This window comes from Neolamprologus brichardi, chromosome 23, assembly GCF_056152115.1.
Source record: "Neolamprologus brichardi isolate AB-2024 chromosome 23, ASM5615211v1, whole genome shotgun sequence".
In the NCBI taxonomy this organism is placed as follows: domain Eukaryota; kingdom Metazoa; phylum Chordata; class Actinopteri; order Cichliformes; family Cichlidae; genus Neolamprologus; species Neolamprologus brichardi.
In genome coordinates, this window is record NC_142125.1 from 7,651,608 (window position 1) to 7,783,588 (window position 131,981).

The 131,981-nt window shown below is 40.6% G+C and overlaps 3 protein-coding genes across 7 annotated transcripts; 2 read left to right on the forward strand and 1 right to left on the reverse strand.

The window, feature by feature from the left end:
* The first annotated feature begins 1,602 nt into the window (after positions 1-1,602).
* On the forward strand, positions 1,603-12,762 carry LOC118454118 (uncharacterized). 3 transcript variants are annotated; one of them, XM_035907459.2, is made up of 21 exons: positions 1,603-1,656; positions 1,759-1,845; positions 2,206-3,344; positions 3,457-3,626; positions 4,481-4,675; positions 4,773-5,061; positions 5,166-5,284; positions 5,411-5,439; positions 5,555-5,589; positions 5,752-5,920; positions 8,735-8,894; positions 9,009-9,132; positions 9,235-9,269; positions 9,358-9,433; positions 9,554-9,588; positions 10,380-10,449; positions 10,531-10,590; positions 10,684-10,703; positions 10,906-10,951; positions 11,506-11,622; positions 11,704-12,762. In XM_035907459.2, exons 2-20 carry the CDS (start codon positions 1,837-1,839, stop codon positions 11,594-11,596), a joined length of 2,871 nt encoding a protein of 956 aa, XP_035763352.2. In that variant the 5' UTR covers positions 1,603-1,656; positions 1,759-1,836; the 3' UTR covers positions 11,597-11,622; positions 11,704-12,762. The 3 variants fall into 3 exon arrangements, with proteins under 3 accessions (XP_035763352.2, XP_035763350.2, XP_035763351.2); XM_035907457.2 differs by lacking the exon at positions 1,603-1,656 and having other exon boundaries at positions 1,679-1,845; XM_035907458.2 differs by lacking the exon at positions 1,603-1,656 and having other exon boundaries at positions 1,679-1,845; positions 11,506-11,598.
* On the reverse strand, positions 12,682-25,609 carry prkaa2 (protein kinase, AMP-activated, alpha 2 catalytic subunit). 2 transcript variants are annotated; one of them, XM_087836893.1, is made up of 10 exons: positions 25,445-25,609; positions 24,111-24,252; positions 22,463-22,556; positions 20,601-20,745; positions 18,981-19,029; positions 18,508-18,693; positions 17,960-18,122; positions 17,451-17,789; positions 17,185-17,311; positions 12,682-16,167 (listed from the first exon to the last, which is right to left on the reverse strand). In XM_087836893.1, exons 1-10 carry the CDS (start codon positions 25,542-25,544, stop codon positions 15,917-15,919), a joined length of 1,596 nt encoding a protein of 531 aa, XP_087693019.1. In that variant the 5' UTR covers positions 25,545-25,609; the 3' UTR covers positions 12,682-15,916. The 2 variants fall into 2 exon arrangements, with proteins under 2 accessions (XP_087693019.1, XP_006790212.1); XM_006790149.3 differs by having other exon boundaries at positions 18,508-18,732; positions 18,942-19,029.
* A 1,122-nt stretch (positions 25,610-26,731) lies between these two features.
* plpp3 (phospholipid phosphatase 3) lies at positions 26,732-55,159 on the forward strand. 2 transcript variants are annotated; one of them, XM_087836709.1, is made up of 7 exons: positions 26,732-27,290; positions 39,321-39,475; positions 42,925-43,017; positions 43,637-43,824; positions 43,923-43,980; positions 47,461-47,637; positions 53,054-55,159. In XM_087836709.1, exons 1-7 carry the CDS (start codon positions 27,152-27,154, stop codon positions 53,180-53,182), a joined length of 939 nt encoding a protein of 312 aa, XP_087692835.1. In that variant the 5' UTR covers positions 26,732-27,151; the 3' UTR covers positions 53,183-55,159. The 2 variants fall into 2 exon arrangements, with proteins under 2 accessions (XP_087692835.1, XP_087692834.1); XM_087836708.1 differs by lacking the exon at positions 39,321-39,475 and adding an exon at positions 39,857-40,014 and having other exon boundaries at positions 26,738-27,290.
* Positions 55,160-131,981: the final 76,822 nt, after the last annotated feature.

A 131,981-nucleotide genomic window follows, 5' to 3' on the forward strand; every position in this document is an offset into this window, starting at 1 on the left:
ATCAGGGACATTGTGTAAGCTGAGTCCTTTTAGACACGTAGACATGATCAAGATGACCTGAAGTTCAAAAAAAGCATCTGAAAGGAAGAAAGATGATATAAGTGAACGTGGCAAACTGCTGATCTACAGGGATTTTACCCCCCACAACAATCTCTTGGGTTTACAGAGCAATGGCCCAAAAAGGAGAAAATATCCAGTAAGTGAAATGCCTTGTTGATCAGAGGAGAATGGCCAGACTGCTTTGAGCTAAAAGGAAAAGAACATAACTCCCTTTACAACCAGGGTATGCAGAGGAGCATATCTGAACACAGTGCACCTTGAAACACTACAGCAGTAGTGGCACCACGTGCAGGAAATTTAGGCTACATCACCAAAGTTGGACAATGGATGATTGAAAAAACATTCCCTGGACTGATGAGTCTGGATTTCTGCAACAACAAACAGCATCAAAAATAGATTTCTCCTGCCTTGCAACAATATTGGTGTTGGTATAATGGTGTGTGGGATATCTCAAAAACTTTGGGTTCTTTAGTACAAACTCAGCATTGTTTAAAAACTACAGTACAATCTGAGTACTGTTGTTGTCCAACCCTTTATGACCACAGTGTGCCCACCTTCTGATGGCTGCTCCCATTAGGAATGCACCATGTCACGAACCTCAAATCATCTCAAAGTGGTTTCTTAAATAGAATCAGAATCACAAAGGGTTTTATTGCCAAATGTTGAGCAGGTTTACAACATTAGGAAATTGCTGCAGTGCTTAGTGCAAACATACTGTCATATAACACTTAAATAGACATGAAAATAAAAATAAGAATAAGAATTAAAAGTGCTAAGTAGATAGATATATACATGAGTGCAGGTGGTGATCAGTGCCAAACATGGAATGATGCAGTGAACACAGTAGGGTCATGTTAGCCTCCAAATAGCCTCTAAAGTCACCACATCTCAGTCCAATAGAGCAACTGTGTGATGCGGTCATGCTGGTAAGGACCAAAATCTCTGATGAAAGTTTCCCGCACTTTTGTTGAATCTGTGAGAATTAAGGCCGATCTGAAGACAAAAAGAGATCCTCCTTAGTACGAGTAAAGTGTACCTAATGAAGTGACCGGTGAGTGTACACAACTTGGTAGAGAGTAAAGCGTATGAGAGACTATAGTCTGCTGCCAAATAAAGACAACGCTTACGGAATGTATTTATGTCACATTATAAATGCGTAATTTAATACTTCTGTACGCTCTGTAACGAACCTAGAATGATGACACATTTCTTCGGTCATTTCATTTGAATGATTCGTTTAGGCGACAGTTAATAAATCAAAGATTAAACTTTTATACCACATCCTCTCATAACAGCAAAATACACTGTTCTTATAAGAGAGATTAGCATTCTTAAAAAAAAAATGAGTCACTTTGAAAATAAACACAAAAAAATCTCCATCAGCTTGGTTTCATGAGAGTGACTCACGTCGTGCCAGCCGGGCGACATTCCTGAAGAAGAGGGAGAAAAATCCAAGAGCTGTTGACAGTCATCGTACTGTGGCGTAAAATGCTCAGCAGGACTAGTTTGACGAGCCCGACTGTTTTTTACTCAATCGCACTCCTCCTCTGAAACCATCTCGGGTGCGCATGGGACGCAGATTTGTCTCGATCAGAGGTGAAGCACGCAGGAACCTGGAACAGCTAATACACTATTTAAAGTTTATTTCTTCCTTTTTTATTTTAAATTAATTTCTTTGTTTTTTTCCAACGGACACAGGATGAGAAGCTGAATAAGAGAACGATCTCTATTCATAAAGGAGCTTTTTTGTCGTTTCTGTGGATATTAAAACGCGCAATGGAACAGGTATGTCCCATGACGCTCGTAACATTATGATGATTGGATAATATTAAGCTATTGATATATTTAAAGTTGTGTTAGCAGACATAAATCCTGGTAATACTGTAAACTGACATTTGGGGAAAAATGATCAAAGCTTACAACAACATTAAGTAAAGTGAGACAGAGTTTTAGCTCTGTACGCTGTAACGTTGTTACTGCTATGATGACGTCATTTATCTTACCGGATTAAGACCAGAACTAAACTCCTCTTAATAATAAGTGATTTGGAATTTTGTTCTTACTCCAAATATGTTAGGGAATTTTTTTTTTTACCTTATTTAGATCCTGTATTGAGACTATTGTACTGTGTGATACTTTCATCAGGAGGAACAGATTGACTTTCAGGCCATAAGGGCCAAGTTTCAACAAGAAGAATTCACACTGAAGAAACCCAAGATAAAACCTGTTCTCCCGGAGAAGCCAAAGGTGGTCTCTCCTCCCCAGAGCCCCAGTCATTACCTCCCTTCAGGTGCACGCCCCTCCCTGCTGACCTCCATTAATGAAAACTTGGAAAGAAACACACTATTTGCCCCAAGAGTGGTCTTCAAAGATGATCCGAAAGAGAGCAAAAAACCTCTCATCGACAATAAAGACAAAAGTGAAGGGAAACTGAAAGGTGGTAAGCACAAAGCAGTCAAAGGGAGCAGGGAGAATCTTATTAAAGATTCCGTGGATCAAAAGAAAGTTAATAAGAAAGACAAGACAACTCAGATAGAGAGTACTGCAGAGCTGGTGCCAGCCGCACCTCCACCTAAAGTCACAACAGAGAAAAAGAAGCCTTTCAGTCTTTTCAAAAAGCCAAAACGAGATTCAGTGTTGATCTCAGCTGATCCAATTCTGGACACCCCAAGCTCAGATATTGCTGGACTAGCTCCACTCATCCCAGTGCCTTCTGAATCTGGTGGGGAAACAATACCTAATTCAACATCAGAGCCCTATCTACCAGACAGCCCCACCTTACCAGATCACAGTGCTGATGTAGAAATGACCCCAACCACTACTACTCTTGAATCTCTTGCCTTCAACCTACCTCCTCCTCTCATACCTGAGAGCCCACCACCTGAAATCCCAATCTTGACCAGTGAAATCCCACCTGAAATAGAAAATCCCACTTTGCCTGTTTCTAGCCAAGATGAAGCTATTACCAGTCCACCCAGTGTCTCTCCACCTCTTCCACCCAGCTGTGTCATCTCTGGTTCTCCTTCCCTGGTTTCTTCTCCATCTCCATCACCCCCCGAGCCTGAGATTACATCTGAGATTGGGAAAGATGTGCCTCCTGTGGAGAAACCTCCTTCTCCAACCACGAACCCTCCATCTGTTCCACCATCTCCCAAACCAGAGCGTCCAGTCTCAGCACTCTCTGCCCTGGAGAGGGCAGAGGATATGAGTCCTGGAAAAAAAACACCACCAGGTGACCAGAGGATTTTCAATGCTCTACAGAATGCACGCAAGAAGACCAACAGGTAAAGAACATAAACAGCAGGAACACACACAGTTTCATTCCAGCAGTTACAAAGAAACATCTCTGTTTACTGCTCAGTCACTAACAAGATGTAATTTCTTACCTGCTCCTAGCCCCTTGATATGTGACATGCCCTCCTATTCTGTTACCCCTCCACCTGAGGAATCCTCCCAGTGTCAGAGCCCCACTGAAAGTCTCCCAGAACTCCCACCCATTGATTATGAAGCTCGAACAGGCAATGCCGTCCCATCGAAACCAGCACAAGTTAATGGCATTGACCACCGTAAGTCCAATTAACATAACCACTGTAGAGCTCCCCTCCCCTCCCCTCTCTTCCCCACCTCTTACTTTCCCGTGGATTTATTTCACCTCAAAATAAGTTGAGAAGAATTTATCTCATCATCATCAGGTATGTGCTGTAGGCCTGCAAAACATAATTTAATAGCTTAGCTGCAGAAAATACCTGGCCACAGGGTCGCCTCAGGTGGTGACATTCTTCTTTTGTGCCAGAAACAACTTAGCAGAAGGCAGGGCAGAGCTGCAGAGGTATGTTTGCTATGTCAGAGGTGCAGTGACAAACAGTTTAATGTCTGTTAAGCACAGTGCAGGAAGAGCAGGAAGTCTCTGTTTAATTTGCATTGCATTTTTTGAAATTGTGCATACAGGTATTTATGTCAAGCTCATTTAATATGATGAAGTCTACTGCTACAAATTACAGATGAGTACCTTTGTCATGGTTTCTAATCTTTTATTCTGCAACAGCAAACAGTTTTGTGCAGCTTCAAAAGGCAGCTAGCGGGCAAGTTTCTAAAGATGTGTTTTGTATTGTAATTAAAGTAGCAAAATTGAATTATACTGCACATTTCTTATAAATGCATTAGCTCTGCTCTACAGAGTTATACAAGAACAACTTCCACAGTGGGTTTGACTGGTTTTATTTCCTTACATATGCAATTCTTATTCTTTTCTTGCCCTATCTCTATTTCTGTGTTGGAAAATTCACTTTCAGATGGAGTTTTGATGTTGAATGGTTCTTTTTGACTTAAATGAGATTAAAGTTCAAAATCTTTTAGCAATCATATCTAGTCATAACCTTCTAAAGTGTTATATGTTCATATGTAATGTCATTCCTTCCAGGACAGCCCTCTCCATTGTTGCAAGAAATCACTGAGGGACCTGACCCTGTCCCAAAGCTGCTGGCGATTCCCCCGCCTCCACCCGAGATGACTATTTCAGATAATGGGCCTCTGAATTCTTCTGTAGAGGAACCTGCCATACTTAACTCTGCCAACTTGAGTGAATTCATTCCTCCACCTGTCATGGAAGTTAATGGTGTGGTCACCAGTGCTAGACTCACAATTTAGAGAAAAGCTAAACTTCAGTGGCCTGTTCTTGTAATGCGTCATAATCCTTCATGCCTCTTCTGCAGATATCCCTGCTCCACTTGAGTTTTCAGAGACCTACACCCCTGATGTCCCAGAGGTTGACAATGTGGCTTCAGGCGTTCCTATTCCCGAGCTGCAGGGATCAGAGTTGGAGTATGAGATGTACCCAGCTGCAGATGTTCCAGACGGTTATGACCCGCCAAAGGTTCACAGTAATGGGATAACTGTTCCGCAAACCGAGATCCACACAGAGACACCCAGAGACATATCCCAAAATAATCCACCACCAGAATCATCTCATGCTCTCGGTCAGGACTTACAACAGGCGTCAGAGTAAGACATGCAAATTTAATCTATTTTATTTCTCATTAAAATGGCTCTTAATCCCTGACAAGTTGGTATTCGTTAGTGTTTGTTCAACTTTTTGTCCCACGCAGGCCCCGACCAGAAGACGATGTTTATCAGAACACAGAAAATGCGTACGAGTATATCGCCACACCTGATGGTGACAAGAAAAAAGTCAAGACTAAAGTCAAGAAACGCAAAGAGCCAAAGAGTAAGAAACTATTTATACTAGAAAAATAGGAATTGTGCTAAAATTAATACAGTAATATTAGAAACTGCCTGGAACGGTTGCATCTTTGGTATTGTACATAACTGTGTCCTTCTTTTTAAACCACAGATCCATATGTTGAGTCAATGCCAGTAACGGTAAGCTGCGGTGTAAAATCAAGACTTTATTTTTCTTCATTTAAAAAGATAAGCTTTCTTTATGCAATTTTTAATTCAAAGTTAATTAATCCACATTCTTTATTCTTACTTATAGGTTCAAGAGAAAACCAAGACGTTGAGGTTTGGCAAGTAAGGCCTAATTTATTTTATTCAGAGATTTTTTAATTTCCCTTATCCCCGGGGAATTAGTGATGAGAGTTTAATTTGCTCTTGTTTAGCTTATATTCTCCTCTGCTATTAACCAGTAGTTTTTTTCTAACTGGATGATCCTCTTCATTCTGCCTTCCTCAGGAGTGAAAAGAAAGCAGCTGCAGAGGGGCCTGATGAGAAGGAGCTGAAAAAGAAAGAAAAGCAGCGGCTAGAAAAGGAGAAGAAGGAGCTAAAGGAGAAACAAGAACGGGAAAAGAAAGAACAGAAAGAGAGGGAAAAGAGGGAGAACGAGATGAGGAAGAAATTCAAGGTAAGCCAACACGGAAGGTTAAGAAACATCGGGGGAGGGTGGGGTATATGTTCGGGCACACAAACCTGTCTGGATTCATTCCTGGCAGTGGAAGAGTTGAAGTGAGCAACATGTGCAAGCACAAACAGAATACGAGCAAACATTTGTTTTGTCTGTGATATTTCTGACAGAACACCTATGGGCCATTCTTTATTTCTGCATATTCTTCTACAATATTATTGTTCTGAACATGTTCTGATTAATGTTTGTGTTGTAGCAGAAACTGTGTTGTAGTAATTAACATAGGGATGAACCCAAAAAAGATGCAAAAACTCTAAAAATGCGGTTTTGTGTCTACTTTAGCTCTCTGTTTTCTTTCTTTTTTTAACACAACAGGCAGCTGGCTTTACCAGAAACACAAAAAATGGAGTAAATGCTAGCAGCCCAGTTAATATCATTAAGTGTAAAACCCCAGGATTACAAGATTAATGTCATATTTGTCACACGCTGTAAGTACTGTACATGTAAGAAGCACGTCAACATTTATTATGTCATCATGTGCTGCTTCTTTGCTCTATTCCTCTATTGATAAAACACAGACAGTTTTAATAATCATATCAATTCAAAGCCTGGTGCCTCTCCTGCTGATGCTTTGACAGTCTTACAGCTCAGCTGTGGTAAATATCATACATCTGGCAACTAAATGGTTTGATATGTCAAACCTTTTTTTGTGATTAGTGCGAAATGGTTACCTTGCTGAGATTGTGTTCCTATGTAATTCTCAGTGGAACTACTTTGATTTTAAATCTTACCCATGTCCCCCCTGGACTTATGTCCCTTTTGAAACAGTGCTTTTTCCTAATATAGACAGTATTGTTGTGCAGTATAAAATCTTTTAATCTACTGGGACAAAGTAATTGACAGAATTCATTCTTCAGCCTCATGTGCAAGACTCTCCCTTATTCAGTTTAAGACGGTATACAGGTTACACTTCTCAAGATCTAGACTATTTAAAATATACCCCAGCATACCTGACCTGTGCAACAGATGGAACACCTCCCCCTGTGATTTAACTCATATGTTTTTTGCCTGCCCGTCACTTCAATTATACTGGACTTTTTACTCTGAAGTGCTCTCTCATGTTTTGAGCGTTACTCTTAAACCATGTCCACTAGTTGCCATTTTTGGTGTTTCTGAGGACGCCACCCTGAACCTTAGTTGTAAGCAACTGGATATTATCGCTTTCACTTCACTGCTGGCACGGCGTCGAATTTTGCTGTCTTGGAAAGCTCCTCACCCTCCAGCCCGATCATGTTGGCTGGAAGATGTTATGTTCTTTTTAAAAATGGAGAAAATAAAATTTAGACTCAGAGGAAATGTTAATAAGTTCTCACAGATGTGGCAGCCTTTTATCATTTACTTTAGCTCATTGAAAACACTTACAACAGACTAAACTTTTGTACCACAGGGTTCCCTTTTGTTATGGTTTTGGGAGGGAGTTGATTTTTTTAATTTGTTTTTTTTGTTTGTTTGTTTTTTGTTGTTGTTTTCTGTGCGTGGGTTGTTGTTTTTTTGTTTTTCTTTCTTTTTTCTGTTTTATTGTTATCATCCGAATTTTAATGGCCTAATTTGTTTTGATATATGTCTTTATATCGGTTGGTACTTGCTGTATTGGGCCTGATATGTCAAATTACATGTGCAAAACTTTATAAATAAAGAGGTAAAAAAAATAAAATAAAAAAAAATCTTTTAATCTGCCTTTTGCAAATAGTTCCAGGTCCTATCTGCAAAAGGCAGTCTACCTCTAATTGTACTTGTATCATCAGTAATATGCCGCTCATTGACAATCATGAAATCATCATCCTCATTCCTCATCCTTTCATAACTAGACTGTGCATTGTGGAGAAATTTAGATAGGGTTGTTGCCTTTGCAGAAGACATGAAAATATTCTCCGATCAATGAGGGAGAAAGAGAAAGAGAGGAGTTAGATAAAAACAACAACAACAACAACCCCGAAATCAGATGATGGAATTCAAGTAAACCATCACCTGTGTCAGTAAAACAGCAGTTATACTTGCTATGGGGAGCTTCTGTGTAACTGACAGTGAGATCTGTGTAAAATCTCGCTCAGCAGACTTTTTGACAAACAAACAAAACCACATCTTGTACCGATGTGGTTTGAAAACTGCGAGCATACAAGACGTTGCTCTACAGATCTGTATTTTGTGTGTGTGTATGTGTTCCTTTTGCAAAAATGTGATCACAGGAGTGAGACAGAGAAGGTTGTTTCTAGCTTTCTCCAAAAATCCTTGATCAAATTATATTGGGCCTCCACAGGGCAGTTAGATGGCAGTCTTGTCACTCAAATACCTTCAGATCAGCAAATGCAAGCCTTTTGGCTTTGAGAAAGATGCCTTTGTAAAAAAAACAACACATTTCTTACTTATCAGGAACAAAATCACATCTCGAGAGTAAGAACTGTGATCTTAACAGCAGGTTAAAGATAAACTGCTCCTCCCACTCTGACACTTAATAAGTCTACTATAGGTCTGTAAATTCTGACTGTTAAAATGAAGAGTAACAGCATGCATCAGGCAAATGGGAGTCATCTCAGTGTTTCTTCACAACAGCAAACTATTTGTCAGGAGACTGCTCTTTAATAGCATAAATTACACGATCAGCCCACCATCCAGCTAGTGAACACATGTATTTGTTTGTGGTATAAAGCCTCTTGTGGTGTTGTTTTCAAAAGTGCTACATGAATATTGTTTATTGAGGTTATTTGTGTGCAAGTGGAGGAATATTCAGTGTTAACATGTAACTGTGTTTGTTAGATCACAGGACAGGAGGATGCCCTTTACCAGGCAAGAGTAGTTGTAACTGCAAAGGGACGAAAGACTGATCTCCCTGTCAAAGCAGGAGACACAATCAGCATTATTCGAACAGCAAACTGCCCCAAAGGAAAGTGGCTGGCCAGAGACAGCAGCAACAGCTGTGAGTTAAAAAAAATAAACAATCAAGATTAAAACCTGTTTTTGAAACATAAGTGCTATAATCTGAAATGACATCTGAAATGAATGAATAACGACCATGTGAATGTGTTTTTAGATGGGTATGTCGCAGTTGATCACGTGGAGCTGGACATCAAGGAGATGTTAGAGCTGGGAAGGAAAACTGTTCCCAGGTCAAACAATAACTTTATCGAACCAGACGGTACCCGCATGATTTCACAGTAAGAGCTTCATACAATAACAAGCTATCATGTGTAACCTTCTACTACTGTTATTACCTTTGAGTTAAAAAGTTATTTACAGATGATTTTTATTTCCCCCAGTGACTCAAACCATTATCAATTACCGGGAGAAAGCTGTAAGTGTTTCCCGTTTTCACCCAAGATAACAAAATACAGTGAAATTATTTAACAGCAGTTTAATATTTTTGATGTTGACATGCTCAGTCACAGACGACAGTGAGGAGTGGAGCGGTGATGATGATGAACCTCCCTCTGGTTCTCCAAGTACACAGGCTGTACTGTGAGTAAATGCTCAATTATGCTCTATTTTTGGTGTTTACTGCTTGTTTCTATTGAGGACAAGAGTTAAGGTGATCAATCTGCTATTAACAGTTTTTTTGGCGTTTTTTTTCCCCTGCAGAGGTCATACCCGGACATTCTCCATGCCAGATGTGGGTAAGACATCCCAACTTAGGCAGCACCATTCCCAACTCTGTTCTTCCCCAGTCAGCTCTTGTGAAAAAACAAGTTGGGAAGATCTTTAATTGTTTACTGGAAACATACATTAAACAAAGCATAATGAATCACTTAGTGAATGACTCACTTAAAAGTCACCTTTCAGTACACAACAAAAATAAATGGGACACTTGTGTTTGTCATGCTGATTTCCTCAATTTGTTATCTTGATGTGGGTTAACAGATACAGTAAACAAAGATACTACAGATATTTTGCAGCAGCTGTTTCAGAGAAACACAGAAAGGCTTATGTGAGGTTGCAACACAACTGCGAGTGTGTGAGCGCCCTCAGTATAAAAAACGCCAATCTGGCAAAAAACACTCAATCTGAGTCCATAAACAAGTCCTTGAGGTCCATCTTTTTTTCATCTTCTCTTCAACAGTGAATGGGGATGTCAGAACTTCTGCACTGGACTAAATTTACTGATGTTCTGGATGTTGTATCAAGTTTCTATCCAATTATAATTTCTTCACAACTACCGAAATCACAAAACTGCACCCTTCTAAACTTCTTTAATGAACAATGGACTTTTCATTACGGCATTCTTTAAACGTTAATTCCCTGCAATGTGACTCATTAGACAAGCAGGTGCTTAAACAGGAAGCTGCTAGTAAAATATGTAATGGCTAATCTTAGGTCTGGTAACTTGGGAATTGTTTCCTTGGTGTAACTGTTGTATGTTCACTTGTATACAGTTATTTATCCGTCGCTTGTGTGATTTCGTCTTTAGGAAACAAAGACCTTAGCGTGAACCACCAGCACAGTCACAGCGACATGGGTCATGATAGCTCCCACAACCAGTGAGTTCACCCGTTTCACTCTTACAGAAACACATACAGACACGCGCAGACTCGTATAATTCTTTTTATTTCTCCTTATAGAGCACTTCAGAGGTTGTCGACATTTTTCCATTCACAAAAAAATGTAGAGCCAGCTGCAAGGTAGGCATGGTGGAGAAAAACGTAACAATGTTGTCCATCCATGAGCGTGCATGTACACACACATCAATTTTTGTTTTTTCTTCTTTTTAACAGCACCGATGAACCAGTAATGAGTGAGTAATGCCCTAAAAATCACATTTAAAAAGTCACTAATGTACTAATGTACTACTTTTTCAAACCTAATGCTGATGCACTTTCAGGCAATACACTTATGCTGGAAGAAGCACCTCATGTGTGATTAAAAAAACAAAACAAAGTATTATCATAAAGTCTTTATAAACTGATTTTTAAATTGCAATATCAATACATCTTCAGGTTACACTGCAGGTTCTGTGAATGCGGCACAAGAAGCAAATCACACGTAAGTACAGAAAGAATAACGCACACGCGGAAAAATGTCAAACATGCTGTCCGACCTGTAGACGGACAGGGTTCCTTCCTTTTTGCCTGGAACAGCTTGATAAGCATGAAAAGAGTAAATGTCTTCTTTTTTTTTTAACCTCTGAGAGAAAGAAAGTTTTTAACTCCACCTTAACGCCACCAGGAAGTTAAGCCAGGTTGACTCCTGACAGAACAATGAGTTGTTAATTCTCAAGTAGGCCCCTCCTCTGTGCTTAGTGCAACAGACAGCATTTACATAACAAGAGCACTTAAAGAGAAGAGCACAGAAGAGTATGTTGCATATACTCAATATACCCAATATTTCTTATTTTAAAATATAAAGCTTTTACTGCTTTTTACATTTGGTGTGACCTTGACCTTGACCAGAATTTCACCAAAATAAAATAATCTCGAGCTGATTGAAATAGAACCGATTACATACTCCCTCCCTTCGAGGGGAGAATGAGTTACTGGGTTAAGAATATAAGGTGATAGATGAAAGACTGAGTTGTTTTCATGTTTTTTTTTCTACAGGCCTGAGGCTGTGTCAGCAGAAGATACAGATTTTGTTCCTGATACACTCATTTTACCTCCTCCTGTCATGTATGCCGATGGAGTGGAGTGAAGGTAAAGTGGCCTTCATACAACAAGGCAAGGATGAATCACCCGGACTCTTCACTGTCCATCACTGTGCACATGCCATGATGACATGATGTTTTTCTGTCTTAACAGCTGAACAGAAACTCCCCCAGGTGGAACTGCATTTGTCTGCAGCATTACCTGCTGGACTATGATCTTATTTCTCCAATGACTGCATTCGTGAAGTAGAATTACATTTAACAACAATGAGAATTATATCATCTGGGCAAACGGAAATCTTTCTTCTGTTCTTTCAAATGCTGCAATGTGGAACCAGCATGGGACAGTTGATCTGCTTGCTTTTAAGTGATCACGGTGAACTGCGTTGCACAGACACACACAGTATTTGTGGACAATGTGATCCTGGAAACTCTCGTAGGAACAATGAACTGCTTTCTGTGCAAAAACCAGAATGGAAAATATATTTAAAGTGGAGGAAATGAGGGAAAGAACAACGGAATGGAAACAGCAGTTTTTCTTATCAGATGAAAGTGTGTGTAGCTAAGAAATACTGGAAAAAGCTTAATTTGTTTTAAGATGCATCCATTAAAAACAATTAACCAGCTGTAAGCAGCAAGTAATGTGAGCTAATACCAGTAACATTCCTGGTTTATGTTTATCTACAGTACTCCAGCCATTTAAAAACATTGTTTGTATTTTTTGCACATAAGCTTTTGCTAATTTGTCATTTGTACACTCATTATTTTTTTTCAGTGTCAACTGTGGTATGTGGAAGGGACTATGTAACTACTCATGCTACAATACATGTGACCTTTGAGTTTGACTTCTTTTTCACTGGACCCAAATAACCAGCATGCTGTGTAATATAATAGGTATAAATTATAGTATTTGCTCTGTATTGATCATAGCTGCAACTTCTAGAGGGATATCCATCAACTGAATTTTCTTTACTTTTTATAGAGCTTTTACCTGCTTCTGACACTAACAGTTCCCTATAAACAGATGAATAAGTATTATAGATAAACAACATGATGTGATGATTACTTGAGGTCATTTGCAACCGGCATTTGTAGTGGGTGTGAGCTTGTGTGACTCTATGAAATGTCTAAACTGACGAAGCACGTTAAGACGGAATTTTTTTTGTATGTTTATTTTTTTTCCAATAAATATTCATTAAAGTGCAAATCAATACAGCAATATCATGCAATGCATAACATGAGAAATCCAAACCCCAATCAGACAGAAAGACATATAGAGACAGTATCAACACGCACGCGTACAGGCAATCACAACAACCAGTGTGCACCCACATACCTAACAAACACACACACGCACACACACACGGTGGTATTTAGGGTTACACTGATCATAAGAACCCCACTACAGAAAATACTCACTTTGGTACAACATGTGAAATTTGTATTTAATTAGGCCCTTTAGCGTTTCTTCTGGCACTAAACACAAATGAGCTTACATGACTATCATGCCACTGGTATTTGCATACAGTTGTGATGGTAGACTACACCTGACAGTAAACACTGGTTATGTCAGAGGAGTTTTTAAATCTCACCCATGACTTCGGCTGGATAGTGCACTTCAATCATACATATTTTTGCAAGTGTTTTTTTAGGAGCATCAGTACCCGGAATTAAAGCATAAAGGCCCATATATTATATTGATGTGACTGAAGATGCTCACAATAGAGAAGTAATTTAAGACACAGCAATAGTGTAAAATAGATGGCTGACAAAGGCTGTGGACTAATGTTTACAAAGGTGTATATGCAGCAGCATATTGGAGCAGGGAACACAATTTCTCCCTGACAAAGAACAATGAGCAGTGTATGAGCTTACAGACAGAACAAATACACAGAACATGTAAATAAAGGGTTTCAGGGTAGCAGAAAGTGGCTTTCACTGGTTCAACCAGACCTCGGTCGACTACCGAGTAGAACCAGGTGAGAAAAGCGACCCGACACTGAGATATTGATCTGGGAAAACGTGGTATTTGAATCCAATGTGAAACGAAAAGGCAGCACTTTTTAGGACATAGAAAAAACGTGCATTTGTCTGTGCTCATCTCACAGAGTTGACGTGCTGGAGAAGAAGTTCCATCACTTTATTTGGAAAGATTTCTGCAGATTTAATATTTTTCCCAGTGGCACCTTTATTCATCTTCAGTCGTTTCAGTTATTTCGTTTTTTTACTGCACATATTCATATCAGTGTATATTTCTAAGTGCCGTATTTACACTTTTGTAAATCTCTGTGACGCCACTCTGCAGAACAGTAACTGCCTCAGTGCCACTGACATCTACGTCTTACTGCAAACAGTAGAAAGGCAACAGTCTAGTATCCCCCCTTCAAAACAGCAGGTTTAAAACCAGAAGAACATAGTGAGAGAAAGAGAGAAAAGGATTTATATCAGCAGCACCAGCATTCAATTTACATTCAGTAATAAATGATTTTGATATAATGTTATGCCTGACTATAGCAATACACAACATCACTATGGAAATTTGACAGGACGTTACAGAACGGTGGCGTGCATCAATAGCAACCAGCAACAACAGTTACGGTAAAGTTTGCAGTGCAGTAAACGGTAAGTGTGCAAACTGTCGGCCACAGCAAATGAGTTTTACGGTGCAGACTGAACAGACAGCAATGACTAATTGAAACAGATAACAGCTCAGACAGCTGCACCACGCCGAACCGTCATGGTTTGTCTCTCGCCACTCACTTTTCTGATTCTGTCAACTCTCTGACATCCCAAACATCACAATTATACTGAAGAGCTTTTCAACACACCAGTGTTAAGTCAGCGAAAATACACAACAAGTACCATACTTATGTGAGCTCACAAACACACACTTGTATGGAAAACTTCCACAACACACTCCATACCAATTAATGCGTTGCATTGTTTAAGGCAACTGTAGAAAAGTTCATGTGGCTTATACACTTGTGCAACAGATACACACCGTCTCACATCTATTTTTTGCCCTCCTCAGTGTCATTCTGTTTTGAAATTCAATGGCTTACTTAAGTATTTTAACAAGTTAGGAAAAAAAAAACTGGCCACATCAGCCAATAAAAATAGTTTTAAGATCTCACATTAAGCATCTGTCTCAATTTCTAAGGGGTATCTGCCTAATTTAAAAGCTTAACAATATAATAATAAAACAAAATGTTAGTTTTTACCTAAAATAGCTATAATGCCTGTCTTTATTCAGCTTACTACATATGTGACTGAACTGAACACCCCTATGATAACTAAGTGTCGACGTGTCTTCATTAGGGACTTGCATATAAAGGGATCTGTTGGGTGTGTTGCATATAAAACACTGCTTTAAATAGCAGGGTGATTGAATGCTTTGAAATATATCTGGATATCCCCCCGAAAAAACCCCCAAACTCTTGTAAGATGGTCTGCATCTGACTTCAACACCATGCAGCACATACTCTGCGTCGTGCAGAGCATCATTCTACTATCCCGCTGTCTCAAAGAGCTTTGCTACTCATCTACAATCAATTCAAAATCAAGTAAAACTATGTTGAAGTAGTAATTAAATTAAAAAACTATAATGCCTAAAAAAACCTCTTAAAAATAAATATGGGTCTGACCGCTAAAATATAAATCTTAAAGATGTATAAAGTAATTTATTTGGTATTTCTCTGTCAAACTTTTCAGCTACATAATGATTGTAATATAAATATAATACAAGGATAACAAAATCTTCCTCATAAACAATATAAATAAAAAAAATAGAATTTTACATTTTGCGATCCTCTCTCTGACACGATTTAATGTGTCAGAGATGAGTTAAACGAGTTAAACGATGAGTTTAACAACTTTGCCTCAGTGAAGATTTAAGACCAGATGCAAAACTGACCTTTGATCGGTGGTACAGTGGGTGAAGGAAATTCAGCAGCTGATAATCAGCTGAAGATGTTTGTGGGAGAAGTGACAGTGAGCTTGAGCTTTGCTGAACTCTGACCACTCGCTTCTCACTTTACGGGCCTCCACTAGTTTATAGATTCCCCTCAGCTGCAGCCTGATGTGTAAGACATCAAGACTTTGACCCAATGACTGTCAAAACAAGAAATAATAACCCCCACTATTTCACCCCCTCATTCTCTCTCTCTTCACCCGAGGCGAATGCCACACCTGCCTTGCCATTTACATTTCCAATCGCTTCCCCCAATCCAGTAAAACAGAACAGTTGGAGAAGAGACAGAAAGAAGAAGTCACTCCAAACATCTACACTCCCTACATCCTCGATCTGTGATTAGCTTAAAAACCCCACTGACATCCAGGTTACAGAGCCGTAAGCAAGTCAGCAGGGCTCAGCGTGCTAGTGTAGTGATCAGACTGGCACACATTTCAAAGAAGTCCATGGTGTGTGATCCCTGACGTGGGGTGAGCAGATGGGAGCTACCAGACAGGGATCCCGGGAGAGAGGAGCTGAGCTGGGGCAGATCAATCGCTGGGGTTGCCGAGTCAATGCTCAGTCTGGGCCTGTGGAGACCGGCTGTGGAACCTGACCTCTGAGGAGTGGATGAGCCCGATTTAAAGCCCACTGCCTCGATGATGTCATCTAGAAGCACAGCAACAGCAAATGTTAGTAGTCATTCATAAAGTGACTACTACGTTAACTTTTGTTTTATTAAACTTTGTGAGAAATATCTGTGAGACAGTATACAAATCAGTCCAGCTATTTCAAACCTGTGCTAAATGCTAAAAGAGGATATTTAAAACAAAAGACACAAAGCTAATGGTACATGGTGCTGTCTTAAAAACGATGTCAATGCATTTTTTAAAGTAGTGGTCCTCTCTTCCTGAAGTGCAATTCTGTGCTAAAGCAAGTACAAGATGACTCATTCACCTGATTTGCATAACCATAAAAATATATATCTGTCATCTAAATAATAAAGTCATCTATCGGATGTATGAAGTTTCTTATACCCTTTTAAAATATTTTATTATATTATATTTTTTAAAATATTAAAATGACATGATATTAAATCTGTTAAAGAATTTTAAATATAGTTACGTATCCTCAGAAGAAGATTTAATCTCATTATTGACAAAAAGTTAATATTATATGCACAATCCAAGACCAGAAATCTCTGCAGTGGATGATTTAAATGGTCTAAATGTAAATAATAGATCACAGACACCCATCTACTGAGCATCAAAGGCACCGGTGAGGTGAGGTGTCTACGCAGAAAGGATACTAAAAGACATCTTGCAAGTAATACATTAGTACCAACACACTTCAAAACTGGTTCTTTCCTCAGGCTGTAGGATTGCTGAACCCACTCACAACACTTTAACATGAAAAAATGAGCTTTTTCATAAAACAACTTTTTTCTTTTTTTTATGTTTTGTGACTACAGCTGCAATTTTCTTAGACAACCTTGTGAAGTGCAGTTCACGCCTTTATTCATTTCAGCTCAACTTTAGAATGACAAAATTAAGGACAAACATCAGCAGCTTTACACAAAGGCCACGCATGTTTTATGATTTGGAAAATGTTTATTTTCTTTTGGTTTTAAATTAGTTATGTATTGATTGTGACTAGATTGTGAAACCGGTTTAATGTGTTACTAACCATCAATGCTCTTGAAGTCAAGGAGGTAGGATCTGTTGTCCACTTGATAGAGCTGCAGGCTCATTTTCACCAAGTTGCCTGTCACTGGATTCTTCCTTCGAACTCGCAAATGGTATGGGTTCACCACCTGACACACACACACACACACGCAAAAAAGTAAGTCAATAAATATATAAATAAATATTTTAAAAAACAGCCAAAACAGAGACTCTCGTTTGTGTGGGGTTCTTTGCAGTGATGTGCTTTATAAGGGTATGTATAAGCACCTTCCAGTCAAAGTTTAGCTGCTTCATAGCTCTGTACACCTCAGCCATGATATCATAGGGTCTGCTCTGACTCCTGATACCCAGGTGCCACTTAGCCTTCTTCACTGCCAGCGGTTTAGGCCGAGTGGTGTTGAGAGCATCCAGAGGACAACGCGACTTTGGGCTGTCAGCCAAGAGCGGAGGCATCCTCTCTGGGTGAGGTTTAACTCCAGGGGGCAACGGCATTCCCTCCTCTATAAAGGAGCCCTGTGGAGGACTGGACGCCAAATAGAATTCACTAGCCTGGGTCATGATGCGCCTGTTATCTATGATGAGGTGATAGGCTACGGATAACTGATCCTGCGTAAACAGAAGGATGACGAAAAATAAAGTGAAACCAAGGAGATAATTCACTCCCAACAGACCATTATACTACTGAAACCTACAAACGTTATTTACAGCTTTCATAATATATCAGGTTAAGTTTATCAAACATAGAAAACATGTACTAGAACAAAGACAATGAGCACCTGTGGGTCTCCACTGTACAGGCTGGTCACAACCTCAGATTCAGTGCATTCAAACTTTTCGCACACTTCCCTGACAGCCTCTTCGTCCAGAACAGTCGCATCATATGATGGATCCTCTGGGAAAAGGTAGCCTGGTAGGTCCTGCTTAAACCATTCATGTTCCCTATCAAAAAAACATCGATCAACTCAAGCGCTTCATCCCAAACTCAATACTGACATTATCAGACACGCAAGGTATGACTTTTAGCTTGCTTCAAGCTGGATTATCAAACAAACTGTAATAAAATAATCCTGTGCCACATTACAGAGCTAACAGTTATAAAAGAGTGGACAGGGAACTAAATATTTGACATATTGAGGAAAGACGATAAAGCTATAACTTGAGTTATAAAGCTATGGCATTTTCTTTTGTGGCAACATTAGTTAAAGAACTCTTTTTTTAAAGAAAAAATGATATATGAAGAGAAACATACAGTATGATATTAATAAAAAAGTGTTAACAATATAGCTAAAGGAGGCCTCTGGATTCAAGACAGTGGGGTCAGTACCTGATGTCTTTGATGGTGGCTCTCTTCAAAGGATCCACCTGCAGCATGAGCATCAGCAACGAGGCCACAGAGCGGGTCAGATACTCTGGGATGTAAAAGACACCTCCTCTGATCTTCTTAAACAGTGTGGGGACATGCTCATCATCAAAGGGCAGGGTGCCACACAGCAGGGCATACAGAATCACACCACAGCTCCAGATGTCAACTTCTGGGCCTGCATAGAGTCTAACAGAGATTAAAGGATGTGACAGTTTAAAATAAAAAAAAAAAAAAAAGCCAGATGCTTAACCACCAGAAACGCTTTTTTTCCACAGTGACTTATAGGTTAATGGTTAAACATAAATACAATTAGATGTTTATTTATGACTTATCCTATGAGGCAGTTAAAAAAATAGTTGGTTGTATGATCACACGCAAAAAACAGACGCACAAACCTTCCTGAGATGACCTCTGGAGCTGCATAGTTGGGTGAGCCACAGCTAGTTCGTAGGAATTCTCCATCTGACATCATGTTTGACAGTCCTGTCGGACAATCCCAGTTAAATGGCAAGAAAACATTAATATCGCTCCGTCTTTATTCTTACAGTAACAAGCATAACAACAACAAAGCATCTTAGTATGGAGATGAGCGACCAGCTGTCACCAGAACAGCTTCAGCTTTAGAACTCAAAAGCTCAAAAGCCTCAAAAGATATTCCATCATTTGGTGGAGATGGGGGTGGAGAGCAGTGAACCTATATCATTCTATCAGTTTTCTTAATTTCTAATAATGGACAGATATATTTTCTTCTTTCCATTCAACTTAGGGTTTCAAGGGAGTGAAACCTATCACTGTATATCTGTCGTGTCATCTGTCATGTCTGTGACAGAGTGCCAGTCCAGCACAGCGCTGGCACAACGAGAAAGACTAGTCATACTCACCCCTATGGCCAATTTAGAATCACAAATTAACCGACAATCATGTCTTTGGAGGCAAAACTTCGCACAGAAAAACCCAAAACAGCACAGTATATGACTATGTTTTCCATCCACATGAATCCATTCAGTGACCACTAATGGCCTATAAACAGGGTACTGTAATCCTTAAAGCGACCACTCTAGGAGTCAGGATAGAAATGTTTCATCCCAGGATGAAGTAATAAGGTGATCGCTCAGAACATTGCATTGATTTCTAGTGACCCTTTCCTCTAAAGGAACAGAAGGGCTCGTCAAACCCTGCCAGCAAAAAGATCCCAACAACACAACAGATCTCCAGAACCCCTCCTTGCACGGGTCAAGAGTTCAGGTTTTTCCCCATAATCTGTCACCTGTCTGCAGGTTAAATTTGAACATAGCCCAACAGGGACTTACACACTGCAGACACTATTGAGACCTTTATCCTTCTTTATTCTCCAAGACACTAAGCTCTAAACACAAAGCTCGTTTAATTGGATGAGTCTCTCTCTGCCTACCAGGGTCTCTGCCAAACATTAAACGTCAGACACTTTGTGTTGTGCTGACCTTCCCTTTATCTTTTATCCCTGGTCCCTTAACACTCCCTTGCTCTGCTTGCCAGTATTTTTTGCTCTCAGCCAAAACACTTCTCCTGCTGTACTCCACTGCCACACACCCCTTGATTCCTTCCCTATCAGATGACACTGGGCCTCAAGGCTTCCTGCCAAACTTGATATGAAACCTTGCCGTTGCTAAGGGATGTCTCTCCACCCCACACGCCCTGCTGCGCATAAGGGCCCTTGTGTGTTTTTGAAAATATTTCTCTCTTTCATGGTCATATTACATAAGGAATTTTAACTTAAATTGCAAAAATTAAGGCCTTAACTGATAAGAGGCATTCTCAAGTGAAATATTCCTTATCATTTAATAAAGCTAAAAGGTGCACAATTAGATTTCGCATTTTTCTTCAAGTTAACAACGTTACTGCATGTGTTGAATCCTAAACAGCTGTCACTTGGCTTTATTTAAACTATGTAATTTTACTGTGTCACCCTAAACAAACCTCAGTATTTTATCTGTCCTCTTATCATGAATTTACAAAAAGTTCTATTGTCAAGCTTGTTTTTATGTCTCCCCCTCTAGCTATAACTGTTTTCTTACCAAAGTCTGCTATCTTGGCATTCTTATTGGCATCCAATAGGACATTCTCAGGTTTGAGGTCTCTGTGAACCACCATGTGCCGGTGACAGTAGTCTACAGCTGAGATAATCTGCTGGAAAAGGCGGCGTGCTTCAGTGTCCTCCACCTGAAAGACACAAAATGAACGGACTTGACTGATCTGAGTGATGATGCTCCCTCTGATCTACAAGTATGCCACTGGGTCAGTTGCAACAGGATTCTTTTATTGCTGTTTTTTTTATCTTTTGATCTTTTTTGTGCATTTTTGTGCATTTTGTGCAATTATTTACTGATTTATTAGAAATGGAAAACATTTCAGACTGTGTTTTCTATGCATGTAATTAATTTAAGATCAATATTAATTAGCCCATTTATTTCTTTCAAGTGCCCTTAATGACCTGAGGGAATAGCTAGCTTTGTGGATGCAAACTATAAAAAGCTAGTGATTTTAAATAGTCTGGTTTTCTAAACTGTAGAACGCTGCCTATGGACTAGTTGATAATGGGCTTTAACACAAAAGGTAGTGACAACAGAGTTCATGAAAAGAGAAAGAAGCACAAAAAAGATCAAAAGATTAAAAAAAACAGCAATAAAAGCAAAGACAGTGGACAGTTTCATTGCTTTTAACACTAGTTTCACTTCACTATAATGAGTGACTTTGGCTCGCTCTCCTTGGCAGAAGCAGGACTAAATGACCAACAATAGCACAAACATGTACAAGAGTAGAAGTAGTGCACACTCTGGATGTTTCTGACCCTGGCGACATAACCAGGTAAGACATGCAACGTTCTGCAAAGCTGTGTGTAGGTGCTGTGTGGGATTAATGCATAACAATGCAGTCCATTAAGAGTCACGCTACTTCAATTTCAAAAGGTGAAGTTCATAAACATCAATAGAAAACTATGAATGGCTTTACTAGACTTTACTAGGGCAGCTTTTCGTGACTCACAGTTCAAAATAAACCTTATTTATGTCATACTAGGCCTGTGGAACCTATCAGTTAATATGATGTCTGAAACAAGCCATTTTAGCCATCTTTACCCTCATTTTAAACCAACTTTCTTCTGATTGGCTGCCCCTCGTGAACGGAAAATCTAAGAAATGTTTTTTATGCTCACAGGTAGAGGCTTTGTGCTCTAGAGACATCTGCTTTCATTGACACCACACAGAGCTAAGGGCAGAAAAAACTGCCTGAAATTAAATGTTTAGACTAATCTAAAGCATGAAACTTTGGCTCATAGGAATTACTTTCACATAAATTGACTTCATCTAAGTTTTTGAAAGTTTGCCCATGTTTAACATGAGCATCCACTATTACAGTGTAATACGATGTAATGTATACATGACAAAACAAGGAGAGACGTTGTAAGTTGCACTTGAAAACAGTGCACATGTTTAGGAACATAGTTTAAATGTACATTAGAAGTTAATTAAAATATAGATACCTACTCAAAATGAAAGTAGTAAGAAGATATATTTAAAGCTAAAGCAAGACCATATAGTTTATAATATATATAATGTGAAGGATGTGGATTTAAATAATGTGAAAAAATACAGTCAACACAAAGATAAGTATAAATACACTCAGCTATTTTTAACAGCAAGTCTACTTGGATTACTGCACAACCCCAGGAAACAAACCATCGTCAGATTTTTGCTTGATATGTTTATCAAATATATGCAACAATTGCTTTTAAACTGTCAGAACTGTTTAACCAGTCAGGCTTCTGTTTAGTCAGCTAACCATGCCACTGGATAATAAAAGAATTTCTGATGATTCATTGACCACTGTACTCAGCCAGGCTGAAATCTACCAGCAAGATAATAGAAGAATGTCATCTTACCCGTCCATTCTTGCAGATGTAATCAAACAGCTCGCCTCCCGACACATACTCCATAACCATGAAAAAATCTGTCGGGGTGCTTATGACCTGGTACCTGACAACAACAACAACAACAAGAAAATGTTGTATTACAATGAACTTTTAATACATTTATTAGTTGATTTCACCTTCTATCTTCTATTTTCACCTTTTATTCTCAAAAATTAAACATGTCCCTTTTTAGGTAGACTAATTTTTAATCAAAATAACATTAAAATAATTAAAACTCTTGTACCTGACATAGTCAGTAATGGAATCGTTAATTAGAAATTACATGTTTTTAATTGAATTGCTTGAGAGGCGTATAGAGAGAAAAGCCACCTCAGCCAGCTCTGTCCAGTTTTTTGAGTATATGAGGAAAAGATTATGATGGGCAAAAGACATTAGCAGAAGGATATATGGCTTTTTCTTTGCAACTCTGCCTAAAAGGGAGGTCTCCGGGAGCTGCTTCTTCACTGCTGATCCCAGAAATAGTATTTTGTGGTTACCAATTAGTGAAGCTGCCAGTTTAGGACCCATGAGGTGTCTGTTTCTCAAAATAGAGTATCTGATGCATTTGTTTCCTTGCTCTGTGTTGCAGGCCTCTCATTCCACTTTCTATTCAGGTTCAAGTTTTTGTGGTTTTATGTAGGGGGTAGGACACACCTTCCTATGGCATCTTCAGTTTTCGCAATTTCCCACAAGCAATAGCATTCATTTCCCTATTAAGATGACTTTCAAAATAAAAGTCACTTTTAAGTCTGTAATCGAGCAGGCAAGAGTTGATGTTCCAGTAACTCAGCTAACCAAATGAACTGTTTCTTTAATCAACACAGCAGTTATCAGATGTGCTATCATATTTGGAGAGGTTTCTTCTCATGATCATTTCTGTAACTTGTGCGACAGGACACAGGAGTCATTGTTGCTATTAAAAATCACCAGTCATTCATGACATTTCTGATTAATTTACTGGAAATAAGAACAAATGTGCTTTTCTTTCAAAACAAGGACACAGATGAGTGAACCCGAATGTCTAAACCTATATCGTCCTACATAAACAATACACAGCATTAGCACACAGAAACAAAGGCACAGCAAGGCTGTGATATTGGGTTGCTTTCATAAAGGTCAGGTATGTTAAATTGCAGGCACAATTTCATGAATGGTTGCCGGTGGTAGAATATAAACTTTATCACAATCTATTTCAATACTGTCAAGCTGGGTGAAGCCTAACACCACAGGGACTATGGGAGGAGAAACATTAAGACAAATAACTTTTTTCTTCTAACAGTTGAGAGTGTGGCAGCTTTTATAGTCATGGTCGGTATGTTAAACTGCTTCCACGTCTGTACAAGAAGTGTACACAGTGTGCATGTGTTTATTATTGTATATGTCTCTGACACTGACTTCCATAGCACTCCAGCTTATGACCTGACAACTCGCATATCTGCCATTGCTTAGAGTTTTACAGTGGACTAACCCTAACCCTAGACTAAAAATATCACAAACAATGTTGAGAGGGACAACAAGCAATAATAAAAGAGAGCGCAGTTATCTCTCTGCAAAGCTTGTCAGTCTTCACTGAGAGTCTTAAATCTGACAGACGGATGTGTCGTCTTTCTGTACGTACAGCTTGATGATGTGTGGGTGTCTGAACAGCTTAAGATTCTGGATCTCTCGTTTGATCTTCCCCACAACATCGAGACTACGGATCTTCTGTCTGTTCAGGATCTTCACAGCCACTTTATGGCCTGTCAACTGATGCTCGCCAACTAAAAACAACAGAATACAGACATGAAAGAGACAGACCACAGAGGCTAAAAAAAATTAATTAAAAAATAAATAAATCAGATAACCTACTACATAAGCAGCTTGGTGTGGATTAAAAGGGTTACACTTTGATTTGGAGTCCTGTTGCGTAGGAAGCTTGCACAAAGTAGTGAATGAACTGTGTTTGTTATATTGAGCTTTTGCTCTCTTTTGTAACCCCTATTTTCTTTCCATGCGTTTGTTTATAGTGTTGGAGCTATCTGCCTGCTGGAGGCTCTGAAACCAAGCTGTTATTGCAGCTGCCAAACACTGCACACAAAACTCAGAGTCAGATACGAACTGGGGCATGAACTGCTCCACAACTAACACACAAGCAGTAACCTGAAACGAGCAAGCATTAAATATACACACACAGTCATTTTTTTTTATTCTTTCACACATGACTTTACACAGATTTTCTCCTAGTGGTTTGGGAGTGTGAGCAAAATCATCTTCAGAAATAGCCATGGTTTCAAATGTTTTAGCAGCACACGCAAGAAACAGGCGGGGTGAGCATGGAGTTAAAGCTCACAAGGTCATGCTGAGTGTCAGAGAAATAGCGAAGGCTACCCTAATAATAATCTGTTATACGCATCCTATTGAAGCTTTAAGATTGTCTAGGGTTTGCCCGACTTGACAAGCACTTAACAAGCTACCACCGGCTAGCAGAGAATAACACATCGGACTAGCTTGCAAACATTAATGTCAGTTCAACGTTAGTTTCCCACGGTGGGTCAAACGGTGAGCTTCAGACGTCCTTTGTCGCCAGACAGGGCAAAGGACAGCCACCACCGCACAGTCCTTATTACTTAACGATATACTATTGTAATGCGAGTGTGACTGTGCATCTCTGTGCATCCAGGTTTTATCACCTGCCATAGCTGATAACAGCAGCTACTGAGGGGGGCTTCGGTGAAAGAATTTGACTTTGAAGCGGTCAGATTCTCAGACTACAGTACGTTTAAAATCCAGTCTGTTGCCGTGGTTAAACCGCTCAACTACGCCAACTGCTTCACTGACCACCAGCAAGTTGAACACGAAGCGTTAAAGGGGTGGGAGGGGAGTGGGGCACAGCGACTACTTGACATTAACTACTCCAACTGAAGGCACAAACGTACACATGAAGCCTGGCATGACACAGAAACAGGACTTAACTCTTCACTTTGCCGAATGTCCCCACTCCGAGCGTGTCGCCGAGGATGTAATGGCCGATCTTTACCCTGCCTTCGTGTTTCTGTTGTTGCCTCTCTGCCATCTTCTCCGTTACCGACGGCTTGGCTCGCTCGGTGAGGTGGGAGCACTGCCTGCCTGGCCTGTGCAGCGCACGGGGGGCGGGGAGGAGGGGGGCGGGGCACTTCACAGTGAAGAACCACCAACGGCGGAAAACGCGCGCACGCACGTGAATTATCCCTCCAAGAACCAGGCGCGCTCTCCCACCTACCCTGCACGGAGCAACCAACAGGGTGTTATGTTGAGTTTAGTAGCCCAGTCAAATACTAACCCTCACGGTCTAAATATATAGATGTATATATATGTATATATATTACTCATATATTTCGTGAGTAATTATTAGTTATTAGTAATTATGGGTATTTGTTGTTTTAAGTAAAATGTTTTTTTCTTCTTTATTCCTAAATGCAAAACGTGGATTTCACCACTAGATGGCAGCATACGTATGATTCATCAATACTCAATACCTGGTATGAGTTTCGGATTTCTTTCTGCTCCTATGTTGAACATACGCAACAAGCAAGCAATATTTATTTATATAGCCATTTCTCCGGACAAGAACCACATCGAAAGGAATCTAGGACAAAACAACAATGTGAAAAAAGAGGAAACGGGAATACGATGAAAATACACAAAACAACACAAGGCTCGAGCTTCTCAAATTGGACAACAAATAGTATTCGCTCACCAACATATTATATTACATTATGTTATATTATATGATTTTTTTGTATTAAACATAAAATCGTCTGGAAACAGAAATTTCCTGAAGTTAAAAAGGATTAAAATCACGAATTACGGACTTCCCGTCTTTGTCTCTGTATGGAGACTGGACAAATATATATAAAGTTTCGACACATTTTTTCACATGAAAAACAAATATCAATCTTTTAATTAATATTTGAACCGTAATTGTTACAACATTATATTTTTTGTTCATCTTTTAAAAGAAACACTTTATTGAATTTAAAAAAAAAAACAAAAACAAAAAACCTCTAGCACTATATACTGGAACATATTCTCTTTATTTTGTCTGTCCAAGAACAAGATTTTTAATAGTCTCAACTCAAAAGCGCTTCGGTTGTTTTGCGCCTGTTACCGTGAGTAACCGCTAGGAGCAGTTTATCCGCAACGGTGGTCAGTCCACTGCTGGTCTCCACTCTTCCAAGTTTTTCAAGCAGGGATGGAGACGATTACTCGTTAGCAGAGAGAGGAGGAGGGCTGCTGTGGGAACTAAGAGAGCGGGGGGAGGAGGAGGAGAAGAAGGATTGATATAACAAGAGCGGCTGTCGGTGCGCAACGCAAGTCTCACTCCAAGTCTTTGAAACAAGACAGATAAAGGGGAGCGGGCTTTCCATTCAGTACCAGTGCAGGCAATTTTTTAAAACTAAGTTCGTGCCGCGGGTCAGTTCTCCATTTAGCCTACTACTCATCTGACTTTTAATTATTTTGTAAAACTGAAATACGAGTGAGCGAGTCATAAACAGATCAGAAACTCCGAGAGAGCTGCAAGTTGGGAAGTTTGTTTCCCGTTGCTTTGCATGACATTTCTTCCAAGGACTTGAGAGCCTGACACAGTTTCTTCACAGACCGTGCGGTGTGGGATTTTGATCTGAAACGGGGACTCGTCAAATGCAAAATTACATGTATGAGAAAGCAATGGCTCAAGAAACAAGGAACGGAGGAACCTCTACGTTAAATAACAACAATGGTGTTGACAACAGTAAGAAGAAGGTGCTAATAGTGCTCGATGTCTTCTGCCTTCTACTTGGTAAGTTCACAGATATGTTTACACGATGCTTTCCTCTCTGTTACCATTTAAACTCAGATCAGCTTTTGTAGAGTACGTGCAAAAAAAGTGAAGACAGAAACTTCTGCACATTGCAATCACAATATAAGCCATCTTTAGAATAGATAAACAGTGCCCGCCTTTTCTCAAGTTTGCCAATAAGAGTATTATCATTTTAAAAGTGATAATACCCGTTATCTGTAACTGCAAAACAACTTCAGCTGCTACATCCCCTTATCATCCAGTACCAACGCAACACCCCCGGGCAGTGGAAGTGCCGAATAAAAAAAAAAATCAAACAACATTTCAGGAGTTCGCACTTTTAATTTTCTTTAATTCAACCCAGAATCACAATCAGATTGTAAACTGAGAAGAAGAGAAAACATCTTTTCTTTGTTGTTGTCAAGACAGGTGACTAGCTTCTCTCATCGGAAATAACTGTCACCAGATAATGTACCGATCATTTCAAAGTCCATGGAGTGTCACTGTAACTGATCAGTTGTCAACATGCCTTGGGCATAAATATTTTCAAGTGTTCTAACCTGCCCTTAAAAATAGCCAGACAACACCCACCACTTCCCCCAGTCTGTTCTCTGATAACCATGATCATCTGATCCCAAATCAGATGAACATGTTTATCAGTCTTGCTAAAGCTAGGCTGAGTTGCAAGGTGACTAAAGTAAAAATCAAAGTGTAATTAAGATACTGATTAACAGCTCACAAAACAGTCCCCAAAGCTAATGTCACATCAGGTTTTTTTTTTTTTTTTGCATTAGCTCTCATTTGCTTCCACAGAAATCTTAATGTGTGTTAGTTCTAAGTATTTATTCAGTGGGCATCCCATACAGATTCAGTGTGCTGCCTTTGTGTATGTGTGTCTGGTGTCTGTGTGTGCGTTGCTTTGTCGGTTTGTTTTTGGCTGTTGTCACTGTAGCCCAGTCCTTTTAGTGTTGAGCGCCAGTAAACCCCCCCCCCCCCCCCCCCCCTCTTTTCACACTATTTTCATTCCCCCCATCTCCCCTTTCTCTTTTTTGGAAAAGGATTATGGGAGTTCTGCTTAACTTCTACACATTCACTCCTAGAATCTTGCCAATCCCTGGCCAGCTGCCCCTGATCTCTTCACTTCAAATTACTTTCTTTCTTTCTTTCTGGCTCTCTTTCTCCCTCTCTGTCCAGGGGAATGCGTGGAATAATTGCTTAAGCATGTGTTGTGGTAGGGGAAGGCCTCTCCAATTTGAGTGAGGGATCGAAAAGTGGGACCGGTGGCTGACCGGGCTTTAGAGGAGCAGGTGGGAGACACACCAATAGCGCAATATAAAGGAACCAGTAAAGTACCGATGAAGTATGCAACACTACCACACAGGAGCTGGATTGTATCATCCAGTATGTTACAAATGGTGCACATTAACTCCACATAAGTGCTGTGAGGTAGAAGCAAAGCTCGCTGACAGACGAAGTTTTCCATTGGGTTTATACTAGTTTTCTTATTAAAGAACCCCAGATAGAGATACACTGTTTCATCTGCACTCATATAACTGTAGATGAGCTTTGATCACATGTGGACTGAATTTCCTGCACAAACCAACTTCCTTTATTGGTTAAAGCGCTACAGACAGTTCTCCATTGCCTTGTTAGGACACACACACGCACTCACAGACACGCATGTATGCCCGTAAACTCACACAATGCGTGTAAGAACACAGTAACAAATGGTTACAAAGATTCTCCTTTGTTATGCTAAACACAATCTGGCTGCTCAGTGATGATTGGTTGGCCCACTTCAGGGGTTTTGGGGGGAGTTGCGGGTTTGGTGCGAGGGGTGACTGGGGAGGGGGTTAAAAGAGAGGGAGACGAGATCAGTAGAAAGGGAGGGTTATCAGGGCATCCTGAATGAGGAAGGAGGAATGCGGGCGTGTTGTCGAAGAGCTCAGCGGAATGCTTAATGGTTGACAGCTTTTGTTCTGAGCCTGTTTATGGCTAAAAAGTAGTGTAGAGTACTAAAACTAGGAAATAGATAAGTATCTCATTACCTTTAATTAGCTCCTATTCTGCCAGCTGGGCTCTACACGCAGAGTCTCTGCAGTTACATCTTCCTATAGGATGTTAATGTGCCCAACTGACACACCCTTAGGCGCAGATAATGAGTGTCTGCATAAAAGACATCTGAGACCATCTATAGCTGCACACAAGGACAAAAGAAAACATGTTTACATGTTTAATGAAGAAGCCATCCCAGTTGGTTTTGCTGAAGAAAACTGATAATGCACAAGTACAGCAAGATTAGAAAGGCATTGAAAAAGCATACTCACATTCACTCCAGCACTCAACTACCAAGACCAGGGTTACGGCATACAGTTTTGGCAGCTGAGCGCAACCGTCATCTGCTGATTTCACTCTGGATCAGGTTCCACTTCTACAGAGCAGTCGAGTTGATTTAGCAATGCTATAAGGAGCGTGCACACAAACAGTATACACTCACTATAAATACACAAACTCGACCGCAGAATTTCGTATTCCCTTTTGGTGACTCACGGCCCAATAGTCTTCTCTTGGCTGTTTGAAAAAAAAAATGTTTATTGTGAGAACACTTTGCAACGAGACGCAGACTAGAGCCCTCTGGAACCCAAGCATCCAAAAGTAGTCTCACTTAAACCATGATTAAGTTTTACACAATGCAAAGGGGATTATACTTTATGTGTTTGCTTCTGCAGAACTGGTTTGGGATGGAGCGGTCTTTTTGTAAAACATAAACATGGATTCTCCAGGACTGGCTTCATTGAGTCTATATATGCTTCTTTTAAAGGATCACGATCTGTCTCCTTATGATGATCTGTGAGGCAAAAAAATATATATAATGTTTTAAAACGTTTAATTATGTGTTTATTGCAAAATTTGGAGCTCTGATACAGTCAGGTGTTCAGCGGTCTGCTTTTCCACAAATCACACACAGGTAGCCAAGAAGAGCGTAACCTTTTGGCCTCGAGGAATCAGCTTCATAACTGGCCCCGGAGCGTTAACCCTTCTGTATTCGACTCCTGCGTTCCCATCAGCTGCTATAACATTACAGCAGTCAGTCACACAACCTCTCATTAAAGTCAGAGAGGTTTAACCTCCACCTCTCCAGGCCTCAGCCACTTCAATCCTGAGCCGCTCTACAAATATTTTTGAGAATTTCACAAATTCTTCATCTGGCTGTAGCTCTGTGCCCAAAGACTCTGGATGGGACATCTGGTGCAATTTTGGGAGTAAGTGAACCAGGGGGCATATAGAGTGTGTGTGTATAGTGGAGCTCAGGAAAGGGTGGGAAACGGAAAGGTAGTGTCGGTCGGAGGTGGGTGTGGTTGTGAAATGAAATCCTGTCTCTTTTTTTTGCCTCCTAGTCCATTTCCACATCTATCTCCATTCCTTCCCTGTGTTCCTTCTCTACCGGAGCCAGTCTTCTGTCTTCATAATAGTCTCAGAATAACAAGGGAAAGATCAATAATGAACAAAATAATATTAGAAGAATATTGCTATGCATGGATTATACAGTCTGTGTCTACTAGAAAACTACATTGAAGCAGCATGTGAATCCATCACAGAGAAACTGAAACACAGGCTCCAATCCAAAGATGCTGACCTTAATCCAAGCGTAAATATTCTCAGGGATTCTGCACAAGTCTTTCAGAGGTGGGAGCCATGAACATGTTCTTTGAAATATATTTGGCTGGGATTTATTGGGATCTGTTTAAGACATTAGGTGAAAGGTCAGGAAGAAAATAGACTCACATATGATCAATATCTGCAATGCTCTTCGTGTGACACTCATGTGTCACCCACAGCAGACACTTAAAACACTTCAAATGTTTGACTTGCTGCGGGTGCTTTAATCAGTTTGTTTCTAATGAGAAGATGACTCTGAAAGCAATACATACATTGTTATTATTGGACATAAGCAACCTTCATATACAAAGTAAAGTAAAGTAAAATTTTATTTATATAGCACCTTTCAAGATAAAATCACAAAGTGCTTTACAAAGGCAGAAAACAGACATTAAAATATAAAACAAAACAAAATCAACCAAAAGCAAGTTTAAACAGATACGTTTTTAACTGCTTTTTAATAGACATGCACAGAAGAATATGTCTCAGGATTCAGTTTTGACAGTAATCAGATTGAGTGTTTATTGTGAGAACACTTTGCACATCATAACACAACATAGCTTGATTACTCGACTATACTTTTGCCGTTATGATATCTAAATGTTATCTGTGCCCAGCCTGTGGTGAGTGTTTGTTGGCGTCTTCAGGACAAGTTGAGGTTATGGCTCTTAAGAAGGTGACGAGGTGACGAGTGTCCTCTGGCAGAAGATAAAGATCAGCAGATGTCCCTGACAACAGAAGCCTAGGGCTACTATCTCTCCTAGATAAGATGCTAATATAAGTGCACATTTTTGGGAAGATCTATGTTTTTCGTGCATGTTGAGATGAAGAGCACCGGTGGCATCAATGCCAGACAGGTCTGCAACATTTTCCGACTGTCATTGTGACATGCGGTGGGTTTCTGCTGGTGCAAGAGTTAACCACCAAACCCCTGGGGTACGTGCCTTAGCAGGGCTGTGATTAGAGGTGCGTGGGTGTGAGCGTGTGCACGTGTGTCCTTTGGGATTCGGGAATAAGAGAGAGGGCACCCCGAGCTGTCATTAAATGGACCATATAGCCTGAAGGGTGAAGCATTTTGTATTCACTCTGTGGGTAGCATGTGTGAGGCATGTGTGGCTCGATTTATAGACCTGTGTCCCATGTGGCTCCCGTGGGCAAGCTGAAGGCATAAGCTTGACCAATTTGCCTGTAGCTGTTCACACCGCTATACAAACCAGACACATTCATCTCCTTTACCTTTTTTTTATGCTGTCGCCATCCTGGCACACAAATTGCACAATAAAACAAAGACACCAGCTTGTAGTTTACGCTTTGACAACAATAGTGTAGTAATGCCTCTCATTCTCATGTCTCATCTATGATTATATCCCTCTCATATAAACACTTTTCAAACTGCTTATTTAAGTCATTTTGGATTACTGGGCAGGACCTTACAATAAGCTTTTGTTAGCAGTCAATTTTGCATGTGTTTAAACTTGTGTTTTAGCCGTCACCAAGAAATGTAAATGTATATTTCACAGAATTCTGCATGTGGACAACAAACATCTACTTGCCCATTGCACCCATGGAAATATTAACTCTTAGACTTTCTACTTTTTCCACGGTTCCTTTTTTGATTTAACCCAGTGTTTTTCTAGACCCTATTTCTACTTCTATTAGTCAACATGTGATGAACAACAATGGCACTAGCCCTTTAATGTAAATTAGAGCGCAAGCGGCAGATGATCTGAAGTTATGGGCCTCATTAAATCTCTTTTCCCCCCCACGCTATCCTTTCTTGGGCCTGCTTCCTGCTGTTACACAGGCCCCTCTGTCTGTCACTTTCTCTTACTGCATATACAGTCTTCTGTATTTGTGTGTGTGCTGTGTGCATCCAGGGATGGGGGTTTGGGGGTCAGGGGGATTTCTCTGTTTCGGAGAGAACAATACCCCTTTTGATGCATCTCAGCGCTCTTTGTTTCGTTAACGGGGACCAACAGACCCGTGGCAGACAGAAGGAGGATGAAATAGAAGGGAGGGGTAATAAGTGAATGAGGGAGAGATGGGTACTCAAGGTCGCTTGATTATCTATTAGTGGTTTATGGCTGTTGCTGCTTCTAGCTGTATTGTTGACTGGATTGTGGGCTGTAGTGCTTATCTGCTCAGAGCTGTGTAGTAATCAGCTCAGCATCTTTAATGGCACAGGCCTTATCTAAGCTGCAGCCACTGAGCTCTATCCTCTTTACATACAGAGAAGCCCCCTGGCTGAAGAGGATCCATGTAACACTAGAAAACATCATGCTTTACATTTGTACTGTAGCAGCAGTTTAACATCTTGTGTACATAATTATTAAAAAATGGTTTGGGGTATATGCCGAGGTGAGAAGACAGTCTTGTGTTATGTTCAGGGGAGCATTACTCAGAGATAGAAGCATCAGGTTTCAGAGAATCCATAGCCCTCCTCTCCACAGCCAGGCTTTTGTCCCAAGGGGTAATAATGCCATTATGGCAATCATTGAGAAACGCCTAGCCAGCCATCTAACCAACCAGCCAGATAACGTGATCTGGCCCCGGACGCTGCTCATGTTTCTCTTCACTGGAGCAGCTGTGCATTTGTCTTTTTTGCTGACAGTGCAGCCAAGCATTAAATAAGTCTCCATGACTTTTAACTGATCTTTTTCTTTAGTTTCTGATGTGGACCAAAGGTGAATTTCTTTTCATCTCTTCAAATGCACTTACAAGCCAAAAGCAACACAGGGCCAGCAGCAGCACTCAGAAGTTGCCCACACAGGTGCCTGCTGGTAAAAGACCCTAGAGTGTGTCCCAACAGATGCCTGTGTGTAAAAAGGCATTTATTCCTGTGAATAAAATCTCTCTGAGTAAGCACATGCTTCAGCCAGCGGCCCCCCGGTCGCTACAGCATTCACACAGGGGGGGGAAGGGATTCACTCTGCGCACCACTCTGCTGACCTCAGCCACTCCTGTGTATCTATGTGTGCGTCTGTGTTTGTGTAATTGTGAGCTTTGTACATGCGTGAGACACATCAGCAACCTGTGGAAACAAAGAAACTAATATCTCGAGCCAAACGTCTGCATCGGTGCATGTTTGTGCACGCGTTTATAAACGTATGTTTCCTAAACGGTGATTATGTGTATGGTAAAAGCACGGGTGGTTTATATGGAGCCGAGTTTGTTTATTTGGATTGCGAGGACATTTTTAAAGCCCTTTGTGGTCGACGGCTTAAAATTGTTTCAGAAAGAAGTTGGCTGAAGTCGCCAGTGAAACCACAGTAATCCACTTTCACACCCACATAGACACACACACAACCGCACACTCTCGAAGATACAATACACAGCGTCACGGTGACATTTGGATCCTGTAGGCTATGGCATAATCCTAGAGTTATGTCACATCTCTCACCTATGACCTTTTGCTCTTCCGGGATCTGTCTTGAATGTATGCACACTATCTCGAAATATGTGGAAAGCCTCACATAGTCTTGCTCATGGCTTTAGTGACCTTAAGATAGGGCTAACTGGGTGGGCTCGCCTAACTGTAAAGTGTTTGACGTGTGACAAATTTCAAAACATCCGAGGCATCTGCTTGGCATGCCATTTTTAAAACCTCAGGGGTGACAGTACAAATGATAATGAATATGTGTCCTCTGCAAACACTTAGCTTAAGATTGAGACTGAAATTACTATTAAATAAATTAATAGAAACAGTTAAAAATACATTATGTACCACTGTTTTAATAGAAAATGTGCCACTATGACAAACTGTGTGTGTTACAAACACAGTCTCACTACTGACACGCACAATTCCCATTTAGAGTGCACATGCACACTCTCTAATTGCAATGTCACTTGCAGCTGGATGAGAGCATTCATTCATCAACAATACCGGACTAAAGGACGCTCATAAAGAAAGACACTCCTTCTCATTCACACACATATCAAATAACCGCAAGATAATAGCTCTCCACACTTCTCTTTAGCAATGTAGGGCACTTTAAAACTTCATTTTACAAATGCAGATTATGTCGTTTGGTATTTACAAATCAGAATTATAAAAGTATTTAGAGTTTCTTCAGTAGCCTGAAAAATATAAATGCTTTGACATGTCCACACAGGCAAAGATCATGTTGTTTATAGTTTTTTTTAAAAAGTTCCACTTAGTTTAACAGAAAAGAAAACATTTTAACCTGTTAATAATTCTCTCAAAATGTCACAGATTGCTTAAATTGTCCAAAATTTGTTATCGCAGAATCCACTGTAAATCTAACCACATATTTAGAGACTGCATTTTGCACTTGGCATGTTGCAATAATTGGTGCGAATATGCAGATTTCAGCTACGGAAGTGAGTGATCTGCTAAAATAGAGGTGAGAAAAATCAGAGAAGAAGCGACTAAACAGTTTGATTGATTGACTGTTCAGTCTATAGAGTCACAACCCACTATAGACACTATAGACACTATAGACACTATAGACCCGGCCCTCTCTAACTCTCCTCTGAATTGTCCTTGTTCCCACTCCTCCTTAGAACGGGTCACATATTGCTTATTGAGAGACAGGAGGAGGAAATCCTCCATTAGTGCAGACTACAATACCTTTTCCTCTGCCCTGCTCCGCCTCCCATTTACCTCTCACACTCACTGCTGACAATCAGCATCACTCACTAAAATAACGATATCATTCTAATTTTGCTTCTGAAAGCCATGAAAACCTATTAAAATATCAATAGAAACCCAGAACGGTGAGAAAGTCATGAGAACCAAAGTGCGGGAACCTCGCTACCATGGACTCGACATACACGCTGGTGTTCTACAGGGATATTAGTGCAATGTCAAAGAGTATTAACCTTTTAAGCAATGTAGAGATTTAGCTGGCACCGGAATAACAATTGTTTCCTGTTGTGCCAAGTATAGCCATGCTTAAGGTAAGACAAGAAAGTGATAGCAAACACATGATCATTGCCTTGCAGTCTCAAGGAACTTTGAACTGTATAGTAAAGAAGACTGTTTAAAATCCTAAATTCTTCATTTTAGCTATGTAACATTTTGATAAAGTAAATACTTTTTTTTCTTACTAAAAAAATCAGTCTTAGTCCCGCTAATCGAATCTCTCGCTGACTACGCCAAATTTAGCTCCAAAGCCAATCAAACGGACGCCGGAGGGATAATCTCCGTCACATAAACAATTGCGCACACATACACACTCGATCACATACAAAGACAACTACATACATACATTTAAAAACCCCAACCCAACCTAAACGCACGTGGACATATTTTCATCATGTGTTTGTCATTTCCAGCAGGCAGCAGAGCGTGAGCACGTGAGTGGATTTACGAATGGAAAATAAGTCCAGTGCCCTTACTCGCTCTCTCACTCACTCACTCACACACACACACACACACACACACACACACACACACACACACACATACACAGGCCCTGCCATGACCTCTGCATATAAACACAGATTCAACCAGCCAAAGGAATTCCTCTCTCTCTCTCTCTGACCTGCGGTAAGTCTTTAGTGGTCTGCAGCGGTTCTCTGCAGAGAGAAGTGCATGACAGGATCTGATAAGACAAATAGAACTGTTCCCAAACTCACTAAGCCACCCACTTTGGTTATGTGTGTGTGAGTGCATTTATGTTTTTTTCCCCTGTTGAATTCTTCATACTTTCGGACCCTCCCTGTCTTTCTCTAGCTCGCCATTGAGGAAATCTTTAGACCCCAATTATTCTCTACATGCCAGTTTGTGTGCTAAAAACAGCTCCTTGGCTTAATAGTGTGTAAGGCTCATTTCCTATCAAAGCACACACACAACTTCTTCAAATGAATGTTTCCTCTGTTTCCGTAGTTGAAGTATGAAGTGCATCGTCGCGTAAAAGCGACCTCTTGACAGAACTTGTAAAGCAGTTGTTTTTTTTAATTCAGTGATGCACCACAAGTCTTTGCTAAAGCCCATCCCACTTCTTTCTGTTTCCTTCCCTTCTGTCTTGGTTTTTCCCTCCTCTGACACTCCTCCACCACCTTTCCTCTCTCTGTGGGTCAGCAGGTCTCCCGAAGGTCAAAAAAGGGGTCATATATCTTCACGCCACTGTTTGTGGAGGAGGTTCAGATGTGACATAGGGTTAACACTGGTGCGCCTTTGAATTTGTGCTGAGAGTTTCATGGACTGACTGTGGTATGAGGAGAATGCCAACATACAGGGTGCTTTAAGGGCGACAGCATGGAGGGGTGGGTGGGCAGCGCAAAAGAGCCTGGCATCTCAAGGCTGGGCAGCGGGCAGACAGAGAGGCTTTCATGACTTCTCAATAGGTAGTGTCGAGGTGTTCAATTGCTCAATCTCGCTTTACTTTTTCAGTCATTCAGCTGGTCAACTCCCGAGTTTCCCATGGTATTCTCCCATCGGTTTAGCCTTTAAGCACTGGTTAGCTTGTGTGTTTTTGTCTGAGTGTGTCTGTTAAGCCCATGAACTTCTTTCATGCCTCCTCATTAGCATGTGAATCCTCCCTCCACAAGCAGGCCAGCATGGAAGGATGGAGAAAGACAGGAAAGAAGGGGGGAAAAAAACGCAAAAACCCAGGAAAAACAGGGAATGCTGTGAGAGAAACCAGAAACTGATTTTTGGAAATGTTTTATTTTCCAGGCTGAATGTTTACCCAACACACCCCAGTTTATGCCTAGAGTTAACATGTGACGGTTCTCACTTTGTTTAAAGTGTCTGTAGCCAAGTTCCCAGGCAGATTATGCTGAAAGTCTTGTATGAACAGAAACACGCTGGAATCTCCTCATCTTAAGTTGTGTTGATCGTCCCGCCCTGCCTTGCCTGGGCAATTCTGTGCTCACCCACATCTCCTTCTTCCTGTTGTATGCACAACATGGTTCTCAGACACCACTGTAACCTGGGCTAGCCTTGTGTGGGCCCACCAGTGCCTTGATGAATTCTGCATGCTGTTTGTGCAGGTGTCTGCTTCAGTGACCATTACATCTGCTGACCTATGTTGACCAGTGGAAAGAGAGTCAATGAGAAAAAGAGCTTAATTCACACTAAAATCAGCTATAATAATACAAAAACGCTTTAAACTCTGCTGGCAAAATTTGTCTTCAGAGGAAGCAAAACAGCATAAAATCAAGAAAAAATGTTTTTTTTCTTGAATGTAGCTATATTACATGGCTTAAACATATACACATTGATCTGGCGAGCACCTGAGACAACACTGTCTTCTTTTAGTTTCATTATGCAAGTCTGAAAGCTGAGTGTGCTTCTCTCAGAGGCATGCGCAAGAACGCGTGTTTTGAGGTTTGCGTGAAGTTCATCTGAGTGCTGTGCTCCTCAGTACAGACCGGTAACACGATCTTCATCACCCATCACTGGCGAGAAGACAGCCGTGGCTCTCAGCAGCATTCATGAAACATCAAAGGAAACCATGATGTGAGCTAACCACATGAACCACACGTGGGACTACTTTCTGAGCAGTCTGACATTGAATGTATATGTTGGTGTGTCTGGATGTGGGTCTTCAGGACACCTTCTTGTCTTGACTTCTCTCTATTTATGAGCAACTGTGAACACGTAGCTCACATTTTGCATGAGAACATGTTCTTATGCAAAAAATGTTCCAGATTTGGGTGGGCTTTCTTTTGTTTTTCTTGGAATTCACACATTTTTAAATCCCTCAAAGGAGAATTTGAAAGTCCCAGCCAGCGTTTACACGCCTATATTTGTATTGCTTTGATTTGGAGATGTGTATTTCTTTTCCCCCTTGTCAGGAGTATATTAGTCCATGTGTGTGAGACTGGTTAGGAAAGCAGACATCAAAATAAATTTTTACTAATGGCTAATCGTGGCCCTGCATTGTTATTAGTTGTGAAATTCTTTAGATTGTTATGGAGTGTTAAAGGAGTAGTACAAGAGGGATGTCCCAAAAATGTTTCTTTTTCTTTACTAGATATTTTGAAACTCTTTTCCCTAAAACTATGCAAACTTTATTGACAATATCCCCCTGTTGATTGGTTTCTTTCTTCTTTAATAATGAACCAATAGCCTTGAGTGCGAGTGTATGTTTGCTCTGTGAGGAATGAGTGAAGCTACAGGATAAAGCTCAATTCTCAATGGCCTGTTGTCGCACTGTCAACTAGAGCAGCAGGAGACAGTTTGTCGAGTAAACAGACTGTTTACTGGGAGCACACACACCTGTGAAAGGTTTTTGTCTTCTAATTTGTTTTCTAATGATACTTTCTCTTCAGCTTACAGGTAAGTAAACTGAGCTATGTGACAGTATGATTCCCCGTGTTAGATGTGACTGTGAGTCGGCTCATGTATTTGCATAGGTTCATGCAGCTATCCATGTGTTTGTGTATGTCTGTGTGTAGCTATGCTGCCAGCCCTGGTACTCCATCGTACCGCTATTCGTCCTTACCACAGGGGGTTTTACTGCAGCGACTCCAGCCTGTACTACCCCTACAAGAGAAGCACCGTACCTTCCTCAGTCCTCATTTCTGTTGGCTTGACACTGCCTGCGGTGTCCGTAAGTCCATCCGACATAAAGAGCACTTGGCGATGGGAAACTCTGAAGGCGGAAATAGGAAGGGCTCAAGGTTTATGAAGGTGGCTGTGAAGGAGTGACACTGCTACATAAGCTCTACCAAAGTTTAGATAGGCTTATATAACTTTTTTCTGAAGCTGCAAGTGCATCTGATTTTGGAAAACAGTCACTCCTTTGCTCCAAGCTGTCCATCTGACTTCCTTAAGCCCCAACCACTTCTGCTATCCCATGATCCCCAGTGCCGGCATGCTCCTTGTGCTCCCGCCGTTCTCTCCTGTTTGTGTCTGTGTAACTGACCTGGTGCTTTTATTATTTCTTTCTTCTCTCCCTCTTCCTGTCCTTCTCTCTTTGTGTCTTTTGTAGCTAGCCTGCCTTTCCTGATCATTGAGACTAGCACCATACAGCCGTACCAGCGCGGGTTTTACTGTTCGGACGAGTCCATCCGGTACCCGCGAAAAGAGGGAGAGACCATTAGTGATGCTGTGCTTTGTGGTGTTGGCATTCTTATTGGCATCTTCTCCGTAAGTCGATCTTTACACCTCCCTTGGTTTAATTCTTGTAAAACTCTTAGATACGTCATAGTAGGGTTACTCAATTGTGACAAAAATCATCATTATGGCTATTTTGGTTAACGTCGAGGTCTAAATGATTTAACTTTGGCTCTGGAAACATCATACATTTATTGACATTCTAAAAAGCAAAAGGTCTTATAGCTCAGTGGATTTTTAATCTATGAATATAGTTTGACTGAACTAAGATCTTCACTAAAGATCTTTGAAAGTAAAGAAAAATCAGATCGTCTGGACCGGATTAGCACCTTGGCCCTGTCACAAGTGGCTCTTCACATAGAGCCATAGGCAGCTATCAGAGACCAACGGAAGTTCCGCGCTGCTTCAGTATTGTAAATAGTAAATAGGCGGTATTCTCTTGTTAAGTCATAATCGTGCAGATTGTAGCTTCACAATGTCAGCTGGAGAGCTAAGAACATACACCAGATGTCTCAAGGTGTGGATTCCTTCCTATGGAGCAAAATTGATATCCGGTTAATATCCCCAGTAAGTACAGAGATCGGTGGGGCTGCTTATTTATTGCAACAAATAATAAATTTTGGTCAATATTGGAATGAAGATTATATAAAGATGACTCATCGAAATATATTTTAACACGGGATCTTCTTGAACTTGGTGGGGAGTGAGTCAGTGTTTTAGGTAGAGCAGACAGAAGCTGGATTTAAAGCATAAGACAAAAGAAAACGATCACTAAGAAACCAAAACGCATAGTCCCAAACCTAACATAGAGCCTTCATCAAATTTTTGTTTTTATCATGCAGTGTTATCTAAAATTCTCCAGTTTTTTTCCTTTAAATGTGCTTTTTTGTTTCCCCCTCCATTCTATAATGCTTTCTTCTTAATACTTCATTCTTCAGGAGCTTTTTCCAAGCCATTTATAATGGCCTGCATTTTATTACTTTACTAAGTGAGTGAGTCAGTCGGTAGTGAGAGGCCCCCCAAGCGATATTAGGAAGTGTATGTTGGTGTATATGTGTGTTGATGCATGCATGCCAAAGACCAAAGAGATTTTATGAGCTCTTACTCCATTCTCATGGCTGACTCCGTGCCCTCTGTGCCCTGTACATTACTACTGGTAAATATGTCAGCGCTCTGTTCGCTGCCACACTGGTAGCCTCGAGCGTCTCACTAGTTAGCAACAGCATGAAATCTTCGTTCCCATGACTGGAACCGTGCTCCAGAAAACGGGAATGGTTCTGGTGTTGTGCCAGCAGATTAGAGGGGGTCAAGTTTAGTGGAAACATGTTATAATGACTTGTGGTGGGGTGCATGACAATTACTGCCACGTGGTCAAGCTAAATGATCTTTACAGCCCCCAGACTCCTATGTGGCACAGCCCCCTCATAAGTTCCCAGACTGAAACATTGCTTCGCTGTCGCCTCTATGCCATCAACTTAGTGGGCGCCCACGCACGTACACGCTGGAGCAGCTCAGCTCTTCTGCTTATTGGATCCAGGACCCTGTTCTTGTGTTAGTTAGCTCCCTCACATGTTCACGTGTGGGCAAAGCTGGCGTGTCTTACACAGCTGTATTCCATTAGTGGCGTCTACTGCCATGCCGACACCATTCCTGTAACACACGCGCTGTCTCCCATGCTGGCACAGGCACATGGATACGCATATATGCACATATGTACATGCAGTGGTAGCAGATTCCACTTGGGTCTCTTGTTTATCTCTGCTGAAAGGAAAATCCCAATAGCCCTGCTGGTCAGACAGATTCATGTCTGGCAGTCTCTGTTTCCACAGTTAGAAGTTATGAGTTACCATGCATAATGATGATCAAAAAAAAAGATTAGATTCTCTGGGATTCTCAGAGATGCTCTATACAAGCAGATATATAAACTAAGACAGGGGGTAGAAACAGGAGAAGAGATTTGAATGCTGGCAACAAAAATAAACAATTGTGGCCTGTATTAGTCTCCTGTGGTTTTAATCTCCACCTCTGATCTGAGTAATTCAATGACAATAGCACAGACAAACATACATTACACCACCATGTTTATTTCGCCTGGCTGTGAGCTGAGCTGAGCACCCAATACCCAGAATAGGTGTGTTTGTCAAGATTAACAGCACACACAAAGAGTACATGTACACAGTAAAAAAAAGCTAATAAAACGAGGGTACATTGTGTGGAAAGAGTGTGAATGTAGTACTGTTTACAATCACAATGTCTGCAGGCATAAAGATGTGCAGGTAAATACTTTTTAAAGAACTTATTCAGAAGACTGAAGCCTTTTGTGGGAAGAAGAAGGAAAGAGCAACTGGTCTATTAGTCCAGGAACCCAGGTGGTACAGACTTAATTCACATCTTTGTGCCTCAAGGCATGACTTGGCGCGCAAGCCCCTTCAGTATAGATGAGGTCTTTTCAATGGGCCTTACCTCTACTCAGCATTTCCTGGTTAGACTACCACAGGACTCACAATTAGCTCACTGGACTAAAGCTCCATAAAAAGTTATATAGATACCTGTTTTCCTTTTTTCATTGACTTTCACTTTCTTTTTTATTCTTTACATCCGACGTGGAAGACCGGATCATATCACCGAACCTTTGCTCACATTCACATCATATTCAAACTGCCTGAGGGAAAGGCAGGCCATGCTCATCTTTTCTGTTTGTTTATGTGTGACTTTGCATCATTCTGTTGTCCTGTCTTTCCTGTCTGTTACATCCTTCATAATCTCTCTGTTACTTCAACCTGGAATTGAGTTAGATTTCCTGCATGATAACTCAAAAGTTACAATTTTATTGCATGGTTTTACGTGGTTGAAACTAATGTAGTGTTGTTTGATTTGGCAACATCTTAAAATTTTTTTGTAATGAGTGTTGTGTGCTGTATCTGAAAAAAATGTTCCTTTTAGATTGTGATTGGAGAATGCTACAGGATTCACCAGCTGCACCAAGGAACCAAGTCATTTGTGGGGAATCCATACGTTGCAGCTCTCTACAAGCAGGTCAGCTCTGCATCTGACTGGCATCATACGTGTTCTAATAATTTCTTACATAGTAAAGCATTTTTTTAAACATCTCAATTTTATCGCCAAACCTAACATGGTATGTATGTAATTTTTATGTAAGGCACATAGTCGACTGTAAATTCTAATAACAGCTGTTTGACAGAATGTTTTGAAGGAACTAAAACATTATCTCAAAAGTGGGATAGGAAACATGTTTTTTGCATCAACACAAAAAAATATTATAAACCTTCAGTGCAATATAACTGAAGTGATATGAGACCTTTCTGTGGTCTCTGGACCAGCCTCTTGAGGAAGTCAAAAACAGTACTGAGTGCAGTGAATTACTCAGAAGACATAATTAGTAACAGCTGTTAAAATGTGTTAGCGACACAACTTTTACATCAGCCACAAAATCTTTGGTCTTAGAATAGCATGTTACATTTTGAAAACTCATATCGTGTGTACGATAAATCTGCCACCATTGTTGTTTTAGGTACTTGTGCTGTGTAAGTCTAGAAGTCTTAAAACCATAGCAACAGTAATGGAGACAGTTCTTATCTAACAATCAGTTACAGTCATCTGCTGTATCTAATCACTGTTGTGTGTCATCTTGCAGATAGGTGTGTTTCTCTTTGGCTGCGCCATCAGCCAGTCATTCACAGACATTGCCAAGGTGTCTGTAGGTCGGATGAGACCCCACTTCTTAGATATTTGCAGACCAAATTTCTCCACTATTAACTGTTCATTGGGGTACATCACCAACTATACCTGCACTGGGGAAGAGAGTGAAGTACAGGAAGCAAGGTTTGTGTAAACAACGATGCACAAACAGTATGAACAGAATATAATATGTTTATTAATGTACTCCTTCAGAGTTTAAAAGTTACGGTTTCTCTCCACAGGAAATCCTTCTTCTCAGGACATGCCTCGTTTTCGTTATTCACCATGCTCTACCTGTGTGTAAGTAACCATCAAGCTCTGATATTCTAACATTCATGCAGGCACACATATGCTGACAATCAGAGAAACAATGATTTGCACATAGATGGAGTTATGGAAACAAGGCTGGGCTCTGATTAGGGGATTTACTGCTTGAAGAAAGAGCAAAACATTGTTCTGATCCACTGCTCCACCTACTCTTCTTCATCTCCGCACTCATTTTTATACTCTTTTTTTAATTCCTTGGGGAGAAGGATGGATGCACTCCACCTGTTTTCTTCAAAACAGTTGCATGCATACTTCCTGTTCTCACTCATCCCTTTCCACATCTTTCTCTCAGTCCACCTGTTGTGGGTGTCTGGTAGGGTTTAGCACCCCAGAGGCATTTCAAGCTACACACACACACACTCAAACACACATCCCAATCATCTCCCCCTCTTCCTTTGTTTACAGACCACAAATTTTATTCTCCCTTGTATGCTACAGGGATTTAAGAATAGAGTCAGTGTTTTGGGTTTGGCTGGCCTGGTTACCAGGTGGTCTTGGTTCTCAGAGTGAAGACACTTGAATATCTCATGTATTATAGTGGATTGCAGTGCAGCGCAGTGAGAGGTTGCTGTGGGTATTTCCCAGCCTCTGGGTGAACCTACAGCTGCACTCTGGTCAGACGAAGGAAAAGAACTGCATAAAATGCAGGGGGAAAGTAGGAAGGGAATGGGGATGTGCTGCATCCAGACCACACAGTGACACACTAGTCAAAGACCAATGTTCCAGCTGTGGTAAACTCAGGACTGCCAGCATCAGTCCAAACATGAGTGGAGTTGAAAAGAGGCAGAACAGCTTGTAGTTGATGTTTTTGAATACAAAACCATCCTGAAACAAAGACCACAGGGTAAGCCCACGCAGTGGTAAAAGGAAACTGCTTTTCCGTTTGTCCCAGTCATGTGACATCACATTTCCACTCAAAGAAGTCCCCTCTTGAAGTTTGCCTAAATATGCATTCTTGTAGACGTCACTAACAGCCAAACTCTAAATTAAAACCAAAGGAATATGAAGATGGAAGTTTGACAGTTGAGGACACATGGTAGCTAGTAAGAATTAATACTCAATACTTAAAACAATTAAATGAATAGAATATAAATAGAAGATGGAACAGCTTCATATGCAAATGTTGCTTTTTGCACAACCGTTCTAGTGAAAATAGGTTATCGAGGCTACCTTTTTCCTCATCAAAGCCTCTAGTGGCATACATATTCCTTTTCTTTGGTGCTTTCGCTCACTCATCACTTTCCACTTTGAAAGTGTCATTTCCACATTGGGGCTGCCACCTCGTCCTCTTTCTCGCAACCTCAATTTATCTGCTAATTGGCATTTTGTGAAGTTGAAGCACTTAATTTCCTGACGAGCATGCCTCAGTGCTGCATCTCTGACTGATGTGGTTTGAGCTGTGTCTTAACAGCATCATAGGCTTCAGAGACAGCACACCCATAACTGGCGCAGACCACATGGCATGCTGTTCAGCGTCACCACAGCCGCAGAAAACAAGCATATGCGTGCATTTGTGTGTGCCACTGCACTATCTTTTGTTTTGGCTAATGCACACTCAACATCTGCTTATTCTCAGAATGAGAAAACCAAGTATTTGCGTGAGCTAGTTGTGACTATATGATATCTCACTGTTTCTGGGCCAGAATGCATGTTGGTGGTTAAATAAAAGACAATATTTGTATTCAAGTTAAAAATGGCTCTAACCACAGCTATGTTAATGTGCCACTACATGGTGTGAACCAAAAGAAAAGAGGAGAATGGGGCAGGCATGTAAAGCGAGACCTTGCTTTCTAATTCTTTCTCACTTTGTTGTGTTTGTTCATGTTTTTTTTTAATTTAACATTCACTCTGCATTGGTGCAAGAGGGACAAGGCGAGAAGATCTTACTGGATTCCTTTAGAAACCACCAGACTTTGTGTCGCTTTTGGCTCCATCTGTCATGGGAATTTATTCCTTTTGTTGTGTTTTGTTGGTATTTTCCTCATATCTAACTAGTCAAGACAAATTCTGGGAACAAGACTCGGTTAAAAAGGCAGAGGTCATGTTGGATTTAAAGAGGAGACACTGAACTTTATTTTAGATGATCGTGAACGCTCTCACTTGCTTTTGTGTGACTTAGTGTGTTGAACCAGGCTTGGACTGGCTTATTTGGGTTACCTCAGTGTCTTCGAATTAGATATGGGCACACTGACTGGTAGGTTGTAGTATCTCATGTTTTGACTAAGTTCAAGCTTTCATTATTGTTCCCACATCCTTCATTAAAACTTTGTTAAACTGAAAAGGTTCACAGGCTGTGCAAAGTTTTTTTTTTTTTTTTGGCTAGGTTTCATTCATAGGTGCATTACGTCAGACAAAAGCTCTTATCAGTAGTTCTAACTCACTACCTGACAACCATTGTATAGGAAGCCTGAAGTCTAAACACCCCTGCCAGCGAGGAGGAGAACAAGAACAGAAGGGATGGGAGGGATCGTTTCCTCAGCTATCGTAAGGATAAGAACAATGATAGGGTGTCGTAGAGGAAATGTGAGAGAGCTTTATGTCCACACCTACCAGGGCTAGTGGTTGGGGGTTGCAGGCCGGCACTGTCTGCAGGAATTGTTAGACTGACTGATTATAGGACACAAGTATGGAGGTCTAGGCTGGGTAGACCTTGGCTGAGGCTGGCCCTCCCAGGCCCTCTGTCTCTGGTTGTGAGAGACAGGAAGTCAGGGGTATGAGTGGTGGAGAAACACAGGATGTCTGAGGAACCTGGGCTGACCTCACCCCTGTGCATGTTAAGTGGATAAAAAAAGAGCAAGAGCGTGTATGACTTTGCTCTTGTGCAAGTGACTGAAAGTGGCCTTGGATTTAGTTTTTCCTGTTTTGGTTCTCCCCTGTCTTCATCATGACCCAGAAAATGGGCTGCAGACGGAGTGTGAGGGGGTGCATCCGTTTTGTCTTCTGTTTGCAATATAAGAGGGTAAAGAGTTCATCCCAAGTGTTGAAGCATGCATGGCATGGTATGTATATATATGCGCGTGTATGTGTGTGTGTGTGTGTGTTTCAGTGGCATACTGTGGTTGTATTGTTTTTACAGCTGGGATCTTGAACCATGAATCAGTCATGTCCGGGTCTCATGCAGTTAAGTGTGTGTGTTTCAGAAGACAGTATGCATTTCTCTACGGATCTGGCAAGCGCCTGCCCACTTTGAGTCAGTCTAGACCTCTCAGACAGTAATAATATACACACACAGACACCACAGGTGCAGGGTTAAAAAGGCAGCGTTTAGTGTCTTTTATGAAAACTAGTCAGGTGTTTGTGAGGGTTTATTACTGCCTTCTGATAATTTAGGTTATATGTTTTACACCAAATACACAGAACATTTTCTGTTTGTCGAAGGCAATTTATGTCAGAGCATGTGCACAGTTTTGCATATTAAATTTGCTTCTTCTCTTCTCTCCTCCTTGTTTCCAGTTCTACATACAGTCCAGGTTTACATGGCGTGGCGCTCGTCTCCTCCGCCCATTGCTCCAGTTCACTTTGCTGATGATGGCTTTCTACACTGGCCTATCACGCGTGTCCGACCACAAGCACCACCCGACCGATGTCCTGGCAGGATTTGTGCAGGGAGCCCTGGTGGCCTACTGCATAGTGAGTTCACACAACACAACACAATACATTCAAACGATTTGAGACATATGAGAAATGCAACATAATTAGAAACAGGAAGAGTGTCTGACATTTACACCTTTTCTTTAACTGACCATTGTGGATCCTACAACCAAAGCAGTCTTCAAATAAAGTTTTCCTCAACTTATCTTCCTTATTCCACTTTTTCTTCTCTCTGCTTTTGGTAAAAGGAGAAACGGAGCAGGCAATGAAGACGCGAGGACAATCTGATTCCCTTTAATGAATAACACATTGCTTGGAGCCAAGCCTTAGTTAAGAAGTGTGTTCGTGAGTGTGTGTGTTGGAGTGAATCTTTGCCTCTTGGTGGGATTCCATACTCTACAGCCATTCTTGCTACTTTAGTGACATATTGTCACAGGAGTTGCCAGATGATTTTCATAACCTTCGTCATTACACTAAGCTAGATGGAGCCAAGGAAAATTGAATTTGGGTCAAGAAGAAAAAAAGGGGGGGGGGGGGGGGGGTGTAAAAAGAAAAAGAGAGAGTGGGGAGGAGAGAGAGGATTAGCCTTTGAAACAGGAATGAGGCTGTTAATTATTTGGGTTTTTTATTTGGTGGCTCTGGTTCTATCAGCACAGCAGGACTCAGCTAAACTCTGCTGCCTGTGGCAAAAATATGGACGTGAACACACACACGCACACGCACACACACACACACTTACCTTTCGACAGGATCCAAATCATCAAAGTGGAAAGTTAGATTCATAAAATTGAGCAAGACCTCAGTAGTGGCGCCTAGCAGACCTTGGCAGAGCTAAAACGTACAAAAACACTCACACAAACACACACAGAGAATAACACACAGTCCTTCAATACCTGGATTAGAATTCATGAGCAGAAACCAGCAAGTAAAACAATAACTGTAATGGCCTGGCGAAACCAGTTCTCCTCCAGCTGGGAGCAGCCTTCTGACGACATCAGCCTTGACAAGTAAAGAAATTATGTTTTTTAGAAATATACGTATTGAACTCTGAATTGGCACATTTGGGGGAGGAGTGAAGGGAGGAAAGTGACTAGAGAAGAGCCTTGTTTAACGTCTTGGCTTGGGATGAGCATGGGTTTAATCCAACTCAACTATCCCACAAACCTTTTGCTTTTGCATGAAGAGAGACAGCTTAATCCAGACGTACAGACACATTATTCATGTCCATATCCTTACAACACATATAATGTACACACACACACACGCACACACAGTCAAACCCCTGCCGATTAAGGCAGTGAGGTTGCTTTTACAATCCGTGACGCCTCTTCTGATTTGCCAGGTTTTAGTAGAAACACACATCTGTGAGTACTTTACTTCAGCGCTTTCTGCCTCTCAGTAAGCAGTGAAGCAGAAAGAGCCTGATAGGAGATGAGTGGAGGCAGGACAGAGAAGATGTAAAGCCTGTGTGGCTTTCAGATGCCAGCGGAAAGTTTTAAGATCTTTAGATTCTAAGTTAGAAACTACACAAGTTTAATCATTTTTTGTAAATGTAAAATGAAGAATAATCACGATGAAGAAGGTAAAAGAATTTAGGAGTTTCATGGTATGCAGTCCATTAATCCAGTCTGAACCTTTCAACATGAAAATGGGATTTTCCAGTCACTTCATGATACGCAAAAGTCTGACTTGATGAAGTGAAGAAAAAATGAGAAGAATTAGTGGATTTGCTTGCTAGTCTCAAGTGCGCAGTCATGGACGGATGTTCTAAGTTCTGAGTTATACGGTGAAACAGCATCTTCCTTTCCAAATAAATTTAGCTGACTCACTGCAAAGATGTGTGTTGTGCCGTGACGTTATTGTTACGGGCTACAGTTAATTCTTTCATCGCTGTGCACCCCCACTGATTGCCGGTAAATGAACAATTCAAATGTTTATGGACACATTCAGATGCAGTGATGTGTTATACTGTGGCTTTGTAGACTTTACTTTGTGCTTTACTGTAAGTAAAGTGCTGCTTTAAACCCTGCTGTCTGTCCACACAGATAAAGTCTGAGTTAAATACACCCGCAGCTTTTAAAAATACCACAACAGGAAGTATTACTGTCTCACCTGGTACTTACTATAAGACACAGTGACCCAGTTTTCAATATGAATTGTAATAAAGGTCAAGGCGACTGAATCCAACAAGAACCAGCTGTGATGAGGAAGGAAGAAGGGGGCAGCGTTTATTTGTTTTTCTAAGTTCGTTGTCATTTGCGAAAAGGCGTCAGGTCAGGGCATAAAACTCCCCCCGAAAAAACAAACCAAGGCGCTCAGAGAGCGAAGCAGTCTTTGTGTGGTCCCGATGAACTCTTATAGAAACAGGAAAGCATTCATCATCGGTAAACAGATATAACCTAAATGTAAATTTGGAATTCTATGATCTGTGCCACCAGATAGCCTACACTGTAATTCTTATCTGTTCAGGGGCATTTACAGTAAGATACGCGCTTGAAGTGTGAGACGATGCCATTGACCGATAACATTCTTAGAATTATGCAGTTGGATAATAGCTGTAGCAGCTCCTCTGAACTCTTCTGGTGTAAATGGAAAATGTGTGGTTATAATATAATTAAAGTTGATTTCATGTGCATGCGAACAAATAAAAAACATTTTGTCAGGTCCTTCTAAGTAATAGGTTTTTTTAGACACTGACTTAGCTAACTTCCTGTTTGACTCTGCTTTTAACTGTGTGTAAAGATATGCGATTAAAAGTACAAAAGGCTTTTTTTTTGTTATGCAGTTGTCACCAAAAAACACCAAACTGCTGTGTATGCACTATACAGCACAATGGGGCTAGATGCTTTGCACGAGTGCATTAGCGCATATCATGCAAAGGAAGCGGTGTGGTCATGATAAGCCTTCCAACAGGGTAGGTCAAGTGTGATTGGTCAAAGCTTGAATCATGTAGCAACAGGGCCTGATGTAGCTGGCCATGAGAAATCCCCATGATAAGTATGGAAAGTTTCCCGTATCTCTGAGTCACCTCAGCGGTATGGCCGCATATCCATTAATACTCTATGAGTCATAGCATTTATAATATTTAAGACACAGTGCCCAAACCAACTGTTGTATACACAAAGGGCCATTTAAAGTCCATGAAAGCACCCATCTGTTATGAAGGTGTCATTCTACATATCGGCCTTCTATCAAAGGTCACTACTAAATGTCCTTATAGTCTGGAAATATCAAGCTTAAATAGCGGAGAATGGGACACGTTTTGTTTTATAAATAAATCAGTGACTGCATGTCGAGTATTTTGGGCAAAAAACCCAGATGAACACTAAACTGGCTACTGTTTGTCCCTTGAGACAATTTCCGTATGGCAGCATCATTTCCAATCCATGTAAAACCCCTGAGGGAAATATTCATTTTATTTCCTTGTAGAGCTGGTTCACAGTAAAGGTTCCCTTTTACATAGTCTAGTGTTGATGGGAGCTTCTCCCTCCTGGACTCCATGGCACAGGCCCTTCACTCGGCCCGGACTGGCATCATGGAAGGAAAAGCTGCTGTACCTGCCAATTATGTTTGTGTGCTTTCATGTATTTGTGTGTGTTAGTCCACAGCTGAAGCCAGTTTTGCTCATGAGTGACCTCTGCTCCGTGTAAGTGGAAACGGTAATCCACTGATACAGTGGGCTAGAGTTTCCATGGGCCCACTTCCTGTCCACTCTTGCCCCATTTTCCTGTTTGGCATATGATGTCATTGTGATCTTATGAAAAGCTTTTTTTCTTATTTTTTTTTTCTCTTTTCCTTTATTCACCACCAAATTAGTTTTTTTTTTTTTTTTAATCCCTCCTATATTAGGGTGAGCAATACTAAGATCACTTCCTTCAGTCAGATTACTCAGTGTTGCCAGTCTGGGACTGAACATGGTGGAGGAAATGCAGAAGGGAGTTCCTTGTCACTAAAAAGTATCAAGATTACAGATGCTTTTTAACCACAAAGGACATTCCTCATCCAACAAAAAAGAAAAAAACTGGGTTTAGGGGCAGATTGTCTTCTAGCCGATGCCCACATTGCATTCTGCAAATACCCCTGACTTCTCATTTGGACATCAAGATATAATGCAAAATTCACTTTAACATTTCTCAAGAACATCCCGCCCATAGGAAAATACACGTGCATGTTAATATTCTTGTATAGAGCATAGATTGTATGTAGTCACTGGTTCGAGAACACCTATTTCGAAGACTTGATTTCAAGAATGAAAGGATGTAGTTCTAAGGTGCATACATAGACTGTATGTGTGCACTGCACAGACATAGATACCTGCTAATTCATGCTAAGTTACATGCAAACTAAATACTAGAATTTCAGTCTCCAAAACTGGAGGCTTGAACTCAAATGAAAATAGAAAGCACCAGAATGACAAACACAGTCAAGAGGTTCAGTTTGGAGGCTTGAATTAGCTGTGATAAAGCCTAAAGACAGCTCGGACCTGGTTAGCACCCCACCTGTCACTCAAATGTCTCAGCGCTAGTGGTACACAACTTTAGGACTTAAATTTTTTAAGCTAGTGGGTTATAAAAGCAATTTTTCCTTGTAAAGTTTTGAAAAGCTATCTGTCTTTTACCCTGTGGCTGGTTGTTTGACAGTAGCATGGTTGTGTGCGGGGATTGATATGCTTTATTTTTCTACTTGGGATGATGCCACTTGTCACAGAACTAGAACTAGAAGTAACTAGTCCCCACTGAAGCAATTGTTTATGACCAGAATAAACATTTATATTTATATCCAGCTTCCGGTCAGCATGAGATCAGAGTAGATGTAGAAATGAACTGAATTTTAACAGCCTTTTCATTAATTTCACCCCTCCAACTGCCACTTTAAAGTTGCCCATCTCCACATCTCCATAACTTTTCCCCTCTTAGCCTGTTTTTGTCTAACCATGTCTTTAAAACGTCTATCAGGATAATATTTTTATGAAGTGTCACAGAAGTGGAATAACTTCCTTTAAGGACCTTTTTATAGTGAACAAATTAGCATCATTTGAACAGCTTTGTAATAAAAACAGTCTACCAGCATCACACTTTTTCAGATATCTACAAGCCAGACCGTTTATTCATTCCCATATTTCAGGCTCAGGTCCTGCACCAAAATCTACACTGTTAGAAACTATCCTACAACTTAATCCGACCAATAGAGGGCTGACTTCTCTGCTTTACAATAAAATGTAAAACTTCACACATAGTTTGGAATCAGACATCCTTGAAATGCCTCTGTAAGACTCACTAAAGCATAGTCAAATCAAATGAGATAAGTTAAACACGATATATGTAAATTAAAACAGTAACTTGGCTGTCCTTCACTGTGTGTCATTTGCATTAAACCAGCACTGCGAAACTTTTTTTTTGCACAAAATCTTTATTTAGTTCTCTTTTCACATCTTATCTCACTTTGTGTCCACCAGGTGTTCTATGTGTCAGACCTGTTCAAGCCAAGGGTGAAGCCGGCCACACCCCCGCCCTCCCCGATTAAGAAGGAGCTGCTCCCTTCATCTGACATCATTGAGAGAAACAACCACCACAACATGGTGTGAGGGAGCCCACATCGTCTTGTGACTGAGGAGCCAATCGCAGCACTGCTCACCTCCCATCGGACAGTAGAATGTAGCGACAAGAGACAATTGCTGCTTGTTGAATGGCATCCTCCGCCCTTTTGCAGTGCCCCAGCTGGAGGCACTTTGTGTGGACTAGGGTGTCAGATTTGAGATTTGCACTTCAGAGTCCACTCTCACTATCCAGACTTATTATTTACTATAACTACTAATCAGCATTTGAGCCCATCCTTTTGAGCACAAAAAAAAAGAAAAGAATTGGAAGCTGAAAGACAAAATTAATTAAGAAGATGATAACTTGACAGACAGAGCTAAGGGTGGAAAAAAAAAGACAAACCCCTTGCCTAGGGAGAGAGGGATTTCCAGTGAAGCTTCCTCCCTTAACTCTCTGTGGCCTTGGAACAGCAAAGGAAAACAACTTCCTTACCTAAGGGAAGGAAATTACTGCAATAATTAGCAGCGTAGAAATGATAACAATATAGAAAAATATAACTTATAGCACTGTTTTAACTCCATTGTCCATTATCACCACTTGCTGCCTGAGATGTCTGCCTATAAAGATCTTGATCATGCTGACACAATGAGACAGAAATATTGGCTCCGAGAAGCAAAACAAACCCAGGTTGGTAGTTTCATACTAGACTTCATATGTGGGGGAAACATAGTTTTCATAATAGAAACTCTGTATCTACAGTCCACTGTATGGATCACACACTGATCTTAGTAGGCCTTTATAACAGGCTACAGAGGAGTCCTTTCATTTCAAATCGTAGGCCCTGGAAAGTCAGGCCCTCTGACCTCATTGACCTCTGTCTCCAGATCAGCACATCAAGCTTTTTTTAGTGGATTTCAGAGTGGCCCAAGCCCGGGATGTTGCATTTTTGAGAGTTAGATGAAGTAAAAGGGGGTTAAATTCTATGGAAGGATGGGGGCAGACCTCACAGCATCCGCCTGCCTGTACAAAAGGCGTGGCTGTGCCACCACTTCTTGGTGATGGGGCTATTCTCTGTAGCTTCCTAAACCAGAAGGTGATAGGTGGGTGGAATGAAAGGGTGTGGTCTGTTACCATGCACAGAGGGTGATTTACAGCAAAGCTGGCACATTATTTTGGGATGATTTGGGCTCTTTCCGCTGGCAGGGAGGGGCTCTCACCCACTCAATCACTCATTGGCAGTGGATGTCTGTCTCTCAAAGTGTGTGTGCGCGAGTGTTTGCATGCGCGTGTGCATTCTTATCTTGGTATGCTCGTGCTTGTTGTCAGTGTGATTGCGTGTGTTCGTGTGAATGTGCGCTGCGCCCTGTGAAAAGGAGCCCCCTCTTGATAAACTGTGTCAAATGACAAGCGTGAATGTGTTCCACTGTATGTCTGAGAGCAGGTGAGTTATAAAAACTGTGGATCTAATATTTTTATTCTCTGCTAAGAAGCATCTTTAACCTTGTATGTTTATAGCCTGTCCTGTGTAATCACTAACAGTTGTACAGTACAGCATACAGAAGTCCTTTTTTATTTACAGCCAACTCAGATATCCTCCAACAACACACTCCGCCATGTTGCACATCTTTCTCATTGTATAGTCCGTCCTATTATTTTACTCTCTCTTTTTTTATAAATATATAAATAATGTATAGATCACTAAAATTAACCCTGTAAGATATTGTTTCTTAACATGTTTAGATATATCCACTATACAGACCTGTGTTCTTTACAAAATGCTGCTTAAAAGCATCGATTGACAGATTTTTGTATTTAGATAAATAAACTATTGTAGATTGTAATAGTTACATTTGTAATATGCTAAAAAAATACACCCCCTACTTGTATTAAAATTCATAGTATTTTTGTATTGTCTTGTCCTCTTTTGTACAAAATAAATAGCAGTAATGGTGTTTTTTCTGCTATATGTACTTTGCTTTATTACATGTGCTTTTCAATAAAAAAAAACAGCTCATATGAACACACTTTTGGGGTTTGGTATGTTTTCCCTGACAGATGGATTTGATGTTTTTTTTTTATTTGTAATTGGAAATTCACAAGGCTTGCCATTTAGGATCTGCCCAGACTGAGTCATCTGGCCATCCTCAAGTTCTTACACCTGCCAATTTCTCCCGCATCCATCATAGGCAACTATGTGAGTCAGCTGTTCCCTTATTTCCTGACGTATCCCAGAACTGGACATTCACTAGACTATAAACTAAAATTATGTAAAGATTTGGGTCACCATGTGCATTTTAGAGAGGCCAGCCACGAGAAAAGAAGCTGTTGAAGTGTTAATTTGTCAGTGAAAACACATTTAGAGGAAGACTCGTCTCAGGGGGTAGAACAGATTATCTACTAATCAGAAGATTGGTAGTTCGATCCCTGGCTCTCCACTCCATGTACTGAAGTGTCCTTGGACAAGATACTGAACCCCAAATTACTTTTTACATTTATGGGAGTATGAGGCTTGTAGTAGTGGCCGCTTGGTGCTATATAAGTACAAGTCAGGAGCAATTCATGTAATATATAATAATAGTGAATGACACTGATAATAAGTAGTTTCACCAAGAATTAGTTTATTGATTTTGATATGAATTGCCTTAAACTGCAGTCCTGCTACATGAATTATGGCTGATCTCAATGCCAGCCCACATAAGCTGATACCCATCTGTCCCTATAATTGGAAAATCTGATATTTAATTGCTTGAGTTGCCTCACAATGCTGCGTGGCAGCCATCCCCCAACTCTCTGTGAATTTTACTCACTGACTTCATAATGTCACTTTTATTTACTACAAATAGTATTTCACCACCAATTTAGATATTGCTCCTCAATGCTGGTGCACAATAAGACAGTGACCTACCTTTAAAGTTATACTCAGTATCTTCCATTGGCCCACTTTCTTTTGTCAATAACTCTGCATGAATGCAGGCACAACATAAAAATGCACGCTGAGAAAAGGCCGAAGAAGTGCTTGTGAGTTCATGACCTCAGAGGCTGGCGTCATCAAGTGCGTGTGCGTGTCTGTGTTTATTCCAAAGCAAAAAGAGAAAAGAGTAGAGCAGAACAGTGTGTGCTTTTGACACAAGAAATATGTGTTTAATGCAAAGGCTACAGATTTCTTCATGCACAACATGGCCATCAAACAAAACGAGAAAGAAAGAAAGTGCATAACTGGTGCTTAAATGAGACCAAAGTGTTGAAAAGCAATTATTCAGAGCCATCACTTGACTGATGTCATCATTATTGTGGCATGCATTTTTCCCCCTCGGTGTCTTGTAAAGTATTGTCTTACAGCTGGTCTGAGGTCAGTTGTAAAGAATATAGCACCAAATGGATACTACTGCTGGTGAACAGCTGGTAGACCTGGGGTCAGCCATGCATGGCTGTAATAGTAGAGCGCCTGCCGCTGAGGCGAAGAGGCCCATGTTGTGGTCGTGTTTGGCAGCAGAGCAGAACTGCAGAACTGGCAGAGGGCTGTCACAGGGAGGCCAAGGCATTACACAGAGCTGTACCTCTCACTCAGTGTGCTGGGTGTGTGTCACCTCACCATGGCAAGCTGTAGTACATCCTTCTTGCTCTGTTTACTTTTACTTATTACTCATGTTTTACTCATGTTTTACTCATGTTTTACATGAATAATAAGTAAGTGCTTTTTACTCTTGTTTTACTTGAGTAAGTAATCACTGATACGCCCACTCTCCTCTAAAACTCGAGCAATTCTGTATCACTGTTGGAACGTCAAACCCTTTTGGTAATGTTGACATTGTAACTCTTGTTAAATGGATTACGTCTTCCTCTGTGGGCTGAGAAATATCTCCACCCAATGTCTTATAAAAGCTTTTCACAACCTAATTTGGATAAACTCAATAATGTGTGGTGGCTGTATTAAAAACAAGCCTTTTTCCCCCTCCACCGTTTCCAAAAGGTTTATACTTCTGTGATGCACAGATTTCAGCATCGATACTGTGAATTATGAAAAATGATGGAATATGAAACCTGTTTGAGTTATAAAGCTAATTAGACTATATTTGGATACACTTGGATGTGGAGGATAAGAGTTATTTGCTTGCTGGCACTTGCCAGGAGCAAGTTAGCTTTGTTCTGCACTGCTGGACCTTGTTAGAAATTCCAGCGTAATTGAAGTGGAGAACCTTTCCTTTATAACAGATTGGTAACATATGTAAGCACAGGCAGTGTACTGAATGACCAAAAGAAGACATCACGCACTGAAAGCAGTTTACTGGTAGGTAGTATATAAGGCAGCAATGTGAGAGAAATCATTTTCAATTTATAATTGTGAACCAGAATGTGTAAAAGTGGTTAAAGTGGCTTTCTGCTTGTTATCCAAAGCAGGGCGTACTAACAGACTTCTTTTCTTGCAATCAAGTGGTCATAGTCAAAATGCCCTGAGCAATATGGCCACTGACACACATGATATAAAAAGCATCACATCACAACAAGAGCGCTACTGTAGGTGGCTTTGGTTTGGTTTGAATGTTTCAAGAGAGTGTGTGAGGGCGATGGAGCAGAGCTGCGGTGAGGGTGGTACCTCCAGGAGCGCCTTGAGCAAGCTTGGAGCTCAGAGGGCCTTTTCTCTGCAGGGAACTGAGTCGGGGGGAAACACACGAGCTGACCGGCCAAAGAAGAGCGACCTGGGCAACACTTCCCTGAGGTAAATGTGAAAAAGGACTCCCCGCAGCCAAATGTTTACACCGAGGCAGTGTCTGTTTTGCAGGTTTTAAGCACACGTGAGGTGTGTAGACATAATATAACACACCCACAGGGCAAACTTGTGTATAAGAAGGAATAAAAAAGAGAAAGGGCTAAGAGTTTTTACTGCACTGAGTTGAAAATGATTATTGGAATACTTTCCTGCCTCCAAAAATGCTGAAACATAATAAAATGAATGACAGTACATTAGCAACAACATCCTTTTTCACCTGTCAGTCCTGCACTTCAGTGCCAGAGACAGCTTCTCATAACAAATATCTCCTAACCCCCCCCCCCAAAACACTAATAATGGGCAAAATAGAGCAGCCTCTAAATAAATGACAAGAAGAAGCATTAACCCAGTTTTTCATAAATCTACAATATTACATGCATATCACTGATTAAAATAAGTCCACAGTGGAGTGAAGGATGAAGCTGTCATTCAATAGGCACATGTGGAGCCAGCATGAGGATTAATATCTAGGATTAATACCCTGTTTTTATGATGATGATCCTCGACTAGAACACTGTGTCTTTGTCTCAGCTGGGGAGATAATTTGACACTTTTTTGATTTGAATGAAACCTCAATCCAGTGAGTGTTAAATGGAGCTCGATGTGATTCTGGCATTAATTGACACAGACCGGAAGAATGGATTAACCTATTTATTGTGCTCCAGTTTTTAAGGTTTTAGATAAGTGTGCAATATATGGGCAATCAGTACATAACTCTGCTGAGAAATATTCAGTTTGTTTGTGTTTGACAGGGTTTTAGCCTTGATGAAAACATCTATCTGCCAGTAAAGCCACAACTTTGGTCCAGACTGATAGATCTCAACAGTGACTGAGTTTCCATATTATGTACAGACTGCACATTACTTTGAGACTGTCTGACCTTTATCTCAAATACCTCACTGACACTCAGACATTCAGACAATGAATCCTAGTGACTTTGGGAGTCATTTAGTTTGAACCCATATTTGTGAGTTTAAGTGTAATATGTCATCCCCCTGGTACATTCGGTTTCCTTCAGAATTGTTTTGCTGTACTTTCTCTTAATTGCTAATATTAATGAAAACAGCTATAGTTAAGAAAGGGTTTTGGTATTTCCAGCAGTGTACAGTGGGTGTCACAGCTCTGTTCTGGGACTTCCCCACCCTTTCTCGTGCATACATTCAGGAGGTGGAGAGTCACGACATTATGACAGAAACAGGAAAGCAGAAGCGGGTCTGGAGGGGGGTTGCAAAGCCAGTCACAAATGCACAGCTACAGCAGGCAGGCTAAGGTCTCATGGTATGGTTTTTGTTGCTACTACTGTGTATAGTGATGGGTTTCAGTTTTGCAATCCTGTGTTTTGTGGTTTACACCTTGATTTAGTTTTACTTCAATCGAGGTTCCTTATCTCATTTTTCTGTTAGTGCCCGTTCCCCCCTGTGAGTCATTTTGTCTTTGTGGTTAGTGTTTGTCTTTTGGTTAATTCCTGTTTAATTTCAAGGCTGGTTTTCATTGATGTCTTGCATTAGTGTGACTTCTTCCTCTGTGACTGCCCACCCTACCCTAATTATTCTCAGTAGCTTCCACCTGTGTCTCCTTCACCTTCTGTTTGTTAGTATTTAATCAGCCTTTAGCGTTTGGGTCCCTCTTTGTGCTCACAAGATTGTTTCTTCTTGCTTCTCATGTTTTCTGTTTATGTTCCTTGTATTATATTTGATAGTTAATCTCAGGGTGTTAAACATCACCAAGGCTGCTGCTGCTGGAACAATCCACTAGATTCTCCTGTATCTAAATGAAATAATAATAAAATAATCCTTTTGACTTTTCTAGTCTTACTGACCTAAACACTTACAGCACACACTTTTAGTAGTGCTTTTCCTATAAAACACATTCATATTGCTGAGTGAATCCAGATTAAATTAAATTTCAGTCCAAATGCCACTGAAATGACTGTTTCAGTCACTGAAATGACTGAAATGTTAGCCTCCGGGTCTATGGCTGTCAGCTGCACCGGTCAACACACTTGACTATAATAGATTCTAAAACACACATTTGTAATTTTCTGTCTTACTTCTAAAATGTCACCTTTTCATGGACATGAAAGTATCTGCTCTTTTCACGCAAACAATAGAATTACCCTTATGTGAGATAGCGTCTGTGCCCGGTTAGGGAGCTGGATGGAAAAAGAGCGTGAGGAGAGGGTAGGATAGAAAGTTAATTAATTTCGCAGATGTCAGCTGTACATGGAGGCAACAGGTGATTATGTCATCTTCACATAAAAGGCCCCTGTGTCGTCCTCCCCCTGTTGCTCCTTGTTTCTCATCCAAAATTCTTCTCACCATGCGTTAGAAAGCCCCATTTCTCATCGTCCTTACAAATCCCAATTTCTAGGTTTGCGCTTAAAAACGTGGCCTTATTTCCTAACCTATAAATGCCACCGTCTTAGTACTCTTACTTCCACTTGTGACACACTGTATGGAAAACACATCTTCCTCCTCCCATCTGCCCCCTTTCTTGGCCCATGTGGACAAATAGACAGGTCAAAAAAGGAGCAGCGGGATCTGGTTGCTCTGAACTTTTTTTACAAGACATGATCTTTACAGCTGAAAAAGTTTTATTGATCGTTACTTTCATTTTTTTTCTCAGTGAGACAGAAATTATTGTACCAAACACTGGTGGAGAAACTTTAAATGGAAAAACATACTGACATCTTGGCCTTTTAAAATGAGCGTGCACACACACACAAACGCGCACACAGGCAAACACTCTCTGATTCAGTCAGACAGCTAGTGTATGCAGAGGCAGGGTTTCTACCAGGAATCAGCTTTCGCCTGTCAAGTGTCTTTAGAAGAGAAGAGGGATGGAAGAGATGGAGAAGAATGGAGAGGAGGAAGGCAGACGAGTGAATGCTGAGAAGGAAATGGGGTTGGATGACTAAGATGCATGCCTTTATAATCCTTTAAATGCACAAAATAGAATTAGGCTAACAGCCTTTTTCTCTCTTCAAGGTTGCCAGAAAAACAATTTTGTCATACAGCCAAACTTGCTTGAACCCCTACGGTTCACCTGCTCACGCAACACTCTGCTGAAACCCATAAACACTTCATTGTATGTGTGTGTGCTGCCACATGCACACACAAAAACAGAATCCACAGAGGAATTCTCCTGCGGTGTGGAGCCACGGGGTGCTTATTAGGAATCAGAACATAGCTCAGTCCCTCTGGCTGTGATCCAGAGGCTGCTGCCTGATTTACTGGTCATCCGTGTTAGTGTGCGTCTGTGCAGCATTTTTGTATCTGTTGTGTCATCCTGCTAGGAGCCAACTGTGAGGTCAGCGCCCAGGGACCGTGCATCTTGCTGACAAAGAGCTGAGTACCTGCTCCAGACATTTGGTCCATCCATCATACTCATAAAGCTGTGATATTCTCTTGCAGGAATTTACAGGAATATGTGTGTCTTTAGGGTGAAATCTGTAATTGACCATTTACCATAAAGTAGCTTGTGACCAGTGTTGGGAAGGTTACTTTTAAAATGTATTCCATTACAGAATACAGAATACATGACCTAAAATGTATTCTGTAACGTATTCCGTTACGTTACTCAATGAGAGTAACGTATTCTGAATACTTTGGATTACTTAATATATTATCATGCTGTTTACAACTACATGAATGTACAATTGCTGTGATTTATTACTGTTACTGAAGGTCCGCGGCTCCGAACCGTAGTAAAGGGACCTCTGGCTAATACGGTGGGTTCTGTGTCGGGCTCGTAGCCGAAAACTAGCTTTACTTTGTTGTCTGGGTCAACTTTGCTAGCGAGAGACAGAGAGAGGCGTTGAAAGGCTGCTGCAACGGAACTTATTGTTTTTGGAGGAAAACACGAACACGGTGTACAGTCGAGTCTTAATAGCTTACTTACAACTGGGCTCGTCAGGCACTCTTCTTGGCTGCAGTGGTTATTATTATATTTACATGCTTCCAGCTCCCATTTTTGCTCGATGACAGCTCGTACTTTTCCTTTTTCTCCCTCCCTCGCTCACAGACACAACGTGTATGGCAGTCCATTCTCCCTGCAGCACGGACTACACTGCCTATGATGCTACATTCTTTAGAGCTATACCTGTAGCATTCTGCCTATTAGCTTAGCACAACAACAACAAAAAGGCCTCTCTCACCCAGGAAACACGCAGAGAGAGAGCGTCACCGTGTAACCATGGCAACCATAACGCTGCCACCTGGAGCAACAGAACGTGGCTGTCAAACAAAACCCAAACAGGCCTGACCCGCGACAACATAAAACACGGAAGTACCGCCGTGTAATCCATTTATTTAAACAAAGTAACTGTATTCTAAATACCACCTTTTTAAACGGTAACTGTAACGGTTACAGTTACTCATATTTTGTATTTTAAATACGTAACGGCGGTACATGTATTCCGTTACTCCCCAACACTGCTTGTGACCCAGTTATAGTATTGTAATGTTGGACCCAAGATTACGCTGGAGCGAATATGATGACAGCAGAACTTTTATTCGACGCTGTGGTATGTTTACTGGGACACAGACACTTCCGCTCTCTCTCTGCTGCCACGTCCTCCGACTGTCACTGCCAACATATAAAGAGACACAATCACTGTCAGATCCCAGCACACCTGTTCACCCCGCCCCTGCGCCGCCCCGGGAGCTTACTGCGTCACCCCTCCTCTGCAGCGGGCCAGAAACCACACCCACGCCACAAGTATCAATATGTCTTTCTCTGCTACAGACAGAAGGTAACAAAGATGAGTTAAGATTTGGAATGCACTAGACTGGGACAGAATTGGGAAAGCTCCCACAGGTCCTCTAACACTGATGAATATCTGGTCTCACACATGCATGAGTATGTTTGCTTGTATGTATTGTTATTCATAGCTTGGCTAAACAGTCATTTTTGAATTTCTCCGAAAATTGGTGAAGTTTTTTGAGATGACTCTCCCAACACATGTGATTAAGACTGAATCACTGTTTGCTCAAAGGGGTTCCAAATGTTTTTGATGTAAAGTTTTTTTGTTTTTTCATATGCACGTATGCCTCGTAGTAACTGCCAGGGTAAATAATTGCAGGATTGCGGTGGCCAATTGACATCCCCCCCCCCCCACCCCCCACCCCCACCACCCCCTAACTACTAAACCACAGCTTACGTATCTGAGTTACAAGAAATAGTTCAACCACAAGGACAGGACACTTGCATATGCCCCCTGACGTGTGCAGATGCTACACGTAATAAAACAGAGTGAGTCAAACTGAAAGATAAAAGAGACACCATTTTCACTGCACATTCCCCATCCCTGCAGAAGACTTTAATTGAACACAGCTAAAGAAATCCTGAGGTGTGGTACAGGGTTGTAAACTGTCCACAGCCAAATGGGGGTTTGTTGTCTCTCTGAGGCCTCCAGAGCAACAAGATAATGTCTCCTCTGAGAGCCTGAACAATAACTGTCGATGAGTGCTTTATGGCCTCTCTGAGAGACAATGTCAATGATGTCTTTATTGCCTTCACATGTTGAACGACTTGATTTCTAAGTGAGAAAAATAGTCTTATCCTCTGATGCCATAACTGCTGACAGGCTGACATATTATTAAGTAGACATACTTTCCAAATGTGAATTTTATTACCTTCTGTGTTTTGCTGTTAATACTTACCCTGCAACATGTATGTCAGGAGCAGTAGCATGATTGCTGTCAAATTGATAGGCATAATTATATAGTGGTAATTATTGTAAACAAATGACAATGTACTTCGAGATAATTGTTATTTCAATTGTTTTCTTCCCCCCCCTAAAAGTTAAACCGCACTATTTCTTCCTGACACAAACAGGATGTTGTTAATTGCTCTGTTTGTGCTGGAACAATAGCATGTCTCGTCTCTCTCATGCATTCTTCACACATTCTTCTCTCTGTGTACTTATGTGTGTATTGTTATTTTGCAACCCAACCCAGCTACATTTTAAAGCAAAACACGCATGTCTACACGAGACATTTCAGTTGGTTTTAGGAAAAATAACCGCCTTAAACGGATAGCTTACTGCCTCAATTGGTCATGTGCCATTAAAAAAAAAAAAAAAATTACTTAAAGCAGCGGTCCCCAACCTTTCGTGCGCCACAGACCGGTTTATGTCCGCCAATATTGGACTGGCCTCCAAGGTGTCGCGCATGAATACAACAAAATAAAACCAGTACTGGCACCCAAAAAAAGACTTATTCACCCTGAAAACCAAATATTTTACACCCGAGCCTCAACTCTCACGGCCTGGTACAAAACGACTCACGGACCGGAATCGGTCCATGGCCCGGGGGTTGGGGACCGCTGACTTAAAGTGAAAAATGGTGTTGGTGTTGTGTTTATTATGTTGCTCTCTTTTTGCTTGTTTTCTCTTCTGTTTTTTCTTCTCTCAACAGGTGATCCAGGTGATTTTTTAAGTGCCCTTTCTAACTGTCCCTCTTCCCCTCTGTTTTTCTATTTTCTTTCTTTCTTTCTTATCCCCCAGTCATGTCTGTCCCGTCTGTAACAACTGAAAATAAAATAAAAATAAATACATAATAATAATAATAATAAAGGTCAATCAATTAAATTAAATCAAGAATTTAAGCAACTGGTCAGATTCCATATTATTATTACTCTGAATGTTTCACGAATCTAAAAATCACTGTTCATTGCTTTAAGAAATTCTTACAAATCCAAACTGCCCATGGTTTTAAAAATAAACATTTTCTATAGACAGAGTAAAACCCAGCTGTTGCTGACGTCCCTTTACAGATGTGTCTTATCTTTGTTGTTGATGGGAAAATGATTTTTGGCTGTTTAATTTTTTTTTACAGAGCTTCAACTTGCTTGCTTATTACTAACTGTGTAATAGGCAAGTAATTTTATGGTAAGCAAGCCTGCAAAATGTTTGATTAATCTTGTCACTCATCATATAGATAATGAGCAAGTCTGATGTTCTTTTATATACACAACGTGTCTTTAGGGACACCAGTAAATAAACTGGTTTTTATATAGCGCTGTTCTACTCTACCTGAGCACTCAAAGCATTTTATACAACTTGCCTCATTCATTCATTCATGCTTTTTCTCCACAAGTGCTTTTTTTTTGTAACATTCACACACATTGAGGCTCCCGTACATGCACTGGAGAGCAACTTGGGGTTAGTATTATTGGCATTTGGCATGCAGATTGGAGCAGCCAGGGATCAAACCACCAACCTTGGGATTAGTAGATGACCTGCTCTGTAGAGAGCTACATCCCACCACTGATGGTTATAAAGGTATTATTCTTGTCTGGAGAAAGAGTTGTCAATACTTTAAACAAGGGGGTTTAGGCATCAGAACTAAATGACAACTAGCTGATTAAGTTTAGGAAATTATCATGACATGTAGGGTTATCATAACTAACCCTACATGTTCAAAAATGACACCAAAAGGTATCCAACATGTCTGGATGTGACCAAACATCCATATTTTGGTAGGCTGAACTGTACTGAGATGATTACTTATCATTCTGTGTTGTATTAGTTATTCACTCGTGTGGATGCCACTTTACTGTGGCATGTCACTTTACTTTTTCAACTAGGAGGGTGGAAACTTTGTGGTCGAGAGACTTATCTTCTTGTTGGACTCACTGAGCATTCTTTGAGGAGGTTCATTTCTGAACACGTATGTTTTTATTTGGGAAAGGGGAAAAAAAAAGGGATTTTCCTGTCATCTTAAGCAGATTAAAAAGCATTCTATTTGAAAAGCAGCTTATCCCACAGGCAGTCTTTTTTACTGGAAGGTCAGTCGTTTGTATGTTTCCATGTAAAACTGTAGTAGTATCCAAAGCCTGACTACCTTATTTATGTCATCATCTAAAAGATTTAGCCATCATTAGGTGGCTTGTTTTCCACAGAAAAAACATTTAATTCCCAAGATGAAAATATTCTAGTCCACAAAAGCCAGGAATCACATCTGCAGTGTGTTGTTGTGCTGAACGAGTTACATGAACATAAGCTCTCTTACATACACGCTGTTGTCTTTGCAGCGAAAAGAAAATAGAAAAAAAGCCAAATCAACAAAGTAAAGAAGAGATGGTGTAAACAAGAGGAAGAAGAGCAAAACTAAGGGAGATAATTTGTTAAAATGACGGGATGTGTGGTAACAACTGTTCAAAGGATCTGAAGTTTCATGTTATGAAACTACAAAATTATTAAAACCTGGAAAATGTGCAGATTTATGAAGTGCGGCAGATTTCTCTCCCTTGATCTCCCGCCCTTGCTTTCCTCAAGGATGCAGATGGTATTCGAGACTGAAAACAGGCCACTCACGGGTTACACATTGTTATTTCTTCCTCCTGCCCTTCATCTACCTTCAGCGCTGGTCCTTTAACTCCTCCTCCTCCTCCTCCTTACTCCCACTTCTTGTCTTCCTGACATCTGGTTTCAATCTCTGTTGAGATTGCGAACGTAAGTGGTGCATCAACAGCAATCCCCTCTGTCTCCCTGTGACGTTGTGTTGCTCATTTCCCAGCAACCTTTAATGAAAGATTTGGTTAAGCAAGAATCTTGGGATGGATTGGGGGTTACAAACGTTTGTATCAGAATGTCATAAATAAAATGATGTTTTATAAGAGTCCCCGCGGAGCTTGAAGAAAAGTTAAAGAAATAAAAACAAAATGAGTAGAGACAAACGGCAGGACACTGACCATGACCTTTAAAGAGAAAAGGTCAGAGATCACGATGGAAGATTATGTGTTAGAGCTCATGGGTTAACAGGTAGAGCAGAGAGCAGTGGGATAAAAGGTAAAGAGTTGTTTATGGCTGTTGCTGCTGAAGAGGGCAGAGAAAGGGCAGACCTACATTATCTGGTCGAAGTGGTCTGTCTGTCTGTCTTGGCTTCCTGCTGTGACCCAACTCCTCCCCTCAGGTCTCTGTCTATTATCTATTGTCTGTCACTTTTTCTGTCTCTGTCTGTGGCTGCCCTCAACTGTTTGGGTCCTCAACACCCATAAATACTTTTTTTAGCTTAGCATTCATTGTTGCTATTTTAACAGAATATTCAACAAAACATATAGCACAATACAGACGGTGTCTCATCCGGTGTTAGAACCTTCTAGTGCTGCCCTTCCCTAAAGTGTTTTTGCAAGCAAGAGGCAGATTCAGAAAAGTAAAAGCAGCAGAGGACAACATAACATAATGAAGTTCCACTAACCTTGGGATTAGTAGATGACCTGCTCCGTCCTGAGCTACATCCCACCACTGACGGTTATAAATGTATTATTCTTGTCTGGAGAAACAGTTGTCATTACTTTAAACAAGGGGATTTAGGCATCAGAACTAAATGACAACTAGCTGATTAAGTTTAGGAAATTATCATGACTTGTAGGGTTATCATGACTAACCCTACATGTTCAAAAATGACACCAAAAGGTATCCAGCATGTCTGAATGTGACCAAACATCCATATTTTGGTAGGCTGAACTGTACTGAGATGATTACTTATCATTCTGTGATGTCTTTGTGGATGCTGCATGGACTTGGCACCCAATTCTTTGTGCGCTATGTCACTTTACTTTTTCAACTAGGATGTCGAGAGACTTATCTTCTTGTTGGACACAATGAGCATTCTTTGAGGAGGTTCATTTCTGAAAACATATGTTTTTATTTGGGAAAGGGGAAAAAAGGGATTTTTCTGTCATCTTAAGCAGATTAAAACGCATTCTGTTTGAAAAGCAGCGGAGCAGCAGCAGGACAATATAACTTAATGAAGCAGTTTTCAAGTTTTGAACAGGCGCCAATGTGTTGAATTTAATTTATTACAATAAATAATCCTCCTTTTAATATGTAGTAATATTCTGGGACACTAAAATTAGGCTAACACAAGTATATGTCAGACAAAGATTAACATTTTAAGTAAGGCAATATATCAGTAAAATCCAATAAAATTATATTTCTCAACTAGCTACATTGCTGTATGTGTCAAGTGGTCCTAATCTGGAGCTTTGTGTTTAATGACACTAGCACAACATTGAGTAAAGGCCAAGTTTTTACCAATGTCAGTGCCTGGTGCGAGCTGACATGGCTGGGATGAAGGCATTACTGTTATTCAAACACTACTTCAATGATATATCAGTATAGGTTCTCAGAGAGGCCCAGATTATACAAACAGAGATGTTGCATTAGCTTGAAAAGATGAGACATTCTGGAAAAAACCTTGTTTCGATTTCTTTGCTTGACTTCTAGTTTGATACAAGCCCTATCTGAGCGGAGATACCTATTGTTCTGATGTTGTTGTTTCTATACCTGTTGGTGAATACTGCATAGTTCCCTTGGTGCTAGTGTTAAAATGGTGACTGTGCAGTTGGAGGGTGAGACGACGTATGAGTGACCACAAACGGGGCTGAACTTGTGTCTGAAAAAAACTGAACAGCAGCATTGTTCAGATGAACTTCCTTTGTAAGTCAAAAGTTGGAACTCATTCAGGGACCACAGCATAGAGAAAAAGTTTGAAGCCAAATAAATTGTCTGCGTCTCTCATTTCAACTCCAACTTTGACATGACCAAGCAGATGACTCGTTGAAATGCTGGAGACAAGAAAAACCCTCATTTTTTTTAACCTCTTATTGTGAACACATGTCTAGCATTTGTCACAAACCAAATCTCTTGAAAATCAGTTGAAAATTTCAACAGTACTGTGTAAAACTCTTGACCCACCTTTCATTTCTTTATATATTTCTTCTAAGCAGCAAGATTTTCTTGGAATATTTTTCTAAGTGGTCTTGAGCAACAGTTCTCCAGGCTTTCTGGAGGTCTTTCAAAGTTTTCTTTGGACATTTTCTGCTTCTTGAAAAAAAAAAAAATTCCAGTGAAGTCCTTGTACCTAACCATTTTCAGATTTTTATTTTTCATGTTTTAGTGGTTAAGGCACTTAACACAGGCGGTTCTTCACATTTATCTAACATAAATCTTCATTAAATAGAAAAGATTAAACAGTGTGACAGGCATAAAACAGTACTTTTGCACCAACAGGATGATTACCAACGAGATTTAAGCTGAAAGCTTGATATACTTTAGCATGACTTGCAATGTGTCCTTGAAAATTTTGTGAAAACTTAATGAGTGGAAGGAAAAAAGACTGAGATTGTCAGATTACACAAGAACTGTACTAAAAATTTGAGACAACAGGTCTGATCGAGTGATGAATCTAAATGTGAAATTTTTGTCATCAGTATTTACAGAGATGTTTAGAAGAGAGGTACAACAGTGAAAGTCTATCTGCAAAACATAGCCGAGGTTCTGTAATTATTTGGGGCTTGTGTTTCAGCCAGTGGTGTTGATGGAATTATGAACACAGAAATGTACTGTCAGATTTTTATCCATAGTCTTTTATCCTTTCTTCCTTCTCTCACCCCAACCGGTCGCAGCAGATGGCCGCCCCTCCCTGAGCCTGGTTCTTCCGGAGGTTTCTTCCTGTTAAAAGGGAGTTTTTCCTTCCCACTGTCACCAAAGTGCTTGCTCATAGGGGGTCATATGATTGTTGGGTTTTTCTCCATATCTATGAAGCGCCTTGAGGCGACTTTTGTTGTGATTTGGCGCTATATAAATAAAATTGAATTGAATTGAATTAATACAATATGGAAAGCATCTGATTGGCGAATGCTTCATTTTTCAGCACAACAATGATGGAAATAAGAAATTTAGGAAATAAGATGTGGGCCCGAAAGTTAGAGAGAAAGAAGGGTGGATGCTTTTGCTAAGGATTGACACAGAACAGCATGTGTCCATTTCGAGGAATCTGAAGGTTTATGCTGAGTGTGTGTCCAGGTTAGGGCCCAGATCCAGCTGGGTAACGTCCTGTTTCCTTTACCCCGTTCTGCAGCAGCATTGGTCACCAACCCACAATCCTTCATTCACATACGGACACGTAGTTTCTATATGCAGGACTCAGTCAGAGCTCTCGTGGCTCTTACATAAAGGAAGAGAAGCAAATGCAGAAGCACAGAAACACACAGAGAGACAGAAGCAGGGGCCTTGGAGCTGGGAAACGTAGCTCTGACAAGGAGAGCAGCTAAACTCAAGCAGAATCTGGGCCAAGTTCCCAGGAGAGCGTGTGTTTGATTTTTTTTAAATATTTATTCACAGAAGCACCATTTATACAGCTTGACCGGCAAGGTGAAATATGAATGCGATCTGCAGTAAGTCTGTTGAATCTCATGGCTCAGAGTGATTTAAACACATCTGAATGTCACTGCCTTTTTCTTGCAGCTGCCATAAAACAAGATAGCAACAAACTGTCTGAGCAAAATGCCTCTCCAGACAAACTGTCTATTTAAACTGTGCAAAACATTTCGACATTTGTTTGTCTGACTGCCTGATGACAATTGTATTGTGAGAAGCGCCATTTAACCGTACTGCAAATCATGTACTTACTGTTCCTGTCAACTAAAGTATAACATATGGCAAACACATACTCCAGCAAAAGTATTTTTTTAAGATAAAACATCTGTGATATTTCTCAAAAGTTATCTTCTGTGATGTGAAAAAATATGTTCAAACAGGAGAGGATAACTTTTTCATATCTGAGGACATTTTTAAATGTTGAAACAGTGCTTGTAACATTTTTCACAATTTATTATTATATATATTAAAAATACATGGACTACACCCCTACATTTATCAAACCTTGAAATCTTGAAAATTATAATCAAGATTTCCACATTAAGTTGACATGGTGTTGTGGTGGTTAGCACTGTCACTTCACGACAAGGAGTTCCTGGGTTCTCCCTGTGCCCCTGTGGGTTCTCTCTCAGTACTCTGGCTTCCACCCACAGCCCAAAGACATGCATTTTAGGTTGAGTGGCGATTCTTATTGGCCCCTCTATTAGCCCTAAACAGATTGATGATCTATCGGGAGTATACCCATCCTCTCACCACAGACAGCTGGTACAGACTCCAGCCCTCCCTGTGACCCTGATTTGGATAAGTAGAAGGGGCAGTCTGCTCCTCTCCACCCCAGGGAAGAGGGTAACACTACCTGGGTCTGGGTCCAGTTTCCCCCTCCACGGGCAAGGGTACCTAGACCTGGGGTATAGAGTACGCTTGGGCAGTGTGATTGTGTGTACAGTGTCTATTTATGTCTGTCTCCACGTTGGGTGAGTGCTGAGTAATTGCATATGAGAGCATGAGGGTGGGAATGGATGTTTGTATCTGTGTCTATATGTCAGGTCGGGTATCAGATGCCACCTCTCTGGGGACATCTCAGGCCCTCCAAGATATGGAGGCCTATCTCCCCCCACCACTTCCCCTGCCAGTGGCAGACGCCCTCAGACATCGGTGCATTGGTGGTTCTTTGTGTCTGGGGATGGGCGTCCAGGTGCGCTCCGGCTCACTCCTGGTGGCTGCTTGTCGGGGCCTGGAGCCTGGGGCTCGCTCGGGCCACTTCAGGGGTGGGGTGCCCTCGGCCTCTCGGCCTGGGGCTCGGTCACTCTGGCACAGCTGGCTGCTGGCGGAGCTCACGGGCACGTCACTGCCACCCCCCTGGCTTCTGCTCCGCAGCTGCTGCGTGACCCCTCATCTGGGGCTCTCCTCAGCTCTTTCCGGGAGAGTGGCACAGTTGCATCTCCGTTGGTCTTCCTTGGTCTCTTGTGCTCTGAGGGTCTCTGGATGTCTAGAGCCTGGATCTCCTCCATACCTGCTTCATGCCCTGGAAGATGGGGCTATGGCCCCCCACACCCTCTAGCAGATCATTACATGAAGGAACCTTTTAAATACAAGCGTGTTCATGCTCACAGGTGCTCACAGACACAAACTACACCCTTTTTGGCTGCTACCTCAAAGCACACTGTGCACTGTCAGTGTTACGTGCTGCACAATAATATTCAATATTTAGTATTTACTGTTATATTCACATAGATCATCGCAATGATGTTGTTTATTATATTGCTCTCTTTTTTTTTGCTTGTTTTCTCTTTTTTCTTTCTCAACAGGTGACCCAGGTGATTGATTTTTGATTTTTTTGTCTGTTTGTTTTGTTGGTTTTTGTTTTTTGCCCTTTATCACCGTTCCTCTTTCCCGCTGTTTTTCTTTCCCTCTTTCTTTCTCCCTTTTCTTTCCCCCAGTCATGTCTGTCCCTGAGGACAAGTGAAAATAAAAATAAAATAAAATAAACAACAGAATAACTCTTTCCAATGTAAAGAAAATTATCTAAAAGTAGTGGAAATTTCAAATGACTGCCAATTTGTCCATGACTGGCATTCCCCCCAAAACATAAAAGCAGGCCTTTTGCAATGTAAAAAGAAATACAACTTCATCATCATGCAGGTAAAACCGCATCTGTTGGTGTCAAAGATCATGTGTCTGAAAGTGACACATTTGACCGGCATGGGAGGCATGCCAGGAAAAACCTTAGAGAGCATGAGAGCGAAACCAAAGTTTGACAATGAACATACAGCCAAAGATCCGGCTGTTTGGAAAAGTGAACTGTAGACAGATGAATCAAAGACAAAGGTTTTTGGCTGCAGTAACAGCATATATCTTTGTCTCAGGCAAAGGCAGACAATAACCTTTTCATACCAGCTGTGAAGCACAATGGTGGAAATGTGGTTTGGGGATGTTCCACTGTCTCAGGGACAATGCTGCTTATAGTTATTGATCAAGCAATGAATTCGGTTATACCACATTTTTCCACAGGCCCCGCATGAAAGACGATCAGATGTTGAGGCGTGCCATTATTTCTTAAAAAAGCCAACATTTTCCATGATGTGTGCTTTCTTTTCCCCATTTTTGCACATTTGTTGGATTCATAATCTTTAAAACCAATAATCTATAAATGAGATAGATTTACATTTATTTACAGAACTTGTCAGAACAGTGAGGGCCACAACAAACTCAGACTATGGGTTGCTTAGTTTGGTGATGAGATCTTCTTCTAAAACATTAATCTTATTTTATTTACATAACCAAGTTATTTTTTTCTATGGACCTTGTTAAATTAGCTGTCTCTCTGTTAACATGTGGTGTCTGTGCTGTTTAATGATAAAAATCTAATGTCAGTCTCAGTAAATAACATCTTAAGCTTATCTTAAGTTTATTTAAACTGTATCTGATTATACAGTCATGTTAAAATGAAAGTACACCCTATTTCAGTCCTCTTGTTTTTGGGTATGAGGATATCATTTATCTGGTATTAGCAACCTCAGACACATGACATATTACACTGTGCCATTATTTATTTAACAAACACTGAGCCGAAATACAGAAGTACTTCGTACAAACTAAGTATACAATTACTACCTTCATAGGAAGTAAGAAGGTATGTAGAAAGCAGACAGGTGCTAATAAGCATATGCACTTGATTAACTTTTCAGAAGCTCGAACACCTCTACAAACACAGAGGGTTTGGAAGTTTGCTGGTTTGGAAGATTCAGGTGTGTGTTAACATGATGCCAAGGAGGAAAGCCACTGGGAATTAACTTTGGAAACTTTAGTTTCCCATCAATTTGGGAAGGGTAATAAGGTCATTTCCAAACATTCTATAGAGAGAAGAATTATTCACAAGCAGAAAAAAAAAATTAAAGACAGTTGCTGAAATCTTCCCGGGGGTGGCCCTCCCAGCAAATCCCCAAGGGTTTTGCTGGGAGAGCCGGTGTCCTGCAGGTTTTAGATGCATCCTTGAGCCAACACAGCTGATTTAAATGGCTAGATTACCTCCTCAACATGCCTTGAAGTTCTCCAGAGGCTGGTAATGAACTAATCATTTGATTCAGGTGTGTTGACCCAGGGTGATATTTAAAACCTGCAGGACACCGGCCCTTGAGGCCTGGAGTTTGACACCCCTGGTCTAGTCCAATCAGTTTTCTGCCAGCCTTCTTTAGGCCAATCAGCCTTCACTCTGCGTACTTTAAATCTCACTACCCATCTGTCATTCTTCCTTGGAGTCAGCACCGTACAACCACCTCCTCCCTATCACCGCCTCTCATCACTCAGGCTCCATTCAAGCCTCCATCTTCACCTCCACCACTGGCATTGAGACTCCGGGGGATCCTGCCCTAATCTCTATCACCACTGAGATTCTGTTCTGGGCCATCGGGGTCTAACAACCAAATACCTCAAAATGAATTCTGTACATCATAACTCATGTCCAGTTTCTTCTAATGATCTCTCAATATTGAACTGTGAGCAGTTGGTAAAGAGTTGTGGTGAAGGGTTGAGGTTTTAAGATTGTTTCGCAGCCACAGGACTTGGGCACCTTGCATTCACTGAATCGACCATTAGCTCCTCTGTATAACAAACAATACTAGAATCAAATGTGAACCATCTGTTTGACAGCTAAAGCGTGGCACAAACTAGATCATGCAACAGAACAATGGCAGCGAGCTTGGCAGCAAATCTAAAACAGCATATCTGAAAAACAAAAGAAGAAGCTGTTGCAATGGCCAAGTCAAAGTCCAGACCCGACTGAAACACTGTGGCAGAATCTTACAACAGACTTCAGTGAACTGAAGCAACCTTGTAAACAAAGGTAGACCAAAATTCCTCCTCAGTGATGTGAGACCCTGATATATCCTGATATTTAAAACCCTTTACACGCTTATAACATGATATCTAAAATCTTAGAGCTGAAAAGTGTGTGGTGCCATGTTTGCATGACTGTACTGCTATCATTCGCAGAACCTAGCTTGTCTAGCTGCTCAACTAAAAACCGTAATGTTGACTGGGTAAACAACTGCCTTCTAACGTGGGACCTTTTCTCCAATTAAATACATGTAAATACATGCATTTCTACATGCATAAACATCAATCAAACTCCACCCAAACTTCAACTGCACCATTAAAAACAGGCCTGTGTCTGAACATGTCTTGCATGCGAGACGTTTTACACACAGTAGATAGGGTTCCTCATTTGTGAGAACATCCACGACACATGAAACTACTTGGCTTCTAGTATTCGTACACTAAGTGTTTCCTGTCTGAATTGCGGGTTGCCACAGAGCAGCTGGAGAATGTGCGGACAGAGACTGAGGTTTACTTTTAATTGGGTCTGGTAATCCTTCTGTTTATGGCCTAATTATAGGAGGAGGAGCTGTCACTGCACATTCCTTTAAAACGTGTGAGGGTGTTGTGTAAGTTCACTCCACTGTAAATATTGCAGCATCAGTCTGTTTGTGTAATTAGACCATTAATAGCTGCTTGATGGTTCCTGTTGATACGAATACTCAAGAAAACACACACAACGGTTACTTGCCAAACCACTCAGACCGTAGATGAAACTAGCCGCTGTGTAAAGACCTCAAAAGTTCACCACCCTAGTGACCTAAGCGGCTCTGTTTAACAAGACATTTGCACTTTTATCCTCAGCAGAACTTGCACGCAATCAAACTATTTCTTAGAAACACTTTTATATTACTTACTTATTGTTTTTCTTTTTCTTTTATTACCAGTGTTTGAATAGTTTTGTTTCTTTCTGTTTCTGTTTGTTGCATGTGTTTGCGGTTCCCGTGTTTGTGGTGAAGACCAGAACTTTGTTACTTCTGACACTCAGAGCCTGGGAAAACCTCGCTCGTATTCACCCCTCCGCGTTTCTCTGGCTTCACTTACACTATGTCTTTTTGTGTTTTGTGAAGTTTGTGCTGCAATTTCCAAACAGTCTCTTCTCGCTGCTCCTTCTCTGAAACCTCCAAGACTAGCTCAGTGTTAAATTCGATCTGGCACAAGCAAGCTTTCCCAACACTGAAACTTAACTCAAGCACCCTCTCACGCCATTAAAGAGAAGTAGAGAAAGAAAGGATGAGATGGGAGAGGGATAGAAATGTGGCTCTCCAGTTTCTGAGAAGTGTCCGTTGTTATTAATGATGAAGAGAAGATGGGTTCCACTGGGAGGTGGAGGAGGCTGGGCGCTGGGAGGGAGAGAAGGGTTTCTGATTGTGGTCTTACATACACACAGTCACGCAAATGTCATTTAGTTCCAATTTACTTAAAGCCATCTTACTAAAACACAACAATATAATAAACCTTGCAGGCCAAAGCGAGTGCACGTAATAAGGACCAGACGGGCAAATGAATACCATGAGATGAACTTGGAACTGAAACAACAGCAGTACGTTGTCTCCCTGTCCCGGTCATCCTCTGAACACTGGGGGGTAAAATGGGGTCAGAAAACTAAGGAAAGAAGTCACAGTAAGTTTTCCTAAAGGGCCTTGGCTAATATTATGACAAGAAAAATGCGAACAGAGTAAACACAGAAGTTTGAACTCACATAGTTTTACAGAACTTACTGTACGTCGAGGGAACTTTCCGGTCTGAAGAAGGCCATCTAAAAGATTCGAGGATGCAAGATTACCATAAATGTTTTCATCAGTTACGGTGACAAAACATTCACCAACTGAGCCGGAATCATGATGCGTGTTTCAGTAACCGTCATTACGCTGATACATCTGACCCTTCAGTGTGTAAGAGTTCATCATCATGCCAGATTGCTTAGACTGAGACTAAACAGATACCCGGAGGAGTGCATCAGACAGACACATTTTCTTCAGCCAAGACAGAATTCCTGTTGCATGACTGGTGAATTTTATCCCAAACTTTGGGAAGTCCACACTTACATTGTGATCATCTCATGCAATTAATTGTTACAGGCTTGCTTTTTGAAATAAAAGGCATAAAAAGAAATTCATTGTCTCGATTACAGAACAATAAAATAACAAGCGTAAGAATTGAAATAAAAACAGATCTAATAAATCAGTGACCTGATCTTCAAATCAGAAGAAAGCACAATAGCAGCTGTGGAACCTCACAGTTCATTTAATGTATTTTACAGTTTTATGCGCGTTACTATTTCATATTACTTCAGACTCATTTCACAACTGTAGATATTATTTTGATTATTTATGATACTTGATACAAAAAAAACCCACCCACCAGTACATACGCAATATTTCAACCAATTATGGAGTAAAAGCAACAAATTTAAAAGATATAACTATGCAGACTTCATGATTTAACATATGTTAATTTAATTAGAATCAGCCCCATCTCACACAACAAAACTACAACTAACATATTATTGCTTCAGTTATAATGCTATGCAAGTGCCTTTCTGCATTGTAAGTAATTTTACTCCTAATGCTTTATTTATATTTTGCTGTTATTTTAAAGTGACGTCATAATTCTTCATATTGACATAAGTACAGACCAAAGGATCACAAATGCCAGAATTCCGTTATTCATAGCCGCTCTAGCATTACATCTATAAACCTTTCTCTGTATTTTGTGTTATGTGGGGAAAACGCTGCGCTCGTTCTCTGACCTTGCCATTGGTGAACAGTATCACACTACCAGGAAAACTCTGTGAAATCATTCATAGCCCAACCTTGCCAAAAGTGCTATACCATAGTGTGTTGTGATAGTCTAAGACAGGCAAACAGATATCATTTTATGGCTACATTTTTTCTTAGTCTTTTAAAGGTCCCTACATCTCGGACTTCCACCTGCATGTTACTGTGTTTACTGTAAGGATAATTTAATGGTGGCTGAGGTTGTGGACATATGCAGAACTCATGATTTCACCCAGTAACAGCGCTTCATTGGTGTGCTTGGCTGTTTTCTAAATCAGTAAAGATGTTGACAGTTCCAGAGGAGGCTGTGAGGTTTTTTTTAATCCTTATCTGATTAAGTGAGAGTAAATCTCAGAGCCCCCCAAATAACTCATTCATGTGGATGAGTTATTGTGTCTAAATTGCTTCTGTGGTTTATGATTTGAGATAAGGGAAGGGGAGCCATGACCCACAGATTACTGTTTGGGATGAGCTGTGGTCAGCTCACTGTCAAAGCTTTTTTGTTTGGTAGGCCATTAGTTAAACTAAAGTTACCCTGTTTGACATTTACCCCTGTTTATCTATGACCTTTCACCTTCTCCGGATCAAATGTCACAGTTAGAATGTTAAACGGGAACTACACAACGTCTCCAAATTTTGGGATTTTATACAACTTTTCATGAGTTTCAACCGTTTGTGTAATTTAACATTTAAAAAATAGTAAAGGACAAAAAATGAAAAATGGAATCATTAATGGAATAATTAATAACTAATGCAAGATCACATTAAAAAGTTGATTAGTTGTGTTAGCAACTTTTTTACGTTATATCTGTTTTTTTTTATTTTGAAAGAAATAAAAACTGTTTTTGATGGGAAACAGCCAACATTTAATGCATGCAGTACATGCAGAGAGTAGTACATGCCCATGTATGAACTCTTCAGCTTATAACCTTCATATCCAAGAACTGCCAACTCGGTGGTCCTGAGTTTTGAACCCTGAGTTTCATATCTTTAGTATTCTGAAACAAGGAATTTGTCTCGTTGTCATGGTGCAAAAACTGTGGTACAGAAAGCATAGCACACATTCTATGTATATTTTTTCAGTGCATATAATATATACATCTCTATTTAAATATTCAGATATTCAATTATTTCTATATTTGATGCTTGGTGTTTTAGTAGCCTAGTGTCTTCCTGTATCTTGTCAAGTCTCTATTAGATTATGTCTGTTTGGTACTTCCTGTTGCTTTTGACAGTCATTTGTGTCTCGTATTTTGTTTTACTTCCACTGTTGTCTTTGATTCGTTCCAGCTGTTTTCTGTCATCCAGGTATTTCCACTCCTCCCCGATTGGCCTCCTGTCAGTATGTATATTTACTGTTTTGGACTTAAGTTGGACTTTATCAGCCAGATAATCTGCTGGCTTGCTGTTTCATCAAATAAGCCTCTGTGGTCTTAATTCATGTGCTTTACTCTTCACATTGCATTTCATGACAAGAACCTTTATTTTCTTTGGCCAATTACTAATCCACAGCTAACCAAATCAATTGGATTATTTAATCATGACAACAGTTTTCAGTTATGCTACTTTGCACTACTATTTATTTTTCTTTTTTAATGAAGACCTGTTATACTTTCTACATAATAACTTGCATCAGGTAACAGGGCATGGCGCTGGATCATGTGATTAGTATTGAAAATAGAGCTCTGTTAGTCTAAATGGATATTCCATTAGCATCCTCTTATTTATGAAAAATGGTTAAATCAATTATAACTGTCATTGGTAACATATTCAATCAATTTGAATATATCTTATGAACACAAATCCTTTTTTTGTTTAAAAATCAAGGACATCCCTAAGTGATCCCAAGCTTTTGGGGAGTAGTTTATGTGAAATGAAACTTCTGTCATACTTTAACTTCTCTATATTTAGAGGTTAAGTAAATCAACATACTCCTATGTTAAAACTTTAATAGTTGCACGGTGGCTCATGTAGTCATTGTAATTTTAGCAGGGCTTGAGAGGTGAAGTCCAAAGAACACCTCACAAAACAGACTTGGTCTAAATTTCACAAAAGAAGAAAATCTAAAACTGGCCTCCTGCCGAAGTCGTTTGTGCACAAATATACATGCATCAAACACCATCTAGCCTTGTACGGGTAAAATATGTGAGGTGTATTTTCAAAGGTGAGTGATAATTTATCAGAAACACATGCCAAGCTTTTCAGCTGCACGCTCTGCTCCCAGTTCTGTGCCTCATTTATTCGTACCTCTTTGCTCTCTCTCACTTCTTCTTTATCTGCACGGCTGCCAAACTGTGAAGAAATTACGTTTTCATTTCTAGCATCCCCCTCCTTTAGTTTCCCCCTCTCAGTCATGGGACTGCAAGGCCTGCATGGTAAGTCTATACTTTCAATTGCTCCACACTGCCTATGTGTAACTTAATAAAAAAAAAAGAAATTCAGACCTGAGGTGTTCTGACCATAACGATCCACTCACTGAGCCAACAACTGCTCCTTCTTAGCATTCTCCTCCATCCTATCGCTCTATAAATCCCTGTTTCCGGAAGTCCTGCCCTTTGTTATCTTCCGGTAAATCAAAAACAGATCCCGTTTCAATTTTAAAGTGATTTCGTGGATGAAATGGTAAAACACTTTCCCCCTGAGTAACACAGTCTCTGGAGCAGATACTCTTGGTCAAAAAAAAGACCATTTGCGTATTTTGCTGTACAGCGTACCTGTCTGTGACTTTGACTGCATGGAGGAAAAAGGCAATAAAAGTTGGTGCTGCTAGATGATCACAGGATCAGGGAGCGAGGTGATGAGGGATACATAAGTCGAGGTGGCAGAGGGGTTGTTTTTCACCACCTCTCCCTCGTCTGGCCTTCTCTCCGGTGCTCAGCGGGAATATTACACACCCCGTCTACTGATCCACATATTACACATTCCTGTGTGAATAAAGAGAAGGGGGAGATGGAAAAGGAGGGCAAAGACAAGGACAAGGAGAGGGAGATTTTACACAGATGGGTGGGCATCAGAAGCAGGGAAAGAATGATACTGGCATGCCACGCATGGGAACATATAATTCAACCAAAAGAATGACAAGTTAACATCAAAACTGACACACACTTGCTGATAAACAGCTGTTTTGACCTGGACATATCTCCTCATCAATGAGAAAGTTCAAATGTCACACATAAGCATGAATATGGACTCTAGACTTGGACTCTAGACACATGTTCATATCGCATCAGGTTTATTCAGGCAGTTCATTTAGAACCTCTGGCGTCTTGTGTCAGGATGAACTATTTTTGTTGTGTTCCTGGAGATGCTCTTGAGCAGTATGATGGGAAGCATTGTCCTTCTGCAATGCAGGACTGCTATCAGGGTGTGTTTGGTCTGCAGTGGCGCTTAGGTGGGTGGTATGTATGACAGTAACATGAATACCAGGATCCCTGAGATTTGGTGCACCTGTTAGTGACTTTAAAGTTGTGGACTATCCTGTACATTAGACTGGTTATAGTGTATGGTAATGAGGAAACATTATTTCTTATTAGAAACAACCATACATGTCCCCTCACTAAAGCAAACTGTTCATTAAAGCCAGTGGTGGCTTAGCACAGCACAGAGAGAAACAGGAGGAAACTGCTTATCTTCAGACTTTCTTTCACTTTCAGCTGTATTGCTTTTTGCACCATTTTATCCGCTGTAAAAACCCTGCTAGCTTACAAAAAAGGATGGATACTTGAGGATGCTTGGGAGTTTGCCCAACCAGTCTACATTGTTTTTTTGGACTTGGAGAAGGCATTCGACCGTGTCCCTTGGGTCCTGTGGGGGGTGCTCTGGGAGTATGGGTTGTCTGGCCCATTGCTACGGGCCATTCAGTCCTTATACAACCGTTGCAAGAGCTCGGTCTGCATAGCTGGCAATAAGTCGGACTCCTTCCTGCTGGGTGATGGGCTCCGCCAGGGCTGCCCTTTGTTACCAATTCTGTTCACAATTTTTATGGACAGAATTTATAGGCGTAGCAAAGTGGCGGAAGGCTTTCACTTGGGTGGTCTCAGGATCTCATCTCTGCTTTTTGCGGATGATGTGGTTCTGTTGGCTTCATCGGGTGATGGCCTCCAGCTCGCCTTGGAATGGTTCACAGCTGAGTGTGAAGCGGCGGGAATGAGAATCAGCAGCTCCAAATCTGAGGCTATGGTCCTCAGCCAGAAAAGGGTGGAGTGCCCACTCCGGGTCAGGGACGAGTTTCTGCCCAAGTGGAGGAGTTTAAGTATCTCTGGGTCTTGTTCACGAGTGATGGGAGAAGGGAGCGGGAGATCGACAGACGGATTGGTGCAGCGGCCGCGGCAATGCGGACGCTGTACCGGTCCGTTGTGGTGAAGAGAGAGCTGAGTGTAAAAGGGAAGCTCTCAATTTACCGGTCAATCTACGCCCCTACGCTCACCTATGGTCACGAGCTGTGGGTAGTGACCGAAAGAACGAGATCGCGAATACAAGCGGCGGAAATGCTCCTCCACATCGAAAGGAGCCAGTTGAGGTGGTTCGGCCATCTGACAAGAATGCCTCCTGGGCGCCTCCCGGGTAAGGAGGTTTTTACACCCAGGACATGCTGGAGAGATTATATCTCTCGGCTGGCCTGGGTTGGAGCAGGTGGCTGGGGAGAGGGAGGTCTGGGCTTCTCTGCTTGGGCTGCTGCCCCCGCGACCTGGCCCCGGATAAGCAGGAGAAAATGAATGGATGGATGGACTCAAAGTGGTGTGAGAATGCAACCTCTCAAAATCTCTATGAAAATCTATTATATTGTCAAGATCCTTTTCTCTCTCTCTCTCTCTTTTTTTAAATTAGCTGGCAAAGGTTCAGTATGCAGCATGTCGAAGTTCACTTCCCACCCCCTGTTTCAAGACCATGACCACGAAGCAAGATTGAAAATTCCAGTCCAGTTATTATTTATGAAGAAACTGCTCCTTAGTCAAGGAGGAAAATTACCTTGTACAAATTAAAAATATTATGAAAAATATGGGAAGGCAAGAGCGACTGTATGAGTGATGGAGAGAGGATACAGGGGAGTGTGAGATAAGTTCAGAAAATGGCGAGGGCAGATAAAGGTGTTGAGGAAACATCGTCCTCCCTCGACAGACTATGCACTGGAGATCAAAAGGGCATCAGTGGGAGTGATAGCGAGACAGCAGTCTATCTGCAGCCCTGCAATCATCAAGATATTTCATTAGAGATACTGAATGCAGATGTCAGAGTCAAGGGGAAAGACAACAGAGACGGACAGGAGGATAAATGAAAAGAAAATCTTAATCTGACCTGTGAACCCTCCTCTAGCAGAGCACAAGGGTGCTGTCAGGAAAAAGGAGCTCTGTGTGCGTCACACTTTACACAAAAGGCCTTCACTCAGCTCATCCACTCAGCTTATCTCCTCTCCTACTAAACGATCCCATTTCCACAGGAAAAGAGTGAGGCTGAGAAGGAGAAAGATGTGGGGTGTGGTGACCGCTGTGAACTAACAAAACTTTAACACCGGTAGTTTTCTGAGTGTTAGCTTGAGCCACAGCGGGTGAACAAAAACAGAGGGGTGGAAAACTGCAAAGATAAACGAAGAAGTGAAAAAGATTTCAATACAGCTGAATGCAAAAAGAAGTAGACGTTAACCAGTTAAGACAGTTCCGTGCATGCTTACATCCACGAGTGGGATGATATTAAGGACTGCTGCAGAGCTAAGAATCATGAGGCTATGTGGGTGGAGGTGGAAAAATGAATAGATGGCACAAAGCGAGAGATAATCTCATTCTGAGGGGGTGGGATGCACATTAATGCTTCCTGTTCCTGTTCACATTCTAAATAGTTATACCACAACTGGATTAAGGAACAAATTAGGGACTGTATGTGATTCTAGCTTTATGAAATTCTAGTTTTAGGTCACAGCAAACCATAAAATGGATATAAATATGAAGAGAAAATGAGAAGCACAGTTTTCTTTTCTTGGTTGGAGAGGTCTGCTCACAACATCCGACCACTTTATATTTTTGGATTGGGCACTCAACCCGGGATAAAGACCATCACGCTATCTTCCTGTCTGGAACTTCCTGTTTCCTGTGTTCTAGGAAATGAAATACATATGTGTTATATTTATCCATCGGAGAATGTCTATTAGAGTGATAGCTAAAATATGGTTTGGATCTAAAAGTTTAATCCTCATGCTTCAGGCTAATAGCTGCACAACAGTCAACATTTCTTGATCTCACACATGCTGTTCGCGTCACTACTTCCCTTTGACTCTGTAGTTTGACACGTGTATGTATTAATAACAGGCTCTTTAACCCTGGCACATTCTCCCCATCATTCTCTCTCTCTCTCTCACTTTGATCTATGTGTGACAGCCACACATAAATAGAGGTGTCGGCTCAGGTTGCTTAACAGAGATGGAATTTCCACTGGCAGGTGTGTTTAGGTGTGTTTTGAAATGCACCAACTCTGCAAAGGTCTAAAACTACACAAAGCTCTCCTGCATTTAATTGTTTAAATTGAAGTTGCCAAAATCAATACTATTTATTTAACAGTGGCTCACAGTTGCTATATGTAGATCAGAAATGCTGCTTTTTTTGACAGAAGCCTTGAAGCTTTGAATTTGGTATTCTGGCCATTTACACCTTGTTTTATTTTTGTTTTTAAAACTGACTTTGTTGGATATTTGGATGGCTGGATAACACTGGGGAATTTTTAGGTAATGTAGCATTCCAGCCAGACTTTATTCAGACGATGCACTCAATGATTATTACAGATGGACAATGGTGGGGTGTTCCAACCCATTTATTTACAAGTTACCATAGACACATCCTAAGAGCTGTAATCATGACATAAAACAAAATAAACAGTCACTTGATAGATTGATTCACGTTTCCGTTATGCTAATTAATTCACAGAAAAGGCACAGGAGGTGCTAGCATCAGCCTGCTAGATCACTCATAAACTTATTAACAATCAAGTAATACATTTACAAATTGTCCGAAATGTAAACAACAAGTACAACAAACAAACATACCTGTTCGCCTTCCAGCTAGATGCTAATTTAAAGATGGATGGAAAACGGTAACTTTCTCATTAACCGTTTCTATGACAAGCAGTAGCAGTACGATCTTCCTTCCCGGAAATTGCCCGTTCCGAATTTCAAAATAAGAGTCTAATCTTGTAAGGTATAATTCGTTCAGGGATTTAACTGTTTGAAAAATATCAATAAGATAAATAATCTGGGTCATTTACAGGTAACACTGGCACTAATCAGTAGACTTGGTTAACAAGGCCAAATAATAATTTATTGAGATATTAAATGGGATGGTCACTTTAAAGTAAAATCAGCCTAATGGATAAACTGAACAGGATGCTGGACTTAAAACAACACATCATGGCCTCAGTTTGTTGTTGCAGTTCCAGACTTACCTGCTCTTTGTCTCCTCCTGGGCATGCTCCAAGGAGGATCCAGGCAGGCGTAACTGCTTCCCATCTCCAGTCAGTGGCAGTATTTAAAACTGTCTCTCATCACCACTTGCCATCTGATTTTTAACCTTCTTCATGTGGTAGTGTTGTTCAGACTGCTTACAGTTCAGATTTATTTTTCAGCATGTCCTGTAACCTTGTACCTGCACTTACATGCTTTTCTCCTTCTACTCCTCTGTATCTGGTTTGGCGAACCTTCGGTGTTGAAACACTAACCTGCTGGTCTCAAGCCCACACAGTTGGGGGTTACATCAGGAAGGACATCTGGTGTAAAATGTTTGTCAAAAACAAACATGTGGATCACTGAGAATGACAGAGGACAAGAAAACTTGGTGGTGAAATAGGAAGTACAAGAAAGTCTTTAAAGAAAGAGGTTAGCAAAGACAGAAGTACTTGGAGGCTTGGAAGGAGAAAAGGATTTGTATTGATTGACTAAACAGAGAGATGGATCTGGCAAAGCTACGGGAAAGAGCTGTTGAAGGTAGGTAAAGAAGAAGATGATCAGCAAGCAGCTTTATGGCTTCTTGCTAAGAAAGAGCACTACAGATACAATGTTTGCTTTGTTAGTGTGTTTGTAGCTCTAGAGAAAGCATATAACAGGGTGCCAAGAAAAGAAGCTGGTACTGTATGAGGAAGGATGGAGAGAGTGGAGACAGGTATCATTTGTGACAGAAGGATAGCAGCAAGATTGAAAGGGAGGGTTTACGAGATGGTGGTGACACTTGCTATGATGTATGGTTTGACAGAGCTGAAGATCCTCATTGTGAGTGAACAGGATGGACAAAATCAGAAAAGAGTACATCACAAGGACAGCCGAGGTATACTGGTTTAGAGACAAAGTTAGAGAGGTAGGACGGAGAAGGTTTGGACAGATAGTGGATATTTTGGGGAAAGGATGTTGAATATAGCTGCCAGGGAAGAGAAAAAGAATCAGATCACAGAAGAAGGTGGTCCAAACAAGCAATAAAAATCAATTTATACAAGTGTGGTATTTTAACATTTTTGTCATTTGCCTCATTTGACTCTTACAGTTCTCATGATATCAACGCTGGTTTTGGGGGACACCATGTTTTATGGTCCTAAATTAAGGCCTCAGCATTAAGGGGAGCAGGGTTTTTGAGGGATGGACCCAGATTAAAGCAGTCACAGAGCTGAGTGTTAAAGATGAGTTAGGATAATCAGTTTGAGTGCGGTGGCTAATAGGCTCATGAATCCAAAACTGTCAGTGTAAAGACCTCTGGTTGATTGGGAAAAGGGGAACCACATGCTATAAACACAACTCAAACCCCAAACCAAGAGTCTGCAATCATACAAGAATACAGAATGAACGTGCAGGCTTGAAATTACATACCCACACCCACAATGTGACTCACATATACTTTACATGCAAACACATCAGCAGTGTTGGGAAGGTTACTTTTTAAATGTATTCCATTACAGAATACAGAATACATGCCCCAAAATGTATTCTGTAACGTATTCCGTTACGTTACTCAATGAGAGTAACGTATTCTGAATACTTTGGATTACTTAATATATTATCATGCTGTTTACAACTACATGAATGTACTATTACTGTGATTTATTACTGTTACTGAAGGTCCGCGGCTCCGAACCGTAGTAAAGGGACCTCTGGCTAATACGTTGGGTTCGTGTTGGGCTCGTAGCCGAAAACTAGCTTTACTTTGTTATCTGGGTCAACTTTGCTAGCGAGAGACAGAGAGAGGCGTTGAAAGGCTGCTCCAACGGAACTTATTGTTTTTGGAGGAAAACACGAACACGGTGTACAGTCGAGTCTTAATAGCTTACTTACAACTGGGCTCGTCAGGCACTCTTCTTGGCTGCAGTGGTTATTATTATATTTACATGCTTCCAGTTCCCGTTTTTGCTTGATGACAGCTCGTACTTTTCCTTTTTCTCCCTCCTCGTGCTCACAGACACATAACGAGTATGGCAGTCCATTCTCCCTGCAGCACGGACTACACTGCCTATGATGCTACATTCTTTAGAGCTATACCTGTAGCATTCTGCCTATTAGCTTAGCACAACAACAACAAAAAGGACTCTCTCACCCAGGAAACACGCACAGAGAGAGCGTCACCCTGTAACCATGGCAACCGTAACGCCGCCTGGAACAACAGAACGTAGCTGTCAAACAAAACCCAAACAGGCCTGACCCGCCACAATATGAAACAGGGAAGTACCACCGTGTAATCCATTTATTTCAACAAAGTAACTGTATTCTAAATACCACCTTTTTAAATGGTAACTGTAACGGAATACAGTTACTCATATTTTGTATTTTAAATACGTAACGGCGGTACATGTATTAAGTTACTCCCCAACACTGCACATCAGACATGCTAGAACTGCATATGCACACATATAGAGGCTACAAATGTGCTTCCAATGCATTCTTTAAAAGTGAACTGCTCATAGTTGTTGGCCGGATTCTTACTCCTACAAACAGATGTATGCCCCATCCTGGCCTCCATTCGCAAACCATAAGGAGTCCAGAGGAGACAGAACAGAGCTTAAGAACATCTAAGAACCCTGAATTGAGTTGGACATTTGCTTATAAAACACAAACAACACCATGAGTGGATCTGAAGAAATCCCAGTTGGCTTATGTGACAAAGTTCAATCCCAGTCCTCTGAGCTTTCCACAGAGACAAAAAAAGGAGGAGTGGGTGGGTTAGGGAAATTATAATAAATGTGGCAGTAATTTAGATTCCTCACAGTGTTGTCAGATACGCCACAAAACACTTCCAGCTTTACAGAATATGTTATTTACAACATTCAAATATTTTCAATGTGTCCTTTGTGAGAGGTAGACTAGACTAGGTAGGTTTGTTATTATTTGTTTGTTATTTGTTATATAATTCAGTAATATCCCATCACATCACTTATTAATGTTTCCTTTAAAAGCTTAGTTTGATGATATTGTAAGTCAACCACTGTACTATCTTTTTTAAATCTTCTATTGAGCACTGGCCTAATAAATAACTGCACTGCAAGGCCAGAACACCCCATCTAGTGGATGGCATCATAAATACACCAGGCAAGACGCTCAGTATCTTCTGAATGGCAGCTAATTAGGACAAGGGGAAATTCAACTGTTCAATAAGATCTAAGAAACAGCTTTTAAAGTGTTCCGGTATATCCTGAACCAAGTTAATGGAAGGCATGTCTTTCTGAGCCTGCCATTAAGACTAATGGGAAAATAAAGTCAGCAAACTCAGCACTTTGTGTTGGAGGACAGAATGCAGCAGGATGTATACATTCTACATTGGGCAAATGTAAAGAAGGAGAGAAAGCTGTAGAGGCATGATTGCTATAAAAGGCTGGAGAGGTTCCGGTAAGACTCCTGTGGTATGGCAGCTATCATTTGCGCAGCAAACACCTCTCTGTAATATCATCCACCTGACCCTGCTGGAAGCATCCTAAGCAGATTCATTTCTCTGGCCTGTCTCCCACTATCTGCTAAATCCTTCACCTCATGAACTCCACTCAGACACACTTCCACTTCTAGTTTCCCACCTGCAGGGCAGACACACTGTCGCTCCAAGTGCGCAAACACATGGCCAGTCAGTGGGGTGAAAGTTTGCTCCTCTCTTTTTGTTAGTGAGGGGGTGCATGGGAAGGTTCTTCCAGGAACAATAGACTCATAGACAGGGTTATTTATAGAGAGGAGGGGACATAGTCCTGGGATGACCAGTGAAGGCAGTTGCATACTTCCCGGCACTGTGAGAAGGTTTGATGGCTGTGCCAGTTGACTGGCGGGGGTACATCCTCTTTCTCTTCCTTGATGGCCGTCAGCTTCCTCTTCGTGTCTCCTGTAGTTTTAGTTTTTCCTGCCGGCGGGTGCTGTGACTCATTTTGGATGTGTGGTTTTCTTACATCTGTAGCTGCCACATAAATCATTTGTTGTCTGGGATATAGCTTTGCATTCGTCCATGTGCATCCGTGAGCATACATGACTTTTCCATGTTTATTCAGAGCTTGCAGGCTGAAGAACTGGATTATCCTCTGTGGATTGTCGACAATGGCACATATTGATGGAGCTACTAACAGAACATATTTTGTTTTCTCTTATATGCAACCTAATGAATAAAAGTTATCATTATGAATATATAAAGTCAAGAATGCTCCAGTGGTCTTTTAAGCTTGTTACAAGTAGTCAAAGATTTGGGCTTGATGCAGACCAGAGACAGGAATCCATGCATACCTTTAGAGGCATGCCTAGCAATGGTCATTTTTAACCGTACATATTTTTTGATATTACATCACTTTTTTTTCCATATACTCATACTTTTATTTACATACCTCCAGCTTATCAGTTTCCTCTTTCTCCACAAGTCGTCTTACATAAGGTGCTGTACTTGTTTAAGCTTATGCTGATACTGAAGTGTTAGCTCTTACTGGAAATGTTAAAACAAAAAACATGTGTTGTGTTTAATTGGTGAATCATATGCCACTGGCAAGATGTGAGCATTCAAAGTAAGAAGCAAACAATTGGCAGATGTTGAAAAAGACTTTGTTTCTGGCTGGTCTTTCATCTGGTCGGTGTGATCTTTGCTCCTCTTATAGACTACCTCTACATTACGCATAATTTAGTGCAAGCCAGAATGATTCTTTGTAAAGATAAAACAATCCAGTTAGAAGTTCTGGTTAAAAGCAATGCTGTCTATAAAGTCAAAATGCATTAGCACATTAGCAAAACATTTGGATGAATTCCTTTGCCTTTAATGAACATATCAAAATATTCTGGAATGTCTCGGTTCAAACTCTTGCCTTAGAGTTTTGCCATACAGTTTATTAAATCTTATCCAAATTCATCTTAATAGTGAGAGTGAAAAAAAAAAAGGTATTGCAGGATCTCAAAAAAGGGAAGCTGGGAAAATTTATTACCATGCAATCGGGTGCTTTCATGGTTTGCCAGCACTGAGGCTAAACTCTTTCCATTTCTCTTAGACAGAAAGGCTGGTCGGGAGGAGGAGAGAGAGTGAGCTTTATATGATTTGTGACCAAGGGCCTCAAAGAGAAAGTATGTGCATTAGGTCACACCATGGTCACCTGCTACATTTCTCTCAGCCTTTACCTTCTGGCAATCTGATATATACAGTACTGTAAATGATATACACCAGAAACACAGAGGCTTCATGTAAGAAAGGCTCAAAACTGTGCAGTTTGTTGTGCATTTTATATCTTCAGTGTCCTGATGGAGGACACAGAGGTGGGTGGTCATTCTGTGGGAGTGTGGTATGTCCCCATGTTTACTACTTGGAATATAACTCCAATGGGGATAACCACAGTGTCTCTCTGGCTCCAGCTATATTGGTTTAGACCAGTCAAACCAAATTCCAGATGATTTACTGCTGCTTGATATCGGTGCCTCACTGTGTATATACAATATTTATGCAAATGACTGCACGTGGGTGTGTGTGTGTATACAACGGAAGTGCATTATGCACTTATCTTAATGTTGTTGACTTACTATTGTTTAGTATGTTTCTTCTGCAGTCACATACCCCTTGCATCACTCTTCTCTTTGTTTGTTTTTTGGAATTTGTCTGCAGGATGTCTTTTGCAGATGTCCCAGATCAAACTGTCCTCACTATCTGTGCTGTGGAACGTTCCCAGCTCAGATGCTGGTTGTTTTCTTCACTCCTCTACTCTGGGTTCTGGGAGGCCGGAGGCTCTTGTGTTTGGGTAATATTTCTGCACCCTAGAGCACAGACCATTTGGTCAGCACCTGATATGGTCATATCAGTCTCAGATTCCGGCAGTTGTGCAACTGTATTATGTATATAGTGGACAAATTGGTTTAAAAAAAAGGCTTCAAACACCCATTTGATCTGCTTTGCTTTAACACTCAGCTTTTTGTCCATCAAAATCATTTGATGAAACAAAAAACAAAAAAAAAAAGTCACGGAATCTCTCAAAACTGTTGACCACCACCATCGGAGCATAAACAAGCATGTGTTTGTTGAGCCAGAACATCCTGAATCCTCTGGGAAGACCTACATGATTCAGAAATTGTGTGTTGGTTATCCTAGTCTGTATTTGTGTTGTTCTGCTTTCTGTTTTTGTGGTGTCTTTTTGCAGAGTTTAGAGGGGCTGTGCTGCAGACCTCCACAAAGGAGTCAAAGATCGAGTCCTGGGAGAGATGGCGAGAGGCGAAAGAGAGACAGAGAGGAGCTCTGGGAGGAGAACTGAGATTAAACAAACAGAGGTGATGATGGCTGGATGTCATAACGACCAGTCTAATCTCTCAGGTTTATAGGGGCAAAGTTATGATGAACACCAACATATGCAGCTGATAGTGGAGAGTGGTGGTGGATGGGGTTGAAGTCATAGCATTTAAGCAAGAGAAAGATTGGGATGGGAGTAAAATGGGTTGCATTTAAATAGCTGATTGAAGTGAATGACGTGAAACACAACGTTTAGTGATGCACAGTTTGTCAAAATACCAGCATGCTACATGACCATCTCTATGGGATGGGATCCCGTCCCATGAACAGCTTGTACAGATTATTCACACAGCATCAGACATAGATTACACTGACAACTGTGTAAATTTGTTGCATGCATGCAATTCTGCTGAACCTTCCCCATAGCAGCATGTCCTGTAAATCTTTGAGGTGAATTTAATTGGTCAATGTGGACATCCTGAAAGATTGCACCAAAAAAATCCCAACAGAATGAGGGAAGAAAATTTCTTCTTTACGGCCATACTCTGTTAACCAGGCCGTCATTGCACAGGTAGGACGATCGTGGCTCAAGAGTTGGGCGTTCGTCTCGAACGTCTCGGTTCGAGCCCCGGCTCCGACAGTCTCAGTTGTTGTGTCCTTGGGCAAGACACTTCACCCGTTGCCTACTGGTGGTGGTCAGAGGGCCCGGTGGCGCCAGTGTCCGGCAGCCTCGCCTCTGTCAGTGCGCCCCAGGGTGGCTGTGGCTACACTGTAGCTTGCCATCACCAGTGTGTGAATGGGTGGATGATTGTGTAAAGCGCTTTGGGGTCCTTAGGACCAAGTAAAGTGCTATACAAATACAGACCATTTACCATTTAATACTAAGCTTAAACACAAAGCTCCCACTCCAGCAGAGTTTGTCCGATATTTGTTCTGTACTGAATTCTGGTACAGCAACTTTATTTTAAAACAAAAAACAGTGATTTCTACCCATGACATAGATTCAGTGTGTAAGTGAAAAATTTGGACCAACATCTGGGATTGCTACATTACAAAACAGTGAGTCAGTATCATGAGAATGCCTCTTTTCCTGCATGAAACAACCATAAAAATATGCTAAAGCTTTTACAAATAAAAGGATGACGCATAGAGTGGTAGATTTCCTGTGTAAATTTCCTGAGTACGAAATGTCGGGTTCAACCGAGTATTAACATATTGTAAGATTTCATCACAAGTATGGTGATGATGCATCGAAGATTAAAACCTCCTAAGACCCGAACTCTTCCACGGCATGCATTTTTAATTTCTCTTTGATATTTGGGCTGATTGGGACCTGATGAATGTAAAAACAAAGAATTACCAGATTTTTTTAACCTAATTTTTGTTTCAAAGAAAAATGAGAGCCACATATGAGGATATTTGTTTAAAATTTCAATAGAACAGTAGCAGTATAATGTCCTCGTTAGTAGATATCAGGCCCGTGAAGAGCAAAATTGAGTATTTTGGTCTAAATAAACCAAAATGTGATGTCCACATATGTGGACGCCAGGTCCTAGGAGGTTAAACCTCTCAGATCACATCAGCAGGTGGTCTGGACTGCATGTGTCCAGTTGCTGTTAGCACTGTGTATGTGTATCTTACTTAACTGCATATCTTACATCTCAAAAAGACCCCAGATATATGGAGATATGAATATCTTGGCATTGTGGCTTGCCTGGAACATGCCAAAGAGTAGACCCAGTTTGTTTCAGTTTCCTCTTCTGGGAATTTGCTGCCTCTTGCCATTAAAAAACATCACATTTGGCCTTTGGAAATAGAAATTATAAGTGAAACGATTTACATATAGTGTGGGGAAGTAAGATCTGATTAAAAGTGATCACTTGAGACACAGATAAAGATGTAATTTAAGTATCTGTTGAAGGACTTTGAGCTGTCCAGTTTTGCCAGGTATAAACTGTATCCATGAACAGTTAGAAGGTCGCCAACGTTGTTAAAACTCATACAGATGGGATAATAACTGCATCTGTCAAATTTCATGGTTCTCTGTCTAGAGTGGCCATAAATGGAAGCTCATAGTGGCAGTACGAGAAATTCGGATTCATCCGAACAGAGGCCTTTTTCACAACATTTAGTAATGACAGGGAGGAAAAGGACAATTAAAGTGACCAGCGTTAAGAATGAGCCTGTTCCATGCAGCAGCTCAGGAAACCTGGACCTACCAGATTTTGGACTGGGCTTACCTAAATGGAATAAAGCTATCAACGACATTATTAATTCCACATGTGCTTTTCCTTCTGTAGGCCAAAGATGCGAACTGGCCTGCTATAAGAAGGTTAATGTTGCTAGATCTAGGCCACACTGCTAGCAAGACCAGAAATAATGGGCCTAACCGTATGCCTGGAGTGCCACAACAACCTATTGCCTATATTACACAATATTATCCTCATCTCCACAAGGGATAATCGGCAGTGTCTGTTGCCCATTTAGGCCTTACCTTACTGAGTGTCACAGCTTCCCATATCCACCATAGGTTTATACATAAATAAAATAATAAAAGGCTCACGTAAAGTGATATGTGAGTGATCTAAAACAGAGACATGAATTATTGGATGGAGAGTAGTGTAAATGACCTTCAGTTTCGCAACTTTATTTTTTGGCAAAATGATATGTGAAGGAGGAAAATGGAAAAAGCCTGAGTCAACTCCATTAGAGGTTACATGTTAAACTGAATTATATGCGCTTGTTCTGTTTTCTCTTTGTTCTTTTAAGGCACGCTAACAAGAGGTAACTGCAATCAGCTGTAAAATATAAAACCAACGTACCATGGCCGCTAGCGCACGTGTATGTTTCTGTGCGTTGCCGAAATCAAGAGCAGGGACGTGTTACACATTTTTGGCTTGGAACTCTGCATTGTTTCAATTGTGTTGGGAAGTCTTTAATTCAAACCAGGGGCTAAAATATTACACACACACACAAAACTGGAAACCAACACAGAGAGTGCAAGTGAGCAACACAAGGTCTCCCATTTATCAATGAGTCATCCTGTGTCATTCAGATATCACAGCTCACATGACTCCATCTGGTGCTGTTCAGCGGATTCGGAAGCGTTCACGCCAGGAGAAGCTTATGGAATAAAGCAAAACAAATCAGCCATGAGCTTCTGATGCAGGTAAAATCTGCTTTAACTGAATCCTTTGCCGTGACGCTGCAATGGGGTGGACGACATAAAGGAGGGATGGAGGCCTCTCTAATGTTTAATATAGCAAATTGTTAATTACATTTTTGTTTCTCTATCATTTTTCAGCAATGATTGTCTTTTTAGTGAAACGTGGGTGGTTATCAAACACGCCCTGGTAGTGGAAGATTCTTGCATAAACAAGTGAATTTTGTGGATTAATTACAGATTTAATAGAAAACATCCATTTAGGACTACATTTTATAAAACGAAGCCGCATTATCGTCAGTCGCTTAAGCATGAAAGTTTTTGAATCAAAGCTAAGAAAGTAAATCTTTTTTTTAAAGAAACAACCAAACGGAACTACTATTATTCCAAATTTAAACAAAGAGGCAGCTTTGTTAGCATCCTCCAATAAATAATTAAATAAATAAATAAACAAAATAAAGACAAGATGATAATGTTTCCTCTGGCAGTGTTTCATTGGCTTTTCTCTGCTGCAGTCTCTACATCGTTCACCAAGATAAATTCCAAACATAAATACAAGACCACTTTTGTTCTCTTTTAACGAGCCAATACACAATAAAGGTTATGTACCTTTAAGTATTTACATTTAATGGACCCTTCCTGACCAGGTAAATACATTTGCATGCTACCAACAATGATGTTCCAAAGGTACTCGGACTATGATCAATAGAAGTTCTGAAAGATTAGATAGACAGCCCTCTTTGGTGCCATTACAGTTTTAAAGATAATTACATTAAGTTGTTTCAAACAGTAATTCATCTGCCCCAGTCTCCTCTCTTCACTGACACTGTGAGGCAAATGAAAGGCAACTTATGGAGTGTAACCAGCTGTTCGCATCAACAACCAATGGGACTGTCTTCCAAGAATATCTACTGATTTCTTCAAAACTTGTTAACAAACTTAAAACAAACAAACCAGTATATGTATATCTTTTGTGCCTTGAATTGAAAAGTATATCATCCATGATCACCGATCTGTTTAATATCATTTTAACTAGCAATGTCTTTGCTGTAACTCTAGTCTTCCATGGGATTCAACACGCAATCATCTACAATTAGCTGATGGAAATTTAACTCCTGAAACAAGAATTATTTGCACTTCACATTTTAGTTTTGGATTTTTCTTTTGGATGAATGCCATGATGGAAGGAGACAGAACTGGAAGGTGGATTTTTTAGGTGAAAGTGCATACAGAGAAAAATAAACTTGGATCATCCAAGGCCTATAGATGCAGAAGAATAGAGAGGGATGGATAGATGAGGTGAAAAGACAGAAAGCAGAGATCTCCTAGTGAGGCTGACCTACTGTCATGTCTATGTAAAGGTAAATCACTGATCAGTGGGAGGTGGAGCTGCCAAGGCTACGCGAACCTAGAGAGGCTCAGCATGTATCTCAGCCGGAGGCACTGTTTCCAGGCATGTTGAAGTATCCCTTTCTGAAACATGTGTTGGCAATCTTTACAAAACATCGGGGTGCATGGAGGGTGAAAAGGGGGGAAATGTAAGTATCTGAGTAGAAAAAGAAGCAGGAGGTTTAGTGGGTAAAAGGATATTGGGGGTAGATGGAGGGGGAAATGCAAAAAAGGGTCACAGAGTGTAATTGACTTCCAAGAAGTATGAGTCTGTTTTCCATCCAAATTGAAGTTGTTTTGAATTTAACTGCAACTTTAAGATGAGCTCTGTAAGAAAAAACGGCACTGTAAACCATCCAAAGTGAAACATGTCTTTGTTAGACGTCACGATTCCTGCCTTTTATTAGTTTAAGATACTCGTGCTTTTTTTAAATTTCACTTTCAAATGAAACTTGAGCAGATCAACGATATGAATAACATCATTACCACCGTATTATATAAGTTGTAGCACTCAAGGTCTCAGCTGGAGCCAATCTACTCGACACACCCAGAACTCGCATGCATGAACACAGTCATCAAGCTGTCGCATTAGTGAGCATGCAGTACAGTTTCGCCCACATTAATTAGGTGACGTAATGTCCAACATAGGAGCATCGAGCCTAGATGCATTAAGTTACACTTAAAGCATTCAGAATATATAATTTGATGCCATTTATCGTCCTCCTTTCGGTTCTCCTTTATGGTCAAAGGTCATAAAATTTCTTTCAAGGGTAATGTTACGAAATCTGCGTCTGCTAATTAACCGATGATTTACGACTTGAGTTTAACCAATAAAAGAGGATAAAAGACTGAAGTGATAGGAACAGTGGACTTTATGTGTGAAATAAAACTGGAAACGAATATGACATAGTCCTCTGATATATAGTTACATTTGACTTTTGTGATGTTTTCTAACTTAACTGGAATTCATTTTGGTGTCATACTCATATGCTTTATAATAGAGCAGCAGACTGATGTTGGAAGAATCTTGTCTCTCTCAAAGGGGTGTAAAAACATGAAGAGAAATCCTGTTCTGGGTTCTGTCTGTGTCTATGTTCCCCATGAGCTACGACAACATGCAGATCAAAGACCAACACTCCCGGGAGGAGAACGTGCTGCTCTGCTGCGGTTTGGCTCTCTGGTTAGATGTTGGAGTCAATGGCAGGTAGGAAACCAGAGTTTGTGAATGTGCGTGAATAAATGTGTGTGCACACACACAACCAGAGGTGGATAGGAGAAAAATTCAAGGTAACAAGAGTTCAAAAGTTCACTATAAGTTGAAAAATCCCTGTTGACTTTCCAGATATGCTGAAATCGTTCAACATTATGCTAATGCCACTGGGTTCAGAAACAGGCTGGCTGTGCAGCTCTGAACATTTTAAACTCCAAATGCACTCGGAATAGGTGAAAGCTGGATTGCCAACCACCCAGGGACTCATTAATTCAGAGGCCTCAACATCGCTTGAATGCTTGGAGTGTGATCAATTGCAAGTTTGTCAGGAAGTCCTACTATAGACGTAGAATCCCCATGAACGTGTCCTTCACTTAACATCTTGCGACTCTGATCCCTATATTGCTACAGTGCAAGCTGCACTTTCTGTGGCTTCTGCGCCTTGCTTGACATTGTTGGGGATGAATGTGATTTTTCCAGATAAGCTGAAAATAATGATGAATGCTGACCTCGATGTAATAAGGTAATAAGAACCTTTCATTATGAACACATGTGGAGACCAGTGTTGTAGTTTACTACATGCACATACACAATAATACTGGAGATCCAGCCCCTTTATCCGCTTCTGAGCCCCCGTGTAATCAGGCCTCCCAGGCGAAGGGCTTCTGAGAGACCAACGCTGGTTTGAGCAATGGGATCAGAAAGAGGTTTCCAAGAGAAGTCCTCCGGGCTCAGGGCTGGGGGTCCTCAGTGGGGGAGTCCACCTGTACATGTGTCAGAGGCAAATAATGGCTGTCCTCTTGTTATTACATGATTTCTGGGTAAACCAAAGGAGGAAATTGCCTCCAGGATCCAGCTAAGTTTTTGTAGGGGGCCTTTATGTTTGTGTGTGTGTGGCATATGACCAACTGCTCCACTGAAAGCCAGCCTCTCTCACTTTCTTTTTTTCTTCTCTTGTTTCCCTCACAGTCCTGACACACTCAATAGTCCAGGCAGCAGGGTCTCCTCCAAAGCACTGACTCTATCTAAGTGGAATGTGTGAGCTGGATGCTCTTAGACAGACTTTCACAAAAGCAAGTGCAAAGCCACATGCACGCACATAAACATGAATAGGTAAGGCCTGCACATCCACACAGCTGTCTTTGGTGGTAGGATATTTGGCAGCAGCAGGTGGTTTCAAAACACATACGGGAAGCATGGCCAATCCCTGACCAAGGCCTCATCAGTGGCACATTTGTGTCACCAATGTTTGTGAAAATTAATTAGTTCTCAGAAGAGCAACTGACCTGGTTTAACTTTTCAGCGTAATGTTTGGGAGCTCTGTTCACACCTACAGGATATTTTAGAGTCTCCGGTTCACTAAACCTCCATGTGGGAGGAAATCTGAGGACCTGGAGGAAACCCATGCAAACACATGGAGAACATGCAAACTCTACGCAGAAGGCGTAATGTGGAACTTTCTATATGCACATCCTCAGATGCACTGATAATCCATCCTGGGTGTACTCACCCTGTCACCTAATGCATGCTAGGATTGGCTCCAACCCACTTGGTGACCCTGAACATGATCAGTGCATGGGTAATAAATAAAGGATGGATACATGAATGGCTAGGCTGAAATCAGATGCATAACACAGACATGGTAACATATGTGATGCCTGTATTGAAATCAATCCACATGCTGCATTTGGATTTAGACCACTTCATGCCGGAGGAACTTAGGCATGATTTCACTTGGCTTTACGCTGATCTCTGGCTTCTTTGTCCTCCTCCTCCTCATATTTTATGGAAAACTTGGTCGTGGACTTTTCACCTTTTTGTGTTTTTGCGGTAAAACTTGGTGATAAAACACTTTTTTTAAACAGTTTTTATTTTCATTAGTACTCTACGTATGGTTCCTGTGCTTGTATATCTTATTGAGTGGGAAAAGTTGATTCACAGGAACTATCCTCACTGCCAGTAAACTATAAAGTAGTGAGAACTACTACTAGACTGATGATGAGGCTGAATGAATGTACCTTACACCACTTTCCCATCGGACTTTATGTATGAAGACCAAAACTGATTTTGTGCACCAGTCTGTGTATGGGCTTTTTAAAAAACTCTTTTTTAGTAAAGCTGAATTCTGTGGTCACTGACTTTTGACTTTTGGAACCAGCTTCAAGTGCCAGCTCCAGCTTTTGTCAGTTTTTTCAACAAAACTGGTTCATGTTTTCATGACGAAGTTTTCTTAGAGGATGGATGGATCACTCCAAACACATACTTTAAGTATCTGCATGAACACAAATAAACTAAAAGATACAGAGAGGACAGATCAAATTGCAGTTCTGTTACAGTACTTCTAGCTTAACCTCTTAGTTTGTCTCTTCACATATTCAGCCACTCCCTTCTCAAAAATAGATGCACACCAAGTTTAGAGCTGCATCCGTTAATCATACTGGAAAGAACATTATCCTGTTTCACTCAATGAGCAGGGAGACAGGTGTGTAGCTATAGCGTACGTAGTATCTGCTACTTGTACCTGGCAACACTGCAGGCTGGCAGGATTTGGAGGAGTCGTTGTCACTATCATTTATAGCGACCGGGTTTGAGGATCAAAGCATTGCCTGCATTACTGAACTTTAACCCAGGAGTAAGTGGAGAAGGTGTGCGTGCCTGGCACACTTAAGTCCATACAATCTGGATCTGTACTGGCTCTGAATCTGTCAGAATCAGTCCACATGAATACAACATCACAGCAGTCACCCTGGATCTAAAGTAATGTGGGTTTGATGGTTGCGGGAGACACTATGATTTCCTCCATGGGGTGACTCAGAGGAGCCACACATTGTTGCCGTTACCGTCATGACACTCAGGGAGCAGATGAGGTAAATAGGTGTGTCGAACACTCTTGATTACGCATGGATGGACCTTGGATTCCCTTCAGTGACAGAAGTTTCAGGATTATTGATGAGCCATTTCCACATTGGTCAGAATGAGGTTTGATGGCTGAGCTGACCAAAATTCTCCAAGGAGAGCAATCCAAGAGTGACTTGGAATTGAATGCCTTCTAGAATGAATGCCTGCAGATGATGTTGACTGACATATACCACTGCTCTTTGCAACAGCTGAGCTCGCTGTGCATGTGTGCATGCATGTGTGTGCATCTGCACCTGTCAATGAGCCCTGAAGGCAGCATGAATGGAACTTGCTGGTGTGTGAGTCAGAGTGGCGTCTACTGGAAAAAAGTGCACAAGGCAGTTTGCTTTGGATCCTCATTTAAACCTCATAAATATACAGTGGGCCTTTAAACACTAATTCAGCCCATCAGTCTTTCTGTGGGCCATCAATAAAACCTTTACATCATCTTAAAATAATTAGTATTGATGCCATCCATTTCATGTTAAAATTAATGTATCAGGCATGGCTGCTGCTGCATAATGCTGAATTTGCAACGTAGTTTCAAATAATGAAAGGTTTTCCTGCACCGATAAATATACAGGTAAATAAATTAAGGTAATTAATAAATTAAATATTTATAAAATTGTGGGCTGAATTCACAGGAAATGACAGGCCTAATGCATTTTTGACAGACAGGGATGGTGCACATCTAAAACAATTTAAGCTAAAAGACAATGCCAATCCTTATTCTCTGGCATCTGTAACTGAACAAATAAGAGACTTTCATACTGGGGAAAACAATACACATTCACATCCACATGTGTATGCACATTTAGTGTGTGTACTAATTTGTGCACAGGCATCTGGCCACAGGCATTGTCCTCTGCACTCACAAAGCTGTGCAATCTTTAAAACAGGATTTCACCTAAAACCCCAGAAGTAAAAATTTTCCTAAACACAGCAAAAAATGAGACCCTGACATTTACCTGAGGAAACCCCAGTGGGCCCCAGTGAGATTTGAGACAGGATCTTCTCAAATCTCACTGACCAGACAGTGCAGCATTTTTACAACCACTCCAGTTTAATTAAAGCCAGCATGTTTTGTAGTGTTTGTTGGCTTTTGAAGACTATGTTCAGAATTTTTCCCAGTTTCACAATAACTCTGCTTTCTAAACACAGAGATGGAAGATTAAGCATGGACACCAGCTGCTGGTTAGGGAAATCCATCATTGTTGTTGCAAAACATCTCAGGCAGTTGGCAACAGCAGCACACTGAAATGAGAATGTACAATTAAACAACCTATGCTGGAATGTCTCATTTGTGTCTTAAGACTTCCTCACTGAGGTTTTGTGTTTGGTTACCCTTTTGTCCATGTGATTCACACTACAAAAACAAATCCTCCTCTCAATTTCCCAACACAAAAACTCAGAGTATATAAACCAAATCAAAGAAGGGGAACGCAAATGCTTGCTTGCTGTATGTTCACTTCGTATGTGATGACAGGTTGTGTTCTGCCCATTGTCAGTGGTACTCCATGCTTCAGCTAAATCAGCTTCTAGCTTTAGATTGTAGTCTTTGGAGCCCCACAAACAGTGTATGCGGTGTCATTTAACGAGAACTCGACCTGGATGCATTAATGCTTTTAGCAGTGCAAATACTTAACACATTCAGTTGTTGATCCTGACTTCTAGACTTTATCAAAGTGGCGTTTCATCAATTATGGTTCTCAGATATTAATCGCCCAATCATGTGATATCACTATGAATGCACCAATCAGCCTGAATTATTCAGAATCAGCAGCTTTTCTTTTGTAGTCTTTTCTGTGGGAAGTAAATGCAGGATAGATGCATACAGCTCTCCTCTGCCTTGATGACTTGAAGAATACCACACATACTTTAAATATGCAAAACCACATTATGCTTACGTTCATATCCCAAACCACTGTTTCCTTTGAGAACAGGAAGAAAACTGAAATGAACTAACTTTGGCAGATTTTAGTCTAAATAAGTAAACATCCAGGATCTACTTATGCAGGGATGCTGTCAAATGCCTTTACAGTTCTAGAAAACTTCATTTTCGATCTATTTCCCATGTATGCAAGCGAGGGCTACAAGTGCCTTGCTGTAGATACAGTGGGGCAAAAAAGTATTTAGTCAGCCACCGATTGTGCAAGTTCCCCCACTTAAAATGATGACAGAGGTCAGTAATTTGCACCAGAGGTACACTTCAACTGTAAGAGACAGAATGTGAAAAAAAAATCCATGAATTCACATGGTAGGATTTGTAAAGAATTTATTCGTAAATCAGGGTGGAAAATAAGTATTTGGTCACCTCAAACAAGGAAAATCCCTGGCTCTCACAGACCTGTAACGTCTTCTGTAAGAAGCTTTTCTGTCCCCCACTCGTTACCTGTATGAATGGCACCTGTTTGACCTCATCATCTGTATAAAAGACACCTGTCCACAGCCTCAACCAGTCAGACTCCAAACTCCGCCATGGCCAAGACCAAAGAGCTTTCGAAGGACACCAGGAAAAGAATTGTAGACCTGCACCAGACTGGGAAGAGTGAATCTACAATAGGCAAGCAGCTTGGTGTGAAAAAATCAACTGTGGGAGCAATCATCAGAAAATGGAAGCCATACAAGACCACTGATAATCTCCCTCGATCTGGGGCTCCATGCAAGATCTCATCCCGTGGGGTCAAAATGATCATGAGAACGGTGAGCAAAGATCCCAGAACCACACGGGGGGACCTGGTGAATGACCTGCAGAGAGCTGGGACCAAAGTAACAAAGGTCACCATCAGTAACACACTACAACGGCAGGGAATCAAATCCCGCAGTGCCAGACGTGTTCCGCTGCTGAAGCCAGTGCATGTCCAGGCCCGTCTGAAGTTTGCCAGAGAGCACATGGATGATACAGCAGAGGATTTGGAGAATGTCATGTGGTCAGATAAAACCAAAGTAGAACTTTTTGGTATAAACTCAACTCGTCGTGTTTGGAGGAAGAAGAATACTGAGTTGCATCCCAAGAACACCATACCTACTGTGAAGCATGGGGGTGGAAACATCATGCTATGGGGCTGTTTTTCTGCCAAGGGGACAGGACGACTGATCCGTGTTAAGGACAGAATGAATGGGGCCAAGTATCGTGAGATTTTGAGCCAAAACCTCCTTCCATCAGTGAGAACTTTGAAGATGAAACGAGGCTGGGTCTTCCAACATGACAATGATCCAAAACACACCGCCCGGGCAACAAAGGAGTGGCTCCGTAAGAAGCATTTGAAAGTCCTGGAGTGGCCTAGCCAGTCTCCAGACCTCAACCCCATAGAAAATCTGTGGCGGGAGTTGAAAGTCCGTGTTGCTCGGCGACAGCCCCAAAACATCACTGCTCTTGAGAAGATCTGCATGGAGGAATGGGCCAAAATACCAGCTACTGTGTGTGCAAACCTGGTAAAGACCTATAGTAAACGTTTGACCTCTGTTATTGCCAACAAAGGTTATGTTACAAAGTATTGAGTTGTATTTTTGTTATTGACCAAATACTTATTTTCCACCCTGATTTACGAATAAATTCTTTACAAATCCTACCATGTGAATTCATGGATTTTTTTTTCACATTCTGTCTCTCACAGTTGAAGTGTACCTCTGGTGCAAATTACTGACCTCTGTCATCATTTTAAGTGGGGGAACTTGCACAATCGGTGGCTGACTAAATACTTTTTTGCCCCACTGTACATAGAGACTAGAAGACTGATTTTGGTACAGAAGATTTGTTTACTTTAAGTCATATTCTCACAGACAAGACAATTGATTGCAGAAAGCGCCACCACTCATTCATATCTGCATGTTGACAAATCACGATCTTGGTTGAGCTCACCTCTTGTTGCATGGTTGTGTCGTTTTCTCACTACTTTACTGTCTTAAACAGTGATAAAGTTTGAGTACAGCTGCTTTGCTTGGTGGGTTGGTCTCCCTGCTCAAGGGTGGGTTGCAAAGGAGCATCAAGCTTAGGGTTTGATCCAGTTCCTGTTTGGAGGTGAATTCAAAACAGAATTTAGCGATTTAGATCACTATGTCTATCCTGTCTTTTCAGACACGCTCCAGAACAAACAGGAAATCGTTTAGCCCTTGGGACATTGCAGTTCCCATGGCAATAATTCCCACAGTAAAGGTTCTGACCCCATCACCCTTGACCTCTGACCTGAATGCTCTTTTACCCATTAGAAACTGGAGCGTTCGCTCGAGGTCTGCCAGATTTAAAACAAAGGACACATCAGTACATCTGGCCTAAAACTGTTCAGGTCAGGATCTTCTTGGGCTGGGAAGGACACCATTATCAACTCTTAAACTTTAAATAAAAGTTTATTTTAAATGAATTAAATCACTTTTTAAAGCTGGTCCAAAAAAAAGATGATGAAGAAGAAAAATGAGCAGCCAATCAGATTGTTTCTTAGCACAATACAGTACTGCTTTGGCAAACTTCCATAGCCACTTTAAAAGAGCAAAGAAGCAGCAATGATGCTCAGCTGATTTTTAATTGAACACAGCTTTTGTTTTATCGCACAAAGCTTCTACTGTGTTATCTCCCCCACTCTCATCCCCTAAGCCCTCCTCTGGCCTATGAGAGGCCTGGGTTGTCCATAAAGCCAGAGGTCAGTGTTAATGGCTCAATAATGTGTGGATTGTTGTGGTGGAGGGGCAACGCAGGTTTTCAGGCCAGCAGGGAATGCATCCCTCTCTGATGAGAAGAAACACAAAGAAGCTTTGTGAAGACAATGAGGAGAAAAGAAGCGAGGAGAGAATATTATCTAAAAGGCCACATCATACCAGAAAGATGTTTTTATGAGTCTTCCATTTCCCAAGAGGATTTGACGTTTTACACATGTCTGGTTATTAAGTGCCCTTATGCAATTAATTGCCAGGAAAAGAAAAGTCTGTTTTTCTTACGCTGGACTTGAGGATTATTATCTTTCCCTGCAGCCACACCTGAGATGTGTGTGTGTGCTTTTCAAAATAAAAAGTGCATTCATCTCTAATGCACCTTCCTGGACAACACTCACAAAGGAAGGTGAGGATGAAAGTATGGCACTGAAATTTGAAAAGCTGCTAAGTAAGTGGTTTCCCTTACACCCTGAAGTAATATAACAAATCCAATTCTCTCTCTCTCTCTCTCTCTCTCTCTCACACACACACACTCACACACACACACACACACACGTACACACACACACACACACACACACACACCTACCAAAGTACCGACTGTGTTTAAGGTTTAAAGACTTTCCTCAACAGACATTTCTTCAAAGACTTGCAGATATATATGTGTGCACGTGTGTCTAGGTGACTATGGTGCTGAAATTTCCTCTCATGACCTGACTTCACACAGTGACCACCAGCCGCATGTAATGACTTCACCTCTCTGAGGCCCGTTAGAAAAACACACATTAGAGAAACTTGGACTGAACAAGTGTGCTTGGGCCTGTGTGTGGGGGGCTGTGCATTAACACACGTGCAACACACACACACACACACACCAGACTACTTAGCACATGAAAACGTACATCTGATTCTTCTGTAAATATTTGACCAAGCTGTATCTCTGAACTGTGGATGCTGAAAGAAAGGGATAGAGGAGGGAGGGAGGAAAAATGAGACAAGGGGAAAGAGTTGGACTTCCCCTAAATCCCTCTAAAAAGCTGTGACACCCTGCATGTGATTTTTCTACTTATAACTTTGCTTGACTCACTGCCTTCCACATTCTTAGCACCTTTTGTGGCGTCCCATGATACATATTAGCTAATAACTCTAAATCACATTTCCTAAGGTATGTCTAAGCAGGGATATAACTGCTCCTCTGTGACTCTGTGACCGGGGTGGTCATGAGTTATGATTATGCATAGCTCTCTTCTCTCCAGCACTGGACTCTGTAAGCTTCTTTTAAAACAGCCCTGGTATTCTTGTCTAAAATTGTTTAGAGCGGATGACATGATAGGTGTTTATCCCTGAGGAGGCCAAACTATTTGTGTGCGCTTCAATTTTAGATTGATTTGCAACTTTAGGTCGTGTATTCATTAAAGCAATGAATTTGGCAAATTAACACAGCTCCACTATATGCTGGTCAGAAGATGGCCCGAGCTCAGACCTCAGACATCCAGAAATTGTAAATTCAAGCCAACGGGGCTGTTTACCCTCGTTACGCGACATTATATCCAAACACATTTGCTCTCCAACTTGGAGAACAGGAGACGAATTGAGGATAAAAACTGGTGAAAGTAGCGTGCCATGTGTTAATTTAATCCACAAGCTTTTGGGGGGGGGGGGGGGGGGGAATATTCTCAGTGTTAACCTTTAGGAAGCAAATGTTCAGAGTGTAAATGTGTGAGTAACGTGTGATTTTTAAGAAAAGGCCCCACAGAGGGAGATTGAGAAATATAACAGTGGGCAGAAAGGCAAGGGACTGTTTTTCTTAAAAAATGTTTTCACAAATTGAAAAAAATTATTGTGGTGTAACCCACCAGTATTTCATATGTCAAAAGTAGCCTTAGTGGGGGTCTTAACTGTGAAAACAGTTTATTCCTTCTGCTCCACTTAGTAATAGTAGTAGCGTATAGTGGTAGCAGCAGGTTTACTGGTATTAAAGCAACCGTTTGATATTGACAGTCACATTCAAGCTTTAAATGTTTGAAATACCTCTGGCTATATTATTCTTAAATGGCTACAATTATTTTAAATAGTTTAAATAGTGCAAGGCTTTCTGCCTGACCAGCTCCCAAAACTTCATAACTACAAGAGATAGCCACAAGAAATTTTAAGAGCTGAAAAACATGTTTGATGTCTGTACAAACTGCACGCAAATCAACTTTACACACACTCCAAGTGTCGCAAGCTTAAATGAAACTCTTCTTTTTGTTCGTCATGATTTTTTACTAAATCCAGCTTTGAGCATCAATAACATGGCTTCATCATTTTAATAGCAAATCTGTACCAATTTGATGTCTATGATGCAGAGGAAGAAGAAGAGTCAGTTTTTAACACTCCCACATGTGAGTGTCTGGCTGTGATATAGAGAAAAAAATTGAATACACGAAGACATAGACACATATTGGATAATGTAGTTCAGGTATACGACATTGACCAGTTGTTTCTTTGGTTTGTTTTTTTGTATCCTTGCAATTTGTGATTGCAACACGACCTAGATTGCAGATGTTTTTCTTTAACCTATTGCACTTGGGGCTGTGCCTGCTCGATACTTATGGGTATTCAAAACATTTGCTGCTACAGTTATATATCGAGCAGTAAGCTTGGTGTCAGGAGCAGCACTAACACAAAGGCTGTTTGCCATCAGTTCTTTCTAAGTGGGTCACAGTGCCTTTATCAGGCCATCCAGCAGACTAAGCTGGATCTGCCTGAAACTGGAGTGGAAAATACCTGCAACTCTCTCCGCAACAAAAAAAACCCCATTTCCCATTTTTGGACTCGATTGAAACTCAGTGTGTGTATGTGCGCAGCAAGAGAGCACCTCATATCAAGAAACACAAAACGCACACGCATGCAGGGGCGCTTTTACAAACACAAGTGATGGATTTACCGTGCCTGAGTATGAGACTCCAAACTCTTCCCATCTTAGGACTTCTGTGTGTGAGTGTGTGTGTGTGTGTGTGTGTGTGTGTGTGTGTGTGTGTGTGTGTGTGTGTGTTTGTCTATGCAGGCATGTGTGAATGTGCACCTAAGATGATGGAAAGAACGTGGCAATCTTTGGCCTAAATAACAATGAATGCGTAGACACATAAATTGCGGTCCCAGAAGTGCAAAAATTCATAGCAGGAGCTCAGTGTGACAAAAGAGCATGTGAGAGGATTTTGGGAGGGAATGTGGCTCCCGGCGCAGTGATACATATGCAGGTATAATATATACGTTCCCCATAAGAGAGGCTGAGAACAGGGGAGAGAGTGAACATCTGGCCCCATAGGTACAACTGGTAATTCAGCATCATGCTCAAAAAGTTTGTTTGCTGCTGACTGATTTTTTTATTACATATTTATATTTATTTATCACGATGGATGCATATTTACTGCCATATTTACGGCGGCCCCGAGAGGCCAAATGGACTCCAACTTAAGAAAATACCAGCAATAAGAAAAATGCAACAAAAGCACACAAAACACAACGGAAATAGAAACAGAAACAGGAAAAAAGAAAACAGAAATAGAAAAAATGAAAACAGAAAGCGAAAAAACTAAAACAAAAAGAGAAAAAACAGATTTCCAAAAGCACAAGCACTGGTCCGTCGGGTTATTGTCTCCCCAGAAACACTTCCCTTGTGCTTTTGCTGGGTTTTTTTTTTCCAATTTCCATTTTTGTTTTTTCTATTTCCGTTGTGTTTTGTGTGTTTTTGCAGCTTTTTTCTTAAGTTGCAATCCGTTTGGCCTCTCAGGGCCACCGTACACATATTGAATAAGATAGGAAACTTTTCAGGCTACTCCACAAGTAGCCATATTGTTTGTTAGATAATTCTGTTACAATGTTCCAAAAGGCGCCAATAGCGCAAACACTTACGAGAGGTCCAGTTCGTAGCTGCCACACCCGTAACTATAAATCAATTTTAAATTTATCAATCAGTCAGTAAACACGCTTTTTCAATACTTACTTAAACTAACATAGGAGTCTATGATGACTGTCTTGCTTTTGTAGCCAGCCTCCAGTGGCCATTCAAAGAACTGCAGAGGTTGCCGCTTACCTGTGTGTCACAGGATAGCAGCAACCTCTGCTGTTTATTTTCCTCAAACTGGAATCATAATTTCTGAAAAGAAGATTAATGCTTGGGACCATATTCAGTAGGAGCTCATAAATGAGATGAAAAGTTAGGTCATTTTCAATATAGTCTTCTATAACTTTGGCCTTAAGAGGAGCCACTCCCTGCTGCCGACTAGAAAAACTGCAGGGCTCAGACAATTCTAAAGTGAACCCAGAGGCCAATCCATATTTTAGACACAGTCTGTGGTTTAGAATTTGGACCAGTTAGGTCTAAAATGGAATATTACATTTTTTTCTCAGTTTTATAGGTACATTTTCCACACTCAGCAACTAAACATTTTGGAGGTATAAAACAGCTCATGTAAAGTTTGATGCCAGAGAGCTTTTCCATACCTTATCTTCCTACGTTGTTTCTGTGGATGCACAACAACACAAACAGCATGTGTAACTGCATGATGTCAGTCAAATACAGAGCTGGACGATCAAATATGACATTCAGGAATATCAAGGCAGCAGCAGTGATCTTTTTCTTTCTTTTTTTCTTTTTCTTTTTTACACAAGTTGGTGTGGAAACGGGTCCACACAGACTCATCGTGAGTTGACGCTGATTTATGCTGAATCACCCCCTATAGACTTGGAGCGTAAGCATGTGGTGTGCAATACTGTGTGTGTATATATTCACACAGTATATCAGAGAAAACATCAAATCAGAGCCAGATTTTTTTTTAAGTGATTTAATTATTTTTAGTTCTTCAGACACATTGATCCTAGAGTGACACAGCAGGGTCTGATTTCCCCCCTTGCTTAACCCGTCTGTCTAGACCCAAAACAGCATCACCACCCACCAATAAACTGCGTCAGCCCATGATATAATGCACCATGTGCTCTTACAGTCTTCCACTGAGAGCAAGCTTACAAAATGCTACCCACAGCTATTTCGACTGTTGGGTTCTTGGGAAATTACACATGAACGTTGCCCCACTCACCTTCTTTCTTTTACAACTGGGTGTCATCCAAACTCACCCACAAAGAGCTGAATTTCCACACTGATGCTGTTTTTTCCAAGACAAGTCTCAAATTTGTCAAGACATGCTCTGGTCCGATGTTATTGCAGTTGGGTGAGTCAAGGCACCATTTCAATCATTGTTAAAGACGATTTAAACAACATTCAGAACCACCGTGTGTCACACTGGAGCACCAGCATCTGGTAGAGTGGATCACTCCCTGACTCCTCGAGCCCACATACCAAAGTATCCCAGGGTCTCCATCAGACTGTGAATAAGTGTGTGTGAATGATAGAAAGGGCTTAGGTGTACATATATTGTACAAATGTGCGTGTAATTTAACTTTTAAGTGCTCAGCTGAATACAGAATACAGAAAGGTGCTAATGTAAGTACCAATGTATTTACCATTTACTCAACACTCTCTTCATATTCCAGTCTGACACACTGGATAGCTTTGGACAATGTGGAAATTTTTAAGGAGGGCAAAATGAAACAGACATACGCCACTGTTACGTTTTATGACTGTAAGATAGTTATTTTTTTTGTTTACACAATGTTATGGTCTGGCTCTGAGACCATGGTAAACTAAAGCAATGCTTGGAAAGCAAATGAACTGTTAACCAAGTGTAGCAAAAAGGCAAATCTAAAAAATAAGACAGAAAAAAAACTGTATGATGACAAAAAGAGAAAGAAAGAAACTGAAAATACTACATGGGGGAAAGGTGAAGTGTGACAGAGAGGTGTCAGGAAGTCTACAAGGAATAAACTCACAGGCAAAAACAACAGAGAATCATGGTATAGACATATTAATGTAATTATAATGTATGCTATAGTTAGGGGTGCTGCACTGTATTAAAATCAGAATATTGTAAGTGCAATTACAAAGTTGTTAATTGGAGATTTTCCTATATGGGTGCTCAAGAGGCCTCTTGGGCTGTATGTGTGTGAGGCGGCTGGTTCTGGGTATTAGCTGCTCTGTGAGTGTGCCGCTGACAGGAAGTTCCCACTGCTCTGGCTATCAGGGCGGAAAATGAGTGTTTGTCATCCACTTTATGCTCAACTCTCTCTCTCTGTCTCTCTCTCTCTGTCAGTTTGTCTATCTCTAACACACATACACACACACATGCGGATCACCATGGATCATTGCTTCTCATCCTTTTTCCCACAGTGGCAGCAGACTAACGGGGATCTAGCTGTTTAACTGAGCCTTAGGTGTTGGCTTATGCTGTTTCTAGTGTTTGGAAGTGTGCTGAAATGCCACTGATATTTCATGAGAAAGTTTTCCTTGCTCTTACTGTGACATTTAGCTCCAACAACTGTGGTTGCTAACACTAATCCAAAAACAAGTCGCATGTAAGACTGAGGTTTGGCTTCAATTAATTGGACTCTAGCCACTGGACTCTTGCTGCCTGAAAACCTTAGTTATTATGCTGTAGATGAATCCTTCACTCATGCACCTTTCTTGTGATACATGAGTATACACATTGTAATGCGATGGAAGTCTCAGTTAGCTAAAAAGTTAAATAGGCATTTGAAACATTGATTATTTGTGAGTCTGGAGAACTTTTCCTTAATATGCTGTGAGTTCAACAAGTTTACAGGGAAAGCATAGTTTTATTTGTCCAGTGGAGGTTTTTAGATGTTGATCTCGAAGCATGAAAAAAAGCAAACGGGGGGTGCATGGAAAGGCGACGTAATATTTAATGAATTTAGAAAGGCTTCATTTTTGAAGCCAGAGGTGTTCAGTCAAAGAGGAAATATAAATATGTGTGATAAAAGCCTCCTGGCTTGGAGGAGTTTTCCTTTTGTAGTCGTGACCTAATTTCAGTAGAGAGTAAAGAGGTGCAAGGTGGGCTGAATCCCAGAGAGTGTGAAAAAAGGTGCGCCTGAAGTTTTTGTGTAAGTGAAAATGCAAAGAGCCATGGAAAGTTCAAGAAGTCATGCCATTTTTTTTAATATTGCCCATAAATCATCCTCAACTTTGCACAGTAACAGCACCATCAAAGACTAAAGTTAGAGCTGACCTGAGATTTGTTAAGTTCTAAAGCAAGAACGGTAAAAATCTGTATCAGTTTACAGGAAACTGAGCTGTGTCCCAGTCTCTGGAGCACTGTAATACTTTTTGTCCATGCTATGTTATGTTTGCGTGGGAACTCAGATTTTGCATTTTGTAGGTTTAAACTTGAAATCTTCTTCATAATTGTTTTCTTTCATTCAAAACATGCACTATTTAAATTCGATGACCAAAATGTCTGAAAAGCAAAGTTGTGTTCTTAAATGGCATTCTGAAATACTGACAGGCTCCACAAAACACAAAGAACAAAGCGCTCACAAAATGCTCATGAAAGATGGTAAAATCTCTTGATTTTATCCCTTTTACCATTTGGTTTTTCATTGATTTTTCAAATATTTACACATGAGTGTGATTATTGTCCCCTGCAAGCTTATGTGATTCATGGGAGACTGAGAATGGGACCTTTTCGAGCATGATTGCTGGGAAGGCTTTGATCAGACAACAGTCATGCAGCCTAAAGCTACAGGAACTGCTGGCATGATGCAGCTGGCAGAAGACAAAACTGTTAAGCCCAATTACTGAAACAAAACATGCTTAAATAGTTAATCCATTAAACAAAAAAAGGGGTACATATTGATTCTGTTAACATGAAATGCAAATAATTTTACATTCTGAAAGACTACAGTATTTTTCAAAGGCTAAGATGAGTAACAAGTAACGTATAGGAGATTTTAGTACAAGTACAGAAGGATTTAACCATTGTTTTCACTTTGTGATGATAAAAAATATGGAACATACCATGAGTGTCTTTAAAATGAATGGCCAAAAATCTGACAGAAGGGGGGAAAGCAATCCAAATGCAATTTTCCCAACATGAAACTTGTGCTATGGTGGCCCCAGGCAAACCCCCTTTATCGAGACCCCAGGAAAGGTACTAAATTTGATTTAACCCTGAACATTTACTAAACTGACAGATTAAGAGTTCATACATACCACTCATGTTACTCAACCTCAAGACCTAAATGTGGTCCCTATTTTTTGTTCCCTGTAGACCTGACTTCCCTTGTTGACTTATTTTATTAACCTTTCTCATTCATGCATTATTTTGTAAGAGAGAATTTGCCCATGTTTTCACACATAAATCCAGACTCCCACAACAAATAGATGCAACCTGCACACACTCTTTTATTGTTAATATGATATATAAACATAACATAATATAAACATAACCATGGTTTCCAGGAATGCCACTCGATCTGAGTGAAATATTCTTGACAGTACTTTTGAAAATTTGATTTGGCTTTATTAGTGCACACGGCCCAAATGACAATATCATGAATTCCTGAGCTTCAGCAATTACTGGAATGTATTTTTGTGTGTCCATATGTTAATGTGCCTGACCCCTGGCATCTGAGCATACATGCCTGCAGCAATAAATCTGACCCACTAATTTATACAGGCTAAATCATTTTAGGAATGTGAGTGCAATACTGTGAATGCATGTGGAGGGGGTGGAGGTTATGCACAGTACACATCAGTAATGAAAATAAAGCTTTAATGCATGCATGTGTATAGTAAAAGGCCAAACACTAAGGGGTCACAAATAGGGCTGGGTATCATGACTGATTTCTAGAATCGATTCGATTCCGATTCACAAGGTCCCGAATCGATTCGATCCACGATTCGATTTGAATCTGGGAAATTTTGCCTCAGTCAGAAATATTATAATTCAGATCAGTACATTTACATATTTTTTGTATCTATAAAAAGGAATCTGACACTTGTAAGTCTTTATCAAAGGCAGAAGCCTTTGTGTCAAAGCAGCTGAAGATAAAACACAGAAAAACATGAAGATGATTTTCCTGGCCTGGGATTTTATAAAGAATATTCTGCAGTACATCAAAACCGAAAGAAAACCATTAATCAACATATGAACATTACCTCTGAAGTTACAGCGGTTTTATTAGAGACACGGCTGAGCGTTTTGCATTTTGCATAATTTTAAAAAGTTTAAATTTGTTCAGAATCCTATTGAACAGCAGAAATTAGGTTTTCTTTTTGGAAGTAAGTAAAAGGAAAAAAACAGCGGCCGACAGCGCTGTAAACAAAGGTAGACTTGTGTATAACAAGCAAGCGAATAATGCAGAAAACAGATTTTTAGACGGAAAACTGTTCTTGAAGTATACAGAGAAAGCGAGAGAGAGAGAGCTGTGCATGAAGTGTGATTTTATCGTGTTGGAAGCAAAACAGCAAAAGTCAGAGGGAATTCATGACGATGTTTATATGAAGCGTAGTTTGGATCTTCTTTTGCTGCTGGTTCAGTCAATATTGTTTGGAGAGAGATAAAACTAACAGCTTTAGAATCACTGCAAAAGGGCGTAAACACAAAGCGCGGACCCACCGAAACATCAGAATCAGCGAGCTGTCGGCTTTCAGCCCCGACCGTGTCCGTGCCGTCGGGTGAGAAAGGCGACATCTCACTGATTCTGATCCACGGGTCCGCGCTTTGTGTTTACGTCTTTGTGCAGAATCCGTGTACCTGCTCTCTTTTACTGTTTTAGCTATTTGGTGGTTGTTTAAATTTTGTGAGGTTTAACCTGAGATTCTGGCTTTTTGGGCAAAATAAATCTATATAAAAAAATCGATTCAGGATTTTAATGAATCGATATCACGTTATCCAAGCCAGAATCGATTTTAATCGATAAATCGATTATCAAAACCCACCCCTAGTCACAAATCACGGCCCCACATAGAGGTTCAAGGCCTCTCGGAGAGCTGGCAACACCATCAGGAACGTTCTGTCCTGTTACTGTTTCGCTCCGTTCCGCTTTCTCTGTCCATGCAGCAGAAGCAGAGACAAAGGGGCAAAAGCAAGTGGAGAACAAAAACAGAGAGGACAAGATTCTAGGAGTAAGTAATCCATGCCAAGAAAACTCCATTATTGAAAGCAGAGCAAGAGATGGAAGCCTCTCCAGAAATAGGAACCTTCTGTGGCTCCCATGAAACACATTTTGACTGTGAAGCACAGATTAAACCAACGTTAGTGTCATTTATTTCTTCCCATGACATCTGCCCAGTTACATTATCTTCAGCTTATTTCAAAGGTACATCGTGTATTCTACATTAAACACCATCAGTGGTGCCACATTCAGGCTGAAATCAATCTTTCATAACAGCTAACTTTTGAAAATCCATGGTTATTAAGTTTAATGACTCAACATGTTTAGAGGATTATATGTCCTATTGAACACATTATTCCTGTGGTGGATTGATAGTAATTTAATATGTGCTGTGGGGAAAAAAAACCTTTGGAAACTTTGAAAATGCAAAAATGATGGATTATCTACGGTGGCCCTGAGAGGCCAAAAGCGCTGCAAAAAGAAAAACACTTGCAAAAACAAAAAACACTTGCAAAAAGAAAAACACTTGCAAAAACAAAAAGCGCTGCAAAAAGAAAAACACTTGCAAAAACAAAAAGCGCTGCAAAAAGAAAAACACTTGCAAAAACAAAAAGCGCTGCAAAAAGAAAAACACTTGCAAAAACAAAAAGCGCTGCAAAAAGAAAAACACTTGCAAAAACAAAAAGCGCAGCAAAAAGAAAAACACTTGCAAAAAGAAAAACACTTGCAAAAACAAAAAGCGCTGCAAAAAGAAAAACACTTGCAAAAACAAAAAGCGCTGCAAAAAGAAAAACACTTGCAAAAACAAAAAGCGCTGCAAAAAGAAAAACACTTGCAAAAAGAAAAGCGCTGCAAAAGCACACACAACACAACGGAAATAGGAAAAAACACAACGGAAATGTTTCTGGGGAGACAATAACCGGACGGACCAGTTGACCAAAACATGCTAACAAGTGCACTGGGACTGGGAGACACATCAACGAAGTGGAAGCAGAGCGGCCAAAGAGTAAACTTCCAAAAGTAAGTTCTGAATATTATGTCACTTATTTATGTGCAAATGTTTAATAACGAGGAATATTAAAACATTACTGTTGGCCACATGCCGGCAAAGTTATGTGACATTAGCGATGTTTGTACTTTCAGCGTTTACTTTGTTTTAAAGTCTTTACTTTATACGCCGTTAGATAGTCGACCTTAATCTTACAGAGAATGTGATGATTTTGTGGATAATTAAAGTCAGTCATATATCCACAAACACAACAGGCTGAAAGTCAGTGATGCTGCTCGGTTTGCAGTCCTGAATATCACGGCACAAGCAGGATTCACTGCACTGTTAATGTTAATTATGTTATATTGCTGCCTCTGTTCGGTGGTGTTGAGCCAAACGGACTTTGACGTGTGTTTGAACGAGCTGACGGTTCACTCATTGTAGCGACTTCCACAGTCGCTAGAGCCCGGGGATGGAGCCCGCCTATTTGCCTGACGCGCTGTCAACTTTAGCAATAATGCGAGAGGTGGAATTGTTTGCTTGTTTATTAAAGTGTTTACAGAGTAATGTCATCTCAAGATTTGGACTCTTACAACGTCACAGGCTCTAATGTAACAAGACGAAACATGTTGTGCAGCGGTCAACAAAAACTACGGCTACCCAGCCCTCCTCTCTGTCAAAATCAAAACCAGTGAATGACAGACTGACAACGCCCTCTTAATGTCGCCGCTAGCACCCACGTGACTCCCATTACACATCACCATAGCAACCAAACAAATGAAAACCCAGTAATCATCAAAAAATTCAATACATTTAATTATGGTTCCTACACTCATTAAGCTGAAAGAAAGATGCTTTAATCACAGCAGTCACACATGTGTCCACTGTACCAGCTGGGAACTCTTCTTGTTCAGCACTCGTAATAACACTAAATCCTCCTGTTTGTAGCAGTGTGTACACCTGAGACTGTCACCTGTCTGTCTGTCCTGCACTCTGTCTCTGTTTCTTTCTCTCTGATTGTGGAATAAAAGTATGAACATGTATTTATAAGTTACACTTGTGTTTGAATCCTGCAGCTTATCACACATTTGATTTCCATGTGTGACGACTCCAAGTGTCCAGAGTGAGGACAGACTGAGGGACCCACTGCTGCACATCATCTGTGAGGCTTTGCACCCACCAGGAGAAACTCGGCAGTGTGTGAGGAAGAGGAGGAGGAAGAGCCAGCAGCAGCTGACAGATGGAGAGAATAGACAGACTGTTCCCTGTTTGTGAAGGACTGCTAGGAAAGTTTAACATAACTAACTGTCTGTCCTGAATCAGTCTTATTAGGTAATGTTCAAATAATGTTATCATCCAGTGTTTTCAGTGTGGGAGAAAGTACTCAGGGCCTTCAAGTTACACACTATGAAAGGCAGCAACAAGTTTAATATTCAGAAACCTAAAGTATGTATCAGCAGCTGAATGGAGCTAAAAATAATTGTTTGTTTCAGTTCTATGAAGCTTTGAGTATTTTGGATCAGTAGCACTGCTGTGTTTGTTGCATCATATCGCTGTAATTGTTTATATGCTTTATATATTCTGAGGTAAGTTGATCTATAGTGTTACATCATATTCTATAAGGATGTTATGTGTTTGTAGACTTTCTGCCCAGTTTGACCCATTTAGCAGAAGTCAGCCTTTTTAAGGCTCTGATATCTATTCTGTATGACTTAAAGCAGTTATGACATGGTCTGATTTTCTCACCCAATAAAGGAATATTCAATATATCAGTCTACTCTTCATTCTATCAGAAACAGTTATCACAGCTCGTACATTTGCTTCTTCCACACATATATGTAAGCATTGAGCCAAATTTAGTAATAATGCCAACATATTAAAAGAACAATATTCGTCTCTTATATATAATACATCTATATATACACTGTCACAGATACTTGAGTGTCTTTAAGTGAAGATTTAAGGTGATAGGAAATATAAATAAAATCAACTTGAATCTTTACTGAAGCTCAGTGTTTGACACAGAGTTCACTCACATGTGCTGTACCAGTGTACCTGCACATGTGATGTGACAATAGAAGTGATTTGATTTGAGAGTTCAAACTCACTGCTGTAATAACTGATAATGATTAATATAATAACTATAATATTGGCCATCTCATATTTACACTGACTTTAGTCTCATGAACAACATTAGCTAATTGTTATTTACTAGCTAATCTTATATGACTGTTCAGTACAGATATGAAGCCCAACAATCATGTTTTACAGTCCTGTGGTCTCAGCCTCAGATACTTATTAAATCACACAAAGCTCGTGTAGAAACAAACAAACGAACAAAATATGTTCTCCTTCATTTCTGTCAACCACACGTTTCCCGCTATCATGGTTGCTAGGCAACCTGGGCAGCGCGACGGAGGCTAGACCGTCGCATTTCACAAGCCTCACACTTCCGGCCTTAGCGGTCTTTGAGTACGCGGCCCTTGAGGACCGTTGAGGCTGCGTACTTTAAGGCTGCAGACCCTGAATTGGGATACAGCAATTCAGGGACTGTTTCCCAATTCAGGGTCTGAAATGGGATGGTCTAGCCTCCGACCCGCGCAGAGTGCAGGACAGACAGACAGGTGACAGTCTCAGGTGTACACACTGCTACAAACAGGAGGATTTAGTGTTATTACGAGTGCTAAACAAGAAGAGTTCCCAGCTGGTACAGTGGACACATGTGTGACTGCTGTGATTAAAGCATCTTTCTTTCAGCTTAATGAGTGTAGGAACCATAATTAAATGTATTGAATTTTTTGATGATCACTGGGTTTTCATTTGTTTGGTTGCTATGGTGATGTGTAATGGGAGTCACGTGGGTGCTAGCGGCGACATTAAGAGGGCGTTGTCAGTCTGTCATTCACTGGATTTGATTTTGACAGAGAGGAGGGCTGGGTAGCCGTAGTTTTTGTTGACCGCTGCACAACATGTTTCGTCTTGTTACATTAGAGCCTGTGACGTTGTAAGAGTCCAAATCTTGAGATGACATTACTCTGTAAACACTTTAATAAACAAGCAAACAATTCCACCTCTCGCATTATTGCTAAAGTTGACAGCGCGTCAGGCAAATAGGCGGGCTCCATCCCCGGGCTCTAGCGACTGTGGAAGTCGCTACAATGAGTGAACCGTCAGCTCGTTCAAACACACGTTAAAGTCCGTTTGGCTCAACACCACCGAACAAAGGCAGCAATATAACATAATTAACATTAACAGTGCAGTGAATCCTGCTTGTGCCGTGATATTCAGGACTGCAAACCGAGCAGCATCACTGACTTTCAGCCTGTTGTGTTTGTGGATATATGACTGACTTTAATTATCCACAAAATCATCACATTCTCTGTAAGATTAAGGTCGACTATCTAACGGCGTATAAAGTAAAGACTTTAAAACAAAGTAAACGCTGAAAGTACAAACATCGCTAATGTCACATAACTTTGCCGGCATGTGGCCAACAGTAATGTTTTAATGTTCCTCGTTATTAAACATTTGCACATAAATAAGTGACATAATATTCAGAACTTACTTTTGGAAGTTTACTCTTTGGCCGCTCTGCTTCCACTTCGTTGAAGTGTCTCCCAGTCCCAGTGCACTTGTTAGCATGTTTTGGTCAACTGGTCCGTCCGGTTATTGTCTCCCCAGAAACATTTCCGTTGTGTTTTTTCCTATTTCCGTTGTGTTGTGTGTGCTTTTGCAGCGCTTTTCTTTTTGCAAGTGTTTTTCTTTTTGCAGCGCTTTTTGTTTTTGCAAGTGTTTTTCTTTTTGCAGCGCTTTTTGTTTTTGCAAGTGTTTTTCTTTTTGCAGCGCTTTTTGTTTTTGCAAGTGTTTTTCTTTTTGCAGCGCTTTTTGTTTTTGCAAGTGTTTTTCTTTTTGCAGCGCTTTTTGTTTTTGCAAGTGTTTTTGTTTTTGCAAGTGTTTTTCTTTTTGCAGCGCTTTTTGTTTTTGCAAGTGTTTTTGTTTTTGCAAGTGTTTTTGTTTTTGCAAGTGTTTTTCTTTTTGCAGCGCTTTTTGTTTTTGCAAGTGTTTTTCTTTTTGCAGCGCTTTTTGTTTTTGCAAGTGTTTTTCTTTTTGCAGCGCTTTTGGCCTCTCAGGGCCACCGTAATTATCTAACTTGGGTGATCGCAAAGTCAGCTTTCACTGATTTGCGTGGATAAATGTCTACAAAAACATCTTGATTTACTGCAGACGCTAGCAGAAACAATTATACAAAACAGGACAACTTAGACCATGCATAATCAGTCGAATGTGGACTGGCCTTTATGTCTGGCCAGTATAATATCTTGTTTGTACAATCCTTGTGCTCTAATTATGTCTGTGGTTACTTAATAATCCACTCACTGCAGGAGAGTGACCAATAGCTCTCTGTTATGTAACACACTTTTAGGAATATTTTGGTATTATTTCTGAGCTGAGTCATTAGCACTATAATGTCTGTGTGCTCAATATAAAGCTGCAGGGGTGTTCAGTATGTAGGAAAAACATCTGTATTATTATATCGTTAGTGTAAACGGACAATTCTGAATCAGCAGGTTCAGACTAGTCTCCCAACATGGTTAGCCTCCAGATTTATTTCTATTTCTGTTTATTTATTAGGGACAATGCAGTTTGAGCTAGTTCCAAAAAAGAGCATGAAACTGACGTGCTGCACTTAACTTTTATTTCTAAAGCTAATTTCCAACCCTTGTCGGGCTTTTACATTCTTAAATGCACAAACAAGATTTACAGCATTCAGTTACATAAAACCACAATAAACTATAAACACAAAACTACAACAAATACACATTAAAAAATTTGTCATACAAAAGGAACGTTAAAGTATTGTTACTGTGTTTACTTTTCTTGTAAATAACATGCTGCTGCAAATGTAACATTAAGTGCTTATGATCAACTGTTTTGTACAGAAGTAACGGCTCAGCCTGGAACATTATAAACAAATCACTGACTGAAGACAGTGAAGCAGAACTGGAAGCTGGACCCTGTGAGTGTGGTTGTGTTCACTTACTGACCCACTGAAGTGCATTTGAACCGGGCAGTTCATTCCACATTTTGGTAACAATTTTGGAAAAGCCAGACATTTACATTTTGTAATATACAGACCTTACCTTTTGTGGATATTGGCATTATCTCCTCCATAAAGTAACCAAAAAGAAGCTCGTACAGCTCCCTCTAAGTGGCGCCTTGAGCCAACCAAAAGCTGGGTCACCATTCTCCTCTTTGCCATCTGTGCTGTGGAGCTGGCCTTAGCTTGCAGGTGCTTGCAGGTGCTTCATTAACTCTGAAGTAAAGCGCATTACAGTTGACGGAAATGTGCTATCACCAGATATAACTGCATTTCACTCCAGTGGGTTTGATACTTTACAGCTACAAATTCAAGATAATGGAGAAATCACATTGCAAAAATACTTTTACTAGCTGAGCTACTAGCATACAAAGACAGAGGGATTGGGTGCCTTCCTCTTATACTGCCAATAAGTACAAGCAATTAAGAACAAATTCCCTTTTCATGTGGTCAGCTTTTAACAGTAACAGACTGCGTTTTTAAAAATGTATTGAATAACCGATCACTTCACTTGCAAAACTAACATCTCACATTACTTGTTGCAATAAAAATAATCTCAGTACATTATTCCCAACACTGAATCTGACCAACATGACCAATTACACTTGGACAAGCTGAATAAACTATTCAGGAAGTAACTATAAAACTTTGAACTAATGGAATCTGATAATTCTTGCATTTAGCTATCAGCAGCCACCACAAAAAATAGAAGCATAAAGAGAATGCTAACCAGGTCCAGAAGAAACAACACCCACCTGTCATCATCACTAAAGCTTTTTATATTTATTGTTTAATACATTTTTCAAAAAATTAAGCATAATAAACAGCATATTGTGAATTTACAATTGCAGTTATATGCCTGGATATTTTTTGGTTGCGCACCGCGGTTTCCTGGCGTCTGTACAGGAAGACTCCAGGTTATTAGACTACTGTAACTGCAGCCTTTAATTTCATAATAAGCTTACATACAAGTGGTTCTTTTTATTTCCACTCTCAGCAATAAAGTGAATAAACATGCGTCTCCAAATGTCAAGCTATATATTTAATGCTTTGGGGATTAACACCATTTCCTGTAAAGGTTCCAGCATCATTTGCATGTTATTAGACCTACAAAGGTACACATATAGCAAACTTGCTGTTATAATAGCAAACCTATGCAGAGTCAATTTACACATGTTAAACAAAAGAGAGAACTTCAATTGCAAATACTACCATTAAAAAAGAATTTAACTGGGATTTTATTGGTGTCTTTGTTGGTTGTGATGTTTGTAAAGGCCAAGCAGGCACCAACTACATCCATTTTTAAAGGTGAACCACTTAATTGAATACTACATATTAGCTCTAATGATAGAAATACAACTAAAGAGTTGCCTTCAGCTAGAAACCAAATAAGGGAATGATTAATGGAACATTTAAGTTGTGCGATTCTCTTGATATAGTTAGGAAAGATTCAATAACAGTGTTTCCGACATGAAATGTAAAGATGAAAGCTACTAATTATTGCTGTTATTTACTGTGTTATGTTTAACATGAATGCAATAGAAAGTGCTGCATATCCTTTACAGATGTTCTTTTTTTTTTTATTAAAACGCACTTTGATATCTTGTTCAGAATTGCAAAAAAAGAAAGCCACAAAATGGAAACATTATTGGAAGATATTTGTCAGGGGAAAATTGTATCCACGTGGAATCTGGATTCAATCAGAATCAGATTCTTGTTTGTTGGTACACTGAAAGAGAATCAATCAAACTTCAATCTGATTGCTTAATAATAAACTTAGTCATGAGTTAAAAGACTTAAATTCCACGAGTGTATGTGAGCATATATTGTATATTTATATGTGCATGATTTTTTTTATTTTTGTTAGAGGCAGGGCGGTATTTAAACTGGCTTAGCAAAGGCATAGCCAAGAACATAAACAAATAGTGGAGCGGTTCATGTTGTGCTTTTTTTCAGCCAAATAATAAGCTCACACGAAATACACCAGAGGTGAACTCACCCCACATCTCCCCTCTTTTTCTTCCCTCTGTAAACTTGCTTGCTCTCATTTTGACTCTTAATTCAGTAATGAATGCTTAACTAATTCAACACAGATTGAGCAACATGACATATTCAGATTTTTTGACTGTTTTCGTGCATGTGTGTGTGTGTGTGTGTGTGTGTGTGTGTGTGTGTGTGTGTGTGTGTGTGTGTGTGTTTAAGTGTGTGTGATCTGGACCCGCAGGCTGTTTGTCTGACTTCACTTTATCGTGGCTTAACTTGACCCAAAATATAATTTAATTTAAAACATTCGAGCAATAATTTCACGGCACAAATATGGCTCCAATGAAACCTAATTCTCCAATCCCAAAGGTGCGTACAGTAAGGGTGAGCTGAACCCACACACACATGCATGCACGCACGCCTATCAAAAAGTGTGTGGAGGATTATGGTTCAGACTTTTCCAGAGCTTTTCCTGCTCAACATGAAACTGTCAGAATGTATCTGTCAGCACAAACCTTAATGTCAAACCTATTGTTGAGTAATTATGGATCCCACTGGGGGTTATGGGCTGAAGCGCTCTTACTGCCACAGCTGGCGCTCTTGTTGTTAATGTAGTGACTCCTGCTGGTCAGTCTCGATGCCCATACAGAATTAGGTGGACACTAAGGGAATGGGTTTTCTTTAACCAGATCTTCTCTGCTGAGTTAGTTCTAGTTTGGTGACTACATTTGGGTTTGTATGAAAACTGCAGTGTTATGTAACTAAAGTTGTAAAGGTTGTAACTTATTTTGATGGAAGCTCAAGGAAACATTCAAAAGGTTCAGTCCAACCAATAATTGCTTAAAAAATTTAACCCAGAATCACAAATATGAACCTATTGGACAGTGAGGAAAAATAAAGAAATAACTCAAGTTATGAACATCTGATATTTTATCGCAGAACAAACTGGTGGGCCATTCAATTTACAGGTAGATTTTCAAAAAAGAAGGGTGGAAATCTTGAAGCTGTTTAATTGATGTCTGACATACCCTGTTTTCAGTGTTGGGAAGGTTACTTTTTAAATGTATTCCATTACAGAATACAGAATACATGCCCCAAAATGTATTCTGTAACGTATTCCGTTACGTTACTCAATGAGAGTAACGTATTCTGAATACTTTGGATTACTTAATATATTATCATGCTGTTTACAACTACGTGAATGTACTATTGCTGTGTGATTTATTACTGTTACTGGAGGTCCGCGGCTCCGAACCATAGTAAAGGGACCTCTGACTAATATGGTGGGTTCTGTGTCGGGCACGTAGCCGAAAACTAGCTTTACTTTGTTGTCTGGGTCAACTTTGCTTGCGAGAGACAAAGAGAGGCGTTGAAAGGCTGCTCCAACGGAACTTATTGTTTCGGAGGAAAACACGAACACGGTGTACAGTCGAGTCTTAATAGCTTACTTACAACTGGGCTCGTCAGGCACTCTTCTTGGCTGCAGTGGTTATTATTATATTTACATGCTTCCAGTTCCCGTTTTTGCTCGATGACAGCTCGTACTTTTCCTTTTTCTCCCTCCCTCGCTCACAGACACATAACGAGTATGGCAGTCCATTCTCCCTGCAGCACGGACTACACTGCCTATGATGCTACATTCTTTAGAGCTATACCTGTAGCATTCTGCCTATTAGCTTAGCACAACAACAACAACAACAAGCGCTCTCTCACCCAGGAAACACGCAGAGAGAGAGCATTACCCTGTAACCATGGCAACCGTAATGCTGCCGCCTGGAACTACAGAACATAGCTGTCAAACAAAACCCAACAAAGACCCGCCACAATATGAAACAGGGAAGTACCGCCGTGTAATCCATTTATTTCAACAAAGTAACTGTATTCTAAATACCACCTTTTTAAACGGTAACTGTAACGGAATACAGTTACTCATATTTTGTATTTTAAATATGTAACGGCGGTACATGTATTCTGTTACTCTCCAACACTGCCTGTTTTATAATGGCCTTATACCGCAGAATCAAATTTCCTCACATGCCATATGTGACGTGCATGCATGCATGTCCTCATGCAGGCTTGTGTTTACATGTTTGTGCCTTTGTGTGCTTGTAGGTTTAAAACAGGAAATTGGAGGGGGGAAAGCATTTTAGTAGATCCTGTTTAAGGAGACCACTGACCACAGGCAGACCACAGCGTGAGAGGAATATGACCACAGGCTGCACGGTGAACCAGAAGAAATTAGAGCAGGTCAGACACCCAGCACTGTAGCACAATAAGATGGTTAAAATGGACAGTGAATGTATAAGCATAAAGGAGCTTAGTGGTGCATCATATTTAATTTTATAAACAATTAAATGTGGAAACCTAGGCAGATAGTAGATTTTCTGTTCTCTCTTATGAAAACAATCATTATTTCACTTTTCATTTCACTCAAGGTCATTAGCTTCCAGACAGATAAGCAAGGTCAAGATGGTATCCTATCTGCTCTCCCATTTCTGGGAGCTCAGGGAGAAATTCAAGGGTTACTCAACTCTTTTCTTGTATTAAAATTTCACTATAAAACATGATTCACTTATGAGTCGAGTCATGTATTACTTTTTCAGTTCTAGTCCTCACAAGTTTGTACTGAAAGCAAAAAAAAAAGAAAAGAAAAAGTGACAGAAAAAAAAAAACAGAGAGTGATGGTAAAGAGGGGGATGGCAAGATTCCCAGGAAATTAAGACACAAGCAAGAGTGGCCTGTGGAGAGAGAGAGGCAGATGATGGAGAAAAGGGGATTGAGAATATGAAGAGGAGGGAGGCTCAAATCAAAACCACATGTAGGCTGAATCTCCAGTATTGTTCCCAACTAAAACCAGCTGGTCGCTCTTGGCTTATCCATCAAAATAAACATTCCCCCGATTGCCACGAGCTACACAGGCCTGTTAGTTATTAAAGTTTAGAGTTTTCTTACACCCTGCAGCCACACTTGCTCAATAAAAGCACACACAAACAAGCCTCCATAAATACGTACGCAAGAAACACTATAATTTTCAAAACAATCACAAGGTGCGATGAGATTATTCAATCATATACACATATTATATCCAGACATGGACATATGTTTGCTCCACATTTGCCTCTTTTTTTTATGTATATTCAACCTGGGTTTATTGGCTCAAGGACAAAGCATTCTGAAACAATTACTTCAGGGCTACTGAAGATGAATCAGAGATTTGTTTTGCTCTTTGCTGGCGTCATGGCTGTGATTAAGGTTCTCATCAATTTACAAACCACACTTCAAGTGCATCAAAGGTTTCCTTCTGCTGAAAATGTCAAAGGTCTATGTTCGGTAAGGACGCCTAGTGACCTGTTGCCAGTGAAGGGAGTGCTTCAAAAGTCAATCAGCGAGCGGCCGGTAGCTTTTGATTCGCAGGAACTCCACTGAGAGATAAGGGGGTAATTTATGAATAGTGGCAGCTACTTTTCATGCCTTGTTTTATTTCTCTTAATGAGTTCTCTTGGTTCTAACATGCACTGCTTAAAAGGGATGTGTTAGGCTGCTTCTAATTCACCAGTTCACTGAACAGTAACAGTCAAGATCCTTCTAGAAGCAAGTCCTACCACTCAGCACTTATTTTGAAAGGAAAGAGCCGTGCGTTTCATTTTAATGGACAACAAGACATAAATGCATTCAGACAAACATCTTTTTGAAAGTGATTTAAGAAGTTTGTTGTCTTTGCCCTAAATTTCAATATTTTTTCAAGAATGTATGTACTTCTACTATGCATTTGCAAAGTTGCTTGACAGTAAACTTACTCATCCGAATCTTTACTATAAGTATTTTTGATGGCTACCACACAGTTTAAACTGTCATAAACCATTGCTGTTCAGCTTGCAGTGCAACATCATGAATGGCTCACATGTTTTCTGGCTGCATACTTGCATTAAAAATAGATCAGACACTAAGCTGCAAGAATTTTGTCAAACTTTTGTAGGCATTTTACTGCAAATTAAAACAATGCATTTCTATCTGGAATAAACTCACAGAAGGACTGAATGTCCTGTCTCTAGAGTGCATCATTTTATACATTGTTATATGGAGAACATATATGGAATTCCAGCTGTAAATATGAGTCACTATGCATACTGCTAGCATATCTGGTTACAAAATAAACACACCTTCATTCACAGTGAACCAGTCAAGTGCAACACACAGAATAACTTACATATATGACTGTCGTCACCAAGAGACTGTTCACAAAGAAAAAATTAAGGTAGGATGCAGAAAGGTAAACTAAAGGTGCACAGAGTACAGAGAATCATTATAGGTAAGCAGGTATGCAAGTTGAAAGCAATAGGTAAGCATTAGGCAATAGGCAAAACAAAAAGGGGAAAAGAGAGGAGGGAAGTTGCTCTTTTTGTGAAGCAGCAGAGAATAGTTATGATAGTTATGCTGTTGTCTGTCTGACTCTTTTGCCACTGTCTATTGTCTTACTATCCATGTGTTTCCTACCATCAAGCTCATATGTGTCAGACAGAGCTGTACTAACAGGACTGGGATTAACCCCTGCCAACAGACAAGAGCATAAAGACTGGAAGGTTTGGGTGGCCTTGAGCAGTAATGTGGTGTCCTTCCTCTTCAAACTCAATCCACACATTAGCACTGTGTCTGATTCTGTTTCAGCCTTTTACAGATGAAGATGGACTGAATAACATCGAGTGTGCATTTCTGTGTTTTCTGAACCGAACCTAGGGCCATTTCTGTTGCGCCACTGAGCTGCTCCATATCCCCCAGCAGGCTTTGCTGTAACCAGTGCCAAGAAAAACAACCCAGGCTTTAAACCTGGAGAGGCCATATCCTGAAGCCTCAAAGCTCTGTTCATGCGTGTGTGGCTGTTTGTGAGTGTTTTAGCAGGAAGCGATTGGATCAGCATGTAGATGAGTTTGAGTGAACGTTCGGGCACCTATGCGCAGATGTGTTTGTGATGAAAACAAGATTGAATGCATGCAAGTACAATGGCATCAGAGTTAAAACACTTGTGTGCACATGTGTTTACTTCCATAAATAGTCCGTGACAATTTTGTGCTCTTTTTTGTTGACGCGTTTTAACGAGAACTGTACGTTCCCGAGTTCAGGCCAGGTTAACGCGGAAAGGTCCAGAAGTGATTATGTCACAGTTAAACAGACAAACTGCATCACATGATCAAGAAGCAGTAAAAATTCTCTAAGTCACATCTTTCCACTTAAATTTCTACATAGTAGATGCACAGTCAACACACTAGAAAGACAACCACTGTTTAGGTCTGTCTGTAGAATGAGCTGCTCATTGTGCAATCATCAAAAAAACTGTGCTAAAAAAACCACTGTATAGTTAACTGCAACTCAGCAATTATCTTATTGAGTCAATGTATTCTGCAGCAATTGTATCTTTCGTCTGAAGGTCATAACTAGTTTAGCAACTTTAATATTGAGAGCAGACCAATTTATCCTGCATAACAGATTCATACTCAGCTTGAACCCGTTAACACTTAACTGTTAAGCAACTTTACACCCTTTGTTCTATCGTATTAGTCTCTGCTGCCTGGAAGCAAAGAAAGAAATCTTGTAGATCCCCCTTATAATCACACCCATGAAACAAAAGGAAAGAAAAGTTTGCCTGCTGAGATCTCCAAGAAGGTTACTGAATTCTTCTGCATGACCAAACTGAAACTACAATAAAAATTGAAAAATACTGAGTGTGACTCTTTGATATCAAAGTTAACTTTGAAGTTAAAAGTCTTTTAGCTTTGTAAGAAAATACGTGTATAGATGTGGCATAACCTCAGCCCTCAGGGGTAGGTACTGCGAAGGAAAGGAAATCGAGCAGGGTGGCTGTAGCTCGGGTGGTATCGTGAGTTGGTACAATCCTCTGCCTCACCACGTATCAAAGTGTCCTTGAACGTGACGTTGAATCTCAAGTTGACGAGCATGTGTGCAGATGGGGAAGTGGGACATATATTGAAAAGCCCTTTATAGTGCTGCTAGGTTAAAAAGAGCGATGTAAGCGGAGGTCTTTTACTATTACAGAGATTCCCCATTGATTCCTTAACACAAACTGCTGACTGTTCTCTTTCTGGGACAAACTGTCTCCTACTCGCTCGTTGCTTTCCTGTTGCTCCAATAAAAGACTCAACAGTTTTACTCAGGATGCAGAGTTCACTGACAGATCTCTTGAGCTGTCTCTTTTCTCCCTGTAAGATTTCCATTCCAAACCAAATGAACTACCGGGTGGGAGTATATCAAATTCATGCATCTGATAATTTTCTGAATGGCAGAAACATGCTTTCATCAGTAGGAGTATTTCTCTATAGCAAGCTCACTTCTGCAAATGAGCTCAGGGACTTTGGAAAGCCTGTGTTGTAAGATTTTAACAAAGTAGTGGGATTGTTTCCTGTAAGCTTCCTGCTGTACTTCAAAGGTAACTCTGGTTAGGGAAATATCTTAGATATAAACTGCAGCTGTGGAAGTGGACTTGACTCCCCACACACGCTATATGGCAGAAACTCCTGCAAACTTTTCATTCATTTACATGACATGACACTTTAGTCTGTCCGGCAATAAAACTCTATTTGTAACACTGAGGATTTCACAGCAGATTACAGTTGCGCAAAGGAAATTTCACAATTCTTGATACCAAAATCAGTAGATGATAGATAATGAACTTTTTAACAAATGTAAATATGCCAGATTATAGCATTTGGCTAATTTCCATCTGCAGACCCTCTGGCAGGTTGGTATAACACAGAAGTTAGTAAAAACATACAGAGACACTATTTACAGACCATGTATATAGAGAAAAGGACTGAAACAGTGATCACATCATATTAGAACAAACAATGACAACAAGAATGGACAACAGAGGATAATATAGAAAACAATAACAGAAGCACATCAGTTACACTGGACAAACCACAATATTGCACATGCCCTGAATGTCATGATATTTCACTGACCAATTACACCAATAACTGTTTCCCTTTTTGTAATGCACTAACTCTATTTCACGTCCACCATATAATCATGATTATGAGCAACATTGTATTTTGTAAGAATTACGCCGTGTTCCAGTTACCATGGAACTTGGATCTCGAGTAAGTCAGTAAGTCAAAGTAAGTCAAAAATGCACAACAGTGGCAGCACAGACTAAAAGTTTACAGTTTTACAACCATTTATGTTCAGTGCCGCCATCTTGGATTACCAACTGGTTTTGTTGGTCTGCTCCAACTTTCTGAATGGGAAATCAAAGTTGAGGGGGTGTGCCACAAAATAATTCTGTCTGATCTGATCTGATCTGATCTGACTCTGGCAATAAAAAAGATCACATGAAGTAATGCATTAAAATTTAAAATGCTTGATGTTAGCCAACATAATGTTATTGTGGCTAACATGACATATTATCCAAATTACAACATTTACTCTAACTATTAGCTGGATTAAGTTCATGCCAAACATCTCTACTGGATTAAAGTCTGGACTTTGACTTGAGCACTCCAAAATCATTGTGAACTTGCTGGTGGGTTTCTAATCATTGTCCTGCTGCTTAATCCATGTCCATGTCCTTGAGCTTCAGGATGTGAACTGATAGTCAGACACTCTCCTTCAGGACTTTTTGGTAGAGAGCAGAATTCAATCACATCAAAGCAGCCCCAGACCTTTACACAGCCACCACCATGTTTGGGTGTTGACAATGATGTTCTTTTTATGAAATGCCATATGTGTTTTACACCAGATTTAACGAGACACAAATCTTTCAGAAAACTCAACTTTTGTCTCATCAATCCAAAAGTCTTGAGGATTATCAAAACGTTTTTAGCAAATGTAAGAAAACCCTTTGTATACTTTTTGGTCAGCACTTGTTTTTTCCTTGGAACTCTCTTGACTATGCAATATTTGAATGAGTCAGGCCTGTAGCTTTTCAGATGTCGTTTTTGGCTTCTTTTATGACCTCCTGGATGAGTCGTTCATGTGCTATTGGAGTAACTTTGGTAGGCTGGCCACTCCTGGGAAGGTTCACCACTGTTCCAAGTTTTCTCCATTTGTGGCTTGTCATCATTTTTACTGGAGTCCCAAAGGGTTAGAACTAGCTTTGTAACCCTTTCCAGACTCGTAGATGTCAGTGGCATCTTGAGTTTCTTTAGATTGTGGCATGCTGTTGTGCTTTTTGAGATATTTTAGCTTACTTCACTTTGTCAGTCAGTTTCTATTTAAGTGATTTCTTAACTTAACAGGTCTGGCAGCAATCAGGCCTGGGTGTGGCTGGTGAAACTGAACTAGGTAGGTATGGATATATTTTTTCTCCGTAATGAATGGAATCATCTTTTTAAAAATGGCATTTCATATTTACTTGATTTATCTTTGTTTGATGATATGTTTTTATGATTTATTTATTATTGGATTCAGAAATTAACAGCTTATTTTTCCTAATTTCCTCTAAGAAAGCTTGGATGTTGGGTTAGTTCTTAGCAGGACTACTCAAAAACCTATAGACAGTTACTTCTGTACTTTTCTGGTTGATTAAAATTAATATCAGATTAAATAACAGGCAAAATGTCCAGTTTTTCATATGTTCATATCAAAAAACATACGATGTTGATTTTTTTTCAAGACAATGTCCCAAACAAATGTGGAGCCAGACTTTTGATCTAGAGACTGGTGGAAAGGGGATTTTTCAGCCTTGATGGGGGTATGTAGTCTTTGGCTGCTCTTGTTGATGTAGTGATGCTTTCATCACAACGCTGGCATGCTTTACAGAACGTGTGCTTCATAACCATAGTCAGATGGTACCCTTTGTAATGACGTCCTGAAGTTTTAACACAATAATGCCACATGGCGAGAAACATGACTAAACACCATCCTACATATGTGTTCAAAATCACTGTCAGATGCTGGTGCACCCACCTTATCTTCCACTCCACATGTAGAGGTGATTAAATCTAATGGCCCTATTCTTATGTCGCATTAATGAGCAAAGCAAACTAAGTGTTACCTTCTTTGCGGGCTCCCTCTCGAGAGCCAGAGTGTAACAGACCTCAGGCTGTATGTGATAAAATACTTGTCAGCTAGGGAGTCAACATGATTTCATATGTTGTTTTATAGTCTTTTCTCCCTATCTTCATGTCAGTGCACACACACATACACACATGGGGGGTAGCCAGTTGTCTTGGACTTCCCAGCAGTGTGGTCCCAGTGGAGGTGTCAGCCAGTTAGGGGTCAGAACTGTGAGTGCTATTGAGGCTTTGTTGGTGATATACTTTGCCAAAGTGTGCTAATCTCACAGAAACACTGCCTCATAGTGTAAACACACCTGTGTCCTGTCATGATGCCAACTCTACTCCTCCTCCTTATTTTCCCTAAATGTTCATCTCCCTCCTCACATTCTTCACTATCCATTATTCCACTTTTTATTAGTCCTTTTCTCCCATTATGTTGATTTACTAAAGTTTTGTAAATTATACCAAAGTTATATTAAACTCACACAGAGATGCCTTTTATATGAACAGATGATTATACAGATCAGAGGTGAGAGTGTGAAGAGGGAAAAATATAAATTTTGTTTGCAAATTTGTCATAGGAGATATGGGTATGTGCCTGTTGGTGTTGAACTCTTGTTGTCATAAAAAGCTGGTATTAACTTGCTATATACTCATCTCCTATGAGATCATCTGTTC

Coding starts and splice junctions, on each gene's coding strand:
- prkaa2 (XM_006790149.3), bottom strand. CDS start 25,544: ATGGCAGAGAGGCAACAACAGAAACACGAAGGCAGGGTAAAGATCGGC. Junction 24,253..25,444: donor GACATTCGGCAAAGTGAAGA/GTTAAGTCCTGT, acceptor TGTTGTTTTTAG/TTGGCGAGCATCAGTTGACA. Junction 17,790..17,959: donor TGTACAGTGGAGACCCACAG/GTGCTCATTGTC, acceptor CTGTTTACGCAG/GATCAGTTATCCGTAGCCTA.
- LOC118454118 (XM_035907459.2), top strand. Junction 5,921..8,734: donor AGATGAGGAAGAAATTCAAG/GTAAGCCAACAC, acceptor TGTGTTTGTTAG/ATCACAGGACAGGAGGATGC. Junction 9,133..9,234: donor GGTACCCGCATGATTTCACA/GTAAGAGCTTCA, acceptor TATTTCCCCCAG/TGACTCAAACCATTATCAAT.
- plpp3 (XM_087836708.1), top strand. CDS start 27,152: ATGCAAAATTACATGTATGAGAAAGCAATGGCTCAAGAAACAAGGAAC. Junction 43,825..43,922: donor AGTGAAGTACAGGAAGCAAG/GTTTGTGTAAAC, acceptor TTCTCTCCACAG/GAAATCCTTCTTCTCAGGAC. Junction 43,981..47,460: donor TCACCATGCTCTACCTGTGT/GTAAGTAACCAT, acceptor CCTTGTTTCCAG/TTCTACATACAGTCCAGGTT.